The sequence below is a fragment of the Mixophyes fleayi genome, chromosome 7 (genome assembly GCF_038048845.1).
Source record: "Mixophyes fleayi isolate aMixFle1 chromosome 7, aMixFle1.hap1, whole genome shotgun sequence".
Taxonomy (NCBI): domain Eukaryota; kingdom Metazoa; phylum Chordata; class Amphibia; order Anura; family Limnodynastidae; genus Mixophyes; species Mixophyes fleayi.
Window position 1 is genome coordinate 102,871,448 of NC_134408.1, and position 144,179 is coordinate 103,015,626.

At 39.2% G+C, this 144,179-nt stretch overlaps 6 protein-coding genes across 6 annotated transcripts; 1 reads left to right on the forward strand and 5 right to left on the reverse strand.

The window, feature by feature from the left end:
* Positions 1-1,984: 1,984 nt before the first annotated feature.
* LOC142096998 (gamma-crystallin M1-1) lies at positions 1,985-3,875 on the reverse strand. Its single transcript, XM_075178607.1, has 3 exons — positions 3,791-3,875; positions 3,226-3,468; positions 1,985-2,316 (listed from the first exon to the last, which is right to left on the reverse strand). The coding sequence occupies exons 1-3, from the start codon at positions 3,797-3,799 to the stop codon at positions 2,035-2,037; spliced, it is 534 nt and encodes a 177-aa protein (XP_075034708.1). The 5' UTR covers positions 3,800-3,875; the 3' UTR covers positions 1,985-2,034.
* A 31,170-nt stretch (positions 3,876-35,045) lies between these two features.
* Positions 35,046-37,755, forward strand: LOC142098533 (gamma-crystallin 1-like). Its single transcript, XM_075181370.1, has 3 exons — positions 35,046-35,054; positions 35,657-35,899; positions 37,492-37,755. Exons 1-3 carry the CDS (start codon positions 35,046-35,048, stop codon positions 37,753-37,755), a joined length of 516 nt encoding a protein of 171 aa, XP_075037471.1.
* A 19,023-nt stretch (positions 37,756-56,778) lies between these two features.
* LOC142096999 (gamma-crystallin 1) lies at positions 56,779-58,687 on the reverse strand. Its single transcript, XM_075178608.1, has 3 exons — positions 58,505-58,687; positions 57,712-57,954; positions 56,779-57,071 (listed from the first exon to the last, which is right to left on the reverse strand). The coding sequence occupies exons 1-3, from the start codon at positions 58,511-58,513 to the stop codon at positions 56,796-56,798; spliced, it is 528 nt and encodes a 175-aa protein (XP_075034709.1). The 5' UTR covers positions 58,514-58,687; the 3' UTR covers positions 56,779-56,795.
* Positions 58,688-67,333: 8,646 nt separating this feature from the next.
* LOC142097000 (gamma-crystallin-3-like) lies at positions 67,334-70,885 on the reverse strand. Its single transcript, XM_075178610.1, has 3 exons — positions 70,804-70,885; positions 67,908-68,150; positions 67,334-67,631 (listed from the first exon to the last, which is right to left on the reverse strand). The coding sequence occupies exons 1-3, from the start codon at positions 70,810-70,812 to the stop codon at positions 67,356-67,358; spliced, it is 528 nt and encodes a 175-aa protein (XP_075034711.1). The 5' UTR covers positions 70,813-70,885; the 3' UTR covers positions 67,334-67,355.
* A 1,956-nt stretch (positions 70,886-72,841) lies between these two features.
* LOC142098534 (gamma-crystallin-3-like) lies at positions 72,842-78,407 on the reverse strand. The gene is made up of 3 exons (XM_075181371.1): positions 78,311-78,407; positions 75,519-75,853; positions 72,842-73,117 (listed from the first exon to the last, which is right to left on the reverse strand). The coding sequence occupies exons 1-3, from the start codon at positions 78,405-78,407 to the stop codon at positions 72,842-72,844; spliced, it is 708 nt and encodes a 235-aa protein (XP_075037472.1).
* Positions 78,408-107,157: 28,750 nt separating this feature from the next.
* On the reverse strand, positions 107,158-111,935 carry LOC142097001 (gamma-crystallin-3-like). Its single transcript, XM_075178611.1, has 3 exons — positions 111,884-111,935; positions 108,385-108,627; positions 107,158-107,450 (listed from the first exon to the last, which is right to left on the reverse strand). Exons 1-3 carry the CDS (start codon positions 111,890-111,892, stop codon positions 107,175-107,177), a joined length of 528 nt encoding a protein of 175 aa, XP_075034712.1. The 5' UTR covers positions 111,893-111,935; the 3' UTR covers positions 107,158-107,174.
* Positions 111,936-144,179: the final 32,244 nt, after the last annotated feature.

Genomic DNA, 144,179 nt, shown 5'->3' on the forward strand with positions numbered 1-144,179 from the left:
AACCTATGAATCATTTTCTTAAAAAGACCATCATGTCCCGTTGCTAAACTGTGATTATTTGGAGCTTTAGACTGTGTACCATTATGCTCTCTTTTCCCGCCCTGGCAACATAGTGTTGTTGGTATGGTCCACAGTGCAAGATTGAGGGCTGGTATTTTTCTTCCTTCTTCACCATTTATCACCTGAGTAGTGTCCCTGTTTGCCCAGGACAGCCTCCTATTTCTACCCCAAATTCTTCACTTACAATGATTAATTTCAGATATTTTCAAATATCTGATTGTAACCATTTTAACAAGATAAATGTGAATATAACTGTTTTATCTTATTTGTGACCAAAAAGACAGTATATGGGGAAATTGTATTGCCTAAGCAAATGTTAGGACATGTGGTTATCCAGTTTGTTTTTTTTCATTTCAAATCATGGTGGTAATATATAATCTTTATTCTATTTTTTGTTGTTCAACATCAGCATAAGCTGAAGGAATCATAAACACATTGCAGTGTAGTAAGAGACTCCCCAGAGTTTGGATAACAACCACCGTTTCTCTCCATCTCTTGCTGCTAATTGCTGGATGCCACCAAGTTAAAATTAGCTGCTCATGGGTGATCATTGCTACTTATTTCATCTGTGTCACTTGGGGGTGGGGGGTTAATTATGGCGATATCCGGCTGCGCTCATTTCCAGGTACAACGGTACCTGAACATCACAGATTTTACCGCTCACTTGTATGGGGTGTGAGGTAAAATGTTACATTGCCACGGAGTGCCTTTCATGACCATTCAGGTTCCACTTTGCGGCATATTGAATACCCTCCCCATGAGGTAAACTATTTTTTTTTAAGAAGTGGCAAAGAGCTTGGATTGATTGGACTTCTTCCTCAAGTCCTTTTTATCTTGAAGGAGACTTATTTTACAATAATAAAATGTAATTTTCTTTGCTCTAATTATCTAATTGTAATTGCAATTTGTAGAGAATTGCTAAAGCTTTTAATTTAGCAGTATTATACTTTATTATGATTTGTGCACTTTTAGTTGAGGACATGTTTTAAAATTTTAAAACATAAAAAGTGATAGTTCTGAAAAAACTAATGATTAGGTGCCTGTGCAAAAAAGTGTATAATACACAAATTATGTTACTTCTGTAAATAATGTATATAAAAACTGTAAGTTCTCAAGTTATCTCTCATTGTATGTGGGCACTGATGTCATCACTTGTGTTCATTAGGAAAGCTTGCGTATTATAGGCAGGGCTGACGCTGACATTTCCAGTGCCCCCCCCCTGCCTAAAAATTGCACATGTCCTTTGAAGTCCCTTTGTGGCGTCAATGCGCATGTGCCACACTATGCACCCAGGTAACCATTCCAACCCTTACTCTGAACAGGTGACGAAGGGGGAAGGTGCATGCACTAAAGTGTTTTTTTCCTCTGAGCAGACAGATTGACGGGGCACCCGGTAAGTGCAGTGCCCTTCTGCCAGTCTTACCATGTTCCACTGTCCTGGATAAAAGCAGCATTCAACCCCCCTATTGTAAGTTACAATGAATATTAGAAGTCACATTTGTGGTTTTTATTACAGCACTTGGCCATAGAACTTTGTGACTTCTAATATCCATGTAATATACAGTGGTGAGTACTTTATTCCATGTAAAATACTACAAAAATTGCAGATATTTATTAGTTTACCATGAATAACAGCACTATTTTGTAAATTTGCCCTGATTTTCATAAATGTCCCCCAACAAGTTATGTGCCATCAGTCTAAAACAGGAAGCTTGATGGTAACAGTATTCATAATATAGACTATGGTTTATGGTGAATTGGCACCTAGCATTTGATGGTATAAATCCTTTAATAGTCACAATTTCTTGTTTTAGCTTGACAGATCGAGAGGGCACATACTTTTATTTCCCATGTGTATCATATTTTATCTTACTCTGATATTATATACTACACTAATGAACAGTAGAAATGAAACCATACGCATATGCAGTAGCTTGTCCTCCTTTTATTAAGTTAGGAAAACACTTGGAAATTTTAGTAATGCTCCAAGACACGGCGGAAGGAGCCAACCTTTGCACTTAAGGAGCCCCAGTCAGTGAACCTTTTGTATTCACCGGGTCTCAGCAGGTACTGCTTGCCTCTGTAGTTGGGAAGCTCATAGAAAATCCAGTGACCATCCAGTACATTGCAAGAATGGATTTCATGGGAGCAGAAACGATCATACACATTTGGGCAATCTTCCAGAAATTCCATCATTTCTCCTTTGCTGTCATCTCTTTCATAAACTCTGAGTTTATGAACTCCAGATCCCAGATGCTATGAAGACAAACAACAATAATACAGATTTTTTTTTTAAAACGAATTAGTAAACACATCATGGATAATTATATTATCATACCAGTTATATCTGGCACTATTTGCCACCAGTTTACAAAGATACTGATATACCCTAAAAATCAGGTTTAATCAATAACTAATCAAGAAGAAACCTTGTTATTTTGATACCAGAATTTCCCATTTGCTAAAAGCTATTTATCAATTAAAATGAATTAATGTGCATACATGGCTAACCCACAATGAAGGCAAACATTTTTTTTGCTGAATCAATATCCATGAAAAAGAATCTTAGTTATTGCTTACTGCTGTCATTAGTTTCAAATGAATCAATTGGTTGTATTCTCATGAATATTGGTTCAGCTCACAAAATGGCTGCTCTTAATGATTTCAGATGATGGGTGCATTTTAACAATAATTTATAGATTTAGTAAAGAAAGGAGGTGTTAGTTACTTTAAAAAATAAGATAGTGATTTAAATTATACAGGTGTTTTTATTAACTATTGGAAGTATAGGTCTACTCTGAATGTTACAATATGCATATTTTCCAGGCAGCAAAATATAAAAGCAGTCCCATCAATTAGCTGGATGAAACAGATCTAGGAGAAGATTTTAAACTTATGATTATAATAGAAATCTATGCTTTATATATAAACATTTTTTGCGACAAAATATATTTGGAAAAATTAGTTATTAATTACTTTGCCATAATTCATAATATTAACTACATAATTGGAAGTTATTTATACAACAATACAATGAGCTTGATATTAGCCATTACATTTAAATCTAAAAAAAAATATTTATGGAATTATTAAAGTCTGACCAGGCATAACGTTCTGAGACCACAGTTTTATTATTGACCAAAAAGCACCCAAAATACAACTCACTTCTGAGATTAGGCGGCAGGATCTGATGGAGTCATTAAGTCCCTGCCATTGTTGATAATCAGGATACTCTCCCCTCTTTAGGAAATACTGGTGTCCCATGTAATTGGGGCGTTCGTACAGCATCCAGCAGCCATTCTCTACCCGGACAGAGTTACAGGAGTTGAAGTGAGGTTGCAGGTCAGGGTTGTCATTGCTGCACTCATAGGAACGACCCTGGAAGTTCCTATCCTCATAGAAGATGATCTAAAATTGAAAAGGAAAACAATGGATAACCATGGAATATTAAGCCTTCCTATGCACTGTAACATCATTTGGATTTATTTTACTTTGTCATGTGGTTTAATGTATGCACAATATATTCAATCTGCCATACATTACCAATTGTCAACATTGGAAACTCAAATAAGTCCGCTGATTGTATTATTAATAATAAAAGTTCCAATTAGGGTCAGTGGAAACTCCTACAACTATGCATTGGGTTAAAATGAGTCTTGATGACAATTTAGTTTGTAAGTACATAAATGCATATCAAAATTAGTAGATTAGTCATAACTATTTTGTTTACCTTCCCCATTCTTGCAGCTGTAGCTTCCTCAGATGTGTGGCTAGAAAGAAAGCCTTTTATGTGCTAGCTCCTGTGCTGTATCTGCAGAAAAAATGAACAAAAGGCAGTCTATTTCTGTTTAGTAAGATGATTTACTCTCCTGTCTTTCTCTGTAATGCTTCTCTCACTGGACTGTCAGTTTCATTAAATGTTTAGTCAACTTGACATTACATTTTGGCTCCATTTAACAGAAATGTTGGCAGTAATTGATACATGGACATTATCTTCTCTTTGGGAAGTGTGACAAGGATTCTTCCCAGAATAATACATATTTAGTTAGAATCACCTTTTCATTTTGTTACAAATTGTACACAATCGTAAGATGAAGAATTACAGTGGATAAAAATTCTACACACAGTTATTAAAATTGCAGGTGTGATGTAAAGCCTAAAATCAAGATTAAACATATCAGATCGTTTTCCACCTTTAATATGCAAACAACAAAATTCAAGTGAAAGGCAAATAATAGAAATATTTTCAGAAACATTAAATACAAATAACCTGCAATACCCTGGTTATGCAAGTGTGTACAACCCAAAATTAATACTTTTGAAAGCACCTTTTGCTTTTATTATTGCAGTGCATCTTTTTGAATAAGTCTTAATCCCTCTCTTAAAAAAAAGACTTTGCAATTCTATCTTACTCTGAAAGAAAAATTGAAAGACCATCAAATTGCATAGGGCTCTCCTATGGACAGCCTTCTTTAAGTCTTCCACAGGTTTTCAATACGATTGAGGTCTATGCTGACTGGGCCATTCCAAGACTTTGACCATGCCTTACTGACACCATTCCTTGGTTGACTTGTATGTGTGCTGTGGATCGTTTTCATGTTGGAAGGTGAAATTCTTCTTCATCGTCAGCAATCTGATAGATGACAGCAGGTTTTGTGCCAAAATATCTTGATATTTGGAACTATTGAGTAAGCCCGGTATCCTGATTAGAGTCCCTGTCTCAGCTAAGGAGTATAAGCCCAAAAATATGATCCTGCCACCACCATAAGTTAAAGTAGGTATGGTGTTCATAGGTGATGAGCTGTGTTGTCTTTTACAATTAAGGCCAAAAGTTCAACCTTGGTCTCAATAGACCATAAGATATTTTCCTACATGGTTTGGGAATATATATTTTTGCAAAATATAGAAAGACTTGGATTTTTTTCCCATCTTGCCACCCTACCCATTAGTCCAGATATGTGGAGAATATAGGAGATTGTTGTCACATGCACCAAAATAACCATTTCCTTCCAGAAATTGCTGCAATTCCGTCAATGTTGCCATAGGTTTCTCTGTAGCGTCTTTGACCTGTCATCCACTTTGGAAGGATATCCTGATCTTGTCAATGTCCCTGTTGTGCCACATTTCTCCACTTATTGATAATAGACTTCATATTGCTCCATGGTGCATGCAATGCCTTTGAAATTTTTAATTATTTTATACCCCTGTCCTGATTGGCACTTTACAACAATGAGAACCATAAATGTTTTAAAAGCTTCTTGGCTATCCCACTACAATGCAACCAATAAGACTGAAATGAATTCTACAGGAAGAGCTGATTCTTATTTGGGATTAACCACAACCACTTTCACAGTTGCTTACAGGTGTATGCTAGTTACCTTTCAACATAATTTTGAATGTGATTGGTTAACTCTGAACACATATACAGCCCCATTATGAAAGGGTGTGCACACTTATATATTGTAAGTTTTTTTAAAATGTTCACTTCTTTTTTCTAACAAAAATCACATGAATTTTGTTGGTTACATGTCACATTAGAGGTAAAAAAAAGGCCTGACATGATTTCTCTTGACTTCAGGCTTTACATCACAAACACCTGCATTTTTTATTTTAGCTTTGTTTGACCAGGTGTTTTGCCCAGCACCTCTGTTAGTCAGGTCAGGGTAGTGTGGTCATTAAACATTATAAGGTAGTGAGGGTACACTCATGGGAATAGTTAATCAACCCTATAATTTTGCTGTGTCTTGTCCCCAATGGTGCTGTTGGTGCAAGGGAAATATTATACCAGCCCATATATATAATCAGAAGCTTATTCAAATACCACATGATGCAGTGTAGAACCAAGGAAATAGCCATATTACCAGATTGGCTAGTTCTGGGTCCCCATAGCGCCAAGGACTCCCAGATTATTAAAAAGAAGCACTGCATGTCTCCCATGAGAATTTTCCTTTGTCCATTGAAAGTTTTACATAGTTGTGTAGCCACAAGCCAAGGAGATCTTTTATTTTGTTTTATTTAATTTTCTGCAGCACTAGGACCTGAATATCACCAAGGTTCTTTTTTTGGCGTCACTGCTTGAAGTGTCTTAAATCGCAGCATTTTAGAGAAGCTGCTGGACATTGATTATAAGTATAATGCTGGATCGCTGTTTAGTTTATTTGCAATTTTCTAGTAGTACGATCTATGGGTAACATTTAAGAAATAAATAAACATCCATTCACCTTTGTCAACTGAGGTAGAGCTTCAATATGGACAGTTCCCATTACGAAACTAACAACACAGGGGCAAAACAGAGCTATCTGCTCACCTCATTGTGAATTGCCCGATAAAGATAGGTATGCGGGTTTAGACTGAGGCTAAAAGTGATAAATAAAGCAATAGCTGACCAAAGATATTTTTGTATAAGAATTAGCAAAGCTAAATCTTAAAGAAATAAATTATCCTATGCTATCTTCACTGTTTTTCTGAGAGGAGATTGTAAAAATATACATAGTTACACGGATCAAACACGAAAGATATGAGTCTGTGCTCTAACATATACATATTTCTTTGGGGTTAACTGTTCAGAAAGAAAGTGTACGTTACACTCCTCTGGTCAGTCTGTCTGACTTTTGTATCCAGTCAAACGCAATCAAATAATATTTTCAGTTTTCCTCCTAAAACACTACTTGTTTCAGCTTTATTTATTCCTTATATTATAGAGAGTGTCGGGACATGAGGACTATCCTTAATAAATTTGTAATTTGTGTGTGTGAGAAACTTTTTATCCTATTGCTCGAAGTTCACCTAGGAATGGGTTTTTCAGATGAATTGCAAAGGAGCAAAATGAGTCCCACAAACTGTTCAGGAAAACTCTTTGCCAGTGCTAAGGTGAGGCATAATTCAATTCTTTTGCTGAGTGTAAATGCCCCTGAAAAACGTTCTCTCTTCAACTTCTTCTTCTCATTACAATAGTCATGCGTCACAAATTTAAGTCTTGTAAATGTACTGCTCTGCAAAATGAGGTGCACTAGTACACCTGTACAAAGTATATTTACCTTTTGTTTGACCTGTCTGGTCCATGGAAAGGGTCCTTTTAAGGGCCTGTTGGGTGCATTAGTGAGTAGGCGGTTACTATGAACCATACTGTCAAATACCCAGACATCGGTGTCCCAATTTGAAGTCAATGATGTAAAAAAGGAGAGTGTCAAATATTGGCAGGCCCAGCAGGAAAAGTGTGGAGTCAATCTCAGCAGGCTAGGCAAATAAAGAAAATCTAATCTGGATGAGAAAGGGGGAAGCTATTAAAAGGTAATTCTGTTGAGGTGTGAGGCATGAGAAGGATGAGATGAATGAGCAAAAATAATAAGAATATAGCAGTAAATAAGAAAAGCCATTAGAAGAAAAAAATAAAGTATGAAAGGAGAAAAATAGAGCCTCTTACACGTAGATCTGTAAGGAGATAGGAAGCAAAAACACAGTGAATAATAATAAACCTGGGTGACTGGTAACTGTGTTTCCCCTAGCTGTCAGCTCAAACTAAATATATAGAACAAAATCTTTTAATACTTCTCATGACTTCCTTATTACATTTTGGTGAAGTCAGCGGGATACACATGACTCCTGCCTCTAATCACCTAGTGCAGTGTTTCCCATACCCAGTCCTGAAGTACCCCTAACAGTGCAGGTTTTCCAGGTCACAAGTGAAAGAATTAGTACCACCTGTGGATGTTTTAAAATGTGTCAGTCGGTAATGAATATACCTGTGCTCCAGCAAAGAGATATGGAAAACAAGCACTGTTTGGGAAACACTGACCTATAAGAATGGATTTCTAAAGTTTAACTCCTACATCATCATCTACTGCGACAGTCATAGTACCTAGATTTGTTATTGTAGATCATAAAATAAAATTTGATAGCATACATATGTCTATGCTTGAATTGATAGGCTTAAAATTTACTTCAAGGCTGTACCAAATCTTTAGATACTTTTAGGCTAAACTATCAGAAAGGGATAAAGCTACACATTGGGACATTGTTAAGGTGCTAGAAATGATCTATAGGGATACGTCACCTGAAGCTGTGCTACTCAAAATATTTTATGTTCATTTTCAAAAATAGAGTGCAACCATAAGTCAATTTATGAACAACTGATATTCTCCAAAAAGCTGGCATAAACCTTAAAGACTTTGGGCCTCATATAGTGTTGTATTAATTTTTGTGACATGTATAGATATGTGAAAAGGCGAATTTGAGTTCAACTGAAAGCACTGTGATATTTCTATATCACGCACACAAATGTATATACTTATGTACAGCTACAGATGTGGCTTGAAAGTTTAAATTATAAATGCATATTGTTATGAACCCCTTCAATCAGCAACTAATGACCTCTTGACAGAATCTATTGCGCGGGATGTTTTTCACAATTATCAGCCACATTTCCCAGAATCACACTGTTCACTGCTACTTTGATGCCCCCTGGACTTGATCCCAGTAGTGTATAGTTGTTATCACCTGTGAGTGAGGTAGAGTCAGGAAAACTTGCAGCTGTGGAGCCACACGTAGACAAAACAAGACAGACAGGACACAAAAGACAATTTGCAGGCCGGGTCAGAGGGCAGGAGTGGTACGCAAGGTCAATGAACAAGGAGAGAGTTCAAGGGCAGACAAACTGAATTCAGCAACAGAAGACATACCAGTCTATATAGAACAAAGGTACAGGAACTAGCCTAGGAAAGCCAACAGCAAGGCAGTAATGCCTATGAGTGTATTTATGTTCTGGCCAATCAACTGCTGGGTAGAAATCATGTGAGTATGAAATGTTGATTGATCAGATGCTGGGTAGACATCATGTGGGTAGAGTGTGTTGGCTGATCAGCTGCTAGGTAGTGAGCAGTAATGTGTCTTGCAAGAGCTGATAAATCAGCTGCAATATGAAATCCCCATTAGCAGCACTGAAAGCAAGGTGAGTATGGTTCCTTAGCAACCTCAAGCACAAAGAGAGACACAGGAACTCTCACATACAGCAGAATTTGGAATGGTTTCTGAGACAACAGAGCAGCAAAAACATAACACATGTTACACTTATGAACACATACCCTTACAATACTCAACTTACACTTGCCCTATTTTGACTATCTAGGTCTAAGAGGTTGTAAGTCTAAGATGTGCTCATTTCTGAATACAGACAAATTTCGTATACATGCTTAGTACAGAAATGCATACTTTTAGACCTGAGAGTTGGACTTACGACTATCTCTAAATGAGCCTGTTTATGTTTATGATGTGGAATAGATTGCTCAGTTTAACAGGATATTCAACAAAACCAGATTCAAAGTCAACGGGACTCCATTCCAGTGTTGTTAGAGAGAAAGTCCCAAAATGTTGAATGTATAGACAAAAAGGCCATGTAGGCCTCATATTTACAGACAATTGTGAAAATCAAAGGGAAGAAGCTTTATACTAGCCATTACCGTAATTGAAGGCTGAATGTTGGGTATACTTAATTAATAAAGGCTCAAGAATATCAAAAGTCAATGGTAGTGTCCCATTATCAGTAAGCAATTTCATGGCAGAGAAGTGTCTTGTTTAGTTGGCACAGAGTCCGTAGTGACCACCATGATCAAAAACACATGCTTTTTTGAGGATTTATCCAAAGACTTTTGATGTTACTATGGTTAATTGGGTCAGATTAACAACAGCCAATAATTTACCCATTCCAATGATACACATTGTATCAATGGAAATTGAGATTTGTGAAATTATGGTCATTATCATTGTAGAATAATACGTTTCTGAAAATATCCCTGTAACTGTTGAAATGAAAGAGAACAAATAACTAGATGAGTACTGTTTAATCATATGGGAGGTTAGTACTGGAAACAACTCAGCACAATACCTAAGTGAGCAAAGGCAATGGTGCAGAGAGCCTTATAAACCAGAAGAGACTACTCCTAGCAGTGGATCAGCACTGATGTAATTCTAAGAACCTGAGAAACACTGAAGTCAGATGCAGCGGCGGAACTACAGGCGGTGCGTTAGGTGCAAGGCAAATTGAAAATCCATTGCTATTGACATGGTTGAAAATTTCACTGGTTTTGACAGGGTGTGGTTGTCCGGTTTAATATACTACAGCAGGGTTTGCCAAACCCAGTCCTCAGGGCAGGTTTTCTGGATCACATGTGATATAATTAGTACCACCTGTGGATCTGTTACAATGTGTCAGTCAGTAATGAATACACCTGTGCTTCAGCAAGGCAATATGGAAAACCTGCACTGTTAGGGAGCCCTGAGGACTGGGTTTGGAAAGCCCTGTACTACAGTCTAGTATATAACACCAGTGGTCCATCAGTGGGTATCTGTTATCTTTTTCTGCTTTATTTGGAGGCTACAATTTGCTAAGATTCCATAAGAAGGGTGAAATACCAGGATCTCCGGAATATGACTTCACAAACAAACTTTACTCTATATACTTTTTGATACTAGTACAGTTTGCACCTTTGGTTAAAAAAATATTTTATGAATTACTATCGCCGGAAAGCAACTTTCTTTTGTTTGCACATACACATCTGTCTCAATTGTCCTTGGCCGCTGTCTCAACTGATTTTGTTCACTTGTACACATTTCATTAATTTAAAGAAGTGCACCTTTTTTTCCCCACTATATTCAAGTTTGTTCTTCTGGTCGTTGACCACTCCATCCAGTGGCTGCATGCTTTAGAAAATTAAGATTCAGGGATGGTTTTAAATGTGACACCCTGAATATTATTTGTATCACTGGCTAGGGACTCATCTAAAGGAGATGCCCTTGACGTGGCAGGTGAACTTTTTCCCAATATAGCTATATTGTGCACACAATTCTCCTCATGCATATGCTGACACATGGTGATTTATATAACGGTTCTCATTATAATAATTATTCCAAAATAAACTCAAGTCATCTCAGCACTAGGCAAGTCCACGGAACTGATCTATTTGAATATGGACATTTCAAAGAGTTCTCTAAAGTCCGTAATCCGTGCTGCTGCCATCGGATGATTTCCGTGGTTAGACGCACATGTCTGCAACGTCACTTTTTGCGTTGCGTAAGCGACTTGCAACCAAATTCATCTTGGTTCTTTTCAGTTGAAACAGCACAAATGTTATTGGATGCTCTATTTTGTAGGGACCCCGCAGGTTAAGTGTTTAACACTTAACCTGCGGGGTCCCAACATTGCCAGTTTAAATTAAAATTCATGCAGGTCGCACTGACATCAGACACTACTGCCTTAGAGCTGGGCATTCAGAAGGAGGTCCTGTCAGCCTTCTGCTGCCAGCGGATATCTGCAGAGTTGGTTTTCAGGTAAGTCTGTGTAGATTCCAGTTTTTTTTTTTCATGAAATCGGTTTTTTTTTTGTAGGTGTTGTCTGTGTTGGATGTCTCGTAATCATTGAAGCTTACCCAACCCATATATTTATATTTTTTATACTTGAAATTTGAAGTAAACAAACAAAAAAAAAAATCTAAGTGTTTTTATTTTTTATTTTTGTGAATGTATGTGAGGAGGGGGGGGGGGCAGGGTGACTAAAACTTTCTTTGCACCTGGGCCCACGACTTGCTTGTTCAGCCACTGCCACAAACCTATATGTAATAGTAGAAATCTACGCTCACTTGTGCAAATAAAGATACATGTTGGGTCCAAAGCTGTTTTTGCACTGTGAAGTGTCAGTTTTATGGTTCATAAATGAAAAAACTAATGCATCCTCCCTAAGTAATATTTTTTTTTTATTTTCTGTAAGGATGCCATTTACCATAATGCCCACAACATGAAAAGTTTCAAGATACGTCCAGCACTACAACACTAACATATATGCCAGGTGTACTTCAACAGTAATAAGTGTGTATACTTATGATAGTGTAGAGAAAGTGTAGGGTTAGGTTTTGACAGTTTTAGTAATAAATGTGACATTTGCATTACCCTATTCGCACACATTATAATCGTGTAATGAAGTGCCATATACATAAGAAAGAGTGCCTGGACTGTGTTATTAAGAAATGGAAAAAAAAATGCATATACCATGTAAAATATAAGTAAATACAGACAAAAATACAAAGTAAAAGTGCAAATTAAGCCCAATTAAACACAAACATATTTTGCTTTTCTTCTTTAAGATTCACATAGGAATCTTCTTTCCTGCCGCAGCCCAAAGGGAAGTATCAATTAAGCACTGAGAATAGACTGCCCTAACTTCATATGATATAGCAGCCATACTGATAAACTTACAACTCTCAATGAGAGGGGTTAAGATGTGGATAACTAATACCCACAAGAGATTCACCTATTGCCAGTTGTATGAGGTATGTCTATTAAATAACGAGACTGTGATTCCACCTAGAAAACAAAGCAGTCAGAACCGGTTATAACTGCATACGTAGTAACCTTGAACTGGTCTGAACCTGCATGACAAGCTGCAACACTCTACGACATTCAGTTGATTGTGAGTCGCTATTTAGTTTGGTTGTGTTTTCTGTAGAGTGACGAAAAATGCTAAGTTTGAAGTTGAATAACATGTCAGTTTGAATTTTTTAGTAAAATTGCACAAAACACCAACAGAATGTTTTCAAATGCTTACTACGGCTTATGGGAATGACTGCCTGTCTCGTGCGTGTGTGTTTGAGTGGCACAAAAGATTTAGCGAGAGACATGAGAATGTCGAAGATGATGAATGCCCTGGACGACCTTGCACTTCAAGAACCGAAGAAAATGTAGAAAAAAATCAGTCAGATTGTTCGAATGATAGCTGAATCCTCTGACAAAGACACCGTACGGAAAATTTTGCATGAGGATCTTAACATGACGAAAGTTTGTGTAAAGATGGTCCCAAGGGCTCTCACACCAGAGCAAAAAGAACTTCGCAAGGAATGTTGTGTTGACATTCTGCAGCAACTTGACACAGATCCAAACCTGTTTCATAAAGTAATCACTTGTGATGAGACCTGGATCTTCCAGTACGATCCTGAAACCCAAAGACAGTCAATGCACTGGAAAACACAATCATCACCAAGAATGAAAAAAGCTTGTCAAAGCAAGTGAAAATTCAAAGAAATTCTCATTTTTTTTCCCCGATATCAAGGGTGTAATTTTGGAAGAATGGGTTCCAGAAGGCACAACAGTTAATTAGCATTATTATAAGGAAGTATTGCAAAAGCTGAGAGAAAGAGTCAGAAAGAAACGTCAGCAACTGTGGAAAAATGGTGTCTTTCTTCACCAGGACAATGCGCCTGCTCACACAGCACTTTCTGTGAAGCAATTTTTGACCGACAAACACATTACTACACTTGAACATCCTCCATATTCGCCCGATTTAGCACCTTGCGATTTTTATCTTTTCCCAAAGTTAAATCAGTGCTTAAAGGGACACATTTTGAGTCCGTTGATGCTGTAAAGAAGAAAACAGATATGTTGAAACAAGTGACAGAATTTGATTTGCTCCATGCCTTCGACCAGTGGAAAACAAGACTACAGCGATGTATTAGTGCAAATGGGGAGTATATTGAAGGGGACAAACATTAAATTTGTAATGCCAATAAATAAAGGTGAGTTATTTAATCAGTCTGGTATGTGTATCTTCTTCTGGGTATTCCTCATCTGCATATATGCATAGTGCAAATCCAAGGTGTTTTGCACTGCACATTCATGAGGTTCAATGAATGAATGAAGACTTGGGAAAGGCCAACAGAAATACATAAGGCAGATAAGGCAATCATTGCTTTAAAGTTCTCAACCATTATAATAGCAAATTACATATGCATAGCATATTATAAAAGTATATTAAGCTAAAATGCAGCATAAATATTACTGTGGTAATTTCACTGACCCAGTAAAAGTCAGATCTCTGTAAACTGTTCTAGAAATTATTTCAGGACAATAGCAGCACTTGAATGCATTCAGCTTAGTAAAAACACAGGCGTACCATGGAATTTCAGCAAGCACATGATACTGTAACAAACAAGCAGCTTTGGTAACAAAGGTTTTCAATGAAATATATCCACAGTACAACAAACAAATTTCTAAAGTGAAACACTGTGTAACCAATTGTTGCATTCTTCTAGAAACCATATGGACCAACAATGCGCAGTGAGTAAAAGTGTTATTATTTTATGTACATCTTAAAAATGATAATCTGATGACAGTGCCAATACCAACTTTTCTGTGTTTAAATTATAGGAAAAAAACAATGCTTGAAGAGCAAGTATGCTGTACATTTTGCCTCAAACTTTGATGTCCAACTGGAAATTAAAAGAAGTAGTTTCAGAAAGACCTTAAATTATAAATCAACCCTTGCGGACTTTTTGTGGGAGTGGCAAGGTTTCAAATGTGCAAAATAAACCATTGATAAAGCTGAACACTGCATTGATACTGCACATTAAAAATACCATTGATACTGCACATTTTAACAAACATTAATACAGCCCATTAAAACTAGCAATGATACCGCACATCAAAATAACATTGATATTGCACATGAAAAATAACTTTGATACCGCACACTAAAAATACCAATTGATATCGCGCATTAAAACTAGCAATGATGCTGCACATTAAAACTAACATTGCTAATGCACTTTATAAAAATAAAAACAACAAAAAACATTGATACCATGACACCACTTTTAACTATACTACACATATTTATAATGCAGCAAATATGTTATAGGATCCTCCATTTTATTACTCATTATTAAATCAATTATCAAATCCTATATTAAAGCTAAAATTAGTTTATATATATATATATATATATATTAGAGATGCTCAGGCTCGGTACCTAGAACCGAGCACACCCGAACTTCGCCGATCCGAGAACCGAGCCCGAGCTGAACTGGCTCGGTACTTTCGTGTGCCCTCAGAATTGGAAACAAGGCAAAACGTCATTGTTACGTTGTCGGATCTCGCATCTTTTGGATTCGATAAGTATCGCCCTTCACGATGATCCAGCACCATTTCCCAAAGGGGGACACAGAAGGAGTAGCCCAGTTCTTGGCAGTTTCTAGTGCAGTTGGGCAGCGTCATAGCTAGAAAAGAAAGAGAAGGGATAGCAGTGTTCTTCAGAGTCTCCAGTGACATTCAGGAGAGCTCCATTGCTCCATTGCTTACTGTCATTGCTGAAATAGAAATAATAGGGCTGGCAGGCTTGGTCTAAATCTGCAGTCACATTGTACTTTGTTATATAGCTCACACACAAGGAGGAGAGCTCCATTGCTCCATTGCTAATTGTCATTGCTGAAATAGAAATAATAGGGCTGGCAGTGTTGTTCTTAATCTGCAATCACATATGTACTGTGTTATCAAAATGGATTCACAGCAGTACACAGAAGACCAGGAGCGCCAAGCAGCTGTTGGCATCAATCATGATGATAGTAATCCCTTTTTCTCATCCGCTAAAGCTTGTTTTAAAGTGCATACTGTTTTTAAGTCAGGGGAACAAAAATGAAAAAAAAACAACAACTTTTACCTTGGTAAAGAAAAAACACCTGTTATCCAGGCAAATATATCTGCAGAATTTTTTTTTTGCCAACATGCCATTCTACACACGCAGTGGCAAGGAAAGAATCAAGCCTTTGCCTTTCTCTATGAGTGCTAGTTCTGCAACTGTCACTGAGGCATCTTCTTGTAAGGTCAGTCATGACCAAGCAAGACCTTGTCATTCTGACTGAAAAAGTGGTGCCCAAATACGTTTACGTGTAAAAGCCGAGCTGGAAGAAAACAGTAAGGCATTAGAGGAAAATTTATGTTCAGATTCAGAAATGACACAAATCCCTGAGGAGAGTCTATCTACGAGTGCTATGTGTAAGCCTGACCTTTCTGACAGTGTACCCATAAAGAAAGCCCATTTCAACATTTCTGTAGATGTGTGCATTAACAGCCCAAGTTTAGCCGGTGATACACAAATTGAGGATGCCACTTTGGAATTGCAACAGGATGAGGGGGATATTTGTGTAGCTGACGAGGACGCTAATGAGGATGTTGATGAGGAGGATGTTGTTTATGTAAGTCCTGCACCAGTGGAAGCAGTTCTTGCATGTGATAAGTAGAAGGCCATTGTCATGCCTGGCCATAAAACCAAAAAATCCACCTCTTATGTGTGGAATTATTTTTACCCAAATCCTGACAACAGTTGTCAAGCCGTTTGTTGCGTTTGTAAAGCCACAGTCAGTAGAGTTAGGGGCCTTAACCATATAGGAACCTCATCCATGTTACGCCATTTGAAGCGAGTTCATGGCAAGCTGTTGGGAAAATCTGAAACTTATGCTAAAAAGATAAAAAGCAGTCCAGCATCAGCTAGGTCTCTTCTCTCACCTAGATCCCGACACCTGCAATCTACACACACAACACCGTCCTCATCAATATACTTAGTAGCGATCTGAGTTAATCCGGCATCCAAGTTGCTAAGGCTAGATGACTCCTCCACTATCCGGGATTCCTCAGAAAAATTCTTGAGTGTAAGTCCCACTGCTGCTGCTGCTGGGGGTGGATCTTCATCCCAGAAGCAGATCAAGTAGAAGACTACTAGTAGTTTACAACAATTAACTGTTAAACAATCCTTTGCAAGAGGAAGCAAGTATGAAATTTGTCACCCAGTCGCAAAGCAGATCACAGACTCCAGGGCGACTATGCTAGTATTAGATCTGCATCCAATATCCACCATTAATGCAACTGGTTTTAGACAGTTAATCGAGGTCTTGTGTCCCCATTGTTATGACTCACCAGGCTCTCTGTCAGAGTAATTAGATATATATATATATAGGTAGATAGATAGGTAGATAGATAGTTAGTGAGGGATAGGTAGGTAGGTAGTTTGGTAGGTATTAGATAGCCACTTGGGTGTTTAGATAGGCAGTTAGTTTAGTTCTTAGATAGATTAGGTAGATTAGCTTAGGTAGATCAGATAGGCAGATAGATTAGCTAGATAGATTAGATAGGTCTTAGATAGGGTCAGTTAGGCCTGTTCTCTGTCAGAATCTGCCCTCATTCAGGCTGTAATTTCTATGTAATGCCTCACCTGGCCATCCTGTTTCTCTGAGCTCACTCACCTGGCTCCTCATTATCACCTTCAGCCCATTGGTTCTGCTCTCCTTTAATAGCCAGCTAATTCTCTGCAGGATTCATCATCATCATCATCATCATTTATTTATATAGCACCACTAATTACGCAGCGCTGTACAGAGAACTCATTCACAACAGTCCCTGCCTCATTGGAGCTTACAGTCTAAATTCCCTAATATAGACACACACTCACACACAGACAGACAGGGAGACAGACAAAGAGGGAGAGACTAGGGTTAATTTTGATAGCAGCCAATTAACCTACCAGTATGTTTTTGGAGTGTGGGAGGAAACCGGAGGACCTGTAGGAAACCCACGCAAACACAGGGAGAACATGCAAACTACACACGCATAAGGCCATGGTTGGGAATTGAACTCATGACCCCAGTGCTGGGAGGCAGAAGTGCTAACCACTATGCTACTGTGCTGCCCACAGGATTGCCGGTAATACGTTTACCATAGTGTTTTGCTCCCTTGTGTTTTCCCTGTTACCTGTTCCTGTTGTTTCCTGCCAGCTTGTGGTATCCCTGTGTACCAGACCATTACCATTCCTGTCTACTCTTCATTGGATTTCACTGTGTACCAACTCAGCTCTGCTTTGACTCTTCTCCTGTTTGGAATCCCCGTGTACAGACCCTGCTTCTCCCTTGACAATTCTACCATTTACACACCAGATTCAGTCAGCTATGTTCTGGACCCCGGTGAAGTCGTGCCCAGGCATGGCTCCGGCGTGATCTCCTGCTCCTCTGCTCATCCAAACCTGTATACGGAGACGCAGGGCTGGTGATTCACCTTCACCAGCAGGAACAGCAGCAGCGTATACCGAAGTATGTCACATTTTTCAGAGGCCGGCTACTCTGTGTATCTCTGGTTTCACTAAGAGGTATATAGCTGACCATCTGTTTCAAAAACTAAGGGATGCCATTGCAACATGGCATATCCCGCTTGGACTCTCCTCAGGATATGTCATTTCAGATAACGCGACCAATATTGTGAAAGCATCACAGCTGGGTGAATTCCATCACATTCCCTGTTTTGCTTACACAATAAACTTGGTGGTGCAGAGATTTTTAAAAAATTACAGGGATGTGCGGAAGATGCTGTCTGTGGCCCCCAAGCACAATTCCATCTTGCACCAGTTTTCCTTTCAGCCACCGCTGTGTGCCAATGTTACCTACATGTGTTAGACACCCATTGATGATGCAGATAACTCAGCAGAACATTTTGACATCTGATCTTGTCTACTGTAAAAGAATTGACCAAATTAGTGACACCTTTGCTGTAACGCCACCTGATCCTACTATCAACTATCGACATCCAAAGAATGGTGGAGGATTATTTTTAATTAATTTTTAAACGGTATAAAGACAACAATTTTATTAACAAAGAACAACATTGCTTGCAGAAATAATGTAAGCATGGATGTCTAAATAGACGTGTATATATATTGCTCAAACCTTCCACTTTGCTGCTCTTTCATCAGTATTGCACAAAGTTTTTGTAATCTGCACTTTACGTCAAAGGTACCTAACTATTTTATAATTTTTTGGGAATTGGGGCTGATTCGAAGCTCAGTGATGAAATTACTTTTTGCTTTGAATTTCAGTGGCTATTTTTAGTGCATTGTCTGGCACCCTTGATTTGTCTTGGTCTGATAAAAGTATGAATCCCAGGGAGGGTTAGCGCTCGTCGCCATGTATTAGCTGTAGAATTACCACAGTTATCTAAGGATGGGGTGGAGCGATCAAATGAACCATAACTGATTTCATGATTAATTTTCAGTTTCACTGTACCGGCCACATGCTCAGGGTGACGGCGATCTTCCAAAGCTTAGTCTGCAGGGGCCAGTGACACACCCATTTGTTTTCTCAGGTCTCTTAACTTTTCTTTAAACTGAACATATTTATCGTCCTGCCTCAGGGCCTCCTCTGTATTATTCTTCTGAAGTGTGGTGTATCCCTTGTGTACAAGCTCTCTTAAATACGGGATCTCATCCAGTGGTACACATTTTAACTTAAGCGTGGCCTCCCCAACTGCGTCTATATATTGGTTACAATCTCTGTTCAATGCAGCGTATTCCAACATGACAGATTCCTTGCTGCCCACATGTTCTGTGTCACAGTCTGTCTGAAGCAGATTTAATGCCCCTCCAGTTGTAATATCCATTCCTGTGTCTACATACAGTCAGGTCCATAAATATTGAGACATTGACACAATTCTCATATTTTGGGCTCTATACACCACCACAATGGATTTGAAATGAAACAAACAAGATGTGCTTTAACTGCAGACGTTAAGCTTTAATTTGTGGGAATTTACATCCAAATAAGGTGAATGGTGTAGGAATTACAACGGTTTCTATATGTGCCTCACACTTTTTAAGGGACCAAAAGTAAGGGGACAATCGACTCTAAAGCTATTTCATGGACATGTGTGGGCTATTCCCTCGTTATTTCATCATCAATTAAGCAGGTAAAAGGTCTGGAGTTGATTCTAGGTGTGACATTTCGATTTGGAATCTGTTGCTGTCGACTCTCAATATGAGATCCAAAGAGCTGTCACTATCAGTGAAGCAAGCCGTCTTTAGGGTGAAAAATCAAAACAAACCCATCAGAGAGATAGCAAAAACATTAGGTGTGGCCAAATCAACTGTTTGGAACATTATTAAAAAGAAAGAACGTACCGGAGAGCTCAGCAACACCAAAAGACTCGGAAGACTACGGAAAACAGCTGTGGTGGATGACAGAAGAATTTCTTCCCTGGTGAAGAAAAACCCCTTCACAACATTTGGCCAAATCAAGAACACTCTCCAGGAGGTAGGTGTATATGTGTCAAAGTCAACAATCAAGAGAATACTTCACAAGAGTGAATATAGAGGGTTCACCACAAGATGTAAACCATTGGTGAGCCACAAAAACAGGATGACCAGATTAGAGTTTGGCAGACAACATCTATAAAAGCCATTACAGTTCTGGAACAACATCCTATGGACAGATGAGACAAAGATCAACTTGTACCAGAGTGATGGGAAGAGAAGAGTATGGAGAAGGAAAGGAACTGCTCATGATCCAAAACATAACACCTCATCAGTGAAGCATGGTGGTGGTAGTGTAATGACATGGGCATGTATGGCTGCCAATGGAACTGGTTCCCTTGTATTTATTGATGATGTGACTGCTGACAAAAGCAGCAGGATGATTTCTGAAGTGTTTCGGGCAATATTATCTGCTCATATTCAGTCAAATGCTTCAGAACTCATTGGACGGCGCTTCACAGTGCAGATGGACAATGACCTGAAGCATACTGCAAAAGCAACCAAAGAGTTTTTTAAGGTTAAAAAGTGGAATGTTATGCAATGGCCAAGTCAATCACCTGACCTGAATCCAATTGAGCATGCATTTCACTTGATGAAGACAAAACTGAAGGGAAAATGCCCCAAGAACAAGCAGGAACTGAAGACATTTGCAGTAGAGGCCTGGCAGAGCATCACCAGGGATGAAACCCAGGGTCTGGTGATGTCTATGCCTTCCAGACTTCAGGCTGTAATTGACTGCAAAATATTTGCAACAAAGTATTAAAAAGTGAAAGTTTGATGTAGGATTGTTTAGTTTGTCCCATTACTTTTGGTCCCTTAAAAAGTGGGAGGCACATATAGAAACCATTGTACTTCCTACACTGTTCACCTGATTTGGATGTAAATACCCTCAAAATAAAGCTGAAAGTCTGCAGTTAAAGCACATCTTGTTTGTTTCATTTCAAATCTATTGTGGTGTTGTATAGAGCCCAAAATATGAGAATTGTGTCGATGTTCCAATATTTATGGACCTGACTGTAAGTTTGGCAGTTCTTCAGGAATGAGAGGGAGGTATCCATAGAGGAGAAGGAGATTAATGATACAGCACGAGCAGACATGGTTTAATAATGTAGAGTTCATTGACAGCACTGTTAGGCTTAAGGCACCTAAGCTATTGGTAGCTTGTTTTGTGGTGGCCCAAACAAGCCAAATACAACAGCCTCAAAAGTGGAACTCCTTGTCGCTGAAGTGCTTGGTTTATTAAAATGTACATGTCCTTGTCAATATCTTACGTAAGGGCGGGTGGGAGCGCCTAAGGACAATTCCATTGTGCACAATTTTTCTTTCCTGTCATTGCTGTATGGCAATGTTTACTAGATGTGCTATGAACTGCCGTGTGTTTGTGTCATTGCTCTGTCGCTTTGCATCCAGCCAGGTTGCTGCAGTCTTTGTTTGAAAGTGTACGAAAGAAATATTGTGACCTGTAAGGTGGTCAAAATTGACTGCAAATGACTTGAAATTAGTGTTATTGAGGTTACTAGTAATGTAGGTAAACAAAGAGCAAAATTATGTGATTTTAGCAAAAAAAAAGTAGGGAGTTTTTAGAAGAAAAATAGGGATCTAAAACCAAAACACGAAGTTAATCCAGATCCAAAACCAGAAGAACACGGGGGTCAGTAAACATTGCATATATATATATATATATATATATATATATATATATATATATATATGCTGAAATCTAATTGAAGCTTAGAGGCAATTTTCAGTAAGTACTTCACTGATTATTAATAAAATAGAGCATCCAATAACATTTTTGCTGTTTCAACTGAAAAAAAAGAAACTTGGTTAGCTGAGTAAACAACATGGGCCTGATTCATTAACGGATATATTCTGAGCAAGCAACATACTGGCGAATTCATCAAGCAACGGATCTTCAGATACGTACCAAGATGAATATGGTTGCAAGTCACTTATGCAACGTAAAAAGTGACATAGCAGACATGTGCTTCCAACCATGGAAATCATCCGGTGGCGGCAGCATGGATTACGGACTTTAGAGAATCTTTGAAATGTCCATATTCAAATAGATCAGTTCCGTGGACTTGCCTAGTGCTGAGATGACTTGAGTTTATTTTGAAACAATTATTATAATGAGAACCGTTATATAAATCACTATGTGTCAGCATATACATGAAAGAGAATTTTGTGCTCAATATAGCTATATTGGGAATAAGTGCACACTACATTAGCCCCTCCTGGAAGCAACCTTGCTACAGCTCTCAGGCAATGCCTGGAACCACCCCCCAACTATCATGGGTCCCAAGTTGTCTTTTGCTATTTCTCTTTCCACTTTTTTTCTTCCTTAGTCCTCCCTTTGACAGATGCCCCTACTTCATCATCAACATTTATTTATATAGCACCAGCAAATTCCATAAGGTATTACAATTGGGAACAAATATTAATAAAACAATACTGGGTAATACATACAGACAGAGAGGTAAGAGGGCCCTGCTCGCGAGCTTGCAATCTATGGGACAATGCGAGTTTGATACATCAGAGCATGTGCTACATTATATTGCACATTGGTCCAGCTAGAATGCAAAGGTAAAATTATTGAGTGGGCTGCATAACCAGTCACACAGCAATGTTGGTCAGAGGGCTGTTGTTTTGTGTTAGCTGTGTAGAGGATGGTAATAGGGTAACTTAGGGAGATTAAGTTGGTGATTAAGGAATATTATAAGCTTGTCTGAAGAGGTGAGTTTTCAGAGAACGCTTGAAGACTAAAGGGAAAGTCTTATTGTGCAAGGGAGGGAATTCCACAAAGTGGACGCAGCCCGAAAAAAGTCCTGTAACCGGGAATGGGAGGATGTGATGAGAGTGGAAAAGAGACACAGATGTTCTGCAGAATGGAGGTATCGAGTTGGGAGATATTTTGAGACAAGTGAGGATATGTATTCATTGCAATTTTGTTGATGGCCTTGTATGTTAGTAGAATAATTTGTATTGGATTCGTTGAAAAAGAGACTGTAGAGACTGATAGAGTGGCTCAGCAGAGAAGGTTTTGCTTCTGTTGCTTACTTTCTCTTCTTTCTCTCCAAACTCCCTATGCTGACATCCTCTCCTTCTTCTCATTCTAACAGGCTTATGTATCTTGTTGTCAGAGCAACCAGGTACACCACCTTGACGAGACCCATGTCTGGCCAACTAACTCCGCCCCAGAGATCCCCGCTTGCAGTCACCAGGAGCATAGTTTGCTACTGAGACGCAGGGTATTGCAAGTTAATAGGTTGTAGCTTTTTCCACACAGTAATCCTTAAACGGGCTGAACACAGTTAATGGCACCTTTTAGAGGTAGTTAGAAATAACTAGATTGCAACCAGGTGAAACCCTCCATCACTTTGGAAATGAACTCACGTATGGTGAGTTGCAGGTGCATGCAATATAAAAGTTACTCATTTAATAACTTTAATAGAGGAAAGGTCTCATTCTTTTGTTTTGTGTCACTGTGTGTACTGCAATGAACTTAGAAAAAAGAAAGAAAAGTCAGTGAATTGTCTGAGGAGATTACATTTAGAAAGAGAAGGACAAATGTGTATATTCCTGGGGCACTCTGTATCATGTTTGTTTACATAACATCTCTATGTTACGGCAACTGACCAATGACAGCAAAGAAGTGATAGGCTGAACTGACTCTCCATCAACTATGAGCAATATCATTAGACCAATGAGATTAACTGGATACCGAACAGATGTTATAGTTAGGGACTTGCCTAAAACTATATAAAGTCAATTATACGGCTCCCTTGGCTTGCATTGAGAAAGCAAGAGTAATGGAAAGCGCATCGTGTTCGTCTTAGTATGTGATCACTCCACATACTGCTATAATTTAATATCAGCTCTTTAGTTTTAGAAAAACTGACCACTAGGAGACCAATGGCTAAATATTTTCAATAGGATTGCTATCAATGTGTGAATGGTTAAACATCAAAATGAATCGGAGACTGAATGGGAGATACATAGCTCTCAAGGGGAGTTCCTCCATTTAACTATATGGAAGGTTACTTTGTAACGCCATAAGAATTATATCTGTTGATCTCTCACAAATAACAAAGATCTAGTATTAAATTATAAATAAGCAGACTTATATTCCATATAGAGGGAACAATTTATTTTTATATCACATAAAGTGATTAAATCCTGCAGCTGAGCCTTTTAACAATCACAAAAAATAGTAGTCAGGAGTGATATGCCACATACAAATGAGTAATCTAACAGTTGTGGATTAATAATAGTATTAGGAGACCACATATTCGACATTTAGTGACAAAAGAAAAAAGATCATTGAAGTGAGGTTCAGCAGTATTACACTGCCTATTTTTCTGTAGGAACTACCAAATAGGTGACTCCTTACGCTAGTCTTTTTAAGCAGTTGCTGTTTTACTGCAGCGTAAAAACAGCAGAACACAAATGTTAAATTATTCTTGGCTTCTTGACACTAACTACACACACCAGCCCTAGCTATCATCCTTTTTTGCCTTACTTTTCATAATGAATCAGGCTAATTATGTCTGCCCATTTACCTCTAACTTCATCATAGGTAGTCCCCTCTCTCACTCCTCACCTGCTCTATTCACAATGCTTTTCACTCTCCCTTAGTTACCCCCTGCTCCTCTCCTTCTCTTCCACCCTTACCCCCTGTTCCTAACTTTCTCTTTTTGCTCTCATTGTAAGTGGTTAGTGACTTTGATATTCAACTACGAATTCTGCTTTAATTTTTTATTGTAATTCAACTATTTTGCTGCCTGTGCTATGGTTTATATAAATAATATTTTGACCAAAGAAGTCACAATAAGTATAATAAATAAATAAAATAATTGTTACTGAAAGCCAATTAATGTAAATAAAGTAATTTTTCTTCGACTATTTCTACACATCTCAGCAGCCATTTACTCGTACACTTCATGTAGATGTTAAGGTTCCATTACTTATGCTAAAATAAATAATATAATAATATTGATGAAAGGGTCTAGAGCTTCAAATAATAATTCTATGTTGACATAAAATTAATCAGTTTATGTTAAGAAACTTTGTGGAAGGGATACATGTGTGAGAAAAGCTGTTGGGCACGGAGGCATGTAAGAACAGTTAGTGGACAGAGGTGCATATAAGAGAAAAACTTGTTTACAAGGGGGCATGTGTGAGAAACACTCTTTTGTAGGGGTCATGCGTGAGAAAAGTTGATGGGCAGAGGGGCATGTGATAGGAAAACTGGTTTACAGAGGGACATTTGTGAGAAAAGCTGTTTTTCAGGGGCAAGATTGAGAAAAGCTGGAGGAGGAGGAGTAAAGAGCTGATTTATCACTGATGTTATCAAGAGTTTCTAGCTATGACAAACAAATCTGACAATAAAGTAGGAAGGAGCTAGGAGGGCAATGGGGCCCTCTAGTTCAATATCACTGTTGTATAGCATGTGTACAGCTTCAAAGGAAATGGGGAGAAGACTAACTAAACACAGGAACAGCCTCTCTTGAGTGAGGGAGTTTGTGTCCCACACACATACACAAAATATACATGACTTACTGGGTACAGTTTACAGTGTCTCTCATGAAACATCCAACCTCCTCCCCAGATCTGAGAGAGAGAGGAAACTGCCTAGCAGTCTTTTATCAGCACCTTGTAGGTGCAACTGCTAATTAACAGTGCTTGCACAGGTAATTTAGAAGACCCGGAAATGGGCCTTATGTATGAAGCCCACCCTTCTTCTCCATACATAACCCCAGGGATCCTTATCATCTTTTTCTACAGCTGAAGACTACTTTGGGAAGCTCCTTTCCACACACAAATAATCTCCCTGGGGCTTTAATGCACACAAGACAGACAGCCTGGGACACATATACCTGCCACCTGCCAATTTTCCAGTGCTTCTGTCACATATCCTGCCACTTGTATTGTCCTATAACCAGAACACTTATAATTCCTAAACACCTCTCTATTCTTTATCAACAACTTTTTATGCTGTTGAATGGATGCAAGGGTATTAGCTATGGTTCCTTTCAGACTCAAAGGAATAGCATTTTTTGTAGGGACCAGGGTAGCTGACAGAGCTTCTCTATATTTCAAGGGGTTTTTAAACTTTCTGCAGTAGATCAATTCTGGTTTGTTTTTCACTAGCAGGTATACCTTAACAACAGGTGCGCTTACTGTAGGGACCAGGGTAGCTGACAGAGCTACTTTATCTTTCCAGGGGTTTTTAAACTTTGTACAGTAGATCCATTATGACTTGCTTTTCACTGGCAGGTATACCTTAATAACAGGTAGTGGGACAAAAGGGTCTTATAATGAGGCCTGGGAACATGGTTATGACATACAGGGCAGGATGCACAATAGAGCTTTACAATACAGCTTTACAAACTTCTGGCCAGAAAAAAAGATTCAAAATCCTGTATCAGGTTATTTTCTGCCCCTAGATGATCTGCAGTTATGAAGCTATGAGCCAAGTCTAACACCACTCTTCTATATGCTTTTGGAACTATCAATCATTCCAAAATATCTTTTCATTTTTTGAACATTTGATATACCAACTGCTTATTGCCTTAAGGGTATGATAACTTACTGTCAGACTTTATTAGGTTTTCGCTAACACTTTGACAATCTCTCTAGCCTTTACCAAAGTAGGGTCTTTCGTCTGTACAAAATCAGGCACACAGTCAACCGGTTCAACAACATTTTCTACTTCAATAGGAGGTACATCATCCTATGCTACACTTCCGCCCTCCTCATTTTCTGACTCTCCAATCTCGCTTGAAAAAGGGAACCATGCAGACTCAGGGAACACTCCCACTCCCACTGCCACTGTATCAGTAACACTATCAAGCAGGTCTGGGTTATTTATTTTGCAATCAGCTGGGCTTCCTATAGCTGCCAGAATTGGAAGCTATTCTCTCTCTCTCCTCAATATAACATCAAACCCCAAACAAGGAACTAATCCCAAAGTGACTACCACATGATCCCACTGTGTTTCTATGTCACTTCAACGGTAACCTAATTTTGAGTATTCCCATATATACAGGTTACTCCCAACAGTTTTCACTTGATGTTTTAAGGGCTAACTGGACAAATAAAACACAAGCATTATCACAATGCATTGATTCAAAGGTAAGTGGACAATTAACAGCAATATGGCATAAGTCATCACATCCAAAACATCTGTCCACATATTTATCACAGCACAAACAAGGTAGGGACCTTCTTGGCATAACTGGCCAATATCTAGGTTCTGAACCTACAGTCTCTATATAGCTATGTACGTATTGTCGCTATCAATAAATAATGTCCAATGTGATTAATGTGATTCCATAGCACAAAAGAGATTTAAAAGCAAATTTAAGTAGAACACAATAATAATAAAAAGTACAACCCATACATACACTACGCAGCCCGGGATCCAGGAATAGTCTTTTAATCCTGATGTCTGTTCAGAAGCTGCTTTTATGTTGTTAAGTTTAGAAAAAACACTGATGATGTCACAAAATATACACTAAGAGAGTTCTTCATTGGTCCAGGGTTAACGATGTTCCAGAAGACTGCTGGTCATAGGTCAGTTCATTTGATCTTCTCCCAAAGGAGGGGGCAACTCACTTCAACTGTTGCGTACATGTCTTTTCGCTGAAGAAATAGTTTAAACTGACCCATAAGAAGAGTGCTTTTGAGTATTAGTCTTATATTGCTCATAACTAGCACTCGCTGGATGCGAGCACTACTCTGTCGAGACCGGATTATTGCTGGTGAAATATGCTTTAATATGAGGCCAAACTCTTTACATTTTAGCGGACCTGAACCATAAATACCTTTATAGTGATATGATCTGTGCATAAATAACCTTTAATTAATCTATTAAATAATCAAGTGCGAATTGGAACTTTTTAGAAAGTGTGTATTATTTACCAGTAAGAGTGTGAATGTAAGTGTGTGTTATTTATCAGTGTGATTGCATCCTTACACGTGGTGTACTAATCACAATTGCACGGTAAACCAATATTAATTAATTTTGTCGACTTCATTCAATTATTTGACTTCCACAGTATGTTTCAGTTCATTCCACTGGAAAGCACTTTTTTCCCTGGAACATTCTTACCAGAATCCAGTGGAGATTGTCATTGTGGAACTAAGAGCTGGTGAGGTGTACTCATCAGTTCATCTGCTGCCACATACTTCGTCTGCACCACTTTCAGCAAAGCAAAAGATGAGGAAAGGAACTAAGCTTCTTGGTGCAGCTGACTTTTCAGTCTCTTCAACTACTGCAGAGACAGGTTCGCTATGTTCAAGGTCTGCATCACCTTTTGGAGAACATTACGAACTTCCTTGATTCTTGTGACTTCGACCTCTGGTAGAATATTTTTATACTTCTAGATCACTTAATTACTTTACTTTTTCTGAAATTCAAGTGGAATGTGCCTCAAAGTCATGGTCAAACCTCTCCAAGTTATCCTTAACGCCTGGTATTTTGCTGATGTTTTGAGACAGGACGTCTTTAACTTGCTCCACATTGCCTTGAATAGATTTAGTATTGTACTGAAGGTCTTTTTGAACTTTGTACAACTTTGACTGAATTTTTGAGACTTGTTCCTGTTGAAATTTAGCTTCATTTTATTTTTTTGCTACAGACTTTTGTTGGCTATCCATTGCTGATATCTTTGCTTCATTCTGGGCACCAGAAGCTCTTAATCCTCCTTAATTCTTTTTGAGAAGTTCATTCTTCTGACTGTGCTGCCTAGGCTGAAAAGGTCTCAGCACCCAGGTTATTGTTCGGAATCTTTAACTCTTCATACAGAGTCTTGTATCACCTTCCAATAATTTTAACCTGGGTTATGGTCTTAATTTTCTCTTGTATATCTAAGACTTTGGCATTAAATTCTTTCTTCAGATCTTCCTTTTCATTCTTCAGTTTGGCTGCTTCTTCTTTTGTACTCTGACATTTGCATTTGCCCTTGCAATATCACTTTTCAATTTTTCAGTCTCTTCCGTGAGCTGTCATCTTACATCTTCCTTCATTTCCACCTGTAGCATTCCACTTTTCTTACTGAATTCAGAATTAGAGTCTTGCAATGGCAATAACTTTGCTTCAAGTTTTCACATCTAAGATTGAATTTGCTGTAGGCCATGATCCAGTTTCTCTTTATGTTGGGCCATTGTCTTTGCGGTTACCTGAACTTTTTCATACTCTGTAGTCAAACTATCTTGCAGCTTGTTTATTTATCTCCCCATGTGCTCTATATGCTGCTAGTACTTTAAACATTCCACTTGTGTAACTTCAAATCTTGTTTCAGCAATTTATTTTTCTCGGCTCACAAATCAGAGAATTCTTCTGTCTTGCTCCTGAGACTTTCCTTCCTCACTGAAAGAGACATTGGGCTAGATTTACTAAACTGCGGGTTTGAAAAAGTAGAGATGTTGCCTATAGCAACCAATCAGATTCTAGCTGTCATTTTTACTGCATTCTACAAAATGATAGCTAGAATTTGAAAAATATAAATATACCCCATTGAGTTCTACCTCTTGAACAGAGCTCACCACTTTACTGAGGGCTTGATGGTTAGATTGCTGTTACTTCCGGGATTCCTCAATATCCACCTGCTGTTGCCTCCAGTGTTCCTCAATAGGTAAGTGCTGCATCCTGGTGGCATTTTGCTGAGCAAGGTTTTAATGATGTCTTTCATATTTGGGCACTTTAACACAAGCAATCCTGTTTTTAAGTGCTGTTATTCACATAACATGCACAGACATTTAAATACAAGTATTTCTCCACGGTGTCTGTCACTTTAAATTTTCCATGCAATTTTTATGTCCAGAATTTGAAGTGCAGTTGCAAGCTTTCTCCAGCACATGTGAGCTAATCAGACCAGGGTTACATTATATATATTTTTTTGATTGTTTTTATTTATTATTATTATTATTTTTATTTGGGTTTTTTTTATATTTATTTTTAGATGGTTATTTGTTCGTCTGTATTTATGTCCTGGTACTGAGCGCTATAGGATTAGATATTATATATACAGTACTGAGATTTTGTGAGAATCTCCCTACATGCTGCTTATCTCAGGTTGAGTGTGTTAAAGTGGATTGGAGCGTTTATTTTTTTTATTTATTTACCGTGTTCTGGGTCGACAGATGCACTTCAGACAGGTCAGCCAAGGATATCACACAAGTCAATTGTTTTAGTTTGATTGAGCACATCTAGTTTTATTCAAAAACAAACAAAACATAAATAAAATGCCTTGTCTGTCCAGCACTAGCTAAACACAGAAACAACCTCTCTCAAGTGAGGGACCTTTTGTCTCACACACAGTGTCGCAACTGCAAAGAGGCATGGACAGCCACCATGTAGTCAAGCCTGCCACTAGATCTGGTGTGGTCAACTCACAATATACATTTAACTTTTTATTTTGCCACTTGTTAATTATACGGAAACCACTGTAGCTCCTCAGCGCTACACTGCTTCTTCCACTTGAAATGCTTTATTCAAATTCACTGCTGCTCGTCTCAAGTTAGTGAGTAAGTTATCACGTCAGTCAGACAGCAGGTTTGAAAACAACAGTTCAAGTGGAAGTAGCAGCATAACGCTGGCAAGCTACAGTGTCGTCCATACCAAGAGAAAAAACTTTATTCATTTAACTAAGTTTAAGTAAAAAAAAACACAACATTTTATATAAGTTATATATTATCAATGTTGTAAAATATTTTGCACTTGAAAGACAATTTTTATTTCTGAAATATATATTTATAATAGTAATATATAAAATACTGTCCATGCACTTACCTGTATCACAGTTATTTCTTCCTTCTTTCTTTTTTGTCTCTTTCTCTTCTGTCTCCTCTCTTCTGATGTCTCCAGTTCAACTATGACATCGGTGCAGAGAAACCAGCCTAGATTCTGATAGTAGAGAATGGTAGTAGGTGAGGTACAGAAGAAGGGAGGAACAATAGCAGCAGTGAGTGATTGACAGCAAGTAGGTGAGTGTGGCTGATGGGGCATCTGGTAGCAGGGAGTGAGGTTGTGGTAGTTAGGGTGTCTGGCAACAGGGAGAGGGAGTGTGGCAGAAGGGATGTTTGGCAGCAGGGAGGGAGAGTGTGGCAGATGGGGTGTCAGGCAGCAGGAAGGTATATGCAAAGCTTGGCTCACACACACATAATCGCTCTCTTCATACACACTGACTCAAATTATCTATCCTACACTCCCAAACATACACACCTCCGGGCCAGTGGTGCACAATGGGAAGATCTACTAGCGGATCCGGGGATGGGGGGGGCAATCGGGCATGTTCTGTCTGCAGCCGCACACTATGTGCAGGGGTGGGATACGAGTTAACGCCTATGGGAAAGCCAACATAGCTTTAAACGAAGGCACAATAACAATTGCTATAAGAGCAATAATAGTAAAAAGCCTACTTACTATATAACAGATAATACGTTTTTATGAGGGTTTCAATGGGCGGCCAGTGTAAGATCCGAATGGGGTAAATAGCTACAGTGGGAAATAACGTCATTTAGCATAGACAGAGTGAAAATGCCAGTTTTAAAGTGGCAATACTTGGACCCCACATCTGTCCTGCATTATACATGGCGTGGGTTGTGGGTATCGCCACTTTAAAACCAGCATTTTCACTCTATGCATGCTAAATGACGTAATTTCCTACTGTAGCTATTTACCCTATTCGGATTTTACACTGGCCAGTCATTGAAACCTTTGTAAAAAGTTATTATCTGTTATATCATAAGTAGGCTTTTTATTATCACTTTAGGGCAACGGTCGGACGCTAATTACAGGGGCGCTGCGTCCCGGCAGCTGGGAACAGCCAGGCGCATGCGCAGAAGCGCCCACAAGCCTGTGGGCTGATTTATGTGGCAGGATTGAGCCTGCCCATGTGATTTCAGAGCTAGGCTCTGATTGGCCACTACTGGTATTTAAGGCAGTGAGGTCTGCAGCCTCACTGCCGGTTATAGCGTTCTGTCCTCAGTCCTGCTGCCTGCTTGTGCTATCCGTTTTGGTTCCTGCTACCTTGGATTTGACTACCCGTGTTTTGACCCCTTCTTGTTATTGGACCTGTGACCCTTCTCTTCTGACCTCGACCTTTTGCCTGGACTTCGGATTTTGCTTCTCTGCCTGTGTGTTTGACCCTTCGCTTGTCTTTGGATATTGCATCTGTGCCTGTGACCCTTTGACCTAGGATTCTACTTAACTATAGCCCGCCAATCACTCCACTTCTGGGAACTCCTTTAAGTCAGTATACGTCACTCGACCCTCGGTCGGCCTGCAGCCCAGTCTGTCCCCACCACTAGGAGCTCCAGCGAACACCTGGCCTTCTGAGTAGTTCCCGAGTTTCACTGTACTGGCTTGGGAGTTCCTAACAGGAACAGAGCAATTTTCAGGATCTGTCTGCTGCACTGTGCATTGGCAGCTCCTGCCTCCTGGACTTTGGACTTGTGTTTTATGTATTATCTGCAGTACCTGTTCACCAGAGGTGCTGCTATTGTGCCTTCCCTTTCATCACTAGGTGTTAGCTTGTTCCTGGGTGACTGGGTGTCACCTGTTCCCTGGGATTTCTTTATATTACCTGTTTCGTGCATCAGCCATGTTCCTGGTATTTGCTTTCTGCATCTCCCTGCAATCCACATTCTATCCTTACGCTATCCAGTTTGTACCATCCTGGAATAAACATTGTGTGTTTCACCATATTCTGGGTTCCTTAGCTGTGATTTCTCCATTGAAGTGTGACAGTATGACCTGCCCAAAAAACTGCTTTGTAGCTGTGTGATAGATTCCTCTTCAGATTTTTATTACTGGGACTTTTCCTGCAATTGTTTTCATTCACTTATTCCTGCAACATGTCTGAATTACAAATCATTGAGCTACCTCAGCTACAGACTCTACAAGCAGATATAATTTTATTACGATCTCAGCTGACTCGGTTTTCTGCCTTACTTATGAACCTATTTAGGACATACTTGCTAAATTTTCCTCGTTGGCTTCAGGGAGATACCGGGGGAGGTGGGCCTACGGGGCAGGGCTTGACAAATCGCATCATTTTGGCCTGCCCCCTAAACGATTGCCACAATTTTGGCCAATTACAGCAGGTGTGGGGCTAAGATGACCCGATATTTATGTCGTTAAGCCCCCCCGCCACTTATCTTTTGTGTGGCTGAGAACCGGGAGGTTGCCCTGCTCTCCCGGAAGGTCTTCCAGAAATGCAGGAGTCTCCCGGACATTCCGTGAGAGTAGGCAGCTATGCGTTAAAGAAAAGCAGCTAATGAATCTCTAGAGAATGCATGGACATAGGACACAATTTCTGAACTGTGTCATCATGCCACAGATGGCGAAGCCAACCACATCTTGTACTGGCTCAGCATCAGGGAGAATGCCAGACTCTTCAGGGAGTGATGGATATCAACCTTATTTCAGGGAGTCTCCCTGACATTCAGGGAGAGTTGGCAATGTGATTAAAAAGACTGTCAGATTTTGTTTCTCACAATTCAAATACTCTTGATTTGCCTCAACCAACCGTCTCTGATTCTGAATCAGTGCAAACATCATCTTTTAAAAATGCTTTTACAAATTTACTGTTTACCAAGAACTATGATGTAACAAACTCCAAGTTCACAGGTGGTGCACGCCCCCATCCTACCGAAGAAGATCGGCGTCGCAGGAGAACTAATACATTTTCTCCCTACTGTGCCATTAATATACCCCACAACTACACACTAAAGTGTGCAGTTGTGGGGTCCTCACATCGCCGCTTTATATGCACACGCCACTATGTCGCTCTTTTAACTGACGTCAATATGAAGTGCCGGCCAGCTTTGTCAACGGAACTTGTAGCTGTCAGCATGCAGCTCTCTTCGCAAATCTGCTTTGTCGTTTTGCAGGTAAGTCTCTATTATATTCTTGTTGTGTTTACAGTTATTGGTTTTTTTTTTGTAGTTCTCATCTCTAAGGCCGTTCCTATGCTGTATCTGACTTTGTGGAATGTAATAATGTAATAATGCTGTTTGAATAAGTAATTAATATCAGGCACTCCCTCATCTCACTTCATTGTAACACCAAACATCCATTAATTTAAACATAATCTGTCTGCTGCCATAAGCCTTTCATATACACAAACACAGAAATACACACAGACACACACACACATACACACACACACAGAGACTTACTTACACACACACACACACACACACACACACACTTACTTCCCCACACACACACTTACTTTCACACACACTTACTTTCACACATACTAACCTCATCTTGTCTCCAACATCTTTCTTCTGTGAATTGGGGCAGTGTGGGTAGGGGGCGTGTCTAAGCTCTGATAGTGACTGCTTGATGTCGCTCAGTCAATTGGAGCACAGCAGAGGTTATCGAGGAATTCCTGCTTGAGCAGGAATCTCCTCAGTATTAGAGAGGTGCAGGTTGCTCCTTCACTTGCACAGGTCCTTAGTGCACGGTTCCCGCCCCGCACCATCAAAAAGGGGGCTTTGCCATTCGGCAGGGGGGGGCCTCCAGGGACTAACCTGGTACTCCGGCTGCCCAGTCCGACCCTGCCCACACACACACACACACAAAATCTACAAGACTTACTGGTCATAGTTTGCAGTGTCTCTCAGGAGGCATCCAACCACCTCCCCAGGACTGAGAGAGAGAGGAAACTGCCTAGAAGCCTTTTATCAGTGCCTTGCAGGTCCAACTCCTGATTATCAGCATTTGCACAAGTAATTTTGTAATTTATTTACTGTAAAATTCTGAACTTCTTGGTTGCTTTTTACACCTTACTCCCCCTTAAATATTTTCTTCTCACATGAAGGAAGATTTTCTAACTAAAAATTACTAAACAAAAGATAAAGGCTACAGATTGTAATAAACAAAGCAGCATAGTTCTATAGAATGAATGAACATTCTCCAGCACTGCAGTCTATGCAGTGAAAAAAAGGCAATGCACACCCTTTTTTTGAAAATAAAGCTCAAATGTCTTTTGTTAAGGAGTTCCATACCAGCTTAAAGCGATGTATATAAATAGGAGTGTGTGCTGCTGTAATTCAGAGATCCAGGATTCGCACTAGAGTCAAAATGGGAAAGGTACTGTAAATTGAGCAATCATAACTGTATTTAACTTATTTGCTTATTAACATTATTCCAAATGAAAATAAGAAATAAGAAAATATTAAATAATAATTTCAAGCACATTTTAAGTGAACAATTGATGGTTTACTAAAACATGTTATAATTTTGAATTAATGTGTCATATAACTGCTTGCTCATTAACTTTAGTTGAAAACTAGTCGGATGCCTGATTCTATTTGTAATTGTCAGCCTTTGTGTATTGAGCTTATCACATTAAAATTAGAAAAATAAACTATGTTTCGAGAATGTAGGACATAGGGCATTTTATACTGTAGTGGAGAAGTTGACAAAGAAACTGTTAATTATTAAATGCATATTAATACATATTAAATGGTACTGACATATTAGTCTAGATATGGTTTACAAATTAAAAGTAATATCTTTCAGTTAACATTGTCCATGATTATTAATAGTGCACTTTATTAAAATGATCACAAATGTAAAATATTAGTTAACAGATACACCTATGTTAGTCATAAAACCTGTATTCTGTCAGTATTCTGGGTATCTACACTTTGTAAATTACATTTTATGAGGTATGGATTCTATTTTATCAGATCATCTTCTATGAGGACAAGAATTTCCAGGGTCGCTCCTATGAGTGCAATTCTGACAATATAAATCTCCACGACCATTTCAGCCGCTGCAACTCCATCAAAGTGGAAAATGGAAACTGGATGCTGTATGAACATACAAACAATCAGGGATATCAATATTTTTTAAAGAAAGGAGAATATCCTGATTTCCACCACTGGATGGGATTCAATGACTCCATCAACTCTTGCCATATTATTCCTCAGGTATGTAGTCACCTTGATATTGAGGAAAATATATAACTGTTATCTACAGCAGATATGCTAAAAAAGAGTAAAAAAGTAAGATAACTCTTGTAAATGATTAATGGTTTGATTAATAGTATACTTCCTTGTACTTTATTCTTGTCTACAAATTTACTAGAAGTTATTAGTACACAATAGATTTCTAAAGCAAAGCTCACTGGAACCCACTGTGAACGATATGCTGATCCATATTTGGGTTTTGACCCATGAAAATCTGATGTAAACAATGACACTTGTTTACTCATGCAATAATCCTTATAAAATATTGCATAACATGTTCTCATGTGCACTGCTTTAAGTTTGAGTGACAGTATTTATATATAATACTAGCTGAAGTAACTGGGATTTAAAAGTTATTAAGTTATCAATGAGTTGATTTTTAAACATTTTAAAACTAGTTAGCAGCTAAAAGGTCATCCAAATCCATCCAGTGGAAGGTCCAAAACAGGATAACTTTGTCAAAGTTCTGCCCAGCGTACCCAACGGGAAATCCGACTGGGACCCCAAACACTCCATTAGGCATCCCAGACAAATTGCCACCCCTCTGTGAAGTTTTCATCCAATTCCATCCAGTGAAAGGACCAGAACAGGCTTCCTGGGTCAAAGTTCTGCCCAGCATATACCATCGGGAGGTCTCACCGGGACTCCAAACACTCCATTAGACATCCCAGACCAATTGCTACCCCTCTGTGAAGTTTTCATCCAAATCCATTCAGTGAAGGGCCAGAACAGACTGCCTGGGTCAATGTTCTGCCCAGCATACACCAATGGGAGGTCTGACTGAAATATCAACCCCCTAGAATGTCTTCTGTTATCCAATGTTAAAGTCCAAATCCATCCAGTGGAAGGCTCAGAACAGACTCCCTACCCAACATACAGCAACCGGAGGTACGACTGGCACCTTAACCCCCCTAAAACCTGGCCAGGATCCTAATGGACCACTTTGCATTGGTTTTATCCCAATCAGTGCAGGGGTGTCTGAATGCAGAACTGGACAGACAAACAAACAAACAGACCAATGATTTTTACATATAAGAATGTAAGACTTTTTCCATGCTCTTAATTGCCTATACTGCCCCAATGGCCACTGAGGAGACAATATGACACAAACAGGATATATTAGATTGATTCTACTCCCATTAGGGCGTAGACATTTATTTAGTATTGAGACCATCCCATCTATCCCCTGATATCCTGATATTATTAAAATGTGAACATAATTGTTTGTAATGCTATGCACTATTGTTATACCCATTCAATAAAATATGATCATTAATATTATTTCCCTTTAATGTCCTATAGTTTATTACTACTGATAATCAAAACAGATAAATACTGTAGAATGTATAGTAATAAATAATAATAAAGAGATGTCAGTCCTCTAAAAATCCGTCTCCCCAAAAAAGAAGCAGGATCTTGCATGTGATCAGATGGCCATCAAAAAAAGATGTGGAAACTGTCAGCAGGAAAGGAAACTTAATCCATTTCTGAAATTACAGGAATTAAATATATAAATTATTAATAAGGTTAATATTGTCACTTGTTTCCTTTAGCACCGTGGCACTTTCCGTATTAGAATCTATGAGAAGGAAGACTTCAGGGGACACACGGTGGAGTTTACTGAAGATTGCCACCAGGTTTATGAAGAATTTAATTACCATGACATCTATTCATGCAATGTGCTTGAGGGACACTGGATCTTTTATGAATTGCCCAATTATAAAGGACGTCAGTATTACCTGAGACTTGGAGAGTACAGGAAATACAATGACTGGGGTGCTTTGACTCCAAGAGTTGGTTCCTTCAGAAGAGCTTAAGATCTGTAAATTCATACAGTAATACTTTTCTGTGAAAAAAATGATTTTTTTTCTCATTTTGCAACTCAATAAAACGTCCTGACAATAAATGTGACTCTTTTGATTTATAAAAAAAAAAAATCCAACTATAAGCACTTGGTTAATATTTTATTACAAGCATAATACATGTGTATATAAATAGAATAAATTGACATTTATTTTTAGTCATTGTTGTTTTATGCAGAGGCATAAGTCAAGGCTATTGACCAGTGGCTTATATAGTGTCGATTATTGCAAGTACAAAACATATGGATGCTTCTAGTTTACAAAATATATAGACTAAGAGCAAATGAAACATATATTGTTTGTTGGATTAAAATCAAAATTTTACAGAATTTCATAAAACAAAATAAAACATCAGACATGTCCTAAACTCAGTGGACCACTATGAAAAGGCATTTTATAATATTCACAAATATGTATTTTCATTGCTTACATGAACTACATATGTCTGAAATACTATCAGTGTTGGATTGAGGTATGAAGGGTCCACCAGTAGGGGCCAATGTAGTAGTGTGTCATTCAAGGGGTGTGGCCAGCTACTAGAGGTGACATGTTCTGCCCACAGACGACACTGCAAATAAGGTCATTCTATGATATCATATTCATAAAAATGCCATCCTAACTTGTTTGGAATGAAAAGTAAGAGGGGTAAAGGGTGAAAGAGACGCACAAATGGGGAGAAAGAAAGGACAGACACACAAAATGCAGAGACACCTAAACAGAAAGAGGGGACAATGAGAGAAGGGTGGGGAGACAAAGGTGTACATACACAATTAAAGACAGAGGCACACATGGGGAGAAAGAAGGAGAGAGACAGGCATAGACAGGGGAAGGAGAGAGACAGGTATAAACAGGGAAAGGAGAGAGACAGGCACAGACAGACGAAGGAGAGAGACTGCCACAGACAGGCTTTGGCTGCCACCATAAGCTTGACATCAAAACATGAAATGTTGAGTCTGGACTTTCTTCTCTATTCTCTTCACTTCTCTAGTTTCTTCGCAGATTCCACCATATTGTTTTTCTGATGTTTTCTTTTCTCCCCTGGCTGAATGCTTCACACATCAAGCAGTCTGATTTAGACTGTGATCTTATCTTCTTCTTGTCACCTAAAGAAAGTTTATGTTTTGATCTATCATCTCATATCCCTGCATTCTGTTAACATCAGTTTGTTTATGCGGGACATTTTTATAGAAATTGCATATGATGTACCTGTTTAAAGTATAAGCGCCACAGCTATTTACTGTATTTATATATCTGATCTAACATACATACATAGATAGGTTGTATGCAAGTTTATAGTGGCAGCTAAACACCAGTCAGCGCAGACATAACCATAATTTTATACATTGTTAATTAGCCTGCTGTACTAATTGCTCAGACACTCACTCGCCATGCAAATGCTGATTTAAAACTCTGCATAATGCTTTACCTGCCATTATTAGCATGAAGAGTTGAAATTGGATTTGGACTGGACCTTTTCCTGCTCTCTAATTTCAAGGATTTTACAAGGTCTCAAACACTGCACTTCTGCACATTACTACTCTCTATTCAACTCTTCTTCCACCACTATTGCATTCAACTCACTTCTACATTCCTGCTGTTCAGGGATGTGCTTCCACATGGCATTAACCACTATACCTGCTAACACAATTGTGCACTTCTGCACTGTTATTTGTGTCCTGATCAGTACTCATAGGTATTCTATGTGCTTTATTATTGCCTACTACAATCATTTTTGCCTGTTTCAAATGATTACTGTTGTCGGACTGATCACTGACTGGTCTGACCAATTTCTACTTAATGCTGTTGATTTACTACCTTCCACCTGCTCACCTCACTAACCTTCCCTGTTTACAATTTCTCGCCCTCCCCCTGTCCTACTCTCTACACTTCTCCCCACCCTGTACCTTCTCCTAATGCTAGCACATCCTCATTTTCATCCATATCTCTGCCTCACCTACACCGACTGTTTCTATCCCATATTCCAATTATCCATTGCCCTCATCCTCTCCCTCTTCCAAATCCTCATCTTTACTACTGGTGAAATCATTTGCAAGCTCAGGCCCTCTCTCATCCCTATTATCAGTCCCTCCACCCACCACAAATCCTTCCTCTCATTTTGCAGCAAAAACCTCTCATTCACCACACATCTGCAACCCCTCAAATCTCACTTCCATCCCCGCTCTCACCCACCTCCCTTTCGCTTGTGCACTCTAGAATTCTAGATTCATATACAAAAAACTCACACCCACCATTGGCACTTCCTCTTCCACTCCTTCTGACTCCAAGCCCTTACACAAACTTGGAAATTCCCCTTAGTCTCCACCTCCTTCATGCCACACTCCTATGGTGGCATCTCCTTCACCCACAATCCTCATACTGGTAAATGTCATTGTGGTGGTATAGGCATCCTTACGTATCCTGACTATATATAACATCCCCCCACCCAGCTCCCCCTCTTTCCTTCTCCTCCTTCGTTCACCCCATTCAGTTGTTATCTCCTCTTTACCAATGCATTGCTGTGGTCTTTTACCCCCCATTCCCCACTCCCACCAATTCCTTGACAGTTTTGCTGTTTGGATTTCCCACTTCCTCTCCACCAACTTACTCATTCTTTTTCTTTGGAATTTCAGCATCCCCCTATTAACACTATTGCTGACCTCATCTTCACCAACCTCTGTGACATCTCCTACTTCTCCAATTCCAGCATCTTTCCTTCTTTATCTTCCTACTTCCTGCCCCACCAACCCAAAGTAACAAATTAATGGCCTTGATCCTATCCTCTTCTGAAGCTCTTTGGAACCCCTACTTCATCCAATTCCTTCTTAGGCCTTCCCCAATGCTGTTGTCTCTCTTTATATCGCCTCACACTAATGCCCTTGATATTACAGTTCCAGTCACTCCTCTATATATCCATCAATCTAAATCCCAAACCTGGCACTCTCCACAGACTCATTCCCTCCTATAACTGTGTCTGTGATCCTCACTCTCCTCTCTTACTCTTCTGCCATAACCTGTCCCCTCGAGTCAATGTGCTCCAAACTCCCTCTCCCCCAATTTATCTAATCTGTTAGGACTAAATAACATGGCCGGACATGGTGTGTCTCTGATAATTACCCCAGGCAAGTGGTTCATTCCTGAGAGCTGCCAGCAACATGATAGCCATTCTCAAAAAGCCCTCTCTTGACGCTGACTCTCTTGACCATACCTCTCTCTCCAACTACTGCCCCATGTCTGTGCGAAATTTTGCATCAAAAATTCTTCAACAATTTGTCTTCAATTGTTTGACCCACTCTCTCTCCTCCCATTCTCTTATTGATCCTCTTCAATCAGGCTCCCCCCTCTTCACTTGGCCAAAACCACCCACACTAAAGTAATCAATTACCTATTTTTAGCAAAGTAATTTGGCCACTTCTCTCTTCTCATACTCCTCTCTGCTGCTTCTAACAATGTCAATCACTCTCCTGTTCTTCAAGTACTCCACTCATTTGCCTTAATGACACACACTGTCCTCTCCTGGTTCACCGCCATCTTAGGTTACTCCTTCAGTTTCACTACTTCTGAGCCTTGCTCACCTCCTCTTCTTCTCTCCATCAGTGCTCCTTGATGTTCTGTTCATGGCCTCTTTATCTACACCCCTCGAGTCAATGTGCTCCAAACTCCCTCTCCCCCAATTTATCTAATCTGTTAGGACTAAATAACATGGCCGGACGTGGTGTGTCTCTGATAATTACCCCAGGCAAGTGGTTTATTCCTGAGAGCTGCCAGCAACATGATAGCCATTCTCAAAAAGCCCTCTCTTGACACTGACTCTCTTGACCATACCTCTCTCTCCAACTACTGCCCCATGTCTGTGCGAAATTTTGCATCAAAAATTCTTCAACCAATTGTCTTCAATTGTTTGACCCACTTTCTCTCCTCCCATTCACTTATTGATCCTCTTCAATCAGACTCCCCCCTCTTCACTTGGCCAAAACCACCCACACTAGAGTAATCAATTACCTATTTTTAGCAAAGTAATTTGGCCACTTCTCTCTTCTCATACTCCTCTCTGCTGCTTCTAACAATGTCAATCACTCTCCTGTTCTTCAAGTACTCCACTCATTTGCCTTAATGACACACACTGTCCTCTCCTGGTTCACCGCCATCTTAGGTTACTCCTTCAGTTTCACTACTTCTGAGCCTTGCTCACCTCCTCTTCTTCTCTCCATCAGTGCTCCTTGATGTTCTGTTCATGGCCTCTTTATCTACACCCCTCGAGTCAATGTGCTCCAAACTCCCTCTCCCCCAATTTATCTAATCTGTTAGGACTAAATAACATGGCCGGACGTGGTGTGTCTCTGATAATTACCCCAGGCAAGTGGTTCATTCCTGAGAGCTGCCAGCAACATGATAGCCATTCTCAAAAAGCCCTCTCTTGACACTGACTCTCTTGACCATACCTCTCTCTCCAACTACTGCCCCATGTCTGTGCGAAATTTTGCATCAAAAATTCTTCAACCAATTGTCTTCAATTGTTTGACCCACTTTCTCTCCTCCCATTCACTTATTGATCCTCTTCAATCAGACTCCCCCCTCTTCACTTGGCCAAAACCACCCACACTAGAGTAATCAATTACCTATTTTTAGCAAAGTAATTTGGCCACTTCTCTCTTCTCATACTCCTCTCTGCTGCTTCTAACAATGTCAATCACTCTCCTGTTCTTCAAGTACTCCACTCATTTGCCTTAATGACACACACTGTCCTCTCCTGGTTCACCGCCATCTTAGGTTACTCCTTCAGTGTCACTACTTCTGAGCCTTGCTCACCTCCTCTTCTTCTCTCCATCAGTGCTCCTTGATGTTCTGTTCATGGCCTCTTTATCTACACCACATCTTTCTTTCCTCCCTTGACCTCTCTATCTCTTTCCTATCCTGTGTGTCCAACTACCTGGATGGCACAATGATTTCTCAATCTCAACATGTCTAAACCTGAGCTCAACATATTTCTCCCTACTAATGTCCCTCTTCCTTCCTCACAGTTGATAACATCACTTTGTCAACTGTTCACCACACATGCTGCCTCTGTGTTTATCTTGACTCTGCCCAGAACTTCACCTCTAACATACAGTCCCATTCAGTTCCTCTTGCAAACCTATCACCTCTTACACAATATTGCCAAAATGTACCACTTCTTCAATCAGGAAATTATTAAAACCCTGTTGAAGTTATTTTCTGTCCTCACTACTGTAACCTTTTCTTCCCCTCACATATCTCTCCCCCATAAAATCCATCCTGAAGGCTGTGGCAAGGCTAATATTCCTCTCGCTGCTCCTCATCTACTGCCGCACTCTGCAAATCCTTTCACTGTACTTCTCAATCACTCTGCTCCACCTTGGAATTTCACCTCTATCCCCCTATCATAAGGCTTCTCCCATGATTGTCCCATTCTATGAAACTTCTTTCCTTGCCTTACCAGACTCTCCCCCAACCTACAATACTTCAAGCGCTCTATCAAAACTCACCACTTAATGCTTGTAGACCCTACCCCCAGACTAGACCCTCAGATATATATTCATGCCAGCTTCATTCCTCATCCACCAAATCCACACATTTCCCTTATAATCACTGTCTAATTATCCTTGTCCTCTGTATTCTAAGTTTTTACATGCAGGGTCCTCTCTACCCTATTTCTCTCTACCACATATGACCCTGACATTATGTCTTATGCTGAATCTTATGCTGTTTGTTCACTCACACACATGTATATCGTACATGAATTCATACTTGCTGTTATTGCTAGCTAATGACTATCCATGCATGTGCTATTATGCTTAATTGCAGTTATGTATACGTTATCATGTGTATAGTATTTATGCTATTATGTTTATTGCATTCGTCTATATGTCATATCTAAGATTGTCCAGCACCATGGAATCTGAGATTCCTATATTAAATAAATTACCTTTTCATTCAGACAGTCTCTCTCTGTCTTAAGATAATTTAAATATTAATTACAATCTCATGTATTACTTGTGAAACCTAATATATATGTAAAAACTAGATTTGCACATATATTTATCATAAACACTGCCTCTTTTGTATTCACAAGTCATATTAAACACAGAAATAAGTAGGTTTCCACACTAGGAGAACATCTAGGTGTGGATAGTAGTGAACATAGCTTATGGGAACCAAGTTCTGATTAATATTCTGAGATAGACTAGAATCAATTTTCAATACTTAATAATAATAAGATAAGCATTATGTAAAAGGTTTACAGTAGTACAAAATTACATTATCATATATGTTATTAAATCCTTATTGTTTTAAGACTAAATATAATTTCTCTAATTGTAATATTTCTATTTAAGATTTACCTGTGATTAATTGACCAAAGATCTAGATGTCAACATTGCCTGAGAGAGAAAGACGCCATTTCACAAAACTCACAAGCTAACGTTGGCTGTGCCCAGTGGTGGATCCAGGGGGAGGCGATCGGGGCGAGGCAGCGGGGCAGCACACTGTCACTGCCGAGCGGACCTGCACAGTGTGCAGCCGCCGGCAGCCTTAGAAATTAGAAAGGGGGCGGGGCCTAAATTGCCCCCCCCTCAAATCGTCCGGGGTATAGCAATAGTCTGGATCCGCCCCTGGCTGTGCCTGTGTAATATCATATTTAAACGAATGTATTAATAAATGTATTTATTTATGCTTTAAGCAACTGGATCAGAAAATCATTTTTTTCCACTTTAGTGTACCTTATAAATAAATGACAATTATGATGATAATGACAGGGGATATGCAGACTCTTGCACAGATAGAGTAAGGAGAGAGACTGGCATTGATGGGACGGGCAGAGAGACAAACAGGGAAAGGGCAACTGAGAGATAAACAGGGAAAGGGCACTGAGTAAGATTAGCTTAATCTAAGTTTTCTTTAAGTAATAATTGGAGATGAGCAGTCAGATGATTCTAATATATATATATTTATTTTATTATAAGATGTAGCCCATACTAAGTGAAGCAGAACACTTAGGGTTACAAATGCCAATTGAACACATATTTTTAGTTAAGACATCTTTTATGGACAAATATTACTGATCATTGCCAAAAACACTAATTATCATTGACAAACCAAACCCCCTCTGGACTTGCGTCAAGGATGACTTTCAAAGCCTTTTCATCATTAATCTTCATTTAGTTGACATATCTTTGGCCTTTATTTTTGGACCTATCCTGTTATTTATTTCATTAAAAAGGTCACAGAAATGTATTAAACATGTTTCTGATCTCTGGTATATAGCATGTTTTTTTGTCTCTTGTGTTATGTATTATGTTTTTTCCTTGTTTTTCTCTAAGAATGCCACATACTCATTTCTCTTAAAAGTACAGATACATTTTTTGTTAATTATTACTTTCACAGCTCAGAGGGTGGAGGAGACAGTGCAAGGGCAGGAACAATGGCACACACAGGGGAAGGGGATAGAGAATGTCACAGACAGGAGTGAAGGCAAGAAAGTATGACACAGACAGGAGAGAGTGACACCTCATAGAAAAGTGACAGGAAGATTTGTCTCTGTAGTGAGCATGCCCTTCTCTCTGTGCAGGAAGGAAGAGGAGAGGTTCTCAGGCAGATGAGTAGAGGTGGGGTCAGACGGAGTGCAGCATATGTTGTGGCATTGGCTGAATCCTTACTCCCAAGAGATGAAGAGCTCCATCAATATGGCTCTGGCACAGAACTTAATAAAGCTGCACCACACCTAAGTAATTTCATTTTTAATATTTTATTTTAAACATAAAAAAATTAGCCATCATTGGGTAGAAAGCGGAGCCCTCAGGCAATAGGGACCACCATGGTTTTTCCCTGCATACTATTTACACAAACACACACAGTTATCAGCCATTTCACACTCTGAGGTGTCTGATCATGTAGGCATCAATAAAGAATGACAACATTTGCTCATCTTAAAAGTAATACATTTATTTTTAGTGAAATATCATCTATTCAGAACTACTATTGCTTAAAAAACTTCTGTGAATAATTCTTTTTGTGCTTTGAGGATTTTATTTAATATTTACATGAATATTATTTTGTATGGAGACAGTGTAGTAATCCATAGTGAACAATCAGTAAGTAAAGGAACAAAGTCCTTACAAAAAAAATCAGTTGAAAAAAACATATATTAAATACCTATATAAATCATAATACAAAGATAATTAAATACTTACATAGAATACAACACTTTTTAAAAAATATTTCACATTTTTTTGAAAAAATAAACAACCAAGTACAGAAATCTGTCATTCACACCGCCATAATATTGCAGCATGAATGATGTGTGAATATCCACACCAGAGATAATTTATGAAATGCAAAAAGTAAGAGCTGACTGCTTCTTTATTTGCTCAAATGCTTATAATTATCTGCAAAGTACATTTTCAGTAGAAGGGATTAAATACTTTGAAAAGACCGAAGATACGCTAAAAACATCTATGCAGACTATATTATAATTTTGTGGGAATTGGCGCTGATTCGAAGCTCAGTGATGTACTTGCTTTTTGCTGGGAATTACAATGGCTCTTTTTAGTGCATTGTCCGGCACCCTGGATTGCTTTGGGTCTCATAAAAGCTAAGTTTTTCTTAGTAGCAGTTGAGTGAAAAAACTGAAGGAGAAAACAATACCCTGTCACGTAACACTTGAGCTGTCATCTTGCTCACCATGAGCTACTTGCATCTCTTCAGATCTTGGTCAGTTGGAAATAAAGAGAAGACATAGCTCTTAAACCGAGGATCAAGCACAGGCCCCAAAATGTAGTGATCCGATCTCAAGATTTTGATAACTCTTGGATCCTGACAAAGCGAATAAAGTACTTGATCTACAAGTCCGACATTCTTAACGTAATTGCTTTGTTTCATCTCCTCCTTCAGTTTCTCAAGCTGTTTTTCCAAAAGTCTAATTAAGGAAATCACTTGACTCAAGGTAGCAGTGTCTGAAATCACTTCACACGTGACTACTTTGGATGGTTTCAGCACCTTGCACAACACGGAAAATATTCTCCACTGTGCTTTAATTGTTGAGTTCCCCGGCGCTGGGAGGGCGGGTGGGGGGGGAGGGAGGGAAAGGGAAAGGGGATATGAGAAAGGGAAAACAAGTATCGTAGGCAAATAAATATTTCAGCAAGTAAACCAGCCGGTGTACTTGTGTTTATTAGAGGTAGAAAAGCTGAAAGCAATAAATCAGTTCCAGCTGAACTGTATTCATATGAACATAATACCGGAATCATACGTATATGGACATATATATAGGAACATGAGTCTTGGACAATAGTCATTAGCTCCTGATGCTCAAGCCAGCCGGCTTAAACACTAACGTAAGTGTGAACACAAAAGGAATCAAAACTGTAGTATGCCCATCAAGAATGGCTTGTAAGGTTCTAAAGGTACTTTGTGGTAAAGCCTGGATATCTATATACAGAATCTGTACCTGTTATTTCTAATTGGCAGCAAGTAGATCCAAGAAACAGGTGGTATCTTTGAAACATATAAAGTCTCGTTCAAAGCTTGAACAGCTGGAACGCAATAGGGATCTTTAAACACGCTTCTAAGGTAAACACCAATAAAGTCTGTCAATCCCTTGAATTGCAACTTTGTGAACCGGACTAGCAAATGAATACAATAAGACCGTTAGATGGAAATGAAGACTGAAGATCTGTATGTACTAATCTTTTAACAAGAGTCCGTAAGCCGGAATAACAATATAAACTAGAACCCGTTGACCGGTTATCGCTTGATGTGAAATAATTAAAGTCCGCGATGGGGGTAGTGCACTTACCCTTACCGAGGATGCATCCTCCAGGTGTCCGGTTCCTCTTGTTGAAAATCTCGCAGTGGACGAGCCCATTGGAATTGTGGGAAAACACCAGCCGGCTCTTGGCGTGTGCGCGCTAGGTAGCGGTATCCGAGCGCCGTTGTATATAGAATGTAATGTTGATAAGGATATCGATACCAAAAATGATTATAATGTAAATCCGATGACTTGGGGTACCTCTTAGGTTTGGAGGGAATAGATGTTCTATTATATTGGTTGTTATTGGATGTCTTTAGTGTCTTGTGGAATCGTGGTTGGATACAGGGCTTAGAGGACAATTGGGGATTGTAATCTCTAATGTCCCTAAGAAATTTATTTTCTTTGGTTTTGATGATCGTCTCTTCTATTTGTTGTAGTTTGTCTTTGGTTAGTGTTTCCAAATTCTGATAGTCTTCTAGATGTTTAATTGGTTTGAAAAGATATTCTATTAGGGAAATCTCTTCCTCAATTCAATTTAGAGACTGTTCCCTGTCGTCAACGATCAATTTCATTAATGAAAGGGAGCAGTTCTCTAGTACATTATTCCATTTGGACATTAATTCATGGTTCTCTACATTAAAGGTAGGTTGTTTTGATATGCGTAGGCCCCTGGGGACAATTTTATTTTCTATGTATTTCGTGAGTGCGGTAGATTCCCACCATTGCTTAATTTCTAGTATCAGTAGTTTCTCATATCGTAGAAAGTTGTCGTAAAAACTATTTGTGCTGACACATGGTTCTACAATTCTCTCCTTTTTGGAGAAGATGTCCCCTAACCTATGTGTCCTATGTTCTCTTTGTGCTTGTAGCATGTCAGAAGGGTGGGGGGGAAAATGCAGCAATAATATCCTGGGACCTTTAAGGGTTACTAGATAGACAGATATGGATAGTCTGTGGTTCCCAAATGGGAGTGGATGCAGCCAGGGGAATAGATTGAAGGGGAATGGTCCCAACCCCTAAACGTGGAAATTGTTGAGTTCCCCGGCGCTGGGAGGGAAAGAATGGGAAAGGGGATATGAGAAAGGGCAAACAAGTATTGTAGGCAAATAAATGTTTCAGCAAGTAAACCAGCCGGTGTACTTGTGTTTATTAGAGGTAGGAACGCTGAAAGCAATAAATCAGTTCCAGCTAAACTGTATTCATATGAACATAATACCGTAATCATACGTATATGGACATATATATATAGGAACATATATATAGGAACATGAGAGGTAGAAAAGCTGAAAGCAATAAATCAGTTCCAGCTGAACTGTATTCATATGAACATAATACCGGAATCATATGTATATGGACATATATAGAGGAACATGAGTCTTGGACAACAGTCATTAGCTCCTGATGTTCAAGCCAGCCGGCTTAAACACTAACGTACCGCCTGTTTCTTGGATCTACTTGCTGCCAATTAGAAATAACAGGTACAGATTCTGTATATAGATATCCAGGCTTTACCACATAGTACCTTTAGAACCTTACAAGCCATTCTTGATAGGCATACTACAGTTTTGATTCCTTTTGTGTTCACACTTACGTTAGTGTTTAAGCTGGCTGGCTTGAGCATCAGGAGCTAATGACTATTGTCCAAGACTCATGTTCCTATATATATGTCCATATACGTATGATTCCGGTATTATGTTCATATGAATACAGTTCAGCTGGAACTGATTTATTGCTTTCAGCTTTTCTACCTCTAATAAACACAAGTACACTGGCTGGTTTGCTTGCTGAAACATTTATTTGCCTACGATACTTGTTTTCCGTTTCTCATATCCCCTTTCCCTTTCCCTCCCTCCCCCCCACCCTCCCTCCCAGCGCCGGGGAACGCAACAATTTCCACGTTTAGGGTTGGGACCATTCCCCTTCAATCTATTCCCCTGGCTGCATCCACTCCTATTTTGGAAGCGCAGACTATCCATATCTGTCTATCTCCACTGCGCTTGACTAAAATACATCGACCCTCCTTTCCCAATGTCAAGGCTTGTGGAGTAAGCGTGGATGGCTTTTCGCTCCTCCACCCGCAGAAACATATACAGGGTGGAATTCCACCTTGTCACCACCTCTTGCTTCAGTTGGTGGCAGGACAAATTTAATTGCTCTTGTAGCTGCTGCAATCTTCTACACGCTGTTGCCGAATGTCGGAAATGTCCAGATATTTTATGGGCCACAGACAGTATCTCCTGCACATCCCTGTCATTTATAAAAAGCTCTACACCACCAAGTTTATTGTGTAAGCAAAACAGTGAATGTGAGGGAAGTCATCCAACTGTAATGCTCTCACAATATTAGTTACGCTATCAGAAATGACATATCCTAAGGATAGTACAAGCAGGATAAGCCATGTTGCAATGACATCCCTTAGTTTTTGTAACAAATTGTCAGCTGTATGCCTTTTAGTGAAGCCGGTGATACACAGAGTAGCCTGCCTATGACAAATGTGACGTCCTTGGGTACATGCAGCTGCTGTTCCTGCTGGTGAAAGCGAATCACCAACCCAGTGGGCTGTCACAGTCACATAATCTTTAGTTTGCCCAGTTCCGCTTGTCCACATATCTGTGGTTAGTTGTACAGTGGGTAGAATGGTATTTGGTAGCAATAATTACATTTTTACAAACCTTCTGGCAGAGGTGAGGAATAGCTTTTCTAGTGAAATGGTGTTGTGATGGAATTTGGTAACGGGGACATAAGACCTCAAGTAACTGTCTAAAACCAGCTGCATAAATAGTGGATATTAGACGCAGATCTAATACTAGCATAGGTGCCATGGCGTCTGTGATCCGCTTTGCAACTGGGTGACAGCTTTCATACTTGTTTCCTCTCGCATAGGATTGTTTAGCAGTCAATTGTTGTAATCTACTAGTAGTCTTCTTCTTGGTCTGCTTCTCGGATGAAGATTCACCCCCAGCAGCAGCAGTGGGACTACCGCTCAAAAATTCTTCTGAGGAATCCAGGATAGTGGAGGAGTCATCTAGCCTTAACAACTTGGATGCAGGACTAACTCCGATCGCTAATGAGGATATTGATGAGGACGTTGCTGTAGGGGTAGATTGCAGGCGTTGGGATGTAGGTGAGAGAAAGGGACCTAGCTGATTATATACTGTTTGTTATTTTTTTAGCATAAATTTCTGATTTCCCCAACAGCTTGCCATGAAATCGCTTCAAATGACATAACATGGATGAGGTTACTAAATGGTTAAGGTCCCTACCTCTGCTGACTGTGGCTTTACAAATGCTACAAATGACTAGACAACTGTTGTCAGGATTGTGTAAAAATAATTCTAAACATAAGAGGTGGATTTTTGGTTTTATGTCCAGGTATGACAATGGCCCTCTTCTTATCACGTGCAAGAACTGCCTTCACCAGTGCATGACTTACACAATCAGCATCATCCTCATCAACATCCTCATTAGCGCCCTCGTCGGCTACACAAATATCCCCCTCATCATGCCACAATTCCAAATTGGCATCCTCAATTTGTGTATCACCGGCTACACTTGGGCTGTTCAGGCACACATCTGCAAAAATGCTGAAAGGGGCTTTCTTTATTGGTACACTATCAGAATGCTCAGGATTGCACATAGCACTGGATAGACTCTCCTCAGGGATTTCTGTAATTTCTGAATCTGAATATACATTTTCCTCTAATGCCTTACTGTTTTCTTCCACCTTGGCTTTTACATGTAAAACTATTTACACTTGACTAGTAAATAATTCCCTTTTTTTATGATTCTCTGTCTATAAATTGATTACCATGTAGAATGGAAATATTGTCATCCAAGGCTTCACCTGCAGCCGGTGTTTCAATTGCCAAGGCGTCCGGCTGGACTCAGTTCTGAGTTATCTGTTTACACAGCAAAATGTATCTGCGAAGTATCAATGGGTAAGGTAAATTAGGGGCTATGGCAGTCACCATTTTCTTTGGTCTTTAAGTGCCATTGTCAAAAGAGTCCTTTGTATACTCTTGGTTGCCCTATGGGTGCAGAGCACTTTAGCTTTGAGACCTTGGCTCCAGCCAGAACAGAGCTGTAGACCAGCATAAGCTCACTCCCCGAGTCCATGACTTGTAGTTCACCCGCACAGTGAGTTTAATTAATGAGGGGCCACTGATTGCAGAAGTCCAGGAACAGCAACTTAGAAAGACAGGCCCAGCTTGGGCATTTGAACAGTGCATGCGATGGGGATGTGGCCACAGTTTTGGCAACGTGGTCAACATGGGTCATGGCTGTGTCGCTTTAAACATGACATATTATTTATTAAAATGGTGTTGCTCTCACCTGCCTGTTAGTGTAGATTTCACAATCCGTTACTGGTTTCTTGAATGTATCCTGGAATGTTGGAACCTGTTTGGAAAATGTATAGGTATATGAATTATTGAATTACCAAGTAATAAGTGAACACATTACACAGATCATGCAGTATAATACATACATTATAATATAACATTAAATTTATCACACCACCCCCCAGCCACATCACACAACCACTCAGTCACATCACACCACCGCTCAGCCACATCATGTCACCCCCAGCCACATCACTCCGCTGCCCAGCCACATCACACCAAACACCAGCCACATCACATCCCCATCATCCACATCACAACACTAAAATTAGGAGCAAGATACAGCGCAGCCCATGGGAAGGCACCTGTCCACATAAAACCCATCCTCCAGTGTAAATCCTATGAAAGGAAAGGAGTCTGGATGCAAAGGAGAAGCCGAAAGGTGGACCCAATATCCACCTTTGCCAATACAGCCCGAACCCCAGTGCTATGCACAAGCCTAGGGCTGAGTCAAAGGATTGATAGGCACATGACAGTACCGTGCCTGTATGGCATGAATGACAGACACCCCGGGCAGGAAGGATAAATGCTGAATGAGATGGAACTTCTCAGGAGCCTTCCAAGACATCACCCCAATTGGGGAAATTGCCATGGCCTGCAGCGGCAGCAAGGTGCCGCACATGCATCCTACAGATACCACCTTGGCCACCTTCCCAACTAAATCCCCCCGGAAATACATAGGCAGATTTTAAATTCAGACATCTCAATTGGCAAACGAAATCCCATCAGGAATCCGGCCCACAATGTTGCCGATGTCTCTGATATCTGGCCAGCCAACGGGCTAGGCTTGAAAAGATAATGGGGGAAGAAACCTTACAGAGAGCCTACGGGGGCAAGCCACTGTCTCTGTCCCCCTTTGTTGTGCTTGCCACATTACATTGCCAGGTGACTCCCTCCACAGCACAAGTAGGTATGGGTGAACCTGCACGCCATGTCATGAAAACATTGCCTCCTATTGAAGGCAAAACAGTTCCTTCAACGCTGTGAAGGTGTGCCAAGTCTTTCCCACCACGGGGAACAAACTGGTTGGCCACCGAAAACACCCAGACATTCCTGAGTAACTTTGAGCCCGTCTCTACATCCTTGAACCTAAACATAAGGCTTGGGTGTCCATCATACTAGGCTCTGAATTCCTCATCATACTTTAGCAGGTACCACAATTGGATGACGCGTGCACATCACAAACGATTGAGCTTACTTAAGCACCTGTCACACTCCGCTCCCTGGGGACCTCTACCCGAGCCTCTAAACACTGACTGTCACTTTTATTCCTGTTCTAGAGCAGACGATTAGTCATGGTCTGCCCCTGTATTTACTACACCTGTGTGCTGGTCAGGTTTTACCATTGGTCAGCCTCCCTTTATAAGGCATCTCCTTTCATTCTTGCCTAGGCAGCTGCCTAGGGTGTGGGGCTTTATAGTTCTTTTAAATATTCCAGCTTGTATTTTAGGTTTAGTGATCTTTTACAATACGAGTAGGAAAATGTATGTCCAATATTAAAGAGCTAAATCTTTTACATGGATGTTTCCTGTGATATGAAATACCAGAAGATATAAAGTACAATTACATTCAATCCACAAATTAAACCATTTACAAAGCACTGTCTATACTGAACGTATGTAATAGCCAGGAATTACAGTGTTTGCTCTCCTTTGGTCTGGCAGAAAAAGAGCTCCAGGTGAGATATATGTTCTAACCCTCACATAGACAAGACTAATTGCATAGATAAGGGTTTTTCTTCTTCTTCTTCTTCGTCTTATTATTATTATTATTATTATTATTATTATTATTATTTTTAAACTTTATGTAGAAAAGAAACAGGTAAACAATCACAATAAATTGTATTGAAGAGGTAAAAGAAAAAAAAGAATGCATATTGTTGGCCAGACTGGTGAAAAGCGGAGAGGGTGGCATGAGAGGCAAAATCTGGTGGGCAGAGGGGCATGAGTGGTCAAAGCCTGTGGACAGTGAGGGCATATGTGAGAAAAGCTGGCAGGCTGGGGTTCACATGTGGGAGAAAATCTGGTAGGCAGGGTGGTATGTTAGAGAAAAGCTAGAGGGCAGAGGGTATCATGGGGCAGAAAAGCTGGTGGGCAGCATGGGCATGTGAGAGAAAACCTAGTATTGGGTAGCATGTGAGAGAAAATTTGGTGAGCAGGTGTGTGTAACCTATGTATAGTGATCAGTGTGTATGTGGTGAGTAAATAGAGTAGTACCTAGGGAAAGATTGGTTGGCAGAGTGGCATGTGTAAGAAAAACAAGTAGGCAAGGGGGGCTTGTGAGAAAAGCTGCAGTAGTGGAGCATGGACAGCGTTCTGCATCAGACATCAGTGCATTTGGACTGCAGACAGCCAGGAGGAGGTAAGAATTATTATTTAAGGTTTACAAAAGTCAAGAGTGTGATGGGCTGAGAAGTGGGCTTTGAGGGAGGAGGGGCAGCAGGCCAGAGCCGTAACTTAGAATTCTAGTGCCCTGGGCGAGAAAGACAAATGCCGCCCCCTAGCCCTCAATTTTAACCAAATTAATCTAAAATATTCCTAAATTGCGCCCCCCTTCAGCGTTGCGCCCTGGGCGGTCGCCCCTGTCGCACAGCCCTAGTTACGGCCCTGCAGCAGGCTAAAGCTTTACCTAGGGCGTCGCAATTTCTTGTATCGGCCCTGCATAACAATGCCGCACACCCTCTATTTTGAGGTGTTCACAGAGGTAAGCTACTTTTTAAGGACATTTACTTAGATGTAGAAACTGTTAGACTTTTGGAATAGAGACATTCTCATGTTGGAGTTTTGAATTCCTGCAACTCAGTGTTGATTGAACCTACTTTTTATATGTCATTCCATATGAATGTTTAAATATCTATACCTGCTATTGAGAAGAGACAAGTTTCTGAAAAATAAGTTACTAACATTACTAATACTAAAGTTACATATTTTTACAAGCCAATATTTTAACAGTAAAATATGTCAAAAAGGAGTACAAATGATCCTTTTAGTGCCCTAAAAGATTTGGGATAAATGGAAAATACTGTTTAAGTATTTTAATCCTTTACTCTTTCTTAATTTAAATAATTATCAAATACATTTTATTTTGGGCTGTTTACATTCCTAATTGTTTTGTGTTATATATGTGAACAGCAGGACATAGAGAGACTTTTACGACAGCACGGTGCAAATCAGTATAATCACCATCACTGTTTTCTTGCAAGGGGCAACAAAACTCTACAGCACTGGACAGTCAGAGTTACAAATCATACAAGATGCAATCACATATAAAAACAGAGCAAATACATACAAGGTTGATAAATGAGGTATAGACATGAGACTAAGGGAGAAGAGGGCCCTGCATGTGAGAGCTTACAGACAAAGGGAGAGGGCAATGCTGAGATGATCTACTGGTACTTGGAGTAGACATGGCACTGGTGCTGGCATAACATGTAGAGTGAGCAGTATTAGGTGGAGTTAGGATAAGCTATAGAAAAGAGCTAAGTTTTGAGAGTCTACTTGAAAGATTGAAAGTTAAGGTGGTTAGTAGTGAGATGGGGAGGTATTGGTCACAGGCAGATTGAAGCGGATGAGAAGGAATGTGTCTCGTAACAAGGTCAGAGATATATGAAGGGGAGGAGTTGGTGAGGGCTTCGAAGTTAAGGTCTAGTAGCTTCAATTACATTTTGGAGAAAAAGGGAGCCAATGCAGGGATCTGCAGGGTGGTGCAGCAGAGAGTGGTAAAAAAGGGACATCTTCTATCAATATTTAAAGGAGGAGTCACAAGACAGCGCAAGGGACTGGATGTGTGGAGTAAATCTTAGGGCGGAGTTCAGGATGACACTAAGAGAGTTGGTAGCTGTGAGGCAGACTAGAGTAGGGTTGGAGACACTTGGAGCTTTGTTTTGGATATGTTGAGCTTTAGGTAGCATTATGACAGCCAGGTGGATAATACCTAATTGCACCCACTGCCACTGCATGCAAAAAAAATTTTTTGTCTCTTTGTCTCATTACTTGAACCTCCACTGATTGTAGCTCCTTTGGGGACGTGTTATGGATGTTATAGCGGTACCTAAGAAAAACTATCTTTTGACATTTAAGAACTGTAAATCACAACTTTTAAAACACAGATGAAACAATCAGCCAATATATTTTAATACTGGTGAGAGGGAATGCCAAGTGGGTTTAACCTTTTTTTTCAATGTTCCCAGCACCCTGCTCTCCCCAGAGTGATAAAGTCCATCTACTTGCGCATTTATGCATCCAACATATGTAAAGAAATGTAATTTTAGCAATTGAAACCATCATGTACATAATTGGGACTAACTAACTATGCAAAATAAGCAAACCTATCAATCTCAACCCGCCCATCATCCTAATAATTAAAAATTGCTCATATAAAAATATGTAATCTTGCCATGCAATAACAGTGAGTGAAGATGTGTGAAGCCTCAACATTGAAATAATGTCTTCTACTGCATTGGACCATTGAATGCTTAGTAGATGCCCCTATCATATTTCTTACAATTATAAGTATTTTTAGATTTTTCATGTTATACTCTAAAGAGTTTATTCCCTGTTTATTTCACTACTAAAGTACTATGTGAATGTTATTTTATGTCAAATTAGTTAAGTATAAATAATTACATATTAAGTGGTCTCAAAATTCAAAAGATTAGTGCACCATATTCACAAAGTGTATTCTTCTTTACTTATCTTTTTACTTTTTTCACATTCTTCAAGGCCCATTTATCATTTGCACTAATGAAATATTAGCAACATATTTTTTCATTTGTTAGTATACTTTATTTTGATTTAATTTATTAATTAACATGCATGGTCTGCTAAATATTTTCAAAATAATTCCTGAACTCTCCGGAAAGAGCCAACTCTAGGGGTGACGGCTCCCCATTCGGTGTATCTCCTGTACTCTCCGGGTCTCAGGTAATACTGACGTCCCCTGTAGTTGGGCTGCTCATAGAAGATCCAGTGTCCCTCAAGAACATTGCAAGATTGGATATCATGGTAATTAAATTCTTCATGTACTTGTGGACAGTCTTCAGCGAATTCCATCATCTGACCTCTGAATTCTTCCCTTTCATAGATCCTGAGCCTAAAGGTTCCACGATGCTGTGAGAAAATAACAAAAATCTTAAAAGTGATATTATAATTTATTATCTTATTTCTTCGTTCAGTTGAAAAATTAAATGTATTATGTACAAAAATAATTGTGACAAAGTTAATAGATTGAAGCAATAAATGTATACACATACATCTATGAGACATGCCATTGACATTTGCTGAATTATAATCAAGTATTGCCTCTCACTATCTAACAAAGCAGCAAAACAGACCTGTCACTATTGGGAATCTAGTCTCAATGTTGCTTAGTACTTTGAACCTATGTTGCAACAGTTTAAAGATTGTGAGGTCTAACCAGATTAAACATAAATTGTCATTAATTTGTATATCTATAGTTGTATAAAAACATAATTCTTAGTATCACCCAATGAATATTATTTAAATATATATTTTTTTAAACCAACCTTTTTGATTATCTTGACATTTTGCATTATTTACTATTCAAATCGTCTTATCACTTAATGATACCTTTTATTCACTCATAAAAGCTCTACATAAAATGAAAATAACACTAACCACCTTTAGAGACACAACATAAATTAACTATTAGGTGTGTTTACGTCTCTGCTGGGATAGTTTAAAAAGTAGGAGGAACTTTTTTTCAATACTTTTAGAAAATTATTACTACCTGAGGAATAACTCGGCAAGACCTTATAGAATCATTAAATCCCATCCACTGCTGAAAGTCAGGATATTCTCCCCTCCTCAGGAAGTATTGGTGACCACTGTAGTTGGGGCGTTCATATAATATCCAGTTTCCATTTTCCACACGGATGGAGTTGCAGCGACTGAAATATGAGTGCAGGTCAGAACAGTCAGAGCTGCACTCATAGGAGCGGCCCTGGAAGTTCTTGTCCTCATAGAAGATGATCTAGAATGAGCAAACTAACACATTTAGCAAAAAAAAACCAACAGCTACATAACAATAAAAAATAATAAAATGTTGAAAAAACATTGGTAAGTGGTAACATTTATCAAATAAATGATGAACTAAAACTAGTGTCTTTTTCACTATTTTTTTATTATGCAAACCATTTGTACACTTTAATTTTGGTCTATGCACATTATAATAACAACACATAGGTGACTACAGAGAGTTAAGCATGTTATAAGTTAATTACGCTAAATAAGGATTTGGCCCAATAACGCTTATACATTATCCATGCATATTTCAGTAATATTATGTCTATACCTTGTTCTTTAATAATACATTTCCTTGTTTTAATCGATATATTAGAGCTTATTCTCTTTTATATTCTGACATGCTGTAATAGATGTTATTTCCAAATATGTTTATTTATTAACTTAATGCTTAATATGAATTTTAAAGCCTGCAATATCAGCATATCTAACAAAACATTTACAATTTATTATCTATATTTTAACGCATAATATACATGAAAAATAAGTACATCCTTTACCTTGCCCATTTTTCCTGGAGTATCTCTGCTGAGGCCTCAGTACTGTGGAATCACACACAGCTGTCTTTATATATACGATGTCCATTGCTTGATCTGCATTACTAACACAATAGAAATCTCGCTTAGTACAAACAATGTATAGTATTTCTCTTTTCACTCTATATCGAGGCCGAGAATGTTCAGTATTTTTACACCTCTTTTGTCAGCTTTTAATTATCACGGGTCCACGTTTAATTGCTAGTGTCAGTAAATAAATAGTCAGCACAGTTAAGTGCACATGCCACTTCATCTTTCCCCTCCAAAATAGGAAGAAGAGAATGTAATTGAAAATGAATTCAGTATTATATTCTTATTAAAAATGTATGTAATATTTCACAGTTGATTGAATTGCAGCTTTAATAATTCAAGAACTAAAATGTATTGTATGTAAAGTTTTAATTTCTATTAGCACTACCATAGAAGTAATTTTAACATATAAAATGTATGTAATTTATTAAATACATTGTGGGAGTGATTCATCTTCGAAAGCAGCCTGGAGACAAGTTGTGGTTTTAAAAGGAGCACAGATCTTGAGTACATGTGCATCCGTATTAAAATCCAAGTTATCCAAATCTCAACTTATGTTTCCATTGGAATCTGGGTATGAGTAGGCTCTGCCTAAACAGTGTTTGTCATATGTTAACAGAGAGAGCACACTGTAGGATACGCACATGCATATATGCAATATACACCTGCCCTATAGCTGGTGAAAATTAAATGGCTAAAAGACACATACTTTAGAGAAACTCAGATCATGAATTGGCCACATCTGTGTTGACATGCCCTTACTGCAAATTGCCTACGTTTATCCGCCCCTTCAATCACCCATTTCGCTCTTCAAGTCATGGGCAGTAGTGTCATTTGTGTTCAGACATGAATTGCATGCAACTGCTTTCATTGGTATAAGGTCCATTTCTGAGATATGGCTGCAAATGGACTTACATCCAAAGTTTAATCAGGCCCTGTATATTCAGGAAAGGAGGGGAGTAATCCGCACAGTCAGGTTATGCCTCATCTAAAAATCAGATCATTATTTCAAATGAGGGGGTGCTCTTTCCATTATTAACATAGGCAAGGACAAAAGAAAAAGAAACAAAAGAAATGGATTGCTAGAGCACTCCTAATCTAGTCCAAGTAATATGGAGTTACATTAGAATATAATGTTTAGGACAAATACCTCAATTAATAATTATGTAAATAGAAACATATCAAATGATCCAATATCTCAATGTATCATTTTATTTTATTTTTTCTATTTTTAGGACAAGTGCCTTTATTAATAATTATACCTTAAAAACATATCTCTACTGAGATTAATAATATCCTCATGGTAAATAAGTGAAATAAAAGAGAAAAATAAATGTGAAAAAAGTGCAAAAGTGTATAAAATACTACCACAGACAGTGGAGCCAGTATAGTAGCAGGAATATATTGATCCAATATGTTTGGTACAAATCACATCACCCACAATTATTATATGTAGACTAAATAGGATCCAAATAGATGTATATCATACAGATCTAGGTAGAAAATAAGGATAACCCAATTTAATTTCCAAAAGGGGAGACAGAGACATAATTGAGGGAAAGACAGGTTATGTATTTGGTCGCACAAAACTATTCACAAAGGACCACCTGTCTTATCCCTAAATGATATATGTTGGCCACTAATATGATGTCTAAGGCAAACAAGGTCTGATAGAATAAGATAGCTAACAAATAGGATTATACCTATTGATAATTCTAACAGTGGAAGTCTATTAAAATTCCCCTTATTTTCATCACAAATAGAATGAGTGTCTCCCCATAGTAATGTGATTAACCAAGATACATTTATTAACGATCCTATGGCTGATCTTAAATGTGGTATTCAAATAATGAGTAAAAATTACTTTATCTGGGTTAGATTAAAATTCACACATATATGGACCAGCGCTACCAAACAGAAGCTATTAGTTCCTGAGTATTGTGATTCAGAGTCCCCTTGTTGATCTAGTCAATAATTTCCAAATGAGTAATTATCCCTGTTGCACCTAGGTTTGATCAGACGCACTAATGTAACATTATATATGGGTGTTAGCCACTTGCTATTTGTCCATTACAAGGCGCTGAATAATAGCAGAAAAAAAAACTGCTATCTCAGGTGTAAAGAGCGGCGCTTATTGTGAATTGTATCTAGGTACTGACCATTTAATATTTTCGGTCAGCAAACACTAGTGATGCCGCCGCTTGGCTCAAACTTCCGGGTATGAAATCAATTACCCATAACCCCCCAACGTACGTTTCACTGCATAGAGCTTTATCAAGAGGACTCCACATAATAATTGTGGGTGATGTGATTTGTACCAAACATATTGGATCAATATATTCCTGCTACTATACTGGCTCCACTGTCTGTGGTAGTAGTTTATACACTTTTGCACTTTTTTCACATTTATTTTTCTCTTTTATTTCACTTTTTTACCATGAGGATATTATTAATCTTTACCATGAGGATATTATTAATCTTAGTAGAGATATGTTTTTAAGGTATAATTATTAATAAAGGCACTTGCCCTAAAAATAGAAAAAATAAAATAAAATAATAAATTGAGATATTGGATCATTTGATATGTTTCTATTTACGTAATTATTAATTGAGGTATTTGTCCTAAACATTATATTCTAATGTAACTCCATATTACTTGGACTAGATTAGGAGTGCTCTAGCAATCCACTTCTTTCCTTTCTTTTTCTTTTGTCCTTGCCTGTATATGCAGGGCAAAACAGCTTGCTTGTGCACAGCTGTGCCTAAATGTCCATCAAGTGTACACCTACTTTCCGCTCCAAAGAGATACCTCATTAATTTGAATTTTTCTGTGGTTTGAGAGGTGGAACAATCTGTAGAGGCATACTGTGCAAAAGTTTAAACCATCAAATCCCAAGTCCTACCTACTTCCACTTTAAAAACACATTAAATAAAACTTTTCAGTTTTTCTCCTTAAATACGGACTAATGACTTAAATTATTCATGACAATGAGGGCATATCAAGACTACTTTTATTACACGTGACAGATTTGTGAGTTTGAAGGCCTTTTATTTTACATTTGGCAAAGTGTGTCTAAAAAAGAGCTATGGAACTGCAAAAAATGTATCCCATTGAAAGTATAGGGTGTAACACAATATTTACTAGTTCAGATCTGCTTCAAAAATTGAACTGCCATGTTCCCCTTCACCAAAATGTGTCCCTAAAAATGTGCCCTTCCCCTTCCCTTTTTCTCATTTCAAAAATCTTCTTAGCACAATGATATCTAATTTTTGTATTACTCTAAAAACTAGACAGACTGATGCACCTACTCCATATTTTTCAAGAAATATCTTCACTGCACAACTCCTCCCATTGGTCAAAGCAAACTTATTTTTCCTCTGCAGACGCTGCCATCTTGTTCTGTAAGCTCATGTGCTTTGACAGAAATCTAGGAGCAACTGCACAAATCGAAATGCATCAAAAAAGATTTATTGTGAGTTTCAGTACACACACACACACACACATACAACACACACCTAGTTTTTATCATTTGTATTTATTTTCATTGTTCATTCCTAGTGTCTTGATTAAGATGAATGAGTAATTTATTCAGTATTCTTTAGCACTTTGCAATCATTCTTAGGTCAAGTTACCTTTACTATTTGCCTAATCCTCTTATACTTGTATTTGGTTATGTAGATCAGTAACAGCTGAATAGCTTGTCTCTTATAATCAATAGGTGGCTGGTCGTTCACACATACACTGTGTTAATGACAACTTGAGCTACAATATTTTTGTTGCAAGCAATTGCTAGGGTAATTCGGTGATCTCATATTGCTAGGTCCAGTGCTTGAAATGGGGAGGAATGTGCCAGTATATCTGATACTTCTTCGCCCCAATTCACAAGCATCCAGGGCCAGCAGATAACGGGGAAAGCAAGACAGGGGAACTCCATGCTGGAGAGGTGCTCCACCCCGCCTGCCTTCTCTGCTTGTCCATCGGATCTGCATCCCGTGGCAGCTCCCTGCTCCTCTCTTGCCCATTCTCACTGACAGAGTTGGGTCTGGCTTCATCACGTCCCGACACTGTCATTGAGAAGTGACGCAGAGAGGAGACAGGACACAGAAGAAACAGAAGAAAGGAAGAAGAGAAGACGGAAGTAAGAATATCATAGAAAGGTAAGTAGAAATGAAGGGGAACAGCAGTGGAAACTGGTTAATGAAGTAATGAATGAGTGCATTTTGTGATTGAGGAGCACAGGGTGATAAAGGAGGGCAAATGGTGATTGAGGGGTACAGGGTGATAAAGGAGGACGCAGTGTAATGAGGGGCACAGGGTGATGAAAGAGGTCACAGGGTGATGAAGGAGGGCACAGTCTGTTGACGGTGGGCATATTGTGATGGATGTGCACAGTGTGATGAAGATGGGCATAGTATGATAAAGGTGGGCACATTGTTATGGAGGGTGCACAGTGTAATGGAGAGGGGCACAGTGTGATGATGGGAGGGGGCATGGTGTGATGATGGGAAGGGGCACAGTGTGATATGCAGGGGGGCACATTGTGCTATAAGAAGGCACAGTGTAATGATCGAGGAGCAGAATGGTGTATTAACTAGTGAGAGGAAATAATAGGAGCAGGAACAGGGATAGATAGAGTTTATCAAGGTATATGGGAGGAGTGAGAGAAGCAGGATGTGAGGAACAGGGAAGAGCAGGTAGGGAGGGAGAGAGGGGGATACCTGCAATGAAGAAAGGGACATATAGGAACAGAGAAAGGAAACAGATAAGGGAAAGATAAAGGGTCACATGGAATATATAACGGAGATACTTTAGAAAGTTGTATTATAATATTGTGGAGATATGTGGCATTCGGATGGCAGTTGGAGTAAGCTATACACTGGCTCAGATTTTTGCCCAAGCTCATTCTTTCACTTACTCTCACAAATATACAGCTTGTGATATTTCTAAATACTGTTGGCAATTGTCACAGCAGCGCTGAGGATCGACTTCACACTGAAAAGAAGGCTGTTTTAGGATCTACTGAACTACCATTTCTGTTAAGCTGTGAGACTCACCTGTGTGCTGTTCTGCACACAAAGTGCAATATCATGGCATAGTACTACTTCCTTACAAACTTCTCACAGAAATTTACCATCTATGAAACTCTCTGCTCCTTCAGAGGAAGGGGGACTGTGGGTGAAGTTGCAAAAGTTTCTCACTGTCACTAAAACCTATCTCTGTGACTGTTTTGTTTATGTGGGTATTCAGACTAGCTGCCGTAAGATTTCTCATGTGGAAAGTTAACTTACAGTGGGTTAGGGAGACAATACAACAATTTTTCACAATAAAACATACAAGAAAGATACAATACAATAACATTAATATAAAATGAAATATTAAAATACTTTTACTGATCAGATTTCCCATTTCAAAGCGCTTATTTTACTGCTCCATGGAAACCATTTAATTAATCGTAAATTACAAGTACCCCCCATGCCACCTCTTCTTTATTGATCTTTTTAAAGAAATCCCCCCCCCCCCCCTTCAATTACATTCTATTTGTGAGATGGCCATAAATCTTAAACCAGTCGGATCCTGATTATGTTCTTTAGAAAAATGATGGGAAACAGTATGCGATGGGTATCCATTCTGCATTTTGTATAATTGTTCCGCTATTCATGTTTTCAATTTCCTTGTAGTCCTCTCAATATATTGTTTATTGCATGGGCACTTTAACAAATAGATCAATTAGATGTGTCACACGTTATGAACTATTTGATTATGAAAGTTTCATGGGTTTGAGATGACATAAATTCTAGTACAGGCTTGATTCTTCTACATCCTAACTTCCTACAATTTATACATGCGACACAATAGATAAAAACACTCTTTAGGGTCATTTGGTTCAGCCACGTACAACCTTTCTTCTCCATAGGGAACATTTAGAAATAAAAATGGAAATAAGACAATATCTGATTCAGTATATCAGTATATCAAATCAGTATAACAAAATAAGAAATACCAATTTTCATGTAGGATTACAATATTATTTCACAATGTTTAAGATTGTAGTTTCAAAAGGTTTTATTTATTTATTTATATATATTCTTAAAATATTTTCATATAATGAATTTGATAAATATAGACAATTCATTGGTATAAATCTATATATAATGTGGCAATTGGGACACTTTGTCACCATCTAATAGAGGAAAGAGCGGTGGTTTCCCTGGGAAACCACAGCCTAAAGGTGCAGAGAGGGTTAAATTTGCACACACACACAGCGCAGGAGATCAGGTGGAGCACCTGGTTTAATCAATTAAGTAGTCAGCCAGAGCAAGGCCTGTCAGGAAGCTTAAAAAGCTGGGTTTGATCCGTGCGTGAGAGACTGGTGACAAAAAGTGGTCAGTGACCAGTTAGGGACCTAACTGTTATAGCCAGAGTTGAGGGCTATTGGATTATGTTTATTGCTGTGTAAGTTTCATTTTGTTTGCTGAAGACACTGCTAAGACTGTTTATCCATCCTGACAAGTAAAATAAACGTCAAAGTGCTTCAGAAAAACCTGCGTGAGGAGCCATCTGTTTGCACACTTTTCACAATAATATATAATGCAGCTTGTGGAATACAAGGATGAATCGGTATATTATGGAACATCTATGTGCTTACACTAAAGATAGCCACAAAACTGTAGTTCCAATTTAAACTACAGGCCTTTTGCCCATAAATGGTCACCGCACCATAGCTCTAAATAAAAAGAGCATGATGATAGATGGCTCAAGTACAACTATACATATGATAACTGAGGATTATATGATAAATGTCTATGATACAAAAACTTTGATGTAATATTGTATGACAAGTTCGCGGCTGGACAGCGCATGCGCAGTGTGTCCTCCACATGCGTAAAATGGCTGCCAACATTAGCATAAATAAATGGAGATGGGATAAGAAAATTTACCCTCTTGAAAAAGTCTTCAGAGACGAATCACGTTGATAGACACCAGCTTTTGCTTCATACATATATGGGACTCATTCTATGAAATGAACATTGTTTTTATTATTGAAAGTCATTTGATACCTGAATTTTACATGTAAGTGGATATTGTGTTCAATCAATATATGTTTTATATATTTTTTAATGTGGACCATTTCTTCAATACTTTATGGCAACATCTGTACATGCGGCGGGCTGCTTCTGCCTACCAGTATCACCACTAAACTGAATTGTAAGTGTTTTCTACTCTTTTATAGTTATTGGCTATCCAAATAGATTTCTAATCCTCTGATAACATCTGCTTATCTATTCACATATCTATGTGGAGCCTGTACTGCAAGAATTAGGATACCAAGATCCTCGCTGCCACTGATAACGCACGATCAAGCTACATATAGGACTCCATTGGTAACAAGGAATTACCTGGCCATTTATTGTAATGTTTGTATTCCACATGGGTATAGTTATTACTATAAGTGCTACACTGTGATTATCTAGCATTAGACTTGGATAATATGACATCTAGCTCTAGTGTCATGATCAGATATTGAGCGCTGTGTATTTTTTTTTATTTTAGTGTCTCCAATGATTGCCTGATGGAAAGATTTGGAAAACTTTGTCACTCCCATAACATTCCAATGTCACTAAAAATAACTGCAATCCATGTGCTATTTCCTATTTGCCATTTAGTCAGGTGGTTTAATATTTTTCTTTGAGAGGATAATGGCTTTTGCATGGTCACTAATTGTGTCAAACACACACATTTTTGTATTTGCTATGTATCCTTGTATATGTATAAATTTGCAATAGACTTTTCAATTCCCTTTATTGTAATATTTTTTTTCTTTCTTTAATCCACCAATCCCCGCTTTACTTCTGCAATAACATCTATAGATCAAAAAGTTAGTTGACCAACTTTGTAGCTAATGTGCCTATATTAAGCAAGGGAATTAGTGGAAGTTATTGGAAAAGTAGTTCAAGTAGATTTGTGTGAATTAAAAGCTTGTGTTTTATGCAAAATTGGAAATGTATACAAAGCTACTCCTAACTGATTATTCAAATGTCTTTTCCCACAAAATAATATATATTTTTTGCAGATTGGATTTTTTTGCTTATCACTGGGCATATTCCCCTGCATCCAACCAGGTGTATACATCAGCTCACAAAAAAATTGCCCACTCTGCAATGTGTTCTCTTTAATTCCTAATTACAATTTTGTGACATCACAACTGCACTCGTGGGCCCTGTGTGCTGACAATTTGGTACATAAATAACTCTGAGGTTATGAATTAGCTGAAGAAGTTATGTCATCTGCAGCAATAAACATAATATATGTGTGAAGAGTCACTGGGTTTAAATTGCTTATAGGTCCTTTGATAACAGGTAAAAAGCAACTTGAAAGATATAATTATCTTCATGTATGTGCTTGCATATAATAATTTATGGGACTATGACTTTACATGTTACTAACCATGTGATCAGGAGCACAGTTGCGGCAGCATCATCTATTATGCAATACATACCTGTCTCTTACTTAATTTCTCTATTTATTGAATATTGGCAATTGTAATCTACTGCATTCTATGGCATAACTCATATATGTGGGATTATAGCTTAAGCATCCAAAATGTAATATTATTAGTATCAAGGGTGAAAATGTAAAAAGTCCTACCTCTCAAATTAGTAATGTTGCAAGAATAATTATGTAACAAAGTCCTTCTAGGAATGAAAACCATTTAGAGAAAGTTCATGTGTAGCTGTATTTTATAAGATTTTTAGAATAAAATACAGATATATATATTTTAAATGTCTAATAAAAATCTTGAACTCTCCTAATGGAGCCAACTCTTGCATTTGATGCACCCCAATCACTGAATCTCCTGTACTCTCCAGCTCTCAGGTAGTATTGGCGTCCTCTGTAGCTAGGTTCCTCATAGAAGATCCAGTGGCCTTCAATCACATTGCAGGATTGGATGTCTTGGTAGTTGAAATCTTTGTAGATGTGAGGACAGTCTTCTGTGAATTCTACCATTTGGCCTCTGAAGTCTTCTTTTTCATATAGTCTGATCATGAAAGATCCTGAATACTGTAGGGTTCAAAAACATGTTTTAAATGTAAATATTATTTATGTGGATCTATTTATAAATTAGTTCATTATATAGTTTAAAACAAAAAGTATGTAATTGGAAATAGCTGAAAATATCAATATAATAACCAATATAATATAATATAATAATATACAAAACAATATAATATAACAAGAATATTAAATGTTATTATATTATATTAAGTTAATTTTGGTTAATTGCTTTTGACTTTGTAACTTTATTCTTGGAGGGAAAAAAAAGTTTTTTTAACAGACCAGAGGGATCATGTGGCAAGAACTGATGGTATCATTAAATCCCATCCAGTGCTGGTAGTCAGGATATTCTCCTTTCTTAAGAAAATATTGGTGGCCTTTATTGTTAGTTTGCTCATAAATCATCCAAGAGCCATTGTCAACTTTGATGGAGTTGCAGCGGCTCAAATGAGAGTGCAGGTCGTTATTGTCACTGCTACACTCATAGGAGCGGCCCTTGAAATTCTTGTCCTCGTAGAAGGTGATCTGTAAAAAAGAAAAAGAAAATAATTTATTGTAGCTGCTGATTTGTCATTGCATAGGACTGAACATGTCAACAAATGCACCAATGTGTTGATGATAACAGCATTATAAAAATGGTTACTGAAATTCAAAATGCATAATTTTTCTTTTTCGACATTGTGGTATAAAACATAGGTGCCAAGAATGACTCAGAAACAAATGAGTAGAAATTTATGCTTTCCACTTCTTGTAGAACAAAGGTTAATATTTTGTTATTACAATATTATTAATATTATATATTAAGGTTATTATGTTATTACAATTTGTTTTATCAGGGTATATGGAAAGGGTATCTGTTGTGTTTATTTATTGTGTCAACTATCTTGTTATGGTATTAGCATCTATTTATTTATGACACAATGTGTATTGTATATTTATTTTTCTTTTAGTTATAACAAGCACAATTATATGCAGTGTAAAATGTCAATAGTGTCAACAAATCTTTCCCTTGTTTAATAACTGATTTTGCACTTATATCTCACTCATGACAACTAAAGAGTGAATTAGTCCAATTTTATAGTAAGATGCAAAACTTAATGAAAAGTTAGATTAGTTGGCTTAATGTTCAGAGATCAGTGAATTAAATACAGGAATAAGACTGTGCGGATTATGTGCAAACATTATACCATATAGTAGCCAATCTATGACCTCCTTCTCTTTTGACTGATCAAAACTTGTTTTCTGGTAAATAGCTATTAAAATATGCCTGTGTCTTTCAAGTTTTGCACTTCAATCTCAAAAAAACTCAGTTGATCCTTCTCCAATAAAACGTAGTACAATTTGATTTAAGATAGGGAAAATTCCTTCCTGATTACCTACAGACAATCAGAGTGCATCCTTGTTAACATACTATTCTTTACCAGTAACTCTGTATTTTTGCTTGGGGAGGATGTCCATTCTTTTTTTTAACTCTCTTTTGTGTCTACCAGTCCTTGTGGGAGTGTATTTCACAGTGTATATGCTTGTATTATAAAGGACCTTTTTTAAGATGGAGATTATAATCTTCAACCACAGAGGGTGATTTCATATTCTCTGTGAATACCTTATTTAATGGAATAATTGGTTTGTATATATTGGCAGGGTATGACTTTGTAATGTTTTTTAATTTTTTAATTAAAATTTTAAAGATTTTTTCACAACTGGTGTTGGTCTGTTATAAATTATGGAACAACTTTGGACCTATTTTTGCTAATATGGGCTTTGACCAGTATTGAATATTGAATTGAGTGCATCCTCTTTTGAAATTGCCCACAAATGTATTTATTCCAGATGTGACCTTGTCAGTGCTTCAGAGTCTAAACCCTTTTTATAGAAGATAAAATCCTATTTCCTCTAGTCATATATTGCCATAGATGGCTGTCATTGAGTCTTTCCAAAAAGGCTTTAATAAAATACATAAAAATCAGAGATGGTGGATGAGCTGTATCACAAAACATATCAAGAAGGACTCAAGAGCTGAGCATGTCAAGCTTAGTCGATGGAAGTAAGATGGTCAAAAGTTAGGAAGAGTCAAATATATAAGACAATTTTTGGAAACAAAAATCAGGAAGGCAGGGGACATATTTACAAATTGTCGGGAGGACGGGAGGAGGACTTAAAGGTAACATAAGAAATATATTGGATTTTTTTGCGAAAGGGGTGATAAACACATATAACAGATTCCCTGAACAGTTCACCACCAAACTGTATGTCTCTATGTTTCTTTGATCTACAAATAAATTTATACACTTCTCTATCATGGTTCACCACACTAGTTCCCCCTTTGGATCTAAGCTACATGCATATTTTTAGTCCTCGTATTCATATCCTTACAATTATCTATTAAACCTCATGTGTTATGTTGTTGTCATCTGCAAACACAGTGGTATTACTTTAAAATGTTATAAGTGGTTTACTATTGTTCACCAATTATAGCTTTAGTCCACATAGTGTAAGAACTATTATTAACTGCTCTTTCATGTGATAAGTTATTATACGTGGTTACCAATAACAATATTAATTAGTAACTGAGACTGAAGGAGAGGAGCAACAGTAGAAACCAACTGTAGCTCCAACAAGAAATCAATTCAAATTTTAACTTTCTTGTTGAAAATGTTATAAAGCCAATATCAACTACATAGTTCTAAGGTTATGTCTACATATACATCTAATTTATAGCATTTGCAAGGCATTGTCTCAAAAGTCAACTATTGAAAGCGAAATCCTGGTATGCAGGAAAAATTATTTTTCTGCATATTATGATTTCTTCCTGTAAGTAAGAAAATCTATTGCTTCACAATGACTCTGAAAGATGCCTGGTCAAATGTTAGTAATTATTTGCTGACTTTGCACAAATCACTATAATCCTATATTCAGAAAAAAAAAATTATACATATATTGAGCATAAAATATTTTTTGTTCATTGCAGTGTATAACTGTCAGTTATTTTAGATATTAAAGAATGTATTCTTATTTGAGCAAGCCCTGTGAGTTTATAAGCTGAAAAAAACTTGAAAAAGTTGGTAACAAATTGTAAACATTAGTGTGAAGCTCTACAATTCAATTAAAATTATTTTTTTGATAATTTTTCACACAAGTTTGTACATCATAGTTGCCAGTAAAAAATATTTGTTCTTACCTTTCCCATTTTGACTTAATGAAAGGCTCAGTGATCTACAATAGGAGAGGTAGCAGCTGTTATATAGAGCTGTCTATCGCTTGATCAGCAAATGGAAGACAAAACATTTTTTTCTGCTTCTGGAAAATGTATTGTCCAGTTGACTTAATCTTTTTATCCTTTCTTTGTGCAGTTCTGCACAAAGCTGCACAATGCTTTGTTGCTCAGATTCCTGGCATTTCTGATGATTATATATCCTCACATGAAGGATAGTTAAACATTGTGGAATGAAAAAAATGTTTAGCAGAAACTGAACTGACATATAGCATAGTTTACCTACAGAGAGAAAAGATTACAGATGCACTAAAACCACTGCAGTTTATCCTTAAATTATGTTTTGCCTAGTTGTATTTGATTTTATCTACATATTCACCACGTACCAAAAGGTTGAGCTGCCCATTTACCTACATTGCTATAGACAAATTTAAATGTATAAACATTTATCAACCCAAACCAGTGGTCGAAGTGGGTGTGTATATTGGGGTATGCCATACCGACACTTCTCCTTCTGCCTTCATTGTAAAACTATTAAACTCCATTCGCTTGCATTCCCATTAAATTTTTCATACCACCACTTATAAATTTCCACTTTGACCACTGACCCAAACTAAGTAAAGAGGGTTATAGGAACATTTAAATAAGTGTTAAGTTCAACCTATAGTTCCTAGTGAAGAAGTATATACACATATTTCAGTTTAAAGGTGTTTTCTATATTAGTAAACTTGCCATAAATACTGCCTACTGCTTTGCATTAACACTCACTAATGTAAATTTATGCTGTAAATGAAATGATTGGGTGGTGCTCTAATCAGATCTGATTATAGTCATTTTATATTATCACATGTGAATAAGGATTTTTATTTTCTTATACAATGCAGTTATTTGTAAGTGAACTTATAGTTTCTATAATACTTCATATTCTTGTTCTCAGACTATCTATGATATTGACTAATAATTGTCTCAATTTTTGTACATTAATGCATGTATCATCTTCTTGAGCAATGATGGGCAATCTGAAACACTTTAGGGGCTGCATGTTGCACCCCTTTAACCTTCAAAAGGGCACCACATTACACTTGATCTCAGTAATAAGTTAAAACAATACATTTAATCAAAGAAAGAGCCAACTTCATGTAATAACATATTAGTGGGCATTTTAAACAAGTGTTATAACCAGGGGGAGGGGGGTTGTTGGGTTCACGATAAGGTTTGGAGCAGCCTGTTGCCTATCACTAACCTAGAAACTAAAATTTATGTCCATCTGAAGCAAATAATTTTTTTTGGAATACATACACATGATGATATATGTTTATAGTGGTATTTTTTTTAATGGTAGACATTTTTAAACATTCTTTAGAATTTCATGTATTCTTCTATACCAAGGGATCCCACTCTATGACTCATAGCTTAAAACATGGGTCACTATGTCATTTAGGAGATGCTCTACTGCACATGTAAGAGTAATGGAAACTTTGGATAGGATAACTATAATAATCATTAATAAACTTAAAACTAAAATTTCCTCCTTTAAAATTTGAGGTGCTGCTCTTCTATTATTTGTACCTTTGTGCCAACAAACAGGCTGACATAAAGCTTGTTATCATCTTGTACAAGCAACTACATTTTGACCTGATACTTATTTTTAAATGTGTTTGATTTATAGGCAACATAAAAGTAACTAAGGGGAGATTAACCTAACATGAGTAATGGATAAAAAGGCTAAGAACCTATGCTGTATGTGAACACATTAAGGAGTAAGATTACGTGAAAAATAATTTATTAACTGCTATAGAGTTAGGTAGGTTACTTTCTTTCTTATTAAGGGACATGTGACCCTATCGATGATATCTGTACTTATTGATCAGTTTGGATCTTTGAAGTTTGTACAAAGATTAACTTTTATATCTTTGGCAATGCAAAAAAATCAAATAGCATGAAGCAAATTTTTGTTAAGTAAGATCATTTAATGTGGCACTTGGAAACAGAGCATCTATGTTAATTAATGGAGATGCTGAACACGTCTAAAGGATCCAACTCTGGAGCTATTGGCTCCCCAGTTAGTGTATCGTCTGTACTCTCCAGGTTTCAGGTAGTATTGGCGTCCCTTGTAATTGGATTCCTCATAGAACATCCAGTGACCATCAAGCACATTGCATGAGTGGATATCATGGTAACGGAACTTCTCATAGACGCATTGACAGTCTTCAGTGAACTCCATCATCTGACCTTTGAAATCTTCCTTTTCGTAAAGCTTGATGATGAAAGGTCCACGATGCTGTAATAGAAAACAGATCAGGTAACATAACACAGCTGAAAAAAAATTATATTGTGCAAAAAGTGCATTTACATTATTATTATCTTTTATTTATAATGTGCCAGCATAGCACTCTACGCTATTCCTTTAGGGGTTCATGATAGACACAAAATAAAATATAATAACATGAAACACAAGTAAAAGATGAGCCTGCCCAAAAAAGTCCAATCCAAGGGCTACAATCTAAGATTACATGCTTGGTATGTAAAGTAGCAGAATAGCTGTTGGTAGGAATACACGTTGATAGATACAGCTACTCTGCAAGTTCCTGGTTGTGGACAGTTGATAACCACAGACAGAGCACAAGTTCAAAGCATTTGGTTATTACAGGTACATTGCTAGTTCCTGGCTCCAGGCAGTTGATAACCACAAACACATGCATATATATTATATATTATTATAAAATCAAATTACACCTCAGCTTCAAATTGAAATAGCATTAGCAAAAAACTAAAATATGTAAGTGACATCTATTCAAGTATTTTGCAGTGCAAAATGGTTGTAGATAAATTTCATAAATTTTAGTCTTTGATAACTGAGCACTGCCATGTTGCTCTATGTAAAAGTTAGGAGCTACTGTACTGTATATGAAAAAGCAATGCAAAATTATTTATTTATTATTGTAATTTATATAGTGCTTATTATATTACACAATGCTGTACAGAGAAAATGTAGTCATTCAGTCCCTGTTCCACTGAAGTTTACTGTTTAGTTAGGAGCCTATGAAAGTAGCAGTATTAAACATAGAGTTGCTTATGTAATGAGAAATATGTTTTACAAAAATCTGTCTAAAAGATTCAGCTCACATACATTTGCTGTATTAGCATCCAATCTGGGGCAGAGAAGGAACAGGTGCAATAGGAATAGACATGCACATGGTCTGCACTGATTGGTGGTTGGTAGCAGAACTAAGAGGTGATTTCCTGAATGTGCGACAATGTCATTACAGGTGTTTGGTGTATACCTGCGGCTTTAAAGATCTAGCAATGCGAGCATGCAGTTGTAAGATTACTGACTAGTATCCAGCATACCAGATTATGTGATATTTGTGCCGTTGGCTTTACCTCTCACCACAGTTTGCTCACTAATTGCATATCAAATCTTGGCTATACAACTTACCACTGTTTGTTCTCTTCTGCCTAACAGACCCTGTCTATACCGCTGACCATGATTTGCCAGCTGCTTGCATGCAAGACATTGACTATATCTATGACCACTGTTATTTACTACCTGTGCACAAGATTCCAGCAAGGAACTCTTACCATTGCTTATCCACAACCTGTGTAAAAGATTCCTGTTCGGGACTTTTAACCATTGCTTATCTGCTAGGTTTGTGCATGAATACAGTTTGGGACTTTGACCATAGCGTATTCATTGTTCGTATTCTAGACATTAGCTCTGAGCTTTCACTTCTGCTCATCTGTTCAAACGAGCTCCTTCAAACGAGCACTTAAAACTCACCTCTTCCTTAAAGCCTACCATCCTTCCACCTAACCCATATTCCCCTCTCTCCTCCCGGCCCCTTCTCCCTCCCATATGCATCTACTGACTCCCTTTGTGCCTGAGTCTTGTTTACCCTCCCTTAGGATGTAAGCTCACTTGAGCAGGGCCCTCTTCCCTCCTGTATCCATACCTGTTCTTCTGCTCCTTCCTTACTGCATTAGCCTGCCTGGAGCCTCTGAAGTTTGGTATTTATTGTTTATTGTTCAGTAATGTCTTACCCTGTATAGTCTACTGTTTTGTACAGTGTACGGCGCTACGGAACCCTTGTGGCGCCAAACAAATAAAGGATAATAATAATAATAATAATAATAATAATCTGTTACTTGTGCATCTGACATTGGCCTGCAATACTGATTCCAACCTGTAGAGCTACCTGTGCATCATTCATATTGGAACTCTGGTACAGCAACTACCACAAAGATATCGGTCTTGCAAACAACCTGGCTGTAGAGTCGATCAGTTTCAGACCAACTCCATACTCTTGAACATGTATATGCCTTTCCTTGCTTGTATACATTGCATACAATTCACCATCACAATGTTAAGTACAGATACTTTGCATGATAAATCAGTGGCCCCCAGCCATTTGCTTCTATTTATCTTACAAGACACTAGATTGTGAAAATCCTCAATAATCTCTTTAAACAGTGTAAACCAACCTTTCTTACATTTCTGTCCCTTCTCATTTCCCTTTTTTCCCTCTAGTTATGTATTTTATTTTGTAATTTGTGCATACCTGCTCAATGTATGCCTCATGCTATATATATATATATATATATATATATATATATATATATATATATATATATATATAAAACTCAATATACTCATAGAATACATGTAATATAAATTTACATACTTGAGTTGTTAGGTGGCAGGATCTAACTGAGTCATTGAAGCCCAACCATTGCTGAAAATCAGGATATTCTCCTCTTCTCAGGTAATACTGATATCCCTTAAAGTTGGGTTGCTCATAGAGTATCCAGTTTCCATTCTCCACTCGGATAGAATTGCAACGACCGAAGTATGAAGACAGGTCAGAACAGTCAGCGCTGCATTCGTAGGAGCGGCCCTGGAAGTTCTTGTCCTCGTAGAAGATGATCTGTAAAACAATTATTTTAAAATAAAATTGGTTTAAATCATGTTTACTAACTTTCCTTTTCTGACTATAAACATTTAGGGGTCGATTAAATTCTGCAGCGAATAATGCGGCGTTAACAGCTAATTTATCCTGAATTTTATCTCGCGGCTCAGGGAGTTACCATATTAAGGGTAATTATGCGCAGTTTTACCGTAATAACGGTAATACTGTGTTATTCGTGGCAGAATTGAATCGGCCCCACAGCCTGGAAATTAGATATATTTGAAAAATCCAGACAAAAGCAGTTTGTTTATGAGACATAAAAAACAATGACAAGCCATCCATTTTAGCAAACTCAGGAGAAAAATATGAGTAGCTAAAAAATATATTTACATTAAAAATATATTATACAGTATATAACGAAGGTGTATTACCCTTCATGTTTCCAAAAATGGGCTGTTCTTAAACGAAAATAATTATTTATTATTAATTGTTGAAAAACAAAATACTTATCTTATCCATTACATTATCTAGCAATACTTGGCTAGCTAATATAATAATGTAAATACTGGCATATTATCCTAAAATATATGGAGGAGACTGGAAAATAATTAAGATTCTCCAATTTAGATGTATTTTGATTTTACTGCCAGTTATGCTTCATGAATGTGTAATTAAAGTTTAATAAAAATGTGCTTGATTTATAGACAACAGAAAAGTAATTAAGAGAAAACCCATTATCAATTCCAAACCAGATCCATGTGATGGATAGTTGATTTTCAGGCCTCAAAAGTATTCTCTTGCTACTTGCAGATAGTCTATTTAAGCACCTTATATGTTATTAGAACGTGTGTGGTCAGTTGTCAACAAAGTGTTATATACTTGTGTATCTTTATATTCCAATAACCTGTTTTAAGGATGTTGCATTGGAATATGTTTATAACTGGTGAAGAAATTTGCTTTATGCAAGCAACATTTTTTTTAAATTTCATAATTTAGAACTGTTCCATGGAAAATGTCTACCTGCCCTGAGCTCACCTTAAGACACCTGCATTAGGGTTTGACAGGTGCCAAACTCCCCATCTGCCACTGACCGGAGCAGGCCTAAAACTCAAGTATAAGTGGACAGAATCAAGCAAACACAAAATGTGCTTTTTTTGCCAAAGGCAAAAGGGATCACTGACTTGTGATGTACTGCAATGAGTTTTTTAGTACATGTCAGCTTTAAATGTAATGCACTTCAAAAAAAGCTCAATACATTTTATTTACACGTAAATATTTAAATAAATTTAGTGTATGTATTATATACTTGTAATGTTTGCTTTATAGCTTCAACCTCCACAAATGCAGTGCAAATTTGTGATACATTTATATTTACTAGTAGGTAAAAATAGCCAACATATATTAAATTGTGTATGTTCCAGTTAAAACCTTATTCTAATACTGTAGAGTACCAGGTTTTTTTAAAACCATATAATTGAGTCCACAAAAATATAAGTTACAGATATATCATTAATATAGATACAAAAATAAATATGCAGCAATATAGCAGAAATCATTAGCTTATCTTAAGAGTATAATAAAACAGAAAAACCTCTTACCTTTCCCATGGTGGCTGGAGAGATGCTTTTAGAGCTGGATGCTGGTAAATGAAATGGTCTTGCACTTTTATATACATACTCCATTGCTGGGTTCAGCAGATCTTCAAAGAAATCACAATTTCTGTTTAGTAAGGTAAATGAACAATATACACTAGCTTCATTCATTACTGGTTTCTCTTTGTGCGTTGCCTTTTGTTAATGTATGCTTGCTAGAAGCAGTTGTGTAAAGCTTTACATTTTTTTTCAATGCTTTTATTTGACTAATAACAATTTGTACACTTTCACAAAAGAGAATGTGCTACTAATGCTCTCAGCTTTAAATACCCCATGTAGAACCCTCAACGCAAAGGTACATACATAATAGTGAATAAAACACTAGGCAATTCCCAGTTATAACTCAATGTTTGTGCAATTAAAATTAACCTACACATAACTACCATGTATATAATTCTGTGGTAAATTTGCCACTAAATTCTGAAATACACCTCATACTGTAGTTAAGAATGTAAATGGAAATAAGTTAAACTTCCACAGTTTGGTTTCTGGTATGATTCCTAATATTGGAATATGAGCTTTTTTTAATCATAAAATCATTTTAGAAAACTTTTACTACTGATCCAAATAAAAAATAATAATAACATTTTCTTAGGGTATCCACAATGTTTATATAAATTTAGACATGTTTTGATGTTATTGAATTTGTTCTTCTAAAATAACATTCTAAAAGAAAATATTCTGAAATCTGAAATGTTTTCAGTACAACCTTTATTAAATAATTTGTTGGCTGTGCATTCATTAAGTTTAAAGAATCTGACAATTTTCAAAATTGATTTTATTTGATTTGTTTTATACACTCATCTAGTCTTTCGGACATCTTGCCGTAAATGCCGGAATGCTCATGCCTGTAGGGTCATGCCTTTTCTTACTTGATTGTGTGCACCACTGATTGCTTGTTATTGATGTGCCTACCTGGAAGCACGCTGGCGGTGTTTTCAACTCTGACAAGAGAGGCATTTGAGCTGAACGCACTTAAACGATTGCGTTTGGGATTACATATTTTGAACATGTACCTGAAAGAGTTACATTTTTTGTGGCAATTTGAAATTAGCCAATGACAGTTGGCGGGGGAGTGTTTAAGGTGAGGTTATATAAGCCCTCACTTGTCAGTTATTCAGTCTCAATTTTCTTCACAAAATCCTGAGAGAGACCTGTGACTCGTGCAGCAGAAAGAGATAGGATTTGTATCCATAATTTATTTTATTTTTTTATTTAAGTGTTTATCATATTTTCTGTTTAATTTAACTAATTTTACTTTAACTTTACTTTATCTTTATTCACCTTTGTTTCTTTTTATTACTTTCATTATTCTATTCCTGCCCTTTTCTCTTTTGTTTTACACATTCCTCTTTATCCTCTTTATGTTTTCCCCTTTTATTCACGCTTTTTGTTTAATTTTTCCCATTTTTATCTATTTATCCCAAAAATGTTTAGACCCAAAGGAACAGCTTTTCCAACACTCAGACTGTAGGATGGCTCCCCCTCCCTCACGGGAGGCCATCTTGAAAGTGGAAGCCGGCGCCCAACCACCCATCCACTTAATTCCGGCAGCAGCATGCCTATTGCCGCTCACCGGAGTTTGATGCCCCTTGCCATTTCTGCAGGTATCCCTGTATCTGGGACATCGGTTGGTGAGAGCGGGAGCGGTCGCGCGGCCCAGCGGTTTTCACTGAACCGCCAGGTGCTTTGCACATGTGCAGATCGCGAGCGCTGGAGAGGGCTGTCATCAGGGGCGGATCTAAACAACTGCTTTACCCGGGGCGATTTTAGGGGGGCGATTTAGGCCCCGCACCCTTACTGATTTCTAAGGCTGCCGGCGGCTGCACACTATGTGCAGGTCTGTTCGGCAGTGACAATGTGCTGCCTGGCTGCTCTGATTGTGTTTAAAACACAATCAGAGCAGCCGGGCAGCACACTGTTACGGCTGAGCAGCTAGGGGAGGGTGATCGCCCCGATCGCCCCCCCCCCCCCTGGATCCGCCACTGGTTGTCATTTAGCCCGGTTCTGGAGCTGCGACTGCAGCTAAAAGGCAGCGATTCTCATCAGCAAGGGAATTTTCATCCTGTCATGCTGGTAAGGCAATCTGTACCACCAATATAGTTTTAAATGAGGATTTTATTCAGGACTATGTCAGCAACAATACTGTGACATCAACGCTCTGGAATAATTACACAAAGTATGACCTGTGCTGCAGGGGGTGATAGAATACAGGTAACTGAGATTATAATTAATTTGCATATTCAAATACCCCTCCTTTGTCAGTTTCCACATGTGCCAGCTATGAGCTGGCTGGTTTTGCAGCAGAGAGGGGCAATACACCTCCAAGTCCATTTATTAGAGTTACTAATATTAATTTGCAGAGTAATGTTGGAGGAGATAGGATGGGACAAGCTTCAAATATTAGGGGACAATCTGCTATTGATTATAATAGGGTTCTATTGATAAATCACATGTCAGGAAATAATTTGAATAATCCACCACCCCCCTCTAGTCTTCACTTATATAATCAACATTTGACAAAGTGTTCAATTATGACAGCAAAGGTGCAAGGAGCAACACCTGGTCCCACTGGCAGTAGTTTTATTAATAGGGGCATGGGTATATATTCTGAGGTTTCTTCCTGCCTTTTTTTTCAAGATTCTAGAGGTTCTTCATTTATACCACCGGTTTAGGCCTTGATTTTAATAGTAGGAGATTAGAGCAGCAGTATCAAACTGAGGACTATAGTAGAATAGGACTTGCACATAATGTTGTACTAGCAGCTAATATGCCTTTTTCTTTAGATCCTCAGTTTCAACCGAGGGAAGTTTTATATACCGCTACAGTGCAAATTACGGAGGGTCCGATAACGTCAAACGAAAGGAGTGATAATGCAGCTATTAGAATGGACATTCAGGGAGATTGTGTTGAAGGCATGGAAGCTCCTGCGGCCGGTGAGTATGTTTCTCCAACTGCACATAGCGCGTGTCAATATAGTTTGCCTATCGATAGTACTAGCAAAGAGTGATCAGAAACAGACAGGTTTGCACAAACTTTTTAAATTGCTGCAAACGCATCTAATAGGTAAAAAACATTCAAGTGAAACACAACATGTAGTTCCACAGTCTATAGGGCGCGAACATGATATAGGTAAATGTTGAAATACAGCACTTGATAGGGTATTAGAAAAAGTGCTAAATATAAAATTAAGAAATGTTTAATTGTGGATATGTTTACGAACACGAATAGGGCCAAAAAGGGTCTGATGGGTGCAAAGGAACGGAACGGTATAGGTGAGGATGCGTACAGATCGCTTCCTAATTGTCTGGCTGGTACTTTCGTTTTTGTGGCTGCTTACATTGAAACCAGGCCAGCAGAACATACAGATGTGTGGAAATACCTGCATCTAATTAATGATATGTTCATTAATGATGATGCAATAGTGTGGCGCACTTATGTCAAATGTTTTTGTCGAAAAACTAAACAGCCATGCCTCTTGGTTTTAAAGACATGGAAATGTAGATGGAGCTTATGCGGCCTGCAAGTAACACGGCAGGGACTACTAGACAAAAGAGGTTTCTGACAACCGGGAGGGGCTCCACACCCCTCCCTAACCAAATGTTGTTATGCCTTTAATGCAGGAAGATGCATAAGAGGAACGGCGTGCAAGTTTCGTCATGTTTGTTTCATTTGTAGGGGCTCCCATACTGCTATCGAGTGTCCAAGAAATGCTTCAAGTTCAGGCAGGGGAAGAGGCGCTGCAGGGGCTCCTGCTCACTAAAGCTCCATCACCTGATGTTCATACTGCAGAGTTTTTTCAGACAAGGTCTTATGTTCGGTTTTTGAATCCCATTCCAAGTTGAGTTACAATTACATGTTCCTAAGAATTTGAAGTCTGCATATGTCTTTCCATACAAATTAGCAGAGAAAGTAGGAAAAGAGGTACATTCGGGCCGAATGTTGGGCCCCTTTTCGTTACCCCATTTCCAAAATTTAGTGGTTTCTCCCGTAGGTGTGGTTCCAAAAAAGTCAGCCGGTAAATTACGTGTGATAAAACATCTGTCATATCCAGAAGGGGGTTCTGTAAACAACGCAAGTGATCCCTACTATAGTTCGTTTAAATACCAATTATTTGAATAGACTCTTGCATTAGTTAAGGATTTTGGATAGGTTGCCTTATTGGTATTAGGTTGGATATTGAGTCCGTATTTCGTTTGCTGCCATTACATCCTGATTCATTTAGACTCTTGGGTTTTAAAATACAGGACGCTTGTTATATTGGCCCCTGCTTACCCATGGGTTGTTTAAAATCCTGTGCATTCTTTTAGAGGTTCACTTCTTTCCTCCATTAGTGCATTCAAGCAGGAATTGAACATTGCGGGTTAGCTCACTATTTATACGATTTTTTAATAGTAGAATTGGTGGGTTCTTCAAAATGTGAAAATATCCTTAAGTCGGGTCAGGTATTATTTTTGGTGTTAGGGGTTCCAATCGCGTAAGACAAAACTGAGGGTCCTACACCCTCCTTGTTTATTTTGGGGATTGAATTAGACACACAGGAAGCCTGATGTCGTCTTCCCCGGATAAAGAGTGTTGAATGGTGGAAGTCATTCTATTCATTCAAGGAGCCCCTTTCTGTTCCTTTGCATAAAGTTCAATCGTTATTAGGTTTGTTTAATTTTACATGTAGGATCAACTCTATAAGATGGGTATTCTACTGGGAACTTCAAAGAGCCTCTACGGGTCTCACCAGACTGCATGCGGCGGTTAGATTGTCTGAGGAGAACAGATCTGATCTTTGTGTTTGGTCTCGTTTTATGAGAATACAATGGGATTCATATATGGCCCAGGACGTCCGTTTCTAATTTGCAGCTAAACTTGCATTTGGATGCCTTGGGATCTCTAGGCTTTGGGGCCTATTTGAATGGCGATTGGTGTGCCACTCATTGGCCTCTCGCTTGGGATCAGTCTGGACTGGTGTCCAATCTTTTAGTTTTGGAACTGTTTCCCTTTAATATTGTCATAGAGCTTTGGGCCTCGAGATTGCAGGGGGCAGCACATTGTTTTTTGGTGTGATAATCTGGGCGTTGTTCAATTGATCAACAAACAGAGTGCATCATCCCCGCCCGCTATTGCGTTGCTTAGACTCCTAGTATTGCGTTGTCTAGAATATGACATCTCCTTCACAGTGAGACATGTTCCATGGGTTGACAATGGATTACAGATGCCTTATCGTGCTTTCAGTGCTGACGATTTAAGGTTCTGGCTCCTCATAATAGCGCAGTAGGTACACCTTGTCCCTCTTATGTTTAGCAGATCATCATACCGGCATAAAGGGACTTGTGGAGAAGTCGTTTGCACCATCTAATAGGCGAACATATAGGGCAACCTGGGAACAATGGAGCCAATTTCTTATTTCTTAGGGCCGTCAGGATTCAGGTCATAGTTACGATATGATGGCGTTTATCTGATCGCGATATAGAGCAGGTGCATCCAAAACATCCATGTCTGCTATTTTAGCGGGTATATAAGTCATGTCCCAATTAAAAGGAGTGGAATATCTTAATAAGAGCTTCTTAATTTCTAAAGTACCTAGAGGCTGGGCTTGTGACAGGCCGGTTCCGGAAGATTCTATGAAACCGTTAGACGTGTAGTTATCATATCGATTAATCAATTCCTTAGAAAATAACACATCAGATAGACATGAGTATGTAATTTGGCGCAGCCTTTGTGTTAGCATTTTTTGGAGCATTTAAAAGTTCTGAATTAGTTCTGCAATCGGTTATATGCACAAGAACAGGTTTATTAGCGCAACATGTGCTGGTTTATGAATCACATTTATGTTTTAAGATAGCCAGGTCAAAACAGATCAATTGGTCAAAGGCTGCTGGATTAACATATATCCCCATTCAGATAAATTAATCAGTCCTGTGACAGTAGTCAGACACTACGCAGAGGTTAGAACCTTCACGAGTAAACTATTCTTGGTAAATTGATGGTAAAGCACTCGCAAAATTTCAATTTAATGCATTATTCAAAAAATCATTTAGACCCAGCTCTTTATGGCACATATTCATTTAAATTTGGGGCAGCTACATCTGCAGCAGTGACAGGTTCTTCCATTGAATATTGAAATATTTTACCAATATTTACAAATCCGTAACTTCCATAGCACATCCAAGCAGCGACTTACTGCCCGCCCTCTCACGTGCTTTGACTATTTATGCCTTCGTCAATCATCCACAACTGGCCTAATATGCACTCTTTATGCTGTGTTTTCTCTGGACATATCAGATCAGAGAAATCCGCATGAGTTGGCTTGGGAAAAGGACATTGGGGAACCCCTTGACCCCGAGGATTGGAGGGAAATACATGAGAGTGCTGCCTCTATGTGTAAAAATCAAAGAAAATGTCTACAAAGTTTTCTACCGCTGGTACTATGTGCCAACTCGTCTTAAACAAATGTTACCCGATACATCTGATCGCTGCTGGAGAAATTGCTCCATGGAATGGACATTCATCCACATTTGGTGGAATTGTCCAAAGCTGGCTAATTTCTGGTTGGATATGAAAAATCTGATAACTACAATACTTCAGGTGTCGATCCTCAAGGAGCCTAAATTTTTCCTCCTTCCGCTAGGGATTCCTGGGGCTACACGCCATCAACATAAACTCATTCGTCACATCTTAACAGCGGCCACATGCCAACTTGCAGCCGATTGGAAGCAACAAAATCCTCCCTCTACCCAATCTATAATTAATTGAGTGTGGCACGTACAACAAATGGAATTTATGACCAGCATTCTCAATAATTCCTCCAAATCCTTTAATAAAACCTGGTCTCCATGGTTATCCTTTTTCAACTTTTGCTCTCCCTTTTAGAAGGTACCAATCTACTCGTCTCCTCTGTTTAATCTTTCACTAATCGTGGTCTTTCCGGTCACTTTCCTTCCTCCCTTTTTTCTTTTCCCGCCTTCTTCCATCTAACGGCTCTAGCCACGCCGTCTCTCTCTTCCCTTCTTCTCCCTACCCTCTTCCTTACTCCTTATACAAAATTCGGAGTCACATGATACTGACATACCAATGTTATTACCTCTTGTTGCTTTTGTTGGAAGCACGATTTATCTGACGCTGCTAATAAGTTTTATAACAATGTTATTTTTGACCCTTGTGGTCTGACTGTTTGTATTACTTTGACTCTCCAAAATAAACTTTTAAAATAAATAAATAAATAAATTAGACCAAATAAATAACTGGCTATATTATCTCTCCCTTGGTAACCCAGGGCTTTGCTGCTTGTCACTTTGCGAGGGCATGAAGGGATTTTTCCTGTCTCTCCACGGATAAAGACCTGAATGACTATTCAGGTTTTTTGTCCTTCATATGGGTTACCGCTCCCCTCTTCCCACATTTACTGATTAGCACGTTATACGTGAATGGTAGTTTTATTATGATTAGTTTTATTAATAATGAGTTCAATAATTTATTTAACAGGTATATGTATGAGGAAGATTCAAATTTGGGTTATTGGCATTCATATGTGTTTTGGGCGTCCAAACACGAAATATTCAGTAATTGGTCATCCTTTCATTGCCCCGTTGAAGTACACTAATTTGGCAGCAAAGACCTTTGTTCGCATGTCTTTCTTCCCATGTTGACTCTAGAAATAGGTAAATGGGGCCCCCTAGACATTATAGTAATTCACCTGGGTGGGAATGACATGGGAACGGGGAAATATCTGATTTTGATTATTAAAATCAGAGAGGATTTGAAGAGGATAATAGTTCATATAGTCAGATATTCAGTTGTCCTTGTCTGCCATGATTCCACGTCTCCACTGGAAAAGAGTAATTCCCTCTAAAATAATGTTGAAGCTTGTTAAAGAGCTTGATCGTTCCATTGGGAAACAAATTAAGACTTTTAGTGGCTTTGTTATTGATCACCTTACATTACGGTCGATCAAGTCCAATTGTTTAGAAAGGATGGTGTCTATCTCAATGATAAGGAATTAGTTTTCTTGGAAGTTGGTGGTTTGCTTAGGTCATGTGATGGTGGGCTGTTGGTCTGTTAAATGACGACAGCGGTGGTAGGAAAGCACTGCGAAAAGTGACTGATACACATGGACCTATAGGTGATTGGGCACAGGTAACTGCCTTCTTCGAGGTAATGGTGACTCTTGGTCCTTTGTGTGAAGGACCCCTTGACTGTTTATGTGAACATTGTCATTGTGAGTCTAGAGGCGGTTTAGTTACTCTGATGCCAGGTTTAGCTTTACCATACAGTAAGGGAGGTCATCCTTGGTAATGTGGATTTAGGTGCCATTTTGTCATCCACTCATTTGGTTCGGGTCATCAGTTGGAGCTGTTCTGTAGTTGCTTTCTCCACCACCAAAATATTAAAATTATTAATTAAATAAACTGTGACCTACTTTTTTGCCAAATTGAATACGTGTCCGAGTCTTTATTTTATATATATATATATATATATATATATATATATATATATATATATATCTATAATATAAATGTCTAGTGGCATGTGTTAGTCTGTCTGTGTGTGGAAACAAAAAAAACAAGCTGCAGCGCCACCTGCTGGGCAGAGTTATACACTGACCTATATATTTCTTGAAGGAGAAGTGACAGTTGGGAGTGGTTGGTGGTTGCCGGGGGTGACAGTGGGGAGTTTTTAACACCTTAAGTAGCTTGATTTGACTAGAATGCATGAGTATCATGCACGGGTTAACTGACCTACTAAATTCTTAGTGTGTGTGGAAAAAAACCCTCAAAAAGGGCTGAAATTTGGTATACTGACATTATTGACGAGTTGAGGGGTCAAACTCATTTTTGTGAGGTAATTTTACCTCATGAACACACATGTGTACAGTGGCAGATCCAAGGGGGTGCGATCGGGGCAATCGCCCCCCCCTAGCAGGGGTTTGCTGCCGACGGCTGCACAGTGTGTGCAGGTCCGTTTGGCAGTGACAGTGTGCTGCCCGGCTGCTCTGATTGTGTTTTAAACACAATCAGAACAGCCGGGCAGCACACTGTCCCTGCTTGTCACTGCCGAGCGGACCTGCACATACTGTGCAGCCCCCGGCAGCCTCAGAAGTCGGAAAGGGGACGGGGCCTAAATCACCCCACCCTAACATCCCCCCGGGGAACAAACATTTTCTAGATCCGCCCCTGCATGTGTAGCGGCGTGTGTTAGTGTGTGTGTGTCTGTGGAAAAAACTATTTTCTCAGAAAGGGCTCATCCGAATGACCTGAAATTTGGTATACTGACATTATTTGACAAAAAAATGCATGAGTATCATGCACGGGTTAACTTGTATATATATATATATATATATATATATATAGTTATTAAATTTTATAATTGAAGGTTTTTGTTAATAAGAAAGTGATCATCAACGTTATATTTACGTTTAACCCTGTGACATCATCAATATTCTGATTATAAGATCTTCTTTCCTAGGCAACAGATTTTTCTACATGTCATTATCTATTCTAAATATCATTCTTAGTGGTATTTGATCCACCTTTCATCCGACCTTCTAGGGTAGTGGAACATCTAAAAAAGAGAGAAAAGGGGATCACGATAAATTATAATAAAAAATGTATGCAAGATTTTTCACCACATATGCTACAATGGTAGTTTACTTGCTGGAGTACTCTTAGAGCATCCAGTATGTTGGGGGGAGGGTGGAATTGAAAATTAGAGGGTCCAAACATATTTGAAGTAGGAAAAGACTCTCCACACATAGTGGGCCTGATTCATTAAGGAAAGTAAGGCAAAAAATGAGTAAGTTTTCTGGACAAAACCATGTTACAGTGCAAGGGTACATATTAGTTTATTAGTTTGCACATAAATTAAATACTGACTGTTTTTTTCATGTAGCATACAAATACTTGATAGCTTTAATTTTAGACTGAAATTTAAAGTTGGTCAAGGACATGCCCTACCCCCACTATATTTCTGTCCCACAATAAACATGAAAGTATGGTCGCACACAGATATAGGACTTTCATATATTATTAATGACTCAATATCATCTTCAAACATAGATGCGGTGCACTCTTATATGTTAGTAACTATAAACAGGACAGTAGAGAAAGAACAGAAGAGGCACTCCAGCCCCCCAGGAAAATTATTAATTATAATATAAAACCTCAATTTTATTAGGTAATGTTAAAATGCAAACTATCCAACAAAGCATCGAAAAAAAGAATAAAAGTGTATGTTGTATGTATGTTGTGTATTAAAATCTAGAAATACAATACCCTACAGTATCGTAAATATCTGTTATAAGAGCACAACTCAAACATATAAGTACCCAATACTATATCATAATATATATCAAATTCTAAAAGGTAATAAATCCCTAATAGATGTCTTACATCATTATAGAGTATTGAGTCTATTATTTGCTTGTAATTTATTGCATACAGGGTCCCTGTAAATTGAATATCCTAATAGGAAATTCCAAAGTTGATGATAGTCATATACATACAAATCAGTCTTAGCTCCAGATTTAAAAATTCAATATATAAATGTTAAATAGCCCATACTGGTGACACTTATTGGGTTTATCCTCTTGATAGAGATTATCTGAGTCAATTTAGACAATGCTATGCTTCCAACTTTGTGGCAACAGTTTGTGGAAGGCCCTTTTCTATTCCACCATGACTGTGCCCCAGTGCACAAAACAAGAACTACAAAGACATGGTTTAATGAATTTGGTGTGGAAGAACTTGACTGGCCCACACAGTACCCTGACCTCAACCCCACTGGACACCTTTGAGATGAACTCAAATGGAAATTGCGAGCAAAGTCTCTGATCCAACATCAGTGCCTGACCTCATAATTGCTCCACAGAATGAATGGCACAAATTCCCACAGAAACACTCCAACATCTTGTGGAAAGCCTTCCAAGAAGAGTGGAAGCTGTTATCACTGCATAATGGGGCCAAGTCCTTATTACGGTAAATGTATGTGAAGACAATGTCAGTACAGTCCCTGTTGGTGTAATGGTCAAGCGTCCAAATACTGTTGTCCATATAGTATATATATATATATATATATATATATATATATATATATATATATATATATATATAAATTTAGGGGGCGGTATGGAACTTTATAAGTGGTGAAATGCAAAATGTAAGTGAGTGACATTGTATAGTTTTACAATGGAGTAGAAGTAGCAGTTTGGCCACCACCTTTTACACCCCCTTTTTGATCACTGTATGTATATTTAGATAACTCCAGGGAGTAAACACATTCCATGCCTTTTAGCATGTGGAAATGGCCACAGCATTAGTGTGTCAATAAACACAGTGTTCTGGAAAAACAATACTTATCCATTTAACTTGTAGTTTCCAGACAAGTAATGAGGAAAGGAGGTCCCAAGGTCTGGTTTTAAATCATCAGTGACTTGTGACTTGCTCCAAATATAACTAAACCCCAGGATTTAAGTAAACATCGATCCAAACACACCAACAACACTGACGTGTTTCTCCACGCAATCCTATCCCATAAAGGAGGTTAAAATTAGTTCAGTACTGAGTGTTCACTATAACATGTGCAGCCTATCACCAGTCTATCGGTCCGCAACAAACATCAATTAATACTATCCAAAGTATATATATATATAAAAATATAATAATAATAAAAAACATAATAAAATAATAAAATAATTTCATGCAAGGTCATTACAATATATTGACCAATAGTTTGCATATTTTTATAGACATATATTTATTAGTTACTTCTGAGATTATACAGCACTACACAGGAATAGTTTATATAATAAAATAATCTGATTGAATACATATTCATATATTAAACTAATTAAATTAGTACATAATTAAAAGATAACCATAATGCCAGTTATGATAATTTGAGTTTAATGATATTAGTACTCCTAATTCCTATTCCAATAGGTGTGTAGCAGATTTATTATATTATATTATACACAGGCCCCGTGCTCCCATTAGGCAAGGTTAGGCACTTGCCTAGGGTGCCGGGCTCTGGAGGGCGCCTGGAGGGCGCCACAGAATGGTAAATGACTTTAAAACTGTGCGGCAACCGCTGACCATACCTGTCACGGCCACTGCACAGCATTCAGATGTACGGGGAGGGGGGAAGAGGCTATTGCTCATCACCCCCGCCTCTATGCTCCGTCTCCTATCCTCCCCTCCACTCACTAGTGTCAGTGAGTGGAGGGGAGGAGACGGAGCAGAGAGGCGGCGGTGGTGAGACAAGGTAAGGAAAGATGGGGTGAGGGGGGAGGGGGGAGGAGGGCGCCGATTTTTGCGGGGGGGGGGGGCGCCGATTTTGTAAAAATGCCTAGGGCACCATGGACCCTATACACTATTGTAAACATTATAAATATCTACTAACACATAGTGAATATAAATCATAAATAAGGTGTATGGCACATTCATTATGTTATACAGTATTATAGAGACTATAAATATCTACTAACACATAGTAAATATGACAATCCATTCAAACAGATTTGGACAAATTTTCCTTAAGCAGTCTAGCACCCAAAGTATCAGTAGTAGACCATAACATCAAACAAAGATCATGCAAAGGCCCACATATAATATGGCATCTTAGAATAGGGTAAGTAAAATTAAAAAGCTGGCATCCAAGTCAACAGGATAAAGATCCATCATTCTATTATTATAGGAAGAATAGGGAAAGAGGGAGGTACCTACAAGAAAACATATATACTGTATTTGAAACAATCACAAGTTATCCATGTCCTAGATGTCCTAGATAATGATGCTCAGAATGGAATACTTAATAGTCTTAATGACATTCATGCATATGTTATTAAGTTCAATTGTATCATTAAGACCTGAAGTTACAGAGTCTTCAATCTGAGTATCCAATAGGCTTTTATCTTGCAGAGGAGATTAAACCTATCGCCTCCTCCTTTGGTGGTACTAATTTGTTTAATTGCTCTTACTTTCAATGACCCTAAATAACCCTTTCTAGATAGGCACACATGTTGTGACAAGCTATGTGTTTTCAAATTTTTAAGGATATTCCGCTGGTGTTCAAAGAATTGGACATTCAGAGCTCTGATTTTATGCCCAGCATACTGGATACCGACCGCATTGGCAACTAGTAAGATAAACAGCAAAGGTAGACTGGCAGTCTAAAACCTTTTCAATTAGGAATTTTTCACCAGATTTTAAAGAGGAAAACTCCAAACATCTGTGGTCTACAAATTTGCATGTAAGACAAATATTTCTACCACATCGATAAAAACCATTCAATCTTTCACCAATCCAGTTTGCCATCATTAGTTCTACAGAAGATGTTATCCCTAGCTTCTTATCCCTAAAAAAGTTTGCTGCCAATTGTTCTTTTACGTTTTTTGATTTCCTAAAAACTGTATTTCTTCCTTTATCAATAGAGGGACCTATTGATATATCTTGTTCTAATATTGTGGAATTCTTAATAATAATCAGTCTGATTTCTGTAGCATGACTATTACATTGTGTAATGAAAACCAATAACTTATCATCCTCTTTCTTCCTAACAGATTGTTCAAACAAACTTATTCTATCCCTCTGTTAATTTTTTCTATATGCCCTTCTCAGAATGTAATCCGTATACTTTTTTTTCCAAAAATGACTGGTACAATTTGTCTGCATGTTTCTTAAAATCATCAGGATTGGAACAATTCCTTTTCATGTGGAGATATTGACCCTTCGGGACATTGTTTTTTCTATATGCCCTTCTCAGAATGTAATCCGTATACTTTTTTTTCCAAAAATGACTGGTACAATTTGTCTGCATGTTTCTTAAAATCATCAGGATTGGAACAATTCCTTTTCATGTGGAGATATTGACCCTTCGGGACATTGTTTTTCGAAACACTCAAAAGGCTACTCCTATAATGTAGGTCTGACTGAATCACTCATAAATAACTTATGGTATCAACTTAATTATATAATTGCATATGCACTTATTTTTTGTATTGTATATATTCTGAGATAGGAAATCGTTATTTCTGAGAGCAGGGTAGAAACCGTTTTTTCCTGTTTTCACCTTACTAAAGGATATGCTTTATTTCTGATGCATATATCTGATACAATAGGCCTTTGTGGATGGAGGTCTTATGTGTATTGGGATGTATTTAGTATGGAAGTGTCATTGTTTAGGATTTTTAAGGTTGCTAGTGGAAACCACCAATTAGGCATATGTGCAAGGGATTCTGATAGCAGGAAGTGGTAACAAAGTTTTGTGATGAAGTGTCATGCCTGCTCTGGCCAAAGGCCCAGCAGAGGGTCGTTACTGTGTGGCCTTTTGCCCAGAGTGAATTTCATAGACAAGTGTAAATTTTGTTAGCCTTGAAATGCATGTAAATCTATGTTTTAGGAAGCAGGGTACATCCTGATTCTAAAAATAGACTATTTCTGAACTGCATAAAAGGCATCAGCTTGCATTTGAAACGTGTTCTTCTGAATTCAATGTCTGACCTGATCACTGGTACCTCAAACCAGTGTGAGCAAATAAACATCTTACTTCAACATTGCCGGATTAACCCGAGGTCTAACTGGGCTATAGCCCAGGGGCCTCGGGCATCAAGGGGGCCCTTCAAAGTCCTCAGCAGCATTATTGATCCGTGCGGGGGCGGGGGCGCCCCCAGCCCGATCAATGCTGCTGAGCACTGTCACTGTAGTCCTCCGTCCCCGGCGCTCAGTAATCTGTTTACTGAGGAGATCTCGCGAGTGAACTCTCGCGAGATCTCCTAAGTAAGGAGCTTACAGCGCGCCGGGGACGGAGGACTACAGTGACAGGTAAGCCCTTGGGGGGGCCCTTCACGGGGTACGGGGGGGGCGGCGGGTGGCTCACATTGGGGGCCTCACGGGGGAATGGAGGCGCCCTTAGCCCAGGGGCCTTCATTCCTTTAATCCGGCCCTGTACTTCAAAGACCTGCTTGGAAACATCTTCAATATTGCTGTATTCCTGTGATCTATAGATTAGACCTGAAATCTAATCCGTTCGCCGGCTGTCTGAGATTTGGACCCAAGCGTTTCCAGTACCACCACTCTGCCTGCTACCCAGCAGCCCTGGTCAATTTTATAAGCCAGAGGGGGATCCATTCACAGCAACCCGGATCCATAGTAAGAGGTCCGGAGTTACCAGCCCAGGTACACCAGCAACGAGACATGCTAGCAGCGTCATTTACCCAGAAGAAACCCGTTACTGGATGTCAGTAAGGAGTCCAGTGGTGGCAGCTTGTGTAAGCCCCTCCTATTGCGGCAAGAGAGCGCATTTGGGATAACAAAGGGAATGGTGGCAAAGTAAGCCCAGTCGGTTCCCAGCAACAACAGACAGGGTGGCATAGGCAGTCCATCTTGTCACAGTAGGTAACTATGTGAATTCACCATCTTCGAACAGGTCTCAAAAAAAATTGAATTGCCACTTACCTTAAGTGTGATGTCAAGGTAGTTGATAGTTAAAGAACTGTCCATGCTTGTGAATCGCAAACCCAAAATCATTAGAATTCAAATGTAACGAAAGAAGAAATAGATTCTACATCCCCATTCCAAATGAAAAAAATGTCATCTATATATCTGCCATAGAGGACCAGGTTCACCAGGAACGAGGATCCACATATGTATTCTTCTTCAAATAACCCCATATAGAGTTTAGCAAAGATCGGGGAAATATTAGTCCCCATGGCAGTGCCCATTTTCTGTAAATAGGATAGTGAATAAAACAAAAAAATAATTGTGTTGCAATATGAATCTGATAAATGATACAATGAATTCATACAGCAGGTGATACTTATCTGTGTTACGTGTCAGAAAGTTTCTGACTGCTTCAGTACCTTTCTCATGTGGAATGTTTGAATACAATGCCTCAATATCAAATGTCATGAACTGTTATGTTGGTTTCAAATTAATATCTCTTAATAATTTCAAAAAATCCATTGTAACTTCATGTGTGATTTCAAAGAAAAAACAAACGGTTGCAAGTGTGAATCAACAAAAAAGGAAACATTACTAGTGAGAGAACCAATGCAAGAAATGATAGGTCTACCTGGGGGGAGAGTGCAGGGACCTGTGAATCTTTGGGAGGTATTAATATATAGGTATTACCATATATTATGCAAGCAAAAACCAAAAGGTATCTTTAGAGATCACACAATCGGAAAGAGCTGTATTCAACAGAGATCTCAATTCCTATTGGTATTCGGAAGTTGGATTTTTATCCAATCTAATATAAAACCGTTCATCATTAAGCTGCCTCATATAGTAATCTGCCTTATCCTAAATAACTAGCTCCCCCCTCCCCCCATATCAGTTGGCTTTATCATTATACTGTTATCCATGATCAAGTTCAATTAAGGAACTTTCTGTTCACAACTGTGAAATTGTCTCTTAGAGGTTCTTTGGTCACCCTGGCACAGAAATTCCTGAAATCTTCCATAGTGCTCTTAAAGAAGATTTCAATATAGGGACTTTTAAATTGTAGAGGGTAAAAAATTAGAACTATTTTTAAAAATTTTGGATGGAATGGGAGAATTAACATCAAACACATTGGTTGGCAGCAAGGGTTCGTCATATATACTCTCCCTCCCTAAACATGAAGTGCTACTTCTTTATGATTATCCCTTCCTCTTTACATTTCTTTAGGGTCTTATGAACAAAATATCTTTTTCTACTGAGTGTTCTTATATATTTGTTCAAGTACACAAAGAGGTAAAACAATATTTGGTTTCATTGCTGGTGCAAATTTTAACTCTATTTCTTGAAATTTGAAATCAGACTGTGTAAGTGTTTGTGAAGATAAATTAAAAACACCTTTGTCTCTTAATACCGGCGAAAGTTTTGTGGATGATTTTGCAAACCCTTGCTTAACATCCTCTAATCCTGATTCTCTGTTACTTTTTGGTGTATATGAGCTTCTTGCTCGCACTCTTTGTGCAGGTAGGGCACCCCTCCAAAAAAAAGAGAAGGAAAAAGAGGAAAAGATTAAAGAATCCTTGTCACATTCCTGTGCCTTGGTTGACCGACTCCTTGTTCCCTGATACCTATTTTTATATTGGAAACCATTGGGGTTCCTTCCTACCCTATCAGAAAAAAAATGCCTAGAGGGGGAAGGAAGAAGTCCCCTTATATCCTTATGTTGTTGGGGTGTTCTGGTGGTTTTATAGTATTTCTTGTTATATGATAACCTATTTGTGACGAAATGAGTTTGATAAGCCTGTGAGCATGTCTCATTTCTCACAATGTGGATTATAGTACTTTTTATAGCCCATGCTGTTTGTTCCCCAGCTCACCAGACTACAACTGCATTGTCCAATAACATGTGGCTAAGGGGACATTGTAGTTCAGTGTACATATGTATATTGTGTATTGTATATTGATAACTTGAAGTAAGGTTGCTATTCATTGTCTTTAAAGTGAAGCCAGGGGGATTATGGGTAGGGATCAGGTTGCCATGTGCCTGAGTAGGAAAACGAATTAGTGTCCATTGTTCTCACCAGGCTAGTCCAGACAGCCCATCTAACAGGGGAGGTTCTCTGAAAGGATAGCTCATCTTCACTCCCCTGTCCAACCCCCCCCTAGTCCAGCACTGACCAATGGTTAAGTAGAATAGACACAGGGGTTTGCCCAGGGAGGGGAAAGACTGTGGAAATTAGACCTGTGATATATAAGGAACAACTCCAGGGGGGAGGGGTGTTCATGCTTGGATTTGATTCAGGAAGGTGCAAGATGGAGTTTTGAATTGTCATTTTCTAACTCGAGTCTATATATGCAGCTGAGAGGGATCCATGGTTCATGAAGTCTGGACAGCAGGTGACTATATCCCCTTAAGTTATTGGGCTAAGGGACAGATGATGTGGTAAATCTGCCTGGCATTTATTTACTGTGTGTACATAATATTGTAGCGTGATTTGTATGACAATAAATATACTGTTGTATTTTATAACTGCATTTTGCCTGAGTGACCATACGAATCCTAGAAGGTACTGGGTAGCACTGGGCCAGATAAACCCGGTATCTTCACATTTTTGGTGGTAGCAGTGGGATCACTCAGTCCCAGGTTCTCTCTGGGTAGAGCTGCAGGGGAACTATATTGTGATACATTCCAGGGCTCTGCAAAGCAGTTAGCACTAGAAACCAGTTACCACATTATCCTGAACTTACTCCTAAAGGCTTTAAGGTAGAAAGTGTCACGAAAAGCGTTGTGGGCTTTAGGTGAGGAAAGATGCCGCCTAAGTGCCGATTTGATAAGGGGAAGCGCACCCCGCCAGAGGAGAGCGGAAGATGGAACCGTGTCTCAAAGAGAGGAAATCACAGTGAGATGATCCCTGGAAGTAAAATGGGTGTGAGCTCTAGGAACAAAAGAGCAGATCACATCCCAGTGTTGAAAGAGTTCCCAAAGGAAGGGATGAAGCAGTCCAGTACAACCAGGAGAAAGGTGTACTGGGATGAAGGACTGTGGGAGTGTCTGCAGGATGGGGATATGGATGTGTTGCACCACCCCACCACAATGCAGCACATTTTGGATTATTGGGATGAGGAGTGCCCAAAGATTATTATGTGGGAAGGAGCCAGTCTACAGGAGAAATTAGAGAACCTGTTGGATGTGTTCCTAATGTTGAAAGAGGAGGCAAGTGCCTGTAATTTTCAGGATGAACCAGAATGGGATGATTTTACACATGAAGTTATTTGTACTATGCAGAATCTGGCCAAGGGAGAATCCAGATACAACAATAATCAGCAGTACAAACAAGATGGCAATGGACTATTACAGCACAGGGACATGCCTGATGAATCCCCTGCAAATGTACTAATAGAATCTGCCCCATTAGCAGATTCTACAGATCCACTAGAGACAATGAGTATGGAGGAGCTGATAGTGGAATGCCAGATCCGGGGTTTACCTTACCTGTACTGCACGCACAGGGATATCCTCAAACGTCTTTTAAAAGATCAGGAGAATCCCATCAATGCCTTCAGTGTCTATAGGAAATGGATGCTCACTTTAGGTCCCCACATACCTCTCTGGGAACAAATGCAATGTCTGCAACAGAGTTTTGAAGAAGCAGAGGATGAGGTATGGCGACAAGGATTTACGGACACTGAAATGTGGCAGGATCAGTGTTTTCGAGTGAATACTGAAAAATGCCAATTGGAATATCTTTTGTCACACTCTAAAAAGATGGCTGCTCAGCCTGTTAATCAGGGGGAGGTCCATCCCAGTGGATTATACACAGTTGCCCAAGCTACTATCTTGGGGGAGACTGGAGAAGAACTGCTTGGTGAGTATGTTGTACCTCTGACTTCTCAGAAAGGATTAGGAGAAATCCTTCCATTTGGTGACTTGGATGGAGAAGAGCTACCAAGTAAGTACCATGTAGTAGCATCTTCTGATAATTTGCCAGTGTTATTGGCACCTGAGACTGTGTCTGAGTTAGAACAGAATTTCAGAAAAGACCAGTTATCCACCCCTGTTGTGCCTGAAAATGTTTTATTTAATGAAGTAACGCAGGATACCATATGTGTGCTCTCCGGTGCAAGTGATGTACAGCTGTACCCAATTGTGGCAGAAGAGAATCATAAACTTGCTCAACATATGATCTCAGCAGAAATCATGATTACAGACTGTATGACAGAATTAATGGGAGAGCATAAAGGAATTGTCATGTCAGAGGCCACTATCAGGGGGCCCGGGGAAAACTACACTTATGCCTTCCCCTATGCAGAATTGGCAGATGAGGAGATGTTGACTGAGTGGGTGTCTGAGAGGGCACCAGCACAGCAAGATTCACCAGCCCCACAAGCTTTGAACCATCGCACTCCAGCTCCAAATCTGGGAATCCATTACCCAATACCAGAGGCCTGCACTGGACCATCCACTTTGTTTTGCTGCCAGAAGGACAAGTCTGTGTCCAATGAGGATCCACACTACCCTGATGCGCCAGAGGCGAGGGAAGTAGTGCAACAGTTGGATGTTGTAGCAGGGGAGGGGAGATGCACACCAACATACTTACAGGGGCACCCACATGTGGTTTGGGAGGGGGACAGAGGATTCCCCATAAGCAAAGAATTAATGGAGCCACCACGCTTGCCTGCCACTGGGCAGTTGTCCCTTGAGTGTTTGGGGGAGGGGGTATTGGATCTTGGCCAGAAACAAATGGACAAAGAGCCAGAAAGTTTGCCTGCCACTTGGCAGTTTTCACTCGAATATGTGGGGGAGGGGAGCATGGTCTCCAGAAACAGAGGACAGGCCAAGGGACTATTTGCAGTTGGGCAATTAAGGGTGGATAAGGCACCCAAGGGATGTTGGACTACAATTCTAATACAATGGATGTATGCACCGGAGTGGCCCAGTTTTATTGTTGTCTCACCTTATGACACAGGGCAGCATAAACCCCCACTCCAGCTGGGTGGGATGATATCCCTGCAGCCATGGGACCCTGGTGGGAGATTGAGGAACTGTGTACTGCTGTCTACCTTGCCATCAGACCCAGGAGAAACCACAGCAGGCCAGAGATTTTGGACTTGGGGGAAAAAGGTTTACTTGGAGCAAGGGAGCCACTGGGGAACAAGGGCTAAAAAAGTAGGGGAGGTATATGTGACGAAATGAGTTTGATAAGCCTGTGAGCATGTCTCATTTCTCACAATGTGGATTATAGTACTTTTTATAGCCCATGCTGTTTGTTCCCCAGCTCACCAGACTACAACTGCATTGTCCAATAGCATGTGGCTAAGGGGACATTGTAGTTCAGTGTACATATGTATATTGTGTATTGTATATTGATAACTTGAAGTAAGGTTGCTATTCATTGTCTTTAAAGTATTGTCTATTGTGTGATCTCACCCTACCGTTTTTGCAATCTTCCTGATCTCTTGAAAATGTACTATCGTTCCTTAAAATTAAGGACTTTTCGACTTCTTCAATTCTTTTATTAGTTTTCTGATCTTTTTCTTTAAAACCCTCCTCATTCTCAAAATCCTTTAGAGAATTCTGTATTTTCTCTATTTCTCACTGAATATGGTCTATCTTTGTAGTTCGATATTTAACAAGAAATGTCATCAAATTGACCGAACAACTATCTAGAATAGTATTCCATTCATTGGTAAAACTCAGATCATCCTGAATAGAGGCAGATTTAAATAATCGCAAACCTCTAGGGATGATGTTCTTATCCAGATATTTCTTTAGAGTTATTTGGTCCCACCAATGTCTGGTTTCTGCCAAAGAGAGGGACTCAAGTTTATTAAACAATCTATGCATATCAGATTTAATTTCAGGAACTACTGACATAGAAGAGGGTGCTTCTGAGAAAGATAACCTTGTCTCCTAACAATTCTATCTGCCACACACCTTAGGAAGGTCATGCTGTGTAGAGTTATATACGCTTAAACAAAGAACAATAGTTAAGCTGCACAAATATGCAGAGATGACAACAGACACAAAGAAAAGTATATTAGGTGCTATAGACCGCTCATACAGTCAGGGCCATCTTAACAACATTATGGGCCCCCGGGCAAAGCAGTGCACCGGGACCCCTACATATATATATATATATATATATATATATATATATATATATATATATATATATATATATAGATATATAGATATATACATATATACATATATATATTTATATATATATATTTATATATAGATATAGATATAGATGTATAGAGATACAGATATAGATATAGATATAGATATATAGAGATAGAGATAGATGTATTTGCTCAGTGACCCTTAAAGGTTTTTTTTGCAGGTTTTTTCTTTTGCAGGATTATTTATTCTAATTAAGAGCCCTGCCTATGGGGCCCCCTTGCCCGTGGGGCCCCCGGGCACCTGCCCATCGTGCCCAATGGAAAAGATGGCCCTGCTTTCAGTCAATATTTATCTGAACTACAGCTCTGAATAGTGTACTGCAACCCATATGCCATTCCAAGAAAAGGTAAAAAAAGAGAGAGAGCACTGTATACAGATAAAAATAATTTTTTTAATTACAAAATTTAAAAAGCAATGGCACATACTGCTGTGTGAATCAATAGAAGTAGATGTGTGATAAATTGCAATTCATGCCATAAAATCATCTGTCCACAAACAGCAAATATTGCACATAAATATAAGTCTCTTGTCACATATTTCATATTGAGGAAAAACAAATTCAAAGACCTTCCAATTATCAAAATAGTCTCTAGTACCAGATAACTCCAGGGAACAAACACGTTACAACTTCTCCTAAACTGATTGAAACAATGGTCTAGACCTCAGAGACTTTTAGCATGTGGAAATGGAAACATAATTAGATTTTCAATATGCACAATGTATATATATGTTCACCCCTTGAGATAGTTCCCATTAAGGTTGGGATCTGATATATTGATCCAGTGTATAAGGTTATGACAATTAATGTTTATGTCTTATGCTGTTGATATTATTGATTTATTGATTTATTGATAGTTATTGTGTTAACCTCTTGTTCATAGTAGGAGTTGGTGCTCTACTTTCGTTCACAATGCCTTATTATTGTATTGTTTACATTATTATTTCAAATTATGCATATGTATATTTTTCTATAAAATCACAGAAGCTGCATTTAGTGGTTCCAGTGCCTGGCTGGTTTCTGCAGCACACAGAGTGTCACATCGTGTAAATACTGTGCAGGGGGTTCCCGAATCTCTCCCTAGTTGCCCACTCACCTGGAATGTCTGGGAGACTCCCAAATTCAGGGTAGGTCTCCCGGAGTCCAAAGAGAGAAGACAATTATCCTGTATTCTGCCCACTTCACTAGGAAGTGGGCAAGATGTAAGTCTTCAATGGCGTGATTCACGGGAATCGTGTTGTGTTGGCCCCACCCCGCAACAAAATGCCAATTTAGTTGATGGGGCAATGTCAAAATGACATGATGGGCCCGTCACACTTCCTCCATCCCTCCCACCACGCCTCCCTCTGGGATCTCCTGGAATTAACAAACTAATATTCGGCAAGTATGGTGTATTTCAGGAATACCCCCCAGAAGAGAAAGTGGTGATTCGGGTGCAGGCACTGAGAACCAAGTACAGAAGCACCTACATCATTCAATATATATTCACCCTCACAATAATACAGAAGGGGGTGTTCGTTAAATTAAGAGTCATCATTAATATAACCATTATGCTGACACTGTTACGTATCATGCCTTGAACTTTGTTGTGTGAAGGATATTACAAGCAGCATTATTATAAATAATACTTTCTTTTCTACACTGGCATATAACTACATAGTAAACGTAAAATATATATATATTTTTTTATGTTGAATTTACACCTTGAGTCTAATTTCTGCAAGGAGCTGAGTTTGTCTCCATCGATGCTAAAGTTGAACATCAGAGCATCTGTTGCCCGCTCTGTGGTAAAAATTGTTTTGCAGCTGTACAAGCTGCATGTTATGCACACATTTTGGATGTTTTGGGATTCAAAAAATGGTACATAACTTCTGTTAGGGCCCGCAGCTCCATTTGACAAAACTGGCTGACCGCATGTTTGCAAGTGAAAGAGACTGTTCAACAATCTCAGGACACGTGTGGGTGTAGGTACATAAGTCGAAGTTCCCTTCAAGATCATATCTAAAATGGCAGATATATTTTGCTTTCACATCTACATAATGGAGTACCTGTCATATACCCTTCAATCATAATAGTGAGTCGTACCAACACAATTAGGAGCGAGAGAATACGTCTCCGCAGACACTAGATAAAGCTGAAGAGGTGGCTTGAGTCTTGCCATTTTGTGATACAGTATTCATTTTGGTACTCTGATGTCTAAGTAAGGGACATCTGGGCTCAAGCAAGCGTCCTCTAGATGTCAGCAGCCCAACTTTGGCTACCAAGAGGTTGAACTGGTAGTGTAGTTTATGGAAGATAGGTTGCAACACACTCTACGGCAGCTATTTGGCCCTGTGAGGTACCACATATGTGAGGCTATAACTGAGCAGGTCAATGCTGTGGCAACAAATTAACAGATCTGAGTAATGTAAAAAAGAGGTAAGTGAACTCAAATGTTTTTCAACTATATTATGCTCAGAATATGTTTTGAAAATAGCACCCTCTTACAATATTGTGCAACACATAAATGTTGTGCAAGGCATGTGATTTTTATATTGTCATAGGATCTCTTCCAAAGTAATAACAATCACAAAACATGTTCAAAAGCTTAATTTTTTTTATAATTCAATTGTGGCTTGTGATCTATTTTATTTATTTCAATTTTAGAGAGAACCATGCAGGAAGGAGAGGTGGTGGTCCAATGCCATTTGTTGGACCCGACACCTGTTGAGCATTGGTGCATGGTGTAGCTCAAATATACACTTGTGTGAGTCCATTGTGCTTATCGATAAGCAACTGGTGCAGGGTGTAGGTTACATAGACACTCGTGTGAGTCCTGCTCAAGTGACTCAGCAATTATCTTCAGGTAAATATGCAACCAAAAAATAATATAGCTACCTAATCATTTTATAAACACTACATACAGACAGGTAGTTATTATGCATTATATATAAAGCACATTCAAGTTAGATATGTATTTTATGTAATAACCTCTTGGAGAATAACTAAATAAATTGATGCATATATAAATTTGCCATCAAGGCAAAAAACAATAATTTAGCAATGTCTGCATATTGCCAATGGACTATGTCATCTACTTTTATCTAAATGACACAACATATATACACAGGGGCGCAGAGGGGCAGGGGGCTACAAATTACCGGGGCCTGGGCCTGCCTGGGGGTCTCAGCCTCAGCTGTCTTTTATTTTAAACCACTTTATTTTGTTTTCCGGCAGGCACGCATGCGTTATGGGGCAGGGGGGCATATGCCTCATATCTAGACAATTAAATTGTATTTGGGCCACCTTGTGGTCCAGTGTTAATGCGGTGCAGGCAGCCTATGCAGTCCGCATCACATACTAGTCAATAAGGCTGCGTCATTCATTCATAGATATTGTATTACAGCTTGTAGTACAATAATCTTTGAATGAATGACACAGACGCATTGAGTATTATGTGATGCGGCCGCGTATGCACAGACTGCATAGGTTGCCTGCACTACATCTCTGTAGTGGCTAGACCCTTCATCTCAGGTACTTTCATTGTCACCATATCATGTGGCTGCAGCAGTCACATGGTATACAGTGCAGGAGCTGCTGGAAATTTTCAAGTTACTGGTGATGAGAAAGGTAAGATGAAGGGGAAATGTGATGGGATAGGGCATTTGTGAGTAATGCATGTGAGCAGAGGAGGCCTGTCTGAGTAATTGATGATGGCAGAGGGACCATGTGTGTGTAAAGCATGAGGGCAGAAGGGAGCATTTGTGTGTGAAGCATGTGGTCAGAGGGGGCATGTGCAATCAAAGCATGTGGTCAGAGGGGACATGTGTAATCAAACATGTGCGCAGAGGGAGCATGTGTAAGTAAAGCATGTAGGCAGAGATGGCATGTCTGAGCAAAGCAGCTGGGTAGAGGGGACATGTGTAAGTAAAGTATGTGTGCAAGGCTTGAAAAAGGTAAGAGCGAAACGCGCGTTGGTGTCTCGCTTCACTGTATCCCGATGCTATGGCTCCTTTCATGAATTGCTCCCCAGATTATTGATAGGTAGGGTGATACACATAATCCCGCGATTACAGGACATGGGAAGCATTTAGGAACCTAGTGCAGCTATCCTGGTATACTTATTACTGGGTAAATAACCTATATAGATGCAGAATTTTCTTATTAAGGGTCTGCATGAGTTGTGGTTCCTCATTACAGATAGCATAGAGCCATGTATTTAAACCAATTATGTATATACTTGTGTCCTTATGTTTCCATGGAATATTGATGTAGATTCGCAAATTTAGACCTATTTGTATTTATCAAGTCGTATGCGATCTATTCTCTGTGACCAATACACACTTTCTATATAGTGATCAACCTAGATCAACAAGTAATCGGTGATAACAGTGAAGCCATGCAACTAAAATTTTTATGTGCATTTTTAAATAACACAATGCACATAATTTTATAATCACTTTTTATATTTTTTCACTTTTTCATATTTCGCTCCTTTCTGTCCTCAATCGTTTTAATGATATTCCATTAAAAGTTATATTTTAATTCTATATTATCCCAGAGTGCCTCTGAATACACTTGCTTTCTCTCTCTGCCACTTATATATATGCTATCTAGTGTAGGGTACACCCTTCAAGAATACATTTGTTTCCCTTGAATAGTTTCTAATAGGGATAATATCTATTCTCAGTACCTGGTGCGGTTCGTTTACCCCTTTCCTTGAGTATTATCCCTATGTAGTCTCTTTTTTTTGACCCATCCATTCTCATACAGACCGTGACAAAACATTTGTTTCCATTATGTGAGCTACACATGTCGAGGAACCCAGTGACAGTGAGGATGATCAAGAGGCATCTCAGCCCACTATCTGCAGCTCAGTCTCCTAAGTGGGAACCTCTCAACCTCACATAAAAAGTGATGAGGCAGATGAATTCTACCAGCTGCAACTTACAGAATACCTACATAGAATGAAATATGTCAACATATAAAATAAATGAAAGAGTTGCACATGCAAATTAATGTTGAAAAATTCTATTTTACTATTATAAATCATTTGAAAGCAGAGTGCCTTGACATACATCAGCTACTGTTGTACCTGCTGTCTCTGGGGAGCAGATTAGGCAGAGCCAGGGGCTGTGCCATCTGCTGCTGTGCCTGTTCCATCCTCTGCTAGTGTGATATGCAGGTACCTGAGATCCACCAGCACTAGGAATACTGACCATGAGGAAAACAAGTGCGCAAATCAAAATGATTTTTGTAAGTTTCACTTTTGTTTGTGTGTGTCACAATTTTGTTTTTTGCTCCACTAAATGAACTGTTTTGAAAAAAAACAAACCTGGTGTCCTTGGTTATTTGTATATTTACTGTAAGCATTACATTTTAAATAAACATAACAATTATTTCATGAAAAGTAACTTGAAAACACATATGTCTTGAAGGCGAAATGGCAACATTGCTAAATATCACACACTGAGCTATGAACTCACACTTAATGTCCAGCGCATACATAAGTGCTTCCCCAGATTGGTCAGGGCAACGGAATTATACTTTTACATGCCTGAAAGTCCATTCTATAACCATTCTGGTTGAGATAATCTCAGCTATGTAACCTTTTGCTCTGAGTGTGATAAAATAGGAATGAGGAGACAAGGGTGGAAAGGGTAAGCATTGTCTGCTTTGTAACAAAGCAAAACATAAAACTGTGCATTCGGACACGAATTGTGTACAAATGATTGTGGAACTTTGCCAAACTATCAAACAGTATTCAACACATTTTTTATTTAGTAAACCATAATACAAAGAGTGCCGTACATTTTTGTCAAGGTTCAAACAAACCTTTTAGTAGTCCAATGTATACAATTTTATGACCTATTTAGGACAAAAAATAAACAATAATTTCAAGTAAAAAAACATCTAGTAGCCATGCGTCCCCATGTAGTTTTGCTCCTCCTTGCCTCCTGGCTAATTTTGGCCACATGCCTGATTGCTTCTAGGCCATTTAGCAACCAAGCATCAAATCTGGAGAGATGCATCAGATATAGCCTGAATGTTTATCGAGTGGCAATGCTTTCTTTTAAAAAAAATGGCTTAATTTCTAATTATTGAAAAGCAAATGGTTACAGTTACAGATGTACAACAGAAAAGTCCACGACACCACCTTCAGCACAAGACTAAAGGTAGGTTGGGACAAACCTGCCGTGAAACTTACTGTTGTCTGGAATAATCCAGACTCATTGAAATGTAACACCACCAAGAGTTTGGTCAATGGTGGTATTGCTGTTGGAATGTTGGGCAAATGCTCTAGGTCACTCTGCAAAATGTGCAGAATGTCCATGAGGACATGAGGTCCATCCCAAAGCGGCTGACATATTGTTTGAAGAAACTCACTGGGCCAGTGATGGTCTACTATTTGCTGGATTTGGATGGGAAGACATCTGTTGTTCTCCAGAATCATTACTTGTGAAATAAATGGTTATATGTAAGAAAGATGGGGATTATCTTTTTTTACAAATTATCTTATGCATTGAAAAGTTTTAGGGCCCCTTTGAGGTTACACAAAATAGTTGCAGCTAGCACTGCATACATAGACAGTCAATGATTCATGCTCACCAGAGGTAGCCTCAATATCCTAAGAATGGTTATTTATTTGTTATGTAGAACAAAGTGCACTTTTATTTTCCCAATTGTTTACCTAAGTGATTCCAAACTCCTACAGACAACACATAAGGCTGCATTCGAGCTGACCAGTTTGTGCTGACTTGGCAAAGGACCTACACATTAGCCCAGTATTATCACAAAAAGATAGAAGCTATCTCATATCTTTCCCTGTAAGCTGTTTCACTTTACTAAGTATATATTTTCACAACCTCTTAAATATAATTATGAGGAACTGAGGCTTGGTATTACTGGATTATTATATTTTTAGTATATGCTAGCATAGCGATATGCTACCAGTTTACCCAAGCTCAGCAATCCCCCCAGCTGAATAACCAGATGCCCTATTAAACACAGCACCAATGCAGTATTCCCTTCTCTGATCAACACATCACCAGTAAAAGTGCCAAGCTCCTCCTTTGGGGATGTATGTGGCAGTGATAGGAGGTGCCACCACAGCTTTCAACTAAATGCTTCCAACTTCTACTGTATTTTTTCCATCCACACCACCTGAAACTCCACAAAAATGCCAGCCAATGGCTGCTGTAATATTGTTGGCTAATAATTATTCTGCCTTAAATTAGTCACACACATACTTTCCCACAACCAGCTACCATTGTTATTCTGCTGCATTATGTGTCAAGTGTTCCCCACACTTTTAAGATTGTAAGCTCATTTGGGCAATGTGATCTTTACCTTCTGTTTCATGTCAATGTTCGTAATTTGTTTGCATCATGATCCCCCAAAGTACATCACTGTGTAAGGTGTCAACACTTTATAAATAATAGACAATAAAATTAATAATGTTCCATATGTTCTGAGATGATCAACACATCAGTGTTAGCTGTTAATATGCACCTTGAACACATTTAGTTTCTGGTGTTCAGTTAGGTTTCAAGAAGCAGTGGGAATAGTCAGTAAGAAACAAAATCACTGAAGAGCTATTAAACTGGTGCATTGACTACATGACAAAAAATTTCAGGGAAGACTTTAAAAGCTGTACATGTAAACAGATGATATGATAAAAGCTTACAAATATTTCAAAAGTATTAATCAAATTCAGGAAGGCAGCATTTTTAAGTATGTGAGGATATTAGAACAAGTAGACAGACTTTTAGTTGGATGAATGAAAACTGAAAAGTAGTATAAGAAAGAACATTTTTACAGATAGATCCATGGAATAGTCTCCCAGCAGTTGTGGTGTTCTGCTATGGTAGGGACTTATACAGTAAATTAATTCACTAAAGCATGGGTCAAACATATTGCTATTGTTAAGGCCTTAAAATAAGTCCAAAAACACAGCAACAAAATACATAGAAACAAAACATAAAACAAAAAAATACAAACAACAAACACATGCACAAAAAGTAGACTAGATTGACTGGTATGTTGTTTTCTGCCATCAAATTCTTTGTTTCCAATTATATCCCTTCAGACTGTGTAGAAATGTAACATTAAAAACAGCAACACATGGTCAAGTAAGCACCTTTATTTTATTTATAAAAACAAAATGCGAATTCTTTACTATGGTGATGTTATTTAATACACATGCTGTACTCGTCTGAAAGAGCCAACTCTGGAGTTTGTTGAACCCCAGTCATTATATCTTCTATACTCTCCAGGTCTCAGGTAATACTGACGCCCTCTGTAATTGGGTTCTTCATAGAAAACCCACTGACCATCCAGCACATTGCAGGAGTGGATGTCATTGTAATGGAATTGCTCAAATACATGGGGACAATCTTCAGTGAACTCCATCATCTGACCTTTGAATTCTTCTTTTTCATAAACTCTGATTATGAAAGGACCACGATGCTGTGAAATAAAAGTAAGAATGCATTTGTTATTTTTAACAGCTATTCTTGATAATGTAACAACATAATTATTCTAATTATTAAAAGACTAAATAGATATATATTGCTTGTGTTAAATTCCTATGTTAGTGAGTACAGTCCAAAGTCATGCCTGGATATGTGCAATGATGGTATTGATATGGTGCTCTGACCACTGTGAATAGGTGGCATGCATTGTGGAAAGATGATGTAGCCCCTGACATTTGCCCCCTGTCCTGGCTTTTACAAGGGAACAATATTTATATGTGGTTAAATATACACTTGTAATTGTAATTGGTATAATTGAAAGCTTTTTTTATAGTTTTGATGAAAATGAAGATGTTCAGGGTTCCAGGATGTAAGAAAGAGCTAGGAATATATATATTCTAATAAATGTAATGACATTTAATATATTATGTGAATGTTCATCCAATACTAAATATCCACCCACGTCAACACCTGTCAATACATATAATATCACTTCTCCTGTGTAAGTGGTATAAGTGCCGGGGTAGAAACACATACAGATGTACTGATTTAACCTGAGACAAATGATACAATACAGTGCACAAACACTGTGGACAAAATGTTCCATGTAATCAAGTGTTGGCTACACATACTCACATAAAGTGTGGATGGTGAGTGGTGTGCTAAAATTGGTGCAGCATTCCATGTGTGCCATATGACTAGCACTGTGTCATCAGTCAAACCAGCTCTTTTTACAACCCCACAAATAACTACAATATAGGGGAATCCTCTACACATAAGATTATAAGTAGTAGAACAATGGGGAAGATGCAATTCCATAGCAGCTAATTGTCAAGGTTTGAATTAACTCATAGTTAGATATAATGGACATGGAAACAAACCAAGCCCGTCACTTGCACAAGTGAGGAAACTTAGGTGTAATAACTTACTTGAGGAGTCAAATGGCAAGATCTGATGGAGTCATTAAATCCCATCCATTGCTGGAAGTCTGGATATTCTCCTCTCCTCAAATAATATTGGTGACCCTTATAGTTGGGATATTCATAAAGCACCCAGTTTCCATTTTCTACCCGGATGGAGTTGCAACGGCTAAAATATGAAGTCAGGTCAGTGCAGTCAGCACTACATTCATAAGAGCGGCCCTGAAAGCCTTTGTCTTCATAGAAGATTATCTGCAATAAGAAAAGCATGGTTTGTAAATAAAATACCTAAGTTTAAAGGAATAAATGGTAACATTACATATAAAATGCATAAAATGATAAATATTTAAAAATGTTATAAGCTTTATAAACATGAGCAGTTCTGAGGAAATATGAGGAAAAGTTTAATAAGTAGGGAAGATCCAAAGGCTAAATTAGATTGTGTTTTGACCTGACTTTTTAACATTTGCTCCCCCTGCACAATAGAAGTGTAGAACACAAGGAGAGAACTAGATATGCAAATTATTAATCCTACTGCTTTAAAAGGCATTAATCTAAGTGTAGACAGAGAGCAAAAGTGATGCAATGGTGCTAAATGACACCTTTATAATAAGCTTCTTTGTGTAATTGTTTATTAAAAATCAGTATAAAGTATTTTAGTGCAGTAGCACTTAACATCAGAATATTTTATAATTATATGATGAGTGGATATTGCATACACAAACATAACATGATTGATAGGTACATTGGCATAAGAATATGCACTCATTGGACACTTCATTAGGTACACCGACCCAGTAATGTGAATATCTAATCAGCCAGTCATGTGGTAGCAACTCAATGCATAAAAGCATCTAGACATGGTCAAGAGGTTCAATTGTTGTTCAGAACAAACAACAGAAAGGCAAATAAAAGTGATAAGGGATTTTGGCTGTGGAATGATTGTTGGCGCCAGACGGGGTGGTTTCAGTACCTCAGAAACTGTTGGTGAGAGAGAACAGTGGAAAGAACCTCTCTAGGTTCCTTCCAATCTTATCTCCATTGTTATCGTCAGGATGCAAGGAGTTGATCTGCAAATATGTTTGAGAATTCAAGCAACTCCAATATGACAGATGAAATAAACACAGCTCAAACATTGACAAGGTGCAATGTTTGTTCAGAACCATTGTGGTTAAAGGACAAATATTTGGCTTATCACGGTGTGATTACAGTGATGAAAAAGTAGTTGTAATCACACAAATAAAGATGCGCTTGCTACACTATTTTTTATCTTCTTCACAAATGTCTGTTATATTGTTCATTACTGTATAATGTCATGTGTATAGTACATATACTAATAATGATTGATTTTTGATTAAATATCAGCCACTATAATTAGATTTTCTGATGACCTTTTTCCATCAATGTAAAATTAGTAGAATTTATTCGGCCACACAGCAATATTTAGAGGTGGTGCTTCCCCTTCATACTGCTCTGCTACTTTTCTCCAATTCCAAAATTACAGTCAACAAGATCTACTCAAAACCCCTGTTTGATTTTTACCAATCTGATACACTTAGGTATTTACCCCTTTTATCTTTAGTAACTGTTAAATCAAACTTTTTAGTGAGTAAATAAACGTTCAAACTAAGGGGGTCTTAGTGGCATATTGATTTCTGTGTGTCTGTGAGGCGTTGTTATGCTAGTTCTTAAACAGTAGCATAAGCTGCTGTGATTATACCTAATCATCTCAGTGTTGGAAATTTCCCTTACAATACAAACTTGAATTAGACTTGTTTCTTTATGTTAACACAATAATGTAAATTATTTTAAACTAGGCTATCTAAGCTATCACTTTCATTAATTAAAGTATAGTTTCTCAGGCATAAAGTTATGCAAAATGACAGGTCACCACAGTAAGGACTGCATTTATTATTGACCCTGCTCTACATATTGTGAATAAATACACCTTAAATTAATCAAAGACAACCTGTCCCCAGTATTTACATTGGCTTCTTATTTCCACAAAGCACTGTGTAATATGGAAAAAAATTGGGTTTGTCTGTGCCCTTGTTTACCCATGTGAAAACATTTAATAGAGCACACTCCGTGAGATGTTCTTTATGTGCTCTTCTCTGTATGCTTTTTACCCAAGTTGATACATCACTGCAGGAGGAATGATAGGTATCCAGGAGTCCAGGCTAGGAAGAGAGAATAGTATATGCGCACAGTCCAATTAAAATTGAATGATCAGCTTGAGAGCTTGCTATATAATGTTCTCTCTTCTTAATATTTGCACAAGGCACTATGTACTTAGCAAATAATAAAAAATCAAAAACAATGTAGAATATGGTGTCAGGACTTCATTAATTGTACACCCCATAGGCATAAGTCATTAAGGAAAATATCTGCCAATTTTGTAGGTATCGTCCCAAAATGCACTCTGCTCAAGCATAAGAACCGGACGATATGCATCAGAATGCAGCCCCGTCCAAGTCATTTCCGAGTGAAAATGACACTTACTACAGCCTACGATTTCGGGAAGGGAATGGGGGGGATGGTTGAATGCACGTAGTCAATGTACAGTAAGGGCATTCCCCTGCAGCCACCTCCAAGTAAAACTCAGGCGCACACAGAAGTACACTCATTTTCTGCCATATCTCTTGCACCAGCCAGAGGTCTAGTCAAAGTCCTGAATACTAATTATGACAGCTGAGTTTGCATGCTAAAATGTGTTTGTAATCAGGAGCAACTTTAAAAATGTCTGTTATGTACAGTAGACATTAGGAACACCCCAATAAATGTTTTTCTAGAAATAAAAAAAAAAAATGTCCATGTATAATCATAAATTAATATAATATTACCATGTAACATTAATTGAATATATATATATTTTTTCTGTGTGTTCATTTGAGACTTTATATTTCATATAGCTATTGTACGTATCCTACAGTGCCTGGTCTAGTAGAGCAGAGTAAACCTGCACTGGTAGTCATCACCACGCATATCTTTAAATTCATTCCTTGTTGACTTCGGGAGTATGCAGAGCCTAGTTACGCGCAGTTTAAAACAAACTTGTTCAGGCCCCATATGCTCATGATCCTGCTCCTCTATTCAGATCTCTTTCCTTTATTATGTTAACTTGGAAAAAATAAGTTGCACCAAGCTGAGAAAAATCAAATGCTTAGTTTACATTATATTGCAAAATTTAGGAATATTACATTTTAAGAGACTATAACATGGTACATACAGTATAGGAGCAGCAAGATTAAACTATTGTTCAAGAATTGTTGCATATTTTTAAGTTGCTAATCAATAAAATTGCCAAACAACCTTGTAGCTACTCCTTTTTAAGCAATATTTCCTTTACTAGTACAGATTTGAGACTAGAGCGGCAACAAAATATTTAATATGTTGTAGCTTATAATTGTAGGACAAATGTAGCCATTGTGATATATTTATAAGTTATTATATGCTCAAGATGGTTAAAGCCAGTACAGATTATAGTATATTCACTTTTCAAACTCACCTTTCCCATGTTAACAGGAGTTTAGTACAAGACAGCTATTTGCAATCTAATTCTCTGGGTGTGAGCTTTTTATAGTCAATTACTGAAATTATTTTTGTCCAGTAATGAAAATGTATATCTTTTGTAATTGACAATGATTTTATTGTATATTGCAATGCCTTTGTTAATACATGCTTACTGAATATGGTATTGCACTCTTTTTATCCAGGAAACATGGGACAGGATTTTGTGAATTAATTAGTAAATGTTCAGAGTGTACAGAAAATGTCTTTTGTTCTGCACGTGAAACAGGGTGGTCATGTGACTGACCAGCTAATACCCTATGAAAGTTTTCAGCAGAATGCTTACCTGGTACTTTTTCTGCTTCAGTTACTATTCTGTTTAGTTGAAAGCATTATCTTCACTTTGGTAATGTTTTTGCACAGGAATTTAACTGAAATTATTGTAAGCAAGATTTATTTTTTTATTGCTTTCCTTTCTGTTTTAAAATATTTACATTAAGATAGATAGATAGATAGATAGATAGATAGATAGATAGATAGATAGATAGATATATTAAATTTAATCAGGGCCCTACATTTTGATGGCAACCAGACATAATTCAACCTGAATAAGTAATTTACTTTTTACAAGGCCCTCTGTCACACAGGGGCACCTGTGTATTGAATCTTCTATTTTGCTTGGTTTTGCAAAGTTATGTTCTGATTAGCACAACAAGTTTACATCTAATGCAGGATGAACAATTTTTAGGTCAATGAATATCCCATATGTAAACAACTTTTTCATACATTCCTTCAGACTGTAAAAGTTTGCTTCAAGCCATCAATATGTAATGAAAATATTGTCCGTAAATGTTTCTTCAGATAAACATCATTAAACTTCCCAACATTAAAACCGTAACAGTACATGTAATTCAACAAAATAATATATAAATATATATAATTATTACTGTTTTGAAAATATATGAATTTAGTCTGGTAACATTTTACATTTTATACCAAAGGGATAGAATAGGATTAGGCGCAAAAAATGGTGGGATAGGGTCTGATTGGGGGTGATAATGATAGTGGTCAATAATAATGGTGACTTTCTTACTTATATGATAGCATGGCTGAAATAATACATGTAAATAAACCTGCACTGTTTGCAGTAATTGATTGTCTGTTTGGGTGGTATGAGTCCCTATATTGCAGTGTCCCAATGTCTTAAAGGTGATATTCCTGTCCTTTTTAATCAATCCGGTTAAAAATCCTATGTTGCGATTGTGTCTTTAAGAAATCAAATTCCGATCCTATAGGATTCTTCCTCACTTTTTCCTTTAGCACAATGCATACAGATATGAAAAGAAAAGGAAAAGACAACTATATAGTGAAGTACCACTTGGTACGTTTATTCTGAACATACAAAAAATCAATCACACTCACATTTGGATGAAAGTAGTGGTGGGTGGGGTACATTTTTATGATGGGCATGTCTACGTTACTGGATATGCCAACAGGAATACACCAAAGGTGTATTCCCCCGGCACACTGGTAATGTTGATGTTGACAGCTGTAAAGACTGAGCGGAAACCGTGGTTACGAATGAAGAAGACGTCAGGTAAGGATGACGTAACTATTAATCCGCACATTATGTTTGCTGTTTTTATCTGCTATTTTAAGGAGGTGCCACCTGTACAATGTATTAGGCTTTCTAAATAACATTGTACAGGCAGCAGTTCCTTAAAATAGCAGATAAAAACAGCATATTAAGCCCTATTGTGCTAATGTTTTCTTTGTATAAATCCACTTGGATTCCTCGTGGTTACGTTTTATAAAATAATCTCCTCCTCTCCAGTCTCTTAATTTGTTTGATGGCCATGAAACTGAGGCCCAATGGGTCTTGTTTACGTACCTCTTTAAAGTGGCTAAACAGGCTATGCGTCTCCACTCCTAACTTTATATTTCGTATATATGCGCTGACACTTTAACTCTCAGCTTTCTCATGGTCCGTCCAATATACTGTAGGGCACACAGACATGTGATCATGTAGATGACCCCTATTGATTCACATGTCATTTTCTCCTTGATTTGGAAAGCTTCTTGCTTAGCATTAGATGTAAGTCCTGAATTGGTCGTGTGCTTGCCATTTTAACAGTCCTGCATGGTAGGCAGTTGCTGCAATAAGGAAAATTTGTCTTGTTCGTTACTTCTGTTAACCAGTTCTATTTTTATAAAATAAAATATGGATAAATCTGCGCTGATATTAGACTGCAGCCAATTATTGACCTACATACATTCCATCCAAGTATGTTAAAACATAAACTACATACAATATGGACAACAAGTACGGCGCTGACTATATAGATTATAGTTGGATACTTCTATACCACAACAAATAGTTCTTAATACACAGTATCAGTCCATGGGTTCCAAGAGTCAAAGATGGTATTTTTCTTAGGACAAATAGGAAAACGGTGTTAAATGCTGGATTTTCATAGTGTATAAAATAGTATATCACTGTCCTCTTCCAAAAAGCTCAGAGGGAAGTGTTTTTCCCCTCACAAATTTTTTCGTATACATAGGAGAGATCAAAAGAGAAAATTCATCTTAGTATTTGTCTAAAACAATAAAGTAGTTTTCCAGCAATTGTCCACAGAAGTAATAGGAGTATACTCAAACTTCTCTTATGGTGTATTGTATAAGTCTTCTCGGGATATCACCTCATTATAAATGCCATATAGAAAAAATAAAAGCTATTTTTCCTTCTGGTTATGAGGTAAATGACCTTGCACTAGTTTTTGCTTGAGGTTTGGTGCTCTCCTGAAGACGATTCATGGGCGTTTTGGAAAAAGTCTAGATAAAATATTGTCCTTCAATAGTAGTTGCCTAATGTTTGTTAAAAATCTTTCTGATTACCGGAGCTGAATCTGAATATTGCGTTATGAAATTGAGGTTCTGTAAATCTTGTTTTTCCTCCATTTCCTTGCTTTTGTATTCAAGAAGTTCATCTCTTCACATTCCCCTTGTTCTCTCCATTGCTGCAACAATGGTTTTTGATCATCAAACCTAGATTTCAAAATTGCACTCTGTTCATTAAAAGTGTCTAAGCTTGAACAGTTTCTCCTTAGGTGAGTGAACTGCCCCTAAGGAATGTTCTTTAATCAGTTTTGATTGTGATTACTTGATACTTGAAATTAAGCTGTTACAATCCACAAGTTTGAAGTGGGTTTTAGTCTCCACTTTATTACCTTTTACTGTCATTTCCAGGTCGAGGAATATTGCATGGTCATTGCTGATGATTGTAGTGAACTCAAGATACTAATCTTCCCTACTCATGTTTTTGATGAACTGTGAAAGGGATTCCTTATTTCCTCACCAAACAAAAATAATATATTTGATAAATTTCCTCCAGAGGACCAAGTTCGCAACCAAAGATGGATTTGCCCAAATCTCTTCTTCCTACCGCGACTCATAAAGAGATTGGCATAGCTTGTTTCAGACTTGGTCCCCATAGCAGTACCATGTGTTTTCAGATAGGGAGTATCTTCAAACAAGAAGTGGTTGTGAGTGAGAGTGAATCAAATGCTGTCAACAAGGAAATTTATTTAATTCTCCTTCATTTTCCCAAAAAATCTAACACTTTCAGTTTCTTGTGTGTGGTCAATGCAGGTATAAAGCGCCTTCACATCACTGGTGACTAAATAGAAATGGTTCTCCCAAACAACTCCATTCAGTACATTCAGGATTTCTGTTGTGACTCTAATATATGATAACTGTATTTTTACCACATTTTGAAGTAAAAGTCAATATATTCAAAGAGTGATGATGTCAACAAATTTATCCTAGAAATAACTGGTCAACCTGGTGGGTTAACAGGTTCCTTATGAAATTTTGGAAGATAATAAAACACTGATAGTTTTGGATGCGTGATTGTCATGAATTTTAGTTTGTCATTATTTAACAGACCCTTCTCTGAATCTGAATTGTATCTTGTTTATCCTGATAATCTTTATTAGAGATGCTCACGGACCCCCGTGAAGTGGTTTTGGTTTTGGTTTTGGATCTGGATTAGCTTTGTGTTTTGGTTTTGGTTTTGGCAAATCCACCCTCGTGTGTTTTGGTTTTGGTTTTGGATCTGTATTCTTTTTAGACAAATTTATATTAACCTCACTAACACTAATTTTAAAGTCATTTGCACTCAATTTTGACCACCTTACAGGTCACAATATTATTTTCATACACTTTAAAACCAAGATTGCAGCAGTTCTTGCCAGTGATAAGAAAAAGGCCACTGTCATGCCTGGGCATAAAACAAAAAATCCACCTCTTATGTGTGGAATTATTTTTACACAAATCCTGACAACAGTTGTCTAGCCATTTGCAGCGTTTGTAAAGCCACACTCAGTAGAGGTAGGGACCTTAACCATCTAGGATTCTGATCCATGTTACGGCATTTGAAGCGAGTTCATGAAAAGCTGTTGGGAAAATCAGAACTTATGTTAAAAAATAACAACAAGCAGTCCAGTATCATCTACCTCCCTTCTCTCTTCTAGATCCCAGCACCTGCAATCTACACCTTCATCATCAATATCCTCACAAGTGATGGGAGTTAGTCCTACATCCAAGTTGCTAAGGCTAGATGACTCCTCCACTAACCATGATTCCTCTGAAGAATTATTGAGCGTTAGTCCCACTGCTGCTGCTGCTGGGGGTCGATCTTCAACCCAGAAGAATACTACTAGTAGTTTACAACAATTGACTGTTAAACAATTCTTTGTTAGAGGAAGAAAGTAAGTTAGCTGTCACCCAGTCGCAAAGCGGATCACAGACGCCATGGGGACTATGCTAGTATTAGATCTAGCATCCAATATCCACTATTAATGCAGCTGGTTTTAGACAGTTGCTTGAGGTCTTCTGTCCCTATTACCAAATTCCATCCTCATCATCATCATCATCATTTATTTATATAGCGCCACTAATTCCGCAGCGCAGTACAAAGAACTCATTCACGTCAGTCCCTGCCCCATTGGAGCTTACAGTCTAAATTCCCTAATATAGACACACGCTCACAGACAGACAGAGAGGGAGAGACTAGGGTCAATTTTGATAGCAGTCAATTAACCTACCAGTATATTTTTGGAGTGTGGGAGGAAACCGGAGCACCCGGAGGAAACCCACGCAAACACAGGGAGAACATACAAACTCCACACAGATAAGGCCATGGTCGGGAATTGAACTCATGACCCCAGTGCTGTGAGGCAGAAGTGCTAACCACTAGGCCACTGTGCTGCCCCATCACAACACCATTTTACTAGAAAAGCTATTCCTCACCTCTACCAGAAAGTTTGTTAAAATGTAATTATTAGGCTACAAATGCATTTCTACCCACTGTACACTTAACCACAGATATGGGGACAAGCGGAACTTATTATTGACCACTATCACCCCCAATCAGACCCTATCTCACCCTTTTTGCACCTAATCCTACTCTACCCATTTGGCATTATTATCTTGGGGGATTCAGGCTCTACCCCCCATTAGGATAATGGCAGCATCCACCTCCCCTTCCCACAACCTCAGGGAGTGCTGACCGATTACATTTTTGTTACTATTCTACATTTTCCGTTACACTTTGTAATGTCTACCTTTATTTATTTAAAATATATTTTTTTTTCAGCGATTTCCAATTTCTGCACACCGCTTGAGATCACTGGCGATTTTATGCGTAAAGTTGCCGTATGTATTAACCGGAAATTTCGACATCCAAAATCTAATCTCTGGCGATGTGTGCCGATTTTAAAACACCTATCCCACCGGCGGTTTAGTCAAACTCACCAAAGATCAACACAAACTCGACGAAGAATCAAGAAACAGAAGAAACAGAGATTCGCCCGAGATTAAACAGAAACTTGTCCCAGATTCAACATAAAAAAGCATGCTGCTAGAGCTAGTCTGCATTTCTTAACATAAAAGGGGGCACAATACCAGTTTTAATTATGAGGGTAATCATGATTTCTTGTTTAGAGGGGCAAAAATTAGTATTATTTATCTTACGAGGGCCAAATTATTTAATGAAAAAATTAGTGGATCAAATTTCATTAATGATAATATGTAAGAATTGTTTTGATTTATTTATTTATATTGTCATGGCATACTATTTCATTACCAGAGGGGCAATAATATTTTTTTTTTATATGACAACAGTTAATATTTCCAGATGGGGACACCATTGAAAGTACATACAGGTGGCACAACAAGTGCAGAAGTCACATGGTCTCTACATTTTTTCTCTTTTAATATACAGAACCTTTGTTTCTGATTGTGCATTTAAAACTGTATATCATTTCAAGTCAGAAAATTAAAAGAAATTGCATTGATAATATTATTATTATCTTATACTTAATGTTTGGTAGCACAGACTTTGGTCAAAATAACTGCAAACTGCTTTATATAACCATAAATGAGATTCCTGCACCTCTCTACTGGCAGTTTGGTCCATTCTTATGAAAACTGCTCATTTTCTCCAAGATTTGAAGGGTTTTTCCAGCTGCTTTTTTTAGATCTCTCCACAGGTGTTCTATGGAATTTAGTTCTGGACTCATTACTTCACTTTAGAACAGTCCAACAACTAGTCTTGAACCCTTCCTGGGTGCTTTTTGAAGTGTGTTTGGGGTCATTGTCCTGCTGGAATAGGCAAGATTTGTGATGGACCCAGGTTTCTGACACTGGATTCAACACTATGCTTTCAAATGGCCTGGTAATCTACAGATTTCATGAAGTCCTGCACATTGTTTAGACACCCAAGCTTGATGCGACACAACAACCCCAAAACATCACTGAACCTTCTTATTTTTTTCAGTAGGGAAGGTGCTCTTTACATATTGCTTTCTGTAAACATGGGGATGATGCGCTTTACTAAAAAGCTCTACATTGGTCATTCTCCAAAGATGAATTAGGCTTGTTCAGGTGTATTTTGTCAAATTTTAACTGAAGCATAATTACTAGCATTTCATAAGTGTCAAAGGCTTTTATTGACAATTGCATTTTACAAGTTTATACAAAGAGTCAATATTTGCAGTGTTGACCCTTTTTTTTGAAGACCACTTCAAATCGCCCTGGCATGCTGTCAATCAACTTCTGGGCCACATACTGACTGATGGCCACCCATTCTTGCCTAATCAATGCTTGGAGTTGTCAGAATTTGTGGATTTTTGTTTCTCCACCCGCCTCTTGAGGATTGACCGCAAGTTCCAATGGGATTAAGGTCTGGGGAGTCTACTGGCCAAGGACCCAAAATTTCGATGTTTTGATCCCCCAAGCCACTTAGTTATCAATTTTGCCTTATGGCAAGGTGCCCCATAATGCTGGAAAATGGCATTGTTTGTCACCAAACTGTTCCTGGATGGTTGGGAGAAATTGCTCTTGGAGGATGTATTGGCAACATTCTTTATTCATGAATGTGTTGTTAGGCAAAATTTTGAGTGAGCCCAGTCCCTTGGCTGAAAAGCAACCACACACATGAATGGTCTCAGGATGCTATACTGTTGGCATGACACAGGACTGATGGTAGCACTCACATTTCCTTCTCCAGCAAGCGTTTTTCCGGATGCCCCAAACAATCTAAAAGGGGATTCATCAGAGAAAAAGACTTTACCCCAGTCCTCAGCAGTCTAATCCCTGTACATTTTGTAGAATATCAGTCTGTCCCTGATGTTTTTTCCTGGAGAGAAGTGGCTTCTTTGTTGGTCTTCTTGACACCAGGCCATCCTCCAAAAGTCTTTGACTCACTGTGCGTGCAGATGCACTCACACCTGCCTGCTGCCGTTCCTGAGCAAGCTCTGCATTAGTGGTGCCCCAATCCCACAGCTGAATCAACTTTAGGAGACGGTTCTGGCGCTTGCTGGTATCGGCGAGATGGTCATCGTAAAATGGCACCCCACCCGTAATTGTTTGCACACCTTGCAGTTTTTGTTTGCATTAATGTATGTTTTGGAGAGTATAACAAGGGTTATCCCTACTTGCAACACTAGTATGTGTGTGTCCATTCTATCTTATCATTCATAATGACTATTTTGATTAGAAATAAATGCAAAGATATGTAGCAGTAGAATTTTTATTTTGACCAAAACTACATTCAGCTCAGACTGTTATCAATTAAACCTACACAAGTAATATGTAATTATACATGCTTAACACAATATTTTGCTCTGATTTGTTAGTCTGGTCTTGTGGATTTTCTATATATAGTGAGTTTTCATAGTCTCCAAATTCATTTATTTTAGGGCAACAGCCAAAGAGATTTAGGAGCACACATAATTCTGGTTCTGTATGTGGCAATGTTGTTTGAATATTTTTATGTTACCCATATCATGTTATAAGTTTTAATTATAGCAGCACCACATTTGTGTGATGAACCAGTCCAAGCTGTCTAGTACTGGAGCTGGTTTAGGATGTGGAGAAACATTGACCATCTTTATTTTTTTAATATTTTTTTTAACTACATGGTGTGGTGACTTTGTATGTAGGGACTTCCAAGGTAATAGCAGAACCCGAATCACTGGAACTGTGCACCTGATAATGATCTGACAATACACCCGACAATAGACCTGACAATAATGGTATCATCAATAGAGACAACGTTGTTCAAAATGCTGACATAATCCATAGAGGAAATATTGTACACTCTGGGGCTGATGCGGAAGGATTACTATTCCAGTTTGCGTAGAGTATCTTGCCTGAAGTTCCTCTGCACATGCCCACAAAGTTGGCACACGCATATGCAACATGCAGATTTGTCTAACTATGCCACTTCTGCCTCACCTGGAGAGGAGGGATGGGGGTTTACTAACATAGTTTAAATACAGTAAGGGGGTAGTAGCACAGATATGAACAGATGCAGATACATATATGCCTGAGAAAGCTGTATTATTTGTGATGGTCAGGCACAGGTGTAAATAGGTGATGATGATGATGTCTCTGATAATAGTAAATCGCTTGTGAGTGGTTGTATTTTATGATTGAACCACTTTTGCTAAATGCTGCTTTCTTTGTTGCTTGGTCATATATTATGCTTTTGTATGTGTATGTTCAAGCTAGAGATGTTTACTGACCCTGTGTTTTGGTCTTGGTTTTGGCTTGGATCTGTATTAAGTTTGTGTTTTAGTTTCGGCAAAACTGCCATCGCATGTTTTGTTTTTGATCTGTATTTTTTAGAATTTGTTTTAAAATATGCTAAAATAACATAATTGTGCTCTTCTTTTGTTCCTACATTATTATCAATCTCAATAACACTAATTTCCAGTCATTTCCAGTCAATTTTGACCACCTCACAGGTCACAATAATATTTTCATACACTTTCAGGCAAAGACTGCAGCGAGCTGATTGGATGCTAAGCGACAGAGCAACGGCACAAACACACTGCAGTTTTTAGCACATCTAGGAAACATTGCCACACAGCAGTGGCAGAAAAGAAAAAATGGTGCAAGATGCAATTGCCCTTGTGACCACCCACCCACCCATATGTTAAAAAGCTTTAACAAACTCACACAGAAATAGGAGGGGTAGCAGGTACAGTTAAACAAACCAAGCACTTTATCGAGTGCTACTTTTGTGTCTGAAGTGCTTTGTTTGTTTGGGCCCCCACAAATGAGCATAAGGCATAAGGCACCTAAGCTAACAGTGCTGTTAATGAACTGTAAGACTGCAGCAAGAGACTGGTTAGAGTAGGGGTTGGCAACCTTTTTCTATCGGAGTGCCGGCTAAAATTTAGTCAAGCCCAGGTGTGCCAGTTGTGTGTGTGTGTATATATATATATATATATATATATATATATATATATATATATATATATATATATATAATCTCTCATTTTATGAGGCTAATATCATATTAACAGTAAGGGACCAGCAAAAAAAAATGTTATGCCGCACAGTAGTGCCCCAGTTCACATCATACCTCATAATTGTGCCCCCAATTCATCTTATGCCACATAGTTGTGCCCCCAGTTCATACTTTGCCACAGTTGCCCCCATAAATACGTAGTATTTCACAGTTGCCCCCATAAATACATAGCATGTCACAGTTCCCCCAGAAATTCATAGTATTTCACAGTTGCCCCCAAAAACACATAATATGCCACAGTTGCCCCCAGACACACATAATATGCCACAGTTGCCCCCAGAAACACATAATATGCCACAGTTGCCCCCAAAAACACATAATATGCCACAGTTGCCCCCAGAAAAACATAATATGCCACAGTTGCCCCCAGAAACACATAATATGCCACAGTTGCCCCCAGAAACACATAATATGCCACAGTTGCCCCCAGAAACACATAATATGCCACAGTTGCCCCCAGAAACACATAGTATGCCACAGTTGCCCCCAGAAACACATAGTATGCCACAGTTGCCCCCAGAAACACATAGTATGCCACAGTTGCCCCCGGAAACACATAATATGCCACAGTTGCCCCCAGAAACACATAGTATGCCACAGTTGCCCCCAGAAACACATAGTATGCCACAGTTGCCCCAGAAACACATAATATGCCACAGTTGCCCTAGAAACATATATGCCACTGTTGCCCCCAGAAACACATAATATGCCACAGTTGCCCCCAGAAACACATAATATGCCACAGTTGCCCCCAGAAACACATAGTATGCCACAGTTGCCCCCAATACATTTTATGCCACAGTAATGTCCCCATTGACTCTTATGGCCTCAGAATTGGATAAAAAAATTTTTTAGGACACTAATAAATTAATAAAAAATGATAGAATTTTATACTTACCTCTTCTAGCAGTGAAACGGTCCGCAAAGGTGCTTGGGAGGAACTGCGCTGCCGGCACTGAACTGCTGCGCAGACGCAGCAGTTCAGCTCTTCTCCGGCTGTCATTTTTAATAAATGACAGACGGAGAAGTGCTGAGCTGTTGCGCTTGCGCAGCAGTTCAGTGTTGGGGAAGGAATGACAGCCGGAGAAGAGCTGAACTGCTGCGCTTGCGCAACAGTTCCGCTCTTCTCCGGCTGTCATTTAGAACAGTCGGACGACGTGCCAGGACTCAAGGGGCTGCGTGCCACTCCCGGCACGCGTGCCGGGGGTTCCCGACCCCTGGGTTAGAGCAATGGCACAAACACACACAGCAGTTTATATCACATCTAGGAAACATTGCTAGTGCCACACAGCAGTGTCAGGAAAGAGAAGTGGTGCAAGATGGAATTGTGGGAGGACCCAAGGACAATTAGTCCAGCGCAGTGGAGAATTCTGTTGTGCAAGGTGCTGAAACAATCCGAAGTAGTCATCTGTGAAGTGAGTTCAGAAACTGCTAGCTTGAGCAAAGGGGTTCCCTTAATTAGACTTTTGGATAAGCTGCTTTAGAAATTGAAGGAGGAGATGAAATTAAACAATTATGCTAAGTATGTTGGACTTGTAGATCAAGTACTTTATTCGTTTCACCAGGATCGAAGAGTTATCAACATCTTACAATTGGCTCACTACATTTTGCTGACTATGCTTGATCCTAGGTTTAAGAGCTATGTCTTCTCTTTCTTTACAACTACCCCAGGCCACAAGAGATGGACCGAGGTCCTGGTGAGCAAGTTGACAGCTGAAGTGGTACGTGACACAACAGCATCCCATACTTCAGTTTCTCAGGCTACTGCTACTAGGTAAAATCTAAGCTGTTCCAAGAGACCCAGGGATGATGCAGATGAATCAGCAGAACATTTTCACATCTGGTTTGATCTAAAAGAATTGCCAAAATTTGTGACACCTCTGCCGTAACTCCACCTGATCCTACTATCAACATCCAAAGAATGGTAGAGGATTATTTTAATGACATTGTAGAAATAAACATATCAGACAGTCCCTTTACATACTGGAAGGAAAAAAAGGAAATTTGGAGACACATGTACAAACTTGCTTTACAATACCTAAGCTGCCAACCCTACAGTGTGTACTCAGAAAGATTTTTCAGCACAGATAGGAACCTTGTCAGCGATCGGCGTAGGAGGCTACTTCCTAAAAATGTGGAAAAGATGATGTTCATCAAAATGAACTACAAATTCCATGAGGAAGGCCTTTACTGCAAATTACATCAAAGTACAGAGACTTCTGTAATGGTGTACTCTAGCAGGAATTAATTAATATTGTGTGAGGATGATGTACACACTGATGAGGGTGAGGATGAGGGTGAGGATGATGACATCAACATCTTGCCACTGTAGAGTTCATTGACAGCTCTGTTGGGCTTAAGGCAGCTGAGGTACTAATAGCTTGTTTTGTGGGGTCCAACAAACCAAGCACATCAGTCACAAAAGTGGCACTCCTTGTTGCTGAAGTGCTTGGTTTGTTAAACTATACATGTCCTTTTCAATATCCAACATAAGGGTGGGTGGGGGTCCAAGGACAATTCCATTTTGCACAACCTTTCTATTCTGCCACTGCTGTGTGGCAATATTACCTAGATGTGCTATGAACTGCGGTGTGTTTGTGCCATTGGTCTGTCGGTTAATGTCCAATCAGCTCACTGCATTCTTTGACTAAAAGTGAATGAAAACAATATTATAACCTGTGAGATGAACAAAATTGACTGCAAATGACTGGAAATTAGTGTTATTTCGGTAAATAATAATATATGAACAAAAAAAGAGCAAAATTATGTCAACATATGTGAATTTAGCATATTTTAGCAATTTTACAAACAAACAGAGATCCAAAACCAAAACATGTAAGGGCGGTTTTGCCAAAGCCAAAACCAAAACCAAAACACAAAGTTAATACAGATCCAAAACCAAAACCAAAACATGGGGGTCAGTGAACATCTCTAATAGCAACCAATCAGATTCTAGTTATCATTTATTTAGTACATTCTACAAAATGACAGCTAGATTCTGATTAGTTGCTATAGGCAATATATCCATTTTTTGAACCCGCAGCTTGATAAATTTATGTCCTAGTGTCCTTTATATCTTCAATAAACGAGACTGCATGTAGTATATCAATGGAAATAAATATAGAGAAGGCGAGTGGCAAGTGGTTCAGTTAAGACAGTCAGCTGCTGGCAGCCATAAGATTTCAACAATGACTAGGTCATGTTTCATGTCTTTATCTTTCCCTGTTACTCCTCATTCCTACTGTACCAGAGGACTGGTAGCTGCAATGGCAATGGCTGCTTTATTTTTGGTAGCGGTTATACTGCTGAACAGCCACACGTACTATTAGAACTCACAGCTACAATTGATATTCAATTTCCTTATGCATTTAGTGTACAGGACACCTATAACATTGTCAGCTCATTTGCGAAGGGCAATGTTTACTTCTGTTACATGTTATTGTGTGTAAGTTGCTTGTGTTATTCTCCCTTAAATGTTCAGTGCTGTATAATATTCCAGCCCTTTATAAATAAAGGTTTATAATAATACCTGATTTTATCCTCCCTTTCTATGTCCACTCATCCTTTTCTATTCTTCAGACCAATCATGTAAATCCAAGTATGGTAATCCTTTCACTAATAGAACTGCTTGGAAGTGTGACCTAATGGCAATGGTTTTGTGTGACACCATTGGTGGCTGAGTATGACACATTGTGGCCATGGCTGAGGCTGTAAAGGCCCAAAAACATGAGAGCAGCTAAAAAGGCGGCCCACACAATTCCCTGAGTTTACACATAACCTATGCAGAATGATAAGATTTTTAGCTTATATGTTGCTTCAGTGCTAGCAACACTTCAGCAAGACATTTTTTAGTGAATTGTATGTATAATGTCATCTAATAGACAGCTTAGTTTGTAATTTGATAGAAAATGTAATCATTACATGAATACCCAGACTACAGTTGGAGATGGCTGAACTTTGGATGAGCTCTGTGCCCTACCTCCCACATAATCATCTTCCCACAATTAAACAAAATAATCTAAAAATTGTGAAAGCAGTGGAAAATTTGCGATCGTGCCAAGCAGTGTTCTAACACCAAGGACTAGGTTGTTTAAAAGATCTAAAGAATTCTATCTCCATTCAGCTGCTGGATCCAGTGAATTTTACTATCATTGCTGTTTGCTTCTCATTTCTTCCATTAGGGATCTCTGCTGCCTCCTTGGTAACAGCTGTCTCTGAACACAGAGAACAACTTTTCTAGCCAGTAATGGTGAAACAAGACTTAGGTCAGTTACCTGTACTTGTTTTAAATGTCAGTAACTAGCTGGCATTAATAAGCCTACTTTTACAGACTTTTTTTGGTTCTGACGACTGCATACCAACTTCAGCTAGTGTCTGCAGTAGAAAGTGGTGGTGACAGAGAAGCATCTTTGGGCACTACATGCTCTGTTTACTCAAGCCCAAAGATGTGTCTTCCTATGACATCCCCTATCATAGGTGAGTGCTGGTTACACAGATGTCGCTGCTGTATCTCTGTCATTTTTTTAATGCTAGTGGGTATCAGACCTTATAGCTGCTCAACATTGGGAGAACTATGGTTTCTTTAACAAAACTGTATTGTATCAAGGCACAATTGGCTGTCATGCTGTTGTTGGTCTAAAAGTCGCAACAAGCACAGGAGTGGCAAAGTTGCAACTTTAGAGGTCCTATTTAGTCTATACCGAAACTCTCGAAGCCTGGAATTCGAGCTGGTTATCAATATGCTGCTAGATTCTGCATGTTGTTGATAATCAGCCTGAGCTGGCTAGCTCTGGAGCTGGATATATAATTTAAGAGGGAAGGGGTATGCAGTATATTTTTTTCATTATTCATAGTTTTTATTAGTATGACCCTCCATTATACAAATTTTATAACCAGTTCCAACACTAGTTATTATTATTATTATTATTAATATTTATTTATAAGGCGCTACAAGGCATCCGCAGCGCCGTACAGAGACAAACAAAATCACAATACAATGGGAGACAGCACAGTACAGTAAACACAGCAACTCATTACGCTCAATGCACAGCTAGAGAGGGCGGGGAAGGGGGAGGGAGGATCCGAAAACGACGGGGCCCAAGAAGGGGGGCGCGGAAGACAGGGAGACCCCCAGGGGGGAGGAGGGAGCGAAAGTGGATGTGGGGTGGAGGACCTTTGAGGAGGAGGGCTAAGTAGCTGGAGAGCAGAGTTAGAAGTGGTGGAAACAGGAGGAGAGATGGCCCTGCTCAGAGGAGCGTACAATCTAAGGGGAGGGGTGGACAGACAGAGAGACGCAGGGGATAGAGGGAGAGTAGGGGGACAGAGGCAGAAGATAAGGTAGGAAGTTAAGTGGGAGACAGAAAGGCTTTAAGAAAAAGGTGGGTTTTTAGGGCCCGTTTGAAGCTGGACAGATTAGGGGAAGTTCTGATGGAGGGAGGGAGCTTGTTCCAGTGGAGGGGGGCAGCGCGGGCGAATTCTTGGATACGCGCGTGGGAGGAGGTTATAAGGGGGGAAGAGAGGCGACGGTCAGAGGCAGAACGGAGAGGGCGGGATGGAGCATGAATAGAGAGGAGGGTGGAGATGTAGGGTGCAGTGGAGTTGGCGAGGGCCTTGTAGGTGAGTGTGAGGAGCTTAAAGAGGATTCTGAAGGGGAATGGGAGCCAGTGAAGGGCTAGGTAGAGGGGGGAGACAAAAGAGGAGCGGCGAGAGAGGAAAATAAGCCTAGCTGCAGCGTTAAGGACGGATCGAAGGGGATCGAGATGAGAGTGGGGGAGGCCAGTGAGGAGGAGGTTACAGTAGTCCAGGCGGGAGATGATCAGAGAGTGGATAAGGCATTTGGTGGCATCTTGGGAGAGGAAGGGCCGGATGCGAGCGATGTTGCGCAGCTGGAAGCGGCAGGATTTAGCAAGAGAGAGGATGTGGGGGCCAAAGGAGAGAGAGGAGTCGAGGATGACACCAAGGCAGCGAAGTTGGGGGACAGGGGAGATAGAGGTGTTGTCGACAGTGATGGAGAGGTCAGAAGGGTATGGGGTATGAGAGGGAGGAAAAACTATGAGCTCAGTTTTGGCAAGGTTAAGTTTGAGGAATCGAGAGGACATCCAGGAGGAGATGGCAGAGAGGCAGGCGGACACCCTAGAGAGGAGGGAGGGAGAGAGATCAGGAGAGGAGAGGTATAGTTGAGTGTCGTCAGCGTAAAGGTGGTAGCTGAAGCCGAAGGAGCTGATGAGTTCACCCAGGGAGGAGGTGTATAGAGAGAAGAGTAAGGGTCCCAGAACAGAGCCCTGAGGGACCCCGACTGGAAGGGTGGATGGGGGGGAGAGAGACCCAGAGGTGGTGACAGAGAAGGAACGGTGAGTAAGGTAAGAGGTGAACCAGGACAGGACTGGGCCGGAGAGGCCGAAAGACTGGAGGGTGTGAAGGAGGAGGGGGTGTTCAACGGTGTCAAAGTCTGCAGAGAGGTCAAGGAGGATGAGAAGGGAGAAGTGGCCCCTGGCTTTTGCAGAGAGGAGGTCATTGGTGACTTTAGCCAGGGCAGTTTCAGTGGAGTGGAGGGGGCGGAAACCAGACTGGAGAGGATCAAGGAGGGAGTATTCAGAAAGGTAGGAGGTGAGACGGCTGCAGACGAGCCTCTCAAGAATTTTGGAGGCAAAAGGGAGAAGAGATATGGGGCGATAGTTCGAGAGAGAAGTGGGGTCGAGATTAGGTTTCTTAAGAATGGGGGATACGAGAGCATGTTTGAAGGAGGAGGGGAAGATGCCAGTGGAGAGGGAGAGATTAAAGAGGTGAGCGAGGTGGGAGCAGGTGGTGGGGGAAAGGGAGCGAAGAAGGTGGGAGGGATGGGATCCAGGGGGCAGGTAGTGGGGGGGGAGGATAAAATGAGAGAGTGGACTTCCTCGCCGGTGGTGGGACGGAAGGAGTGGAGGGGAAGGTGGTTGGGGGGGGAGGACAGAAGAGTGGGAGGGGTGGAAGAGAGAGTGGAGGAGGAGATTTCAAGTCGGATGGCCTCGATTTTAGAGGAGAAGAAGGAGGCGAAATCAGAGGCAGTCAGGGAGGAGGGGGTGGGGGGAGGGGAGGGGGCCAGGAGAGTGCTGAAGGTGGCAAAGAGGCGGCGGGGGTTAGAGGACTGGGAAGAGATGAGGGATTTAAAGAAAGATTGTTTAGCGAGTGAGAGGGCAGAGCTGTAGGATGAAAGGATGAATTTAAAGTGGAGGAAGTCAGCCAGGGAGCGGGATTTTCTCCAGTGACGTTCGGCGGAACGGGAGCATTTTTGGAGGAAGCGGGTAAATTTGGAGTGCCAGGGTTGGGGTTTGGAGCAGCGGGGGTGGACGGAGTGGGCAGGGGCGACCGCGTCCAGAGCGGAGGTGAGGGTGTGATTGTAGAGGGAGACCGCCTGGTTGGGGCAGGCCTGGGAGGAAAGGGGAGAAAGGAGGGTATCGAGAGAGGAGGACAGAGAGGCAGGGTCAAGAGCATCGAGGTTGCGTATGGACAGAGTAGGTTTGGGCAGGGGGAGGGGAGCAGGAGAAGAGGAGAGAGAGAAGGAGAGGAGATGGTGGTCGGATAGAGGAAAGGGAGAGATGGAGAAGTCGGAGAGATTACATAGGTAGGAGAAGACAAGATCAAGGGAGTGACCAAGGCAGTGGGTAGAGGAGGAGGTCCATTGGGTGAGACCAAGGGAGGAAGAGAGGGTGAGCAGTTTGCTGGAAGCAGGGTAGGTGGGGTTGTCGATGGGGATATTAAAGTCGCCGAGAATGATCGAGGGGAGATCGGAGGAGAGGTAGTGAGGAAGCCAGCTAGCAAAGTTGTCAAGGAAGAGGGAGGTGGGGCCAGGGGGGCGGTAGATGACAGTGACGCGGAGATGGATGGGGTAGAAGAGGCGGATGGAGTGAGCTTCAAAAGAGGAGAAGGAGAGGGAGGGTTCAGGGGGAATGACACGAAAAGTACAGGTGGAGGAGAGGAGGAGGCCAACTCCACCGCCAGGGCGGGCACCAGGCCTGGCGGAGTGGGTGAAGGAGAGGCCACCATAGGAGAGGGCAGTGGGGGAAGTAGTATCAGAATCGGAGAGCCAGGTTTCAGTAACGGCAAGAAGGTTAAAGGAGTTGGATAGAAAGAGGTCGTGGATAGCAGTCAGCTTGTTGCGGACGGATCTGGCATTCCAGAGGGCACAGAAGAAAGGGGGAGAGGAGAGGGGGGAAATGGGGATGAGGTTAGCAAGATGAGCAGCGCGCGGGGGATGGCGGGGAGGAACGGGAGAGGTAGGGCGGGGGGAGAGTATGGGTATGGAGTGAGAGCGGGGAGGCATAGTAGGGAGAGAGAGTAACAGAACAGTGAGATAGTGGGGACAGTGAAAAACAGGTAAGAACAAAGGCAGGAAGACAATGAAAAGGTGGAAGATAATAACGAATTAGGGCGTGGAGGGCATGGAACAACAGTACAGTGAGATAATAAGGACAATGAAGACAGGTAAGAATGATAGCAGAACAGTAAGATAATAAGGACAGCGGATAACAGGTAAGAATAAGCAGGGAGACAATAGCAAGATGGAGGACAATAACCAATTAGGGCGTGGAAGGCAAAGAATAATAGAAGGAGAGGTAATAAGGACAATGGAAATAGGCAAGAATAATAACAGGTAAAACTAGTTGCTGGTAAATATAAAATCAGGAAAAACAAGATAAAGGCATATAAATAGTAGAATAATAACAGGTAAAAAAGTAGAAACTTGTAAATGTACAATCAGGAAAAACAAAATAATGGCATATAAAATAATGTTTTATATGCAGTTGATGTAGTTAAGCCAGGGATTCAGCAGGAGAAGGGTTAACTGACAAGCCGGGTCGGTACACAGTAGATCAGTTGCTGCAGATAAGCCAGGGATTCAGCAGGAGAAGGGTTAATTGACAAGCCGGGTCGGTACACAGTAGATCAGTTGCTGCAGATAAGCCAGGGATTCAGCAGGAGGAAGGGTTAATTGACAAGCCGGGTCGGTACACAGTAGATCAGTTGATGCAGATAAGCCAGGGATTCAGCAGGAGAAGGGTTAATTGACAAGCCGGGTCGGTACACAGTAGATCAGTTGGTGCAGATAAGCCAGGGATTCAGCAGGAGAAGGGTTAACTGACAAGCCGGGTCGGTACACAGTAGATCAGTTGCTGCAGATAAGCCAGGGATTCAGCAGGAGAAGGGTTAATTGACAAGCCGGGTCGGTACACAGTAGATCAGTTGCTGCAGATAAGCCAGGGATTCAGCAGGAGGAAGGGTTAATTGACAAGCCGGGTCGGTACACAGTAGATCAGTTGATGCAGATAAGCCAGGGATTCAGCAGGAGAAGGGTTAATTGACAAGCCGGGTCGGTACACAGTAGATCAGTTGGTGCAGATAAGCCAGGGATTCAGCAGAAGAAGGGTTAACTGACAAGCCGGGTCGGTACACAGTAGATCAGTTGATGTAGATAAGCCAGGGATTCAGCAGGAGAAGGGTTAATTGACAAGCCGGGTCGGTACACAGTAGATCAGTTGATGCAGATAAGCCAGGGATTCAGCAGGAGAAGGGTTAATTGACAAGCCGGGTCGGTACACAGTAGATCAGTTGGTGCAGATAAGCCAGGGATTCAGCAGGAGAAGGGTTAATTGACAAGCCGGGTCGGTACACAGTAGATCAGTTGATACAGATAAGCCAGGGATTCAGCAGGAGAAGGGTTAATTGACAAGCCGGGTCGGTACACAGTAGATCAGTTGATGTAGATAAGCCAGGGATTCAGCAGGAGAAGGGTTAACTGAAAAGCCGGGTCGGTACACAGTAGATCAGTTGATGCAGATAAGCCAGGGATTCAGCAGGAGAAGGGTTAATTGATAAGCCGGGTCGGTACACAGTAGATCAGTTGATGTAGATAAGCCAGGGATTCAGCAGGAGAAGGGTTAATTGACAAGCCGGGTCGGTACACAGTAGATCAGTTGATACAGATAAGCCAGGGATTCAGCAGGAGAAGGGTTAATTGACAAGCCGGGTCGGTACACAGTAGATCAGTTGATACAGATAAGCCAGGGATTCAGCAGGAGAAGGGTTAATTGACAAGCCGGGTCGGTACACAGTAGATCAGTTGGTGCAGATAAGCCAGGGACTCAGCAGGAGAAGGGTTAATTGATAAGCCGGGTCGGTACACAGTAGATCAGTTGATGTAGATAAGCCAGGGATTCAGCAGGAGAAGGGTTAACTGACAAGCCGGGTCGGTACACAATAGATCAGTTGGTGCAGATAAGCCAGGGATTCAGCAGGAGAAGGGTTAATTGACAAGCCGGGTCGGTACACAGTAGATCAGTTGATGCAGATCAACCAGGGATTCAGCAGGAGAAGGGCCAACAGTTAGTTAATATATATGTGTTTTTTCAAATTGTGCGGTGCATGAGGACTCTTATAAAATCTTACTCTAAGCCTCTCAAATATTGCTGCAGATATCATAGCGGGTGTGACCTGTATAATGTAGATATACATATTTTAATGGAATACAATACACACAGGACTCACCCCAATTGTTCACAAATATTTTTTGAAAGAATGTATAATAAAACAAAAGCATGCAGGGACTCTTCTGCTATTGTGGAACTACAAGTTCCAGTATGACTTCCAGTTCCACATGAGTCTATGAACGGCAGGCTCTTACTTCTCATCAGCCTATTATTTCCCCTGTTGCAGCAAAGGCAATGAGAAACTGCTCCGGGCTCCAGTTGACAAATTGGGCGCTGCACCAATACCACTCTATTTCCAGCAGAACTGTATGTCTGACTCACGACTGAGCAGATGCTCAGTGCTTTAATCTTCATATTGAGTGACCATTTTATATCATAGTGTCCCACAGCGTTCCACCTCATTGGTGGACAGAGAAGAAGAGTGTATGTAACATATCGAATGCAGGTGGTGCATATTGTCCTGCTGTCCCTGAAGCTTTTCCTAGCTTACACAGTAGACAGCTAGAAAAGTTCAAACTGAGCACACTCAGGAAATACTGACAACTAGCGTAAACACACTGAGCATGCTCCATAAACAGAACACAAGTCATTAAGGAACGTAACTGGCTGTTTTGAGCGTATCATATTCACAATCATTCTGCGCATGCTCGGAACTAGAATATGGGCCAAGGAATGCAGCCACGTCCAAATCGTCTTTCAGAGCAAAGAACGTTTACTGAATCTTACGATTCCAGGGAGTGCATGGAGTATGGAAGGGTTGGATGTACAGTGAGGGCATTCCCTTTCAGCAATGTCCAAGTCAGGTTTAGGTGCATGTAAGAGGAAGCAGTTTTCATAACTCTGGATCTAATTTAAATCCCGCTGTCAACCGTAATAAAACACAGCTCTATACCCACATCATCTAATGGAATAATGAAGTTTGCTTCATACACCTGCATACGCTCATCTCATTAAATACCACTATATTAGACCAACTCAGGAAGATTACTATGGTGCTATTTTGTCAGCATCTCTTATATTGGAAGGGATTGTAGTGAAAGTTGTGGATTTTCAGCAGCCGTCTTATACTAAAAAGGTAATTTTTTTTCCAGCACTACATGTGAATGTGAATGGTTTACTATTTTTTTGGGGTGAATGTGTTGTCATACATTTATACCCTAGTACTGTGCAACATTATCAATGTTTGTATGTTTTAAAATGTTATGTGCCTGTTAAATAGTTTTTCACCTGGTTGGGGTTGTTTTGTTTTTATTTAATTTTATTACTTTTAGTAAATTTTTATCTATGCATTCTACTATTATATGTATATTTAGGATAATAGTTTTATATTTTTTTTTTACCAACTATATAATGAGTCTAGCCAGGCCACTTTCAGGTGTAAGTATATTTGCAAACTTTAATGTTCAAACAGACCAAAAAGCCGACAATTAATGAGGTAATATAATTTTTGGATCCCTTCATCATTCTCTCTCACATATTTATCATTTGCAAGAACAGCACCAAGCCCAGTTGGTAGAGCAGAGGGCTACAGCTGTCAACCTGTCCAAATCCGGCAACTGGTCCACCGTAGCGGGCACAGGGAGTGTGTCTTCAGGCCATGTGTCAGCCTTTTTGGAATGTCTGATCCTGAGGTTGTCCATCGCTATCAGCTCCTGCCTCATGTCATCATGAACATCCGATGCATTGTGAAAAGAGACCTAAAGCCAATACACAATATCCTGACAGCAATACCGCCACTGACCAAACTGTTGGCATTATTGCACTTTTGCTTCATTGGGTCATTCCAGACCACAGTGGGAGTCATGGCAGGAATGTCTCAGAAATACTTAAGTCAAGTACTGAAGGTTGCTCTGTGCACGTTTCTGTCGTGGCTCAGGCATTTAATCCATCTACCACTCGACGAAGAGTCCTTGTGTCCATAAAGCGGCAGTTTGCCATCAAAGGCGGCTTTCTGTGCATCATAGAGGCACACATGTAGCCCTGGTCCTGTTGGGTGGGAATGCTTGGATTTATTTGAATTGGAGCCATTTCCACTTGATAAATGACCATGCTATATGTGATGCCTCTCTCCTAACTCGAGACCTGGCTGCTGTCTGGCCTGAGAGTACCGACTTGGCAGAGATTGCAAGAGAAGCAAGGGAGTGCAAAGCCATATGATGATGGTACTATTTTATAATTATTTTGGTTGTTTGGTTCACCATTTGTTGTCTTAAAGACCTTGCTATATACTGTAGTCAGAAATGTGACATCTACCACTTTTACTAATTATTAACACTCTTGGCAACATATTGCATGTAACAATGCAAGTGGTGGAAACTAGCATTGGGGTTGTTAGTTATGGATAATACATGCTGATTTAAATGGAGCATGCCAATAGTTGTTTGCATTATGTGTCTGTTTGTTTTTTTGCTATGTATATGACATGCCCTGTTTTGCACTCAAAATCAGTAACCACATTATAAAAGTACCTACCCCTAGTTTTTTGGGGTTCCTCATTGCTTCTCTTATTGAATCAGACCCATTACAAGAGCCGCATGGCATGCTCTAAACTCTATAGATGATTGCTTTTGTTTTATATGTCATAATTAATATGTTGACATTAGTCTTTCTTGTCACCGTTTATAGGAAACAATGTGTACCCTTTCTGCCCTGGCTTCACACTCCTCTTTTGAACCTACACATGGAGCTGGAAGTCGCATGCAACGCATACAGCCACCAGATCGATTGTTTGGTTATTGGGAGGGCATTTGGCCTTCTAAAGGCAAGAATCAGGTGCCTCGAACAGGCTGATGGCGTTTTTATGTATGCGCCAATGACCGTTTGTGACATAACTGCCATGGGTGTGTGTGGCTTTCCATAACATTGCTAGAAGTGGGATTCCTTGGGTGGATGAAGCCGAGGTTGCCAGTCAGGAGGTGGAAGACATAGAACCCAGGCTTCATGAAGTGATTCTGCAGTCTTTAATTTTTTAAAAAGACAACAACCCTAATTTTCTTTTGTAATTTAAGTTTTTATTATGAATTACAGACAATGAAATTTCACACATGTTATAAGTTTGGAAACAAATTTCAAATCATTTTTCTTATTGTCTCTTTCCTCTTGGTGCTATTGTTTGTTTGGGATTCACCTGGCTTCTGGTTATCCATGATGTGGAAGGCAACAGTTGCTAAAAAGCAAGGGCAGTAGATCAGCAAAGAGTGGAGGTGCTGCAGAGAGTGGAGGTGCAGCAGATGACTATTGAGTGACAAAGAGGCTGGGTGGCAGAGATGGTGGGGGGGCAGAGTTTGATTCGGTTAATCTGTGGTATTCTGGATAAATGGAATGATTACCAAAAGAGTTGGGTTGGGTTGGGTTAAATGTTGTGGGTTGAAACCTTGAAAAATAATATATTTGGCCTGGAGAGGATAGTGGGGCTGTATTTTAAAAATGTTGATGATAAGGAGGGTAAATTTGGGATGGAATGTGTGTCAGAGACTGTTGTGTGGTGAAGTCGGGACAATGGTCCAGACTAATAATTTGGAATATTGAGGAATGAGAGGATACATGTGAAATTGGAGCTGGAGGGTTGTTTGTGACATATGGTGCAATAAGGTCAAGGAGACAGAAGAGGGTAGCATTGATTGTTGTAAGGTTAGTCTGCAAATTCTGCTCCATGCAGCTGAGGATACTGCTAATTTCCTTTGTGTTTTGCTCAAGTGTTTTGTTGGATTGCTGAAGCTTAAGATAGCAGTCTCACAGTGAATCCGGGCCATTAACTTCTGCTTGATCTTCCATATGATGCTCATCCATAGCACCTGTCTCCTACACCAGTTCCTCCTGTACAGTATCTGCATCATCACCTATCCAAAAAATGAGAACAAAAAATTAATCAGTAACATATAAGTATTCGCATCACCTTAATCAATGACAAACTTATTTCACTACATTTTACCAGACAATTTGGTATGTTTGTGATGTTAAATGGGTCAAGGAAAACAATTGGCAAGCTTATAAATAAATGTAGCAACCAGCATATATGTTTTGTGTTGGGTGGACTATGCTTCATTTAGAAATCGCCAAGTTATAATTGCTTAAAATAATTAGTCAACTTGAACACCATGGTCTGATAATGTACTCTGGTGACTATCTTTCATGATAAGTTGAATGGTTAGTTTATTTAATTACAATTAGCAAATGCTAAGTATACTTTTGTTGCAAATGTTAAATATTGGTTAATATTTTGCCAAATTTTTACTCCAAAAATAAAACGTATTTTTTTCAAATCTATTGGCCTTTACAATCTTTGTGTTTATGGTTAGAGGTTCAATGAGGGGTGGGCTTTGCACCCATTGCACCATCTTCAGTGGTCTCCAGGGAACCTAGGTCAGAGGCAAGTGGAGGACTCCCGTCTGTCACCTCAGCATGTCTACGTTGGTTTCTCTTTCTCTCTCTCTCTCTTTCTCCAGAAAAAAGTAAGCAAAACATTAATTATTTATTACATTTGGTGTATCAAAATTATTATTTTTTTGCACATTTTTGACAAGTTCAATAAATCAGTTATGTTGTTAGTTAAAAACATTGTGTATGTGTTTGATTAATGTTTGATTAATGTAAAAATAATGTGTATTAAGTGTATTTTTAGCTAAAAAATTGTGTGCCACCCGACCTAGGTGTACCCAGCCTCGATGTGATAGGACTAGGACTCTTCCCACACCCCTGGGTGGTTGGTAAGGGGTAAAAAGTTTTACATTTAAATTAAATGCACCACTGCATAACCCTCCTTTTACATCTTTATTGCACACCTACATTAAGGGTATTTCATCTGACCTCCCTGGGTTCTTTGTAAAATAAAAAACAAGGGTAGATGATGCTAAACTATCTCCCAAGAGCTCTGCTGCAAAGTGAGCTCTTAAGCGGCAATGATCCTATTTGTAACAGGCTGACAATTCAAATGCATAGCATACTCAAACGTATGTGTGTCCGTGAAGTTCCTAGCGAATGACTTATGAAGACAGACAGAGTGATCAGTGTTAATGTTGCATAAATGGATTTACTACTGCTCAGCAAGCAACACATGTAGCGATCCGCTCTTTATTGACTTCGGGAGTACGCAGAGATGAGTTACGTACATTTTAATACAAACTTATGTTGCAATCAGTATGCGATCAGTGTGTCTTAATGACTCAGGCCCTAAAAGCTTATTTTTTTTTTCTGAGGGCAGGATTGCGACAAATTGACATCAACAGAGTAAAAATGGGAGTGGAGGGCTGCAATTAGATGTCAGATTTAAAAACGTCATCCTGTGATTTAGTGCCCTGAAAATTACTTGTGCCAAGTAGTAAAGCAGCGATCAGCAGGCAATACAGTCTTATGCATATGCACTTTTACACTCTTGTATATGTATGCAGATGCAGACTTTTAACTTGGTGTCTGCATGTCCCTGCAGTACTTATTGTGGTAGACTCTCCTAATGCCTATGGAGCCTCGGGTCACTTAATGAGTTCTTTTGAGGGCTTATACAATATATCAGGTATGCAGCTATCTGGTGCTGTGTCCATGCCCTGCAGTTTGAAACTCAGAAGTGCGAACTTCCGGTTTTAGTGTTCGAGCATGCACAGTAGCGCATTGCGGACAATGCAGTGCTGCCCCACTTCCCTTCTACCACTAGACCACGGGGGAAAACAGGTTACCTAGGAGAGAGAAGAGTTAGTCCAGGTGAGGCGTAAAAGAAAGGCACCACCTGGACCACTCTGCAGAAAAAGTAACCAACTGATGACATACAAGCATATCAGTTGTCCTTTGAGAGAGATGCAAAAATGGCAAAATGGCCTCTGTCGTGAACAGAGAGAACTTACAGTTATTTATAAGGGTTATCCCATCACATAATTGTGGGGAATAAGGCCTAAATCATAACTGCAGTGTAAATATGATATATCAAATGAATCCATTGATAATTTGAGCTACTAAATTGTAAAATGTGAAGCCAGAGAGTCTGTGTGTATGTGTGTTTGGTGGCTCTGCACATCCCCATGTTAGAATATAGCAGTGTCACTTGTAGCAGCTTCAAAGTGTCCCTGCTGTGAGATGTATTCTGACACAAGTTAGTTTGTGGACACCTGAAAAGACTTTGTGGGGCCGGTCACAGCTGGAAATTCTTGCAGCCAAAGGCAGTATTTGAAGGCCATTACAGATATATAGAAATATGAGCTTCAAAGGAAAATGTCTTCATAGTTCATATTTTGTGAAATTGGGCCCTTAATGAGGAGCAGAAATCACACCAGGGTTGTGGATGACAGGCACTGGCAGTATCCAGGAACAGCTATAATCACATATCTTTGGAAAAGGTATGTCACATTCATAATTCCATCATGTTTGGTATTTAAATGTGTGAGAGATTATGATTAGCTTATTGAAGGGGGAGTTATGTCTCTGGGATATATCTGTGAAGAATTACTCAAAGGTCAAAACATTAGGAATATTTGTGAGCAAACTATAGTGACATCCAGGGGACATTCCTGCTCCCCTCTATTAGCATTAACAGTGCCCCTGTGAAGACTGTCCCATTTCATTTTGCTTAAAAATCCTGTGTTGGGAAGGGGCAAATTGGCAATGTTTTGGGAAAATCAATCCACATTGATAAGCTGTCCAACTTCCTAGCCAATTAACCATGGCACAGATTATACAACCCATGTAAATTATAATCTGAATGTAACCTTTTTTATGTGAAACTGTTTTGCTTGTGTATGTTAGGTCACTTGTTTATTAATTGTTTTTTTTATATCTGAATGCCCTGTACCTTTGTATATTAAATCTATAAATTTAGTAAATTGCGTCCTTGATACTCTAACGAATCCATTAGCCTGTTAAGAAGAATATAGCTCCACCAAGTTAACCCTTTGAATGCCGGTGTGTGATTTGTTGATACATTTGACTAACAAGCCTTGTGTATGCTTGCATTTACATCTGTGTAACAGTCTGGAGGTGTGAAGAGTTTACCCTTTATTTGCTGTTGTGGGCCCTGCTAGCATGTGGGTAGCCAGAAGCCTTGTGTGCCAGTGTGGGACAGTATATTGGGGTCCTATTGCTCGCATTCAATAGGTGGTGGCAAACCTGAAGTGTATATGGGTATGTGAGCGCTGTGTTGGGACAAATTAGTAGGTCTATAACCTGTGTTATAGGTAGAGAGAGACTGCGGGCTGGAATCGTGTGTAACCTCATACAGCAAACCCCCCAAAGTCACGAAAGCTGGGAGCATGTTCATGACAGCCTCCTGACGTTTGAGCTGAGAGGCTGGCACCATATTTGACTGGTGAAGCTCAGCCAGCTTAAATGGACCTGGATGAGGACAGGGCCTCTGGTTATCCATGTCTAAAGTCTGAGATATTGGCTCACATTAGAGTTTCAGGGCCAGGCTGGGCCCTGAGAAATTACAAATGGTGCTGTAATAAAGACAAGCCGTTGAAAGCACAATTGGCTGAGCTTTTCAAAATTGAAAAAAAAATGGCTGCAGCCTGAGGAGACTTTGCTTATCCAGATTATAGAAGTTCTGGTGATAGATCAATGCAAACATGGGCTATACCGTAGTCTGCAAAGGTGGGTTCTGCAATCAGACCCACAAACTTATGAAGAGCTTGCAACAGTGGTAGAGAGGTTTTGTGCGCTACAGTAAATGACAGAGGAACCTGTGTTTGTGCCAAAGCCGATGCCATGTCAAAAGCCAGGTTTGACAATCCTTGTTACAGGGTCCAATGGCAAAACTGCTATGGACAGAGTAACAGTTACGGTGTCTAATCCAAAGTGCTTTGAATGTGGTGAGCCAGGCCACTTTAGGGCTGAGTTTCCTAAGCTACCTGAACCCATGGACTGCTCTGTTGCACATGTTGGGCCTGCTTTCATAAGCTGTTGTACCATGAGTCCCACATCAGGAAATCCTTTTTTGTTCTGGGTGACAGTGCTTATCAACCAAAACCTTGTCGTGGCATTGGTTGATTCTGGGAGTGAACTCATGTTGGTTTCCAGCTCTGCCTTGACAAAAACCATAACTACTCGGTTGCCTAAGGAGAAGGTCCTGTGCATACATGGGACGACTGAGAGAACACTTCTGCCAGTCACACTTAAAAACCAAACAGTTATAGTGGTGACTGCCATAGCGCCTAACCTAGCTCCCATAGCCACTCATTCTGGGGTGAGACTTCCCACTGTTTAAAGAGGTCCTCAGTGAGCGGGCCCAACTGGACCTGCTGGCAACTCATGCAACAGCGAAAAGCCCAGTCTTAAAGGAGCCGCCTAAGAAGCCACAACATCTGGACCTCGATCTTTTGGAACTGCTAAACCGGTATGCTATCCTGGGGTTCACAGCAAGATTTCCACAAAAGCATCTACCTGTGGGGAAGCATGGACAGTTCAAAGTAGCATTGGCTGGTGAAGTCACAAATGAGCCTACCCAACCTGTCAATGAGGACTGGTCCACAATTCCAATTTTGTTCCCTCTGCAGGACTTTGCCCATGACCAATTTAATGTTGCAAATTTAGAACATGCATTTAAAAGGTGATTGGTGTAGCGAAAGTCGCCAAGCTTTCCAAAGTATACCATATTTTGTTGTCAGAAATAACTTTCTGTATAGAGTTGTATTTTACAGGGGGGTAAAGGTAGAACTATTAATGGTTCCTCAGTTCCATGTAACCCTAGGGGTATATTTACTAAACTGCGGGTTTAAAAATGTGGAGATATTGCCTAAAGCAACCAATCAGATTCTAGCTGTAAATTTGTACCATATACTAAATAAATTATATCTATAATCTGATTGGTTGCTATAGGCAACATCTCCACTTTTTCAAACCTGCAGTTTAGTAAATATTCCACTTAGTGTTAAAAGCAGCACATACACATGTCTGTGGGGGACACTTCGGGGAGTATATAACACAGGAACGAGTTCTGCTCAGGTTTTACTCGCCCGGTGTACACATGGCAGTGAAAAGGTTTTGCCGGTCTTGTCCCATTTGTCAGAGAACCTGTCCCAAACCCATGTACATGTTACCTCTCATCTCAATATCAATAGTACAAGTTACCTTTGAACAGATAGCCATGGATCTTGTGGTGCCACTGGAGAAATCCAATCGTGGGCACCAATATATACTAGTGGTGCTTGACTATGCGACTTGATATCCAGAGGCAGTTCTCATATGGAACATAAAGTCCAGCACCATAGCTAAAGAACTTGTACTGATGTTCACATGCTTGGGAATACCCAAGGAAATCCTCACAGACCAGGGCATCCAATTCATGTCCAAGTTGATGATGGACATGTGCCAGTTGTTAGGGGTGATGCCTCCTCACATCTCCGTGTACCATTCACAAAAGGACGGCTTGGTGGAGAGCTTTAACCAGATATTTAAAGCACACTCTCAGGAAAGCCGTGGTGAAGGAAAAAAAAGTTTTGGACACTCTTATTCCCTATTTGATGTTTGCCACCTGTGAGTTACCTCAGTCCTCCACAGAGTTGGTCCCTTGAACTATTGTTATAGAGACAGCCCAGGTGTATCTTGGATATGTTAAAGGAAGGTTAAGAGAAGCATGGCCAGTGTGAGTCAGATATGGTACAATTTGTGTCCCAAATGTATGAGAGGCTAGGAAAGATAGGGCCCACTGTACAATAGCATGTAAAAGAGGCTCAGTTACGAAAGAAGAGAATTTATGATAAAAGTGCTATAGTTCAATCATTCACGCCAGGGGACAAAGTCCTAGTCCTGTTTCCAACCCAGGAAAGCAAAAGTTTTGCCCACTGGCAAGGTCCGTATGAAGTCCTAGAGGCTGTAGGTCCTATCAATTACAGGGTCCGTCAGTTGGGGAGGAGAAGGTAGGAGCAAATATACCATGTGTATCTCCATAAACCCTAATATGATGAGGACACCTCTCCTCGGGTAGTGAGTACTGTCATTGAAAAATCTCAAGTGCCCATAGAGCCAGCTTTGTCTGTTAAGCAGAAACAGCACTCTGAGGAAATGACATACCAGAACAGGGATGTCTTTTTTTTTATTTCTGGTGTACTACCTTAATTAAACACAACATTGTCACCCCACCAGGAGTCATCGTAAATATATGCTCCTCGCGAAGTCCGTGCCCCCTCTACTTGTTGACACTATGGGGAGGGATATGTAACAAAGGGAGGTATTTAGTTGGCAATCCGCAGAGAAAGGATGCAAGCAGTGTTAAACATTTGTGCAACAGTACACCTAGGTTAAAGATAAACAGGTGGAGGACATATACAGTATGTGACAAAATAATAGCATAAAGTCTGATTTAACTTACTTGGTTTGGAAGAGTCTTTTCCCACAGCAGGCTGATGGGGTATGTCTGAAGTCATAGCAAACACAGCAACTGATGAGAGCTCCATTTTAAAGGGAAGGTGGAAGTGTCATCTGCCCATCAAACTAGGGCTGTGGGAGGAGTGTCAAGTATAAAAACCTGTTCAGGGTGATTGCTGCTAGAAAAGCTGTCTGGTTTCTAAACAGCTGGTCTCTGTTTATTTAGTGTGTAGGGTCAAAAGAGAATATGTGGAATATTTATGGTGCCAAGTAGTTTACCATCCAAGCATTAAAACAAAGTAAAAAGGCAATATGTTGTTTACGTGTGTTTCACCAGAAGTGTGCTCTTGCCATAAGTGGTGGTCTCAGAAGTGCGGAAGTTCGGCAAGCAAGATTCTGTTAACCAACCCGCGTAGACGTTAAAATGGAGGAAGTTTTAAGAACCCTTGTGAATGTAGCCGCTGCGCAGCAAGAGCAGCAAGCTAAGGTGCTATGAGTTGCAGAGGCACAGGAGGAAAACACCAAGATCTTAAGGGAAGAGTTAGTCCAGGTGAGGTGTGACAAAAATGTACCACCTGGTCCAGCTCTGCAGAAAATGTTACCAGCTGATGACATATAAGCATATCAGGTGTCTTTTCACAGAGCTGCAAAAAGGGCAAAATGGCCTCCTAAAGTTTGGGCTAGGAGGTTGGCGCCATATCTGACTGGCGAAGCTCAGCGAGCTTAACTGGATATGGATGAGGACAGTGCCTCTGATTATCCATGTCTAAAGTCTGAGACATTTAGTGTTCACCAGAAGTGTGCTCTTCTCACAATATATATACTATATATATATATATATATATATATATATATATATATATATATATATATATATATATTTTGAGAATATATATATAAATAATATATATATATATACACACCAATCAGCCATGACATAAAAACCTCTGGTAAGTGCAGTGAATAACATTATCTCATTACAATGGCACCTGTAAAGGGTTCGGATATATTAAGCAGCATGCAAACAGTCAGATCTTGAATTAGATGTGTAAAAAATGCAGAGAATTTGCAGAGAAATTAGAACTCTGGAAAATGCAGTGTTCTTGCTGAAAGTTGAGCACTTTGGAAAAAGAGTTTGGAATGAGTCAGGAACAGCGCTGGAAACGACTGAAGCCTGGAGTCAGGGAGCGATCCTCAGGAGAAGAAAGTGAGTTCTTCTGGCAATGAGCTGAACTTAAGAGCTGATTTAAATAGAGTTTTCCCAGTGTCTACTGACTGCACAGGTCATGTGAACACAGGTGCTGGAGTCTGGTAGCTCTGGGAAGATCAAAGAAACAACAGAGTGAAAGAGTGAATTGTGTTAATAGGGCACTCTTTTTTTATAAATTGGTTTGATATATTAAACAATTATTAAAAAATGTAAACTTTATTAGTACAATTATTTAAACATTAAGAAAAGAGAAATGATAATATGAATCTTAGATTTGTAACTGATAAAATGGTAGAAAAACTACCATGCTGTCTCGATGTCTTCTTGCCGACGTGCGTTTTGCTCTGGACCTTTTCAAGAAAGCACGCGGCGGCGTTCGCTGGACTCGCTGTTCAAACTAAATATTAATGTATTATAAACTAGTGATATCCTGATTGGATACTGTTACAGCATTCTG

What these genes read in the sequence shown, in the direction of transcription:
- LOC142098533 (XM_075181370.1), top strand. An exon ending in CTTGCCATATTATTCCTCAG is followed by an intron (nt 35,900 to 37,491) that starts GTATGTAGTCAC and finishes TGTTTCCTTTAG; the next exon opens with CACCGTGGCACTTTCCGTAT.
- LOC142096998 (XM_075178607.1), bottom strand. An exon ending in CCTGCCGCCTAATCTCAGAA is followed by an intron (nt 2,317 to 3,225) that starts GTGAGTTGTATT and finishes TTGTCTTCATAG; the next exon opens with CATCTGGGATCTGGAGTTCA.
- LOC142097000 (XM_075178610.1), bottom strand. An exon ending in CTTGCCACATGATCCCTCTG is followed by an intron (nt 67,632 to 67,907) that starts GTCTGTTAAAAA and finishes TGAACCCTACAG; the next exon opens with TATTCAGGATCTTTCATGAT.
- LOC142097001 (XM_075178611.1), bottom strand. An exon ending in CTTGCCATTTGACTCCTCAA is followed by an intron (nt 107,451 to 108,384) that starts GTAAGTTATTAC and finishes TTTATTTCACAG; the next exon opens with CATCGTGGTCCTTTCATAAT.
- LOC142098534 (XM_075181371.1), bottom strand. Translation starts at nt 78,407, where the DNA reads ATGTTCAAAATATGTAATCCCAAACGCAATCGTTTAAGTGCGTTCAGC. An exon ending in CACCGCCAGCGTGCTTCCAG is followed by an intron (nt 75,854 to 78,310) that starts GTAGGCACATCA and finishes TATTCGCTGCAG; the next exon opens with AATTTAATCGACCCCTAAAT. An exon ending in CCTGCCACCTAACAACTCAA is followed by an intron (nt 73,118 to 75,518) that starts GTATGTAAATTT and finishes TTTCTATTACAG; the next exon opens with CATCGTGGACCTTTCATCAT.
- LOC142096999 (XM_075178608.1), bottom strand. An exon ending in CTTGCCGAGTTATTCCTCAG is followed by an intron (nt 57,072 to 57,711) that starts GTAGTAATAATT and finishes ATTTTCTCACAG; the next exon opens with CATCGTGGAACCTTTAGGCT.